Source organism: Urocampus carinirostris, chromosome 10 (genome assembly GCF_059441175.1).
Source record: "Urocampus carinirostris isolate Australia breed hairy pipefish chromosome 10, RoL_Ucar_1.0, whole genome shotgun sequence".
Taxonomy (NCBI): Eukaryota; Metazoa; Chordata; class Actinopteri; order Syngnathiformes; family Syngnathidae; genus Urocampus; species Urocampus carinirostris.
The window spans coordinates 39,624,566-39,746,461 of record NC_142358.1 but is presented as its reverse complement, the minus strand read 5'-3'; the positions used below and the strand labels follow the sequence as shown (position 1 = coordinate 39,746,461).

General features: G+C 41.7%; 4 protein-coding genes across 4 annotated transcripts in view; 3 read left to right on the top strand and 1 right to left on the bottom strand.

The window, feature by feature from the left end:
* Nucleotides 1–2,040: 2,040 nt before the first annotated feature.
* On the bottom strand, nt 2,041–67,538 carry axl (AXL receptor tyrosine kinase). Its single transcript, XM_088345657.1, has 20 exons — nt 67,264–67,538; nt 49,659–49,875; nt 47,635–47,735; nt 44,413–44,595; nt 34,229–34,309; nt 33,091–33,206; nt 28,662–28,857; nt 17,507–17,649; nt 17,293–17,437; nt 17,184–17,192; nt 15,485–15,614; nt 13,965–14,056; nt 12,454–12,549; nt 12,273–12,350; nt 10,773–10,865; nt 9,601–9,722; nt 9,411–9,520; nt 7,401–7,560; nt 7,188–7,324; nt 2,041–5,175 (listed from the first exon to the last, which is right to left on the bottom strand). The coding sequence occupies exons 1-20, from the start codon at nt 67,418–67,420 to the stop codon at nt 4,686–4,688; spliced, it is 2,856 nt and encodes a 951-aa protein (XP_088201783.1). The 5' UTR covers nt 67,421–67,538; the 3' UTR covers nt 2,041–4,685.
* A 12,431-nt stretch (nt 67,539–79,969) lies between these two features.
* Nucleotides 79,970–93,593, top strand: LOC148358915 (uncharacterized). The gene is made up of 5 exons (XM_088345656.1): nt 79,970–80,388; nt 83,979–84,237; nt 85,192–85,225; nt 87,844–88,018; nt 90,590–93,593. The coding sequence occupies exons 1-5, from the start codon at nt 80,343–80,345 to the stop codon at nt 90,949–90,951; spliced, it is 876 nt and encodes a 291-aa protein (XP_088201782.1). The 5' UTR covers nt 79,970–80,342; the 3' UTR covers nt 90,952–93,593.
* An 897-nt stretch (nt 93,594–94,490) lies between these two features.
* Nucleotides 94,491–107,036, top strand: LOC148358914 (cytochrome P450 2F3-like). Its single transcript, XM_088345649.1, has 9 exons — nt 94,491–94,680; nt 96,344–96,506; nt 96,620–96,769; nt 100,006–100,166; nt 101,666–101,842; nt 102,801–102,942; nt 103,026–103,213; nt 103,736–103,877; nt 105,925–107,036. The coding sequence occupies exons 1-9, from the start codon at nt 94,504–94,506 to the stop codon at nt 106,104–106,106; spliced, it is 1,482 nt and encodes a 493-aa protein (XP_088201775.1). The 5' UTR covers nt 94,491–94,503; the 3' UTR covers nt 106,107–107,036.
* A 1,729-nt stretch (nt 107,037–108,765) lies between these two features.
* LOC148358913 (cytochrome P450 2F5-like) overlaps nt 108,766–121,896 on the top strand; it is a 22,378-nt gene continuing 9,247 nt past the window's right edge. Inside the window, exons 1-4 of the mRNA XM_088345648.1 lie at nt 108,766–109,082; nt 114,590–114,752; nt 118,144–118,293; nt 120,777–120,937. Of these exons, the coding sequence (XP_088201774.1) occupies nt 108,912–109,082; nt 114,590–114,752; nt 118,144–118,293; nt 120,777–120,937 (645 nt within the window). The 5' untranslated portion in view covers nt 108,766–108,911. The remainder of the gene's footprint in view (nt 109,083–114,589; nt 114,753–118,143; nt 118,294–120,776; nt 120,938–121,896) is intronic.

Genomic DNA, 121,896 nt, shown 5'->3' with positions numbered 1-121,896 from the left:
AGATTTAGCCATGCTGTATTCACTAGCAAGATCGGAAATTCGTACACCTCTTTCATATTTAGCTATTATGTCTTTCTTAAAGGCAATAGTTGAACGAACAACTTGGTTTTTTTTCACCTGTCCTGCTTGCACCGACCTTCTTCGGGGGCATAATTAGGGGCTAAAACACCCGTACGCCGCTCAGCATCGCACCCTAGCGTACCGGCGTTCGAACTCCGATTTTTTGAGCGAACAGCGAAGCAAGAATTTCTCGAAATTTTTGGTCCAACACCGATTTGTCCGAACTGAGAGGCGTTCGAAAACCGAGGTTCCACTGTGTGTGTGTATATATATATATATATATATATATATATCTCCACACATATATATATGTATGTATACATCTAAATTCATCTCTCTCGCTCTCTCTCAACTACTAAATGTTACCAGTAAGGCGAAAGTACTCAGTAAATTGAGCTCCAAATTAGTGAGGGAGTGCAGTCAAAAAGAAGAAATTGACGTTTATAGTCAAGAACGGAAGTGAATATATCACAATGCAAATTTGCAAGTTAAAAATGGAGCTTGAAACATTTTATGAAGGCACTTTGTTCCACGAGTACGTTTGTTCCGTCTTATTATGAAAGGACACAGGAAGTACAAGTACCGAAAACCGGATGCGGCGGCGGCTATTTACAATACATCATAATTCTACATATCGAGTCAAATAAGTGCGTCGAAAATGGCAGTTGTTGTTTTCCAAAAATCGAAACGGAAGTCTTTAAAGCGACACGGAGTTCTCCATCACATGGATTCACAAAGTAAAAAACAAAAAGTATCGACATTTTACACAAAACGTACACGGTCATATAAAAAGTCACGAGTGCAAAGTTGGGAAATGTAGAAAAGGATTGGCATACAAAAATAAGTCCATGTGCTTCTTCTTATTGTTTAAAGTCCTTCAAATCTTCGGACTGTTCGGTACCTCAAGGGAGCAAACGTTTCGGCAGTGTTATTTTCCCATCGGGAGGCGGTGAGCGGTTGCCATGGTGACAATGTGTCAAATGGAAACTACCACGAGCAAAAGTTGTGCCATTTTTAGGGTGGCCAAAAGGAATTTGGCCTCATTTCATCACTATCAGATGAAGATATTCACAATTTTAAATCCATTATAGTTGAATCAGCCAGTGGTGTCCAAACCGTGGTCTAGGAGAAGTTCATAGCCCTCTGTGGATTTTTGTGGTCCCGATCGAATACTTTAAATTGGGGTTTTTTTTGTTACTGATTACGCTACCAGTCTGATACGCATTCCGAAAATAAGTTATGATGTTATTACTGTTATTACTTGGTTGTTATTAAAAGTAGGGTTATGCATAGGCAGGTACCAAAATCTGCTTAAAACCAGGCACCCGTAGAACACTTAGGTACGGATTCAAACGAGAACATACTCGCACGCGCACACCCTCAGAAGTAGAAAATTGTCAATGATCCTTCTTCAATTTAACTTCTGAGGGTGTGCACGTGCGAGTATGTTCTTGTGTGAATCCGTACCTAAGTGTTTTACGGGTTCCTGGTTTTAAGCAGATTTCGCGGACACAGAGGGATCCCAGTTCGAATCCCGGCTCCTCCGTGTTACATGTCGAAGTGTCCTTGGGTAAGACATTGAACCCCTAATACCCCCAATAAGCAGGTTAGCGCCTTACATGGCTGCAAGGGCCGCTATTGGGAAATGTGGAGCACACTGTAAAGCGCTTTGGGAAGTCATTGACTTGAAAAGCGCTATATATATGCACGTTTCATTAAAAGGCCACTATACGTATAGATAAAGTCTAATTTTATAAATCATTGAAACAAGGGTAAAAATAGGCCCAGTCAACCACAAAGACATCTGCCTTGTATAAGGGCACTGGATGATGCAAATTCTAAGCTAAATATTAAAAGGAGAGCCACTGCTCCTCTGCATTGAGAGGAGCCAGTTGAGGTGGCTCGGGCATCTGATAAGAATGCCTCCTGGACGCCTCCCTCGGGAGGTGTTCCGGGCATGTCCCACCGGCAGAAGGCGACCCAGGACACGCTGGAGACACTATGTCTCGGGGTTGGCCTGGGAACGTCTCGGGATCCCGTCGGATGAGCTGGAGGAGGTGGCTGGGGATAGGGACGTTTGGGCTTTCCTTTTGAGGCTGCTTCCCCCAACGTGCGGAAGATAATGGAAAAGGGATTTTGGAAAAATTGGTCATCTATTTCAAGACACTGATGATCAAATTTTTCATGCCATTTAGAAATCACATTTCGTTGAAAATTACAATGACCTATCCATGGGGAGCCAATTTCACGAACGGTCAATTTTTGAGGGGGCTAGCTGGTGTCCGCGGTGGTATTTACTAAAATAAATGGTTTATTTTTTTTAATTTGTTTTTAAAATATCTAAATATAGTAAACAAACTACCTGGTTACAGTTTAAAATTCAAAGTCAAATTTTTGTCTTCCGTGAGTGGAATCCTATTTGCATTAGCATGAATTGGGATGGTAAATCACAGTAAAACAAAAATCATCCCTGCTTTCTTTTAAAGGGACAATATGTAATATTTGACCACTTGACGTCACTCTTGTGCAACCATAACGAGTGCTACAAAGCACAAGCAAGATTACAAACTAGGGCGACTCGGAAGCGACCAAACCGAATCATTTTTCACTGCTCTTTCGCAAGGTTTTTGGGGGTACCCATAGCAATAAGATGGCCCGACCTCTAGATTAGCCTTATGGTAAGTAAAAATATAATACGTATTTCTGGACCCATGCGTATTGCAAAAAAATTCAGATAATGTATTTTTGCCCATTTTTCAAATCAATATTGTTTTTTTTTGTAATTTTACCACAAAGAGGTGCTATATAATACGACAATGTCCCTTAAATTTCTCTGAGTGGCCCTCATGAAGTATGGACACCTCGAGTTTAGGCAAACTGGCTCGGAAATTTACATTTAGGGAGGTGTCTTTTTATGTGCACGTAGTTATGTGCAAATGGAAAATAAAAAAAGACTTCTTGGAATAATTACCCAATTTAGAGAATGCCTTCAGGAAATGGAAAAAAACCATTACCAGATTCCTACCGTGGGTTCTTTGTTTTCTCTTTTGTTGAGTTTTGGGGAAAAATGGCGCTCTTTTTTTCTGTGGTGCATCCTGGAATGTCTTCGGTCAAGGCACACAAATAGGAAGTACCGTATTTTCTGCACTATAAGGCACAACGGGTTATCATGCCGAGCACCCCCAAAAAAGTCTTTTTTTTTTTATTTTTTTTAGGCGAATTGAATTAAAACCTCAGTAAGAGCCATCGTATTAACTTATGCTATGTGTGAGTGCAATGCAGCTAAATCTTAATCACAAAACATCAAATGCAACAGGAATTGAACCTGGGTTGCGGCAGGGAGAGCATCCTACCCACAAAACTACCAGTGATAAAGATGACATTTGATTTTATATCATGATCACACTGTTTACTTACAGTGACAGAAACGAATGTTAAAGAATCGTGAAAAGAAAAAGCGGGCCAAATTCAAGCACATTTCAAGGCCAATTTTTCACATTTTCCAGTACCTTCAAAAGAAAAAAATTGGTTGACTTTGATGTCTAAAATAAAATGGCTATCTTGTTGCTAGCACATACTTTGTGCGATTTTAAGCCGTTTCTATTATCTATTATATTTTTGTGTCAATGGGCGTCTATAAACTGACATGAATTCGGCCATTCTCCTTCAACAATGCACACGCAGCTTCAATACGTCCCACTTGTTTACCGACACGAAAAAAGCTTTATAGCTGTTGGGTAATAATTAAGTTCAATAGGGAAGACAAAAAAAGAAAGTACTGTGAATAGTTTAATCTATATTTTAAGTGTTTCCTAGGGATTTCCTGCAAAACATTGGAAATGACTCAATAATTTAGTACACTTGTTTTATTATTAATGATAATTTATGATTAAAGTCAAGTCTTCTTTATTTACTGTATATAGCTCTTTATCCCAAGAAGTCTCTGAGGAACTGTTTGGGAAACAAAAGAACCAACTCTTCTCAGTGAGCCGAGCTAAAAGAACCGGTTTTCTAAATAGAGGCGTCCTCTTGGTGCAACCAGTAGGGGGTGGCAGGGGTGAAGCTTTTCATGCTAACGCCATAATGAAAAGCCACCAGAGCAGGCATGTCTGTGTCATTTCCACGCACTTAAAAAAAACCCTAAATCTATTGCGCGGTCTTTAGAGTCAGACTGCCAAGAAACATGTCAATGGCAACAATTTTCAAGCACACCTAAAATTCAAGCATTTACTGACCTTTTCAAGGATTTCAAGCACCCATACAAACCCTGTAAAAATAGTGTGATCATGAGATAAGATCTAATGCCTTTACATATTACGTCTGTGTCACCGGTGGGAGAGTGGTTACGTTTTGGCGCTCTCATCGCCGCAACCTGGGTTCGATTCTAGTTGCATCGCATCTTTCGTGATTTTGGTTAGCGATGATTCCGTATCCTATGACAGATACGGTAGTGTACCATAAAACCACGAATAAATACTGTGTGCATTTCCAATTTCATCCACCAGTATTTTGCGCCATTTAAGGCACCCCATGGAATTTCTGGCCAAATTGGGGTTTTTAGATGTGCCTCAGAGTTAGAAAAATCCACTATGTTTCGTGGTCTGACTAATCAGGTCCGTTTTTGGTCACTGCCACGCCACTTTATGGGTGGCCTCGCGCTCGTCCAGGAGCTCGGTAGCGGGCGTGGAGGCCCGGGTAACGTCCGGCGTGGAAACTCGGAGCGTGGAATGTCGCGAATAGCGCAAAGGCAAGGTAGCGGCCGAGAAAACCGAATTCACGTCCAGGCTCTCCAAAGACTCTGCCGTGGCTCGCCCGCTGTCGTGCTGCGGGCACAGCACGTAGCGGTTGGGTTTGTGCACCTCCGCCGTGGTCATCTCCAAGCCTTTAAGGCCCAGGGGGGAAGACCCTCCTAGAGGGGAGGAGCCCCCCAGCGGCTCGCATCCGCCGACGGCCCCCAGTTCCCCCGAGGAGTCTTCCATGTTGACGTAAAGGATCTCGTCCGGGTCTTGGGCGTCCGGAAGGTCCTCCAGGGCTTTTTCCAGCTCGCAGCGGAGCGATTCGAAGGGGGGGCGGTCTTTGGGACTCAGGAGCCAGCAGGAGAACATCAGAGCGTAGCTGATGAAAAAACAGACTTTTACTTAACACCTTGTTCAGGGACAAATTTTACAGTACCAGCGTCGATCAAAAGAACGTTTTTGTTGTGTCTTTGATGACTAAAATAAAGTCGTTATCTTACTGCTAGCACGAGCTTTGTGCTAATGTGATCTGCAATCTTGTGGTGTCAATTGCCTGCTATAAACTGACATGAATTCTGCCATTCGGCTTCAACAATGCTAGTGAAAGTACTGTATTATAAAAAGCAGAAAAATGAGCCACATTTGGACTCATTTTCATGATATTGACTGCTCCATAGAAGAGTGCATTCAATCTTCCAATCTTAGAGACTGCTGATCTTTGGCTTTTTGTTTTACTTATTTTAGTTTATATTTTTTAGCATGTTTTTCAGAGGGTCTGTATCTAAATTGGTTAAAATAGAATTGTAAATAGTTAACCGTTTTGCATTTTATCGCTTATTAATAGCACTAAACAGTTCATATATTTCATAAATATACTATATATATATAAAAACTCAATTTTTTTTGCATCTTCAGGGATTTTGTGTGCTTGTTCGACTTTAAATCTGTTCAGTGTGTAAAAAACTTAAAAACTGTATTTATTTGACAATTTTTTTTGCAGATCTGTGAATATTTTAATTTATATTTAATAATTTTCATAATAATAATAACAATAATACTGCCCAATTGGCAGATTAATCATTTTACATCTATTTTTCTTATTTTACTATATTTTAGAATAAAAATAAAGCCCCCCTAAAATTGAACAAAACAATCTGCTATGTCAAATGATTGCGTTTCTATTTTCAAATTTTAGGACATTTTTCTAATACAAAGAATACTCAAAAACAGCAAATTCAACTGCCCTTTGCCACACCAGACCATGTACTTATTTTGTATTCTTTTTATCATTACTTAAAATAAGCAAGTAAAAAAATACTACATGGTGAAATAATACTTACCTGCCAACTGGAGAGGAATTTATTAATTACATGATAATGTATTATCTTAATCAATTTATGTATTTATTTGTGATAAATTTATTGGGTTTTAAATATTGGAGTCCCGCAAAGGAGATTGCACAAGATGCCACTTTGTTATTTTGGCTAATATACCTCATGATTCTTTTTACTGCCTGCCAAATATGTCGCTGTTCTTTGATACCCACACCCTTTAGGGCAGAACTTTTGTAACCCAGAGATTTAAGAAGGAAGAGATCAGGGAGGGCTTTTAAAACGTCGGAGGTTTGGGTCCTCTCCTGTTCTCCTTGCAAGTTCAAAGGGCGGCAGTGGCTCAGGAGATAGAGCGCTCGTCTTGGGATCAAGAGATCGCAGTTCGAATCCCGGCTCGTCCGTGTTACATGTCGAAGTGTCCTTGGGTAAGACACTGAACCCCTAATACCGCCAATAAGCAGGTTAGCGCCTTACATGGCTGCACGGCCGCTATTGGGAAATGTGAAGCACAATGTAAAGCGCTTTGGGAAGTCTTAACTTTAAAAGCGCTATATAAATGCAGATCATTTCATTAAAAACATTTGTTGTGTCTTCTTTCCTTATTTTTAGTGTCTACTAAACTATAAAGGGAACAATGGTTTTGCAGGCTGGCACCCCCTTGAGTCCCCAATGAATTCCTAGTAAAAATAGGTCCAAACAAGTGATGTACCGCCCTTCTTTGGTGCAAACCTCGTTTCCTTATTGTTTGTTGACTCTGGGACTATGTTTACAGAGTCCGCCATGACACTCAATGAGCTCACACGGTGGGTGTGGCATAGTGTGGTGCATGCAAACTTTGAATCGTGCTTATTGGCTTGTGCCATTATTAAAACTTGCCTCTGATTGGTCTGCGATTTTAAAACTTGAACAGTAACAATTGTGGTTGGCCAAAACTCCATCACTCTCTACAAAACCTTGAAAAAAAACGCAGTGCACTGCAGTTTCAAAACTTCTGACTTTGACTTCTAGTGTGTATGTTTAAGTAGACTTACAGCAGAGTAGCGAATAAAAATCTACTCACATGTTATCCAGACAGTCCGGAGGCTGCTTGAGACGATTCCCCTGCCTCAGATAATCGTAGATCTCGCTGTTCTCCACCCCGGGATACGGCGTCTGCCCCCTGGTGGCGATTTCCCACATGGTGACACCAAACGACCACTGGGGGGCGACAAAAGTTTAGAAGATAGAAGGACGCCGTCGGAAAGGAGAAATGTATCGTATGATGGCAACTCACCACGTCGCTTTTGGTGGTGTAGACACGGTCTGCCAAGCTCTCGATGGCGATCCACTTGACAGGCATCTTGGAGATCCGCCCTTGACGGTAGTAGTCGCCGTTGTAGATCTTCTTGGAGAGGCCGAAGTCGGCCACGCATACGTTCATGTTCTCGTTCAGCCTGGGACATGAAGGAAGGATGTTAAAGCTGTGCCCTTCTCCACCATTTTCCTAGGGTTTGTACATCGTTTTCAAGGCCAAATTTAAGCACTATTTGAGCACTTCAAGGCCAAATTTCAATTCTTCCATACCTTCAAAGATGGAAATCTAGTGCCTATCAAATGAACGTTTGTTTTTCATTGACTTCGATGACTAAAATAGTTGCTATCTCGCTGCTCGCACATACTTTGTGCTATTTGGAGGTGTTCCCATCTATGACTTATGATTTTATTGTTTTAAGTGTCTGCTTCTATCTTCAGTGTTTTTCGTCCCGTTTGACTACTACACTTTGGATTACTTTCTATCCTATAGTTATGGGTTTTAACGCACAAAAATGCGTTTATTCGAGGAATCAACTCCTTGCCCTGAAGAATTCTCGTGCTGGCGTGATGAGGGGGCCCTATCGTGGATGCAGAGCCAGAGCTAAGGTGAAGGCTAAGCGGCTAGCATCGTTATAAGCCTTCGGTAGCGTCCGTAATCATGCTGAATGTGAACTCTCTACCAAATAAGAGCGACGAACTGGCTGTTTTGGTGAAAAATATCAAAGCTTACAGGAAGTTCAGTTTGCTGTGTTTTACGGAAACGTGGCCCACGTCTAGCATCCCGGACGCTAACGTGGAGCTACCCGGCTTCGGCGCCGTTAGGACAGACAGAGACACAAAAGCCTGCGGGAAGCGGAGAGGAGGTGGACTCGTTATCTACGGGAACACGAGGTGGCTGCAGGAATGTCGAACATTTGGCCTAGCGTGTGACGTCATTCACTCCGCTGTTACTAAACTACAACACAGCACCCCGAGGCCATCCTGTTAATCTCTTAATAAACAACAAAAGGATACTGCTGGAAGTGTAACTTTCCCTACAGGGATGAATAAAGTATCTATCTATCTATCTTTTTTTTTGTCTCAATAGGCTGCTATAAACTGACATCAATTCTGCCATTCTGCTTCAATAATGCACACACAGCTTGGCTACGTCACATTAAACGTATTGGGTAATAATTGAGTTCAATACGAAAGACAAAAAAGAAAGAAAACACTGTACAAAAAGCAGAAAAATGAGCAAAATTTTGACTCATTTTAATGATATTGATTGCTTCGAATCGGCATTTAATCTTTCAATGTTTTTCTTTTTTGTTTTACTTTTTTAATTTATATTTCGTTTTTCAAAGGGTCTGTGTCTAAATAGTAGTTTATTTTTCCAACATTTTATGATTTTTTTTATAGCATTGAAAACATGTTTTTACTTCTTACTCTATCGTTTTGCATTTTCAAGGATTTTGCGTTGTTGTTGGACTTTAAATCTGTTCAGTGTGCAGACCCTCAAATGACCCCATGAAAATACAACCCGGATGAGGACAGACTTCTCGGGGGGTGCGAGACGATTTCTTCTTCTGAGGGGAGGCGTGACAGGAAGTAATTGAGAAGCACTGATCAAGGGTAGGGCAGCACGGCGGCGCAGTGGTTAGCGGCACAGTTCTGAGGTCATGAGATAGAACCTCCTGTGTGGAGTTTGTATGTTCTCCCCGTGCTTGCGTGGGTTTCCTCCGGGCACTCCGGTTTCCTCCCACATTCCAAAAAACATTCATGTCAGGTTAATTGGCCGGTCCAAATTGTCCCTAGGTGGGAATGAGCAACCGAATTGTCTGTCCCTGTGTGCCCTGCAACTGGCTGGCAACCAGTTCAGGGTGTCCCCTGTCCACTGCCCAAAGATAGCTGGGATGGGCTCCAGCACCCCCGCAACCCTACTGAGGATAAGCAGTGCAGATAATGGATGGATGTATGATCAAGGTTAACTGAAGGATGCGGGTCATACATGCAGTTCCGTGCAGCGAGGTCTCTGTGAATGAAGTTCTTGTTGCTGAGGTATTCCATGCCACGGGCGATGTCCGTCATGAAGCGTACCAACATCTGGGACGGGAGGTACTGCGCCGCAACAACCGTCACACATTTGAACATGACTTTATTTTATTCGATTTGTTTTTGCTTGGTTTGAATTGACTGACCACGGGGCAATCCCCCAGGCGAGAGTAGAGCAGGTACGTATGCAGGTCGCCATGTTTCATGTAGGGCAGGATGACGACGGGTGAGGGGAAGCCTTCGCTCTCCACCGTTTGCAGACACACACCTGTACGGAGGAACAAGGCATGTCAACTCATTGGTGCCCCCTGCAGGTGGCTATTACAGGGTTCGTACACCTTTTTCATGGTCGGCCAATCAAAATTTTTTTTTTTTTGAGGGGGTTTATTTTGGTGACTAAAATAAAGTTGCTATCTTTCTAAGAGCACATAATTTGTGCTATTTTGAGTTGTTCCTATCGATGATCTGTAATATTTCTGTCTCAATGGGCTGCTATAAACTGACATGAATTCTGCCATTCTGCCTCAACATTGCATGCCAAGCTTGGCTATTTCACACTTGTTTACAAAAACGGAAAGGTATAGGTGTTGGGTAAGAATGGAGTTCAATATGGAAGGCAAAAAAGTACTGTATTTATAAAAAGCAGAAAAATGAGCCAAATTTGGACTCATTTTATTGATATTGTTTACTTCGAAGTAGAGTGCATTACATTTTTCAATATTAGAGATGACTGATCTTTTGCGTTTTCTTTAACTTATTTTAATTCATGTTTCGCATGTTTTTTAGAGAATCTGTGTCTAAATTGGTTAAAATAAAAAAGTAAGTTAAAAATAGTTAACTTTTTGCATTTTATCTTTTTTTATATCATTGAAGAGTTAACATTTTAAATTTTTAATTCATTGGTTTTCATTTTCATAGATTTTGTGTTGTTGACTCTAAATCTGTTCAACATGTAAAAAACTGAGATTGATTCTTTTTTTTTACAATTTTTTGTAGATCTGTGAATATTTTAATTTCCATTTCATGTGAAATGATTAATGACTTAAGAATTTAGTGCATGGTTTATCAATATTGAAAAAAAAATTAGCCGTATTGCTACATTTACTGCAAAAAGAACATTTTCGACACAATATGAAACATACTCTGAAGCAAATTAAAAGTCCACAAATTAAGTATTAAAAAATAAAAATATGATGAAATATATTTGAGATAAAAAACATTAGAAGATACTAATATATGTGATCAAGGGCTTTACAAATAAACATGACTCAACTTAATAGATAATAAATATGAAATGGAATCCATAATGACAACTCACCTAGCAGCCTCATGACGTTAGCATGATCAAACTCCTTCATGCACGTGGCCTCTCGCAGGAAGTCTTCCATTTCTGAACGCGTGCAGATGGCAACTAGAAGAAGAAAAAAAATACGGTACATTTTCATTTGTTAACCACATGCTACCTTGGTTTCCCTAGCAACCAAAAAGGTCAAAATACGTAAAAACTCTTAAGTAACTTTCACTATCAACACAGGCTAAAACAGTGATTCTCAATTATTTTTTTGTTACACCCACGGTGAAAGAAGAAATCCTCCCGTGCCCCCCTATAATGGATCTTAATTTTTTAAAGTGGGGACGAAGCAAAGACTGCTCGATATTGGGAGTAACGCGTTACCTCTGTCCATGCCGAATATCCACCTTTTGACACATTTTAGCTGAAAAAATATTCAACCATCGTAATGGGGTTGTAATGCCTTTAAGTGACGGCCCAATTTATTTTTCTTTGTGCTGTCTGCTGCCCGATATTTTAACATAGCAACCACACCAGTCTTTGGTTGTCTCCCTCTGTGGTTACAGTGAAGTGCTACGCAAGCTTTGCAAATTATTCGTCTTAGCTAGTAGTGATCCCAAGAGCCAAGAAGAGAACTGCAGGTTCGAGAGCATTCTCCATTCGGACCCCGGTGCTGTGGAATGCTCTTACCCCTGAGATTCGATCTGCAACCTCAGTGGAAATGTTTAAATCTAAGCTTAAAACACACTTCTATTCTATAGCATATGAATAATCTATATTTCACGTTGATAATATCTGTGTTTTATTCGTTATTGCAACATGCAAGCCTGGTAATCCTGGAAAGGGGGTGACCTCATGTGAAATGAAATGTTCTGCATTTCTATAGCGCTTTTCAAGTCAATGACTTCCCAAAGCGCTTTACAATGTGCTCCACATTTCCCAATAGCGGCCTTGCAGCCATGTAAGGCGCTAACCAGCTTATTGGGGGTATTAGGGGTTCAGTGTCCTACCCAAGGACACTTCGACATGTAACACGGACGAGCCGGGATTCCAACTGGGATCCCTTGATCCCAAGACGAGCGCTCTACCTCCTGAGCTACTGTGGCCCCTTCTCAAAGTTTCTTTCTTTTCCTCATGTTGAAGTTTGAGTTTTCCCTTGCCCTCATGTAGGTTTTAGATCAGGGGATGTGTAATAATAGTAAGTAGTTTGCAATAATCTGTGGTCTGTGCAGCCCTTTGAGACTCCTTGTGATTAAGGGCGTCACAAATGAACATGACTTGACTTGTTTGTCTCTTTATTAAGTCTGTCTATGCATTCGTTTTATATATTTTGTCCTAGGGTACTTTAAAGAGTGTTTTTCACTTTGTGTCAACGCTTCATACTCAATGCACTGCACGAAAACAAAACACTCGAGAATGCCACTGCACCCTTGTGTAGTGGAGGTGCAATTGCACTTGACTCTAGGCACCAGGGGCTCTGCCCCAGTATTTGAGAACCACGGGACTAAACCACTGGGAGACACTCACTTTTCATAGTCTTGACAGCGACTCGTAGAACCGAATCCTCTTGCAACAGCTGACCCTCCATCACGGAACCAAATTCCCCTGCGGGCGTCACACAAAAAATTAACAAGGGAATCTTTGACAATCCTTAGAGTCACACCAAAATATTATTGCAAAGATGATTTTGTTTCTCAATAATGTGTACCTTCGCCTAGCGTCTTTCCCAGCGTTAGCTTGTGTCTGTCCACCATCACGTCTTGGAGCTTCTGCCTTAGCTCGTCGCTGATGCCGAGACTGTTTACTGTGTGCAAAAAAAAGGAAAACCAGAAAAATAAAATCAGAATATTAATATTTTTGAAGGTTCGCCTTATAATGAGATGCAACTAGTAGCTTGAGAAATATGGTACATCTATGCCGGAACGGAGCTTTGTATCCTTTTTTGTTAACAATTAGCATCATCTTATTCCTCGCTTCAAAGTTGGCGCTGAACAAAAAAAATCTATCAATATAAAAGTGATAAATTATGAGAGGAGGCCCCCAAAACATGCATTAGAACACCAGAAGATTCCCTAATGGTATTTTCAGCTGCAGGACTCATTTAAGGGCCAGCTGGGACTTGTAAGGCAAATCTGTGTGTTTGGTGCTGTCCTGAATCATTCCGAGACGTTGTGGAATTTGTTTGTGGGGACTTAGGAGTTTTTTATATGCAGGCTTGATTTCTGATAAACGTTAAAGCGCCAGACTAAACATCAAAATAAGCATCGAGATCCTTCAGGTTCACAGAGGAGATTCTAGCGAGGGTGCAAATAAGACATGCGTGCCTGAAGATGTGCTAGATTGTCTCAATACAAGAAAAAAATGTTCAGAATGAAAAACATGACAAATAAAATGAGCAAAATCATTTAATATTGCACATGGCAGCTAGTCCAGCTCATTTGAGGTATGCCATTTCTCTTTTTACAAAGAAGAAATAGTAAATTATATATATTACTAGTAATGTGTATTTTTTGCATTTAATGAAAATAATTTTGAAATAAACAGTATTTTTATAAAACTATATAACAATTAGCATATTTATCTGCCAGTTTTGTCCATTTAATTATTTTGTCATTTTTATGAAACAAAAAAATATATAATAATTGTATTTAATGGAAGTATGAATATCTTTCTTAACAGTTTCATTGTTTTTAAATAGTTCCTTTTTTTTAAGAAAAAAAAGTATCATGATAATGAAGTCAAGTCAAGTAAAAAATAGCAGCTAAAAAATATTAAATAATAAAAATCTACATAATTGTTAAATAAATGTAGGAATAAAAATGAAGTGAAAATAATAGTAGCAAAAATATTTGAAGAATAATGTCACTATATTTTAACTGTTTTAGTTTAAAATATGATTAAAAATAAAATAAAAAATAGCAGCAGAAATAATTAAACAATAATAATTTTACTATATTTAGAATGTTTAACTTCGAATGTTTTTTTTGCGAGAAAATTTAAAATACAGAAAAAAATTGCAGTTAAAATAATAAGAATATTACTATAAATTTACATTTTTTCTACAAATTTTATTTAAAAAAGAAGGAAACAAATAGCAGCAAATATTATTTTAAAAAAATTATATGTGAACTGTTTTTAACTCTAAAAATATGAATACAAATTGTTAAAGAGTAAAAAGAATTGTCATTAAAAAACATTCAGGGAGTGGCTCAAACTCACGCGTGGCTTCAGTAGTCCTGCGGCTGTACGAGCGTCGTGCACGGTAGCGGACCACCAGCTCTCCGCTTTGCATCATTGGCTCGAACACGTCGCTGAAAAAATGAAATACCGACTCGTGTTTACTACACAAGAAAAGTCGTGTTTTACTTTTGCTGCAAATCTATGGAGTTTAGTACACAATTCTTAGTGACCTTTTAACATCAGGCCACTGCCCTAAATGGTGCTCATAATAAAACCGTGTAAAGTACTCAACGTTTGGTCAGAATCCTGTTTTGCAATGACAGAAAATGACAAGGAATACTGTGTTTTAAGTTTATCACATAGATATAATATCTGTCTGATACTTGTGGAATTTGACGTTGGGGAGGGGGAGTTAGCTTGCATTTGCGCATCAAAGGTTGACGTGACAAGCCCCAGTGTTCATTTTACCTGTGAAAAGTGATGGGTCCCGGGGACTCGCATGCTCAAAAATCTATGGGTCCCAACAGAGATCTATGGCTCCCCAAAATGTAGTGTGCTCCATGCCCTTACAAACTGTCGTATTTTCCCTTACAAAATACAAAAAAAATTTTTTTTCCCCAAACATGTTTATTTATGTAGTTTAACATGTTATATTGTACATGTGTTTCCTTATATCATATATATTGTTAATGAACATTTTGTTGTGAGACACTGAGTTGCTCGACATGAATGAGGTTTATTAGAAAAAAAAAGTTCCAAAATGAAGTCGCTTGGACGTTCACTGAAGAAGGAAAAAAATACATGCAAATATAATTAAGTAGAATAATACATTTTCTTATTCAAATTATGAATTCATTTTCTGCATTAAATTATTGTTGGTAATATACTTATTAAAGGGATAACTACAAACCTGTCTTTTTTTCATTTTCTCCTTTTTTACTTCTTCTTTTACTTCTTTATACAACATAATCATTCGTAATATATTGCATCAAAGCAAGTGAGCCGTTTGAGAGCCGGCTCTTTAATGAATTGAGCCGAAAAAGGCGGGGTCTCTAAAAAGAGACGGGCGTGCAGACGAAAACTCGGACCAAAACAACAATGGCGGATCTGCCTGACAAAAAGTTTTGAGTGCGGTAAATCTTTGTTAAAAAATGATAATGACCATTTTGTGTCAAAAAAGTTGCGTCCCGGGGACGCACGTTGATTTGACACGATGCATCCCCAGCAAAAATAATCTAGAGTCTAGGACGCAGGGACGCGGGCAATCGAGAACACTGAACCCCACAAGGGGTTCTCGCCCCTCCCAGGAGACCTGAACTGAAATGTGTTTTCTAGCTACTTGGATGCTTTTGGGAGGCCGGGAACTAATTAGTTAATTTTGAATTCATTCATGTCTAAAAAGTGTGCTCGTTTCGAGATGCAAGCACAATCCCGGGATGGATAAAACTCGTATGTAGAGGTACCACTGTACTAGAATGTAGTCAACACAAGTCAAATTCAATTAAAAATAATAATAATCATTAAAAAATAGTATATTTGTGCACCTGGCCAATACACACCCGAATCGCGTCTCCTTGCGCCGCAGTTTGGCCACGTAGACGGACATGAGGGCCCCGAGGGCCACAGCGCCTGTGGCGGCCATCACGACGTACCACCAGTGCCACGAAAAGGCAGCCGGCGACGACAGACCTGAAGGGAGAGGAAATCCGACAAACTGTGCTTAACAAAGCCTGTTCAAAAAACAATTTGTTGAAATATCGCAAAAGTATTTGGTCAAACTCCGAAGTATTACTCCAGTAAAGTACTATATGCAAATTAATACAAATATAATATGTGTGAAATCTGATTTTAAGTAAACCCTGCATGCAAAATAAGACATTAATAAAGCAAAATAAATGTGAATAAAATATTTTAAAGTTTTTGGATGTCATAAAAGCAAAATATATACAAATATATCAGTTAAAAATATATATATTTTTTTGACTACGTGATTATTTTTATTGATTGATTATTGCAAAGGTCAGAAATCCAATTTATATTACATGCATAATAGTAAATACTACTATTACATTTACAAATAAATTGGTAAATTTGTATTTTAATATTTTGAAAAAAATGATGAGAGAGAGAGAAAGAGAGAGAGAAAGAGAGAGAGAGAGAGAGAGAGACAGAGAGACAGAAATACTTTATTCATCCCTGTAGGGAAATTCACAAATTTTGTATTTGTATCTTTTTATTATTTAAATTTGTATTTCCACAATTTCTATCCGTGTACCAATTTATATGTTAGTATATTTTGTAATTTGTATTTTTTTTGCGACTGAAAAAATATTTCCTCAATAATAATATATTTATGTTAAATGGAATTGACTATGAATTACATCTACCAATAAATTAATAAAATATATCAAAAGAAATAAATAAGCTAGTATGTCTCTATGTTTTTGTATTTTAATATTTTGAAAATTCTATTTTGTATTTGTATTTCTTAAACATTTAAATTAGTATATATTTCCACAATTTATATCAGTGTACCATTTATATATTAGTATATTTTGTAATTTGTATTTTTTTTTTGCGATTGAAAAAATATTTTCTTAATAATAATATATTTCTGTTAAATGGAATTGACTATAAATTACATTTACCAATAAATTAATAACATTTATCAATGGTAACGAGTATGTCTCTATGTGTTTGTATTTTAAAATTTTAAAAATAATATTTTTGTAATATTTATGATACATGCACTGTTATTTAATTCAGTGATAAATTGATCAAATAAGATATATATATACCTGTAAATAAAAAGTTTACGGTTATTTTTGTTTCAATATTTTGAAAATATTTTATTTATTTGTATTCATACAATAAATATTCCCACAATTTATATTCATGTACAGGACTATTTATAAATAATATATTTGAATGTTATAATATTAAGTATTTAATAAAATAAAGAAAATTTATTTAGATGGATATGAAAACTATAAGAATAAATGGAATACAAAAATGATCAAAATAACTTGAATTGAAGCAACTTTGATTTAAAAAAACACAACATAATTAAATGCATAACCCATAAGAAACAAAAACTACACTATACTAAAATACTACTTAGGCGAGTAAATAGGTAGGACTAATTTTTTTGGGGGTTTTACTTCATTTATTTTTGGGGTTTATTTTTTATATTTTACTTGGCGAACGTACGGACTAACTAAAATCTGCTTGAAGAGTCTGTAACCGGGTAGAACTCACCTCCAAATTCTGTCAAGAAAGAAAAAGAAAAAAAACATATGAATTAGTTTCCGTTTTGCTGATTAAACAAAATTATTTCCAGGAAGAAAAAAAATATGCAATTTCTTACCAGGAGAGACGAGGGAGAGAGTCTGGGCGGGGCTCCATGGTCCTGGCCCCGCCCCCGTGTAGGCGCACACCCTATAAGTCACGTTGACCAGTGGGTGGGACAGGTTGATTGACAGCTCCGTGTCCAAGCCGGCATCCATGACAAACTGGGAGCGAGTAACGTAATACATGAGAATCGTCGAGCGTCCGAGAGCGATTGCGCGTGCGCGCTTTACCTGCTCGACGGCGGGCTCGGCGCTCAATTCCACCAAGTATCCGAGTAGTTCCCCGTTGAGCTTCCCCATTGGCCGGTCCCAAGCCAGCAGGACGCCGCTGTCGTTTCTCAGCGCCGTCACGTTGCCCGGCGCTTCATCGGGCACTGAAACGGACCATTTTAATGACATAGTCAGTGTTTCACTCAATTTTGGTTATTTGGTTAATATGAGTGTTTTTGTTCGCTTAGCAGAGGAGGGAAGGGGTGATCCACCACAGCAGCACATTGAACACAGGAATAGTTCAAGAGAGAATGCAATATGGAGGACAAAAAGGAAATTTCAGAAAAGGAGTCCAAGCAGGAAAATGATACTTATTCAGACTCATTTTAATGATGAATAACTCCAAAATATTGAGTATTGTCTATCACTGACTGAATAATCTCAATCCGTCCCTTAAAGTTTAGCACTTTGTGTTCCTTAATGCTAATATCAGTGTCTGAAACGCATGAGAAAAAGGTAGCGGTAGTTTAAAGTTGCCTGGCCCATTTTTCCCAACTTGAAACACTCATCGTAAAAAAAAAACGATTGTTGCAAAGTATTAAGGATTGATAATCAGAATATATAACAAAACAACACTTTAAAATTAAGTTTATTATAATTCTACTTGTAAAATTCATTGCATGTATATGACATTGCTGTTTTCCATTTGCCATCAGTATGTACCTGTATTGACTAATCTTCATTCATGCAATGTTGGCGTTGCGTCGTCTGCTACAAACCACGTGAACTCCTCTTTCCACAATGCTTTTACTGTACGTTTATGTTTTGTAGCGTCATCAATTTTGTTAGCTTCTTTTGAATCTTTCTTTTGGGGCTGAGGTTTTGGCTTGATTCCTAACCACTTATCCATTTTTCTTGTGTTCTCTGACCGTCTACTTTGGAAATGCACGACCTTATAACACTCAGGAAAGTCCGGAAGCACGGAATTATTCGATGCAGGCTTCTGATTGGCTGCCGAGTATCCAAATTGCCAAATGAACCGGAATTCCATGATTTCCAAACGAACCGAAATTCTGAAATCGCCAAACGAACCGAAATTCAGAAAATGTCCAAAACGAACGAAGATTTTGAAAATCGAAATAAAACAATTCACTTGTGAAAAAAAAGACAAAAAAATAAATAAATAAACCTTTCGGTTTTTTTTTCATAATAAACAGGGATCAGAATGGAGATTTTCATTTTCAGCTGAAATAGCCAGCGTCCAGGAATAAACCAGGGCGGAGCCCCCACCACCGACAACCCCTCCCCCAACCTCCCCCAACCCCCCCAAAACCTGGGTTTTAGGCAATTTACTTGTCCAAAACCATGCTTATATTTATCATTTAAGTAACATTTTTAGAAGATTAAAATAATTTGCCCACATAACTGATTTTTTTGTAAATACTGCAAGATAAGTTCAAATGCAGTTCAGTCCCTGCAGCTTGTGCGACAATGCGGCCAATTTTTCTAACGGCCGCCAGGGTGCGCCAGAGCAATAAAGGAAAGAGTGAGACAGTCGGATTTTTAATTTGTTTGCTACGCAAGAGAAAAAGTGAAAAAGTCGGAATGCCTTTGGGGTTCAAAAACAGCGGAAATCCGCGGATCCGCGGAAAATTCTGATCCCTGAATAAAAGCTAGAAAAATCCCTACAACAAAGTACACAACAACTAAAAAGAAATATAACTCTTCAGTGCTATAAAATCACTTTTGAAAACAAAAACTATTAACTCTTTACAATTCAACTTCTCACCAATGTTGACTGAAACAACACAGAACCTCTGAAAAACACATCAAAGTGTATAACATAAAAAATACTGTGTATCTACTGTATATTGGCAGTGTCTGAAGCAACATCTGCCCGGACGCCCGGGGCGTGTTTTTTTTACGTCGGAAGTACAACTTACCAAACGTCTCTGCCCGGGTGGCCGACAACATTTTCAAGAAAAAAAAATCTTTGTTCGGTTTGTAAATTTCGGTTCGTTTGGCAATTTGCATACTCGGCAGCCAATGGGAAGCCTGCATCGAATAACTTCGAGCTTCCGGAATTTCCCGAGCGTTATAAGGTCGTGCATTTGCATATCATTTTCCAAACTAGATGCACGGAGAACACAAGAAAAATGGAGAAGTGGTTAGGAATCAAGCCAAAACCTCGGCCCCAGAAGAAATATTCAAAAGAAGCTAACAATGCTTATGACGCTACAAAACGTAAACGTGAATTAAAAGCATCGTGGAAAGAGGAGTTCACGTGGTTTGTAGCAGACGACGCAACGCAAACATTGCGTGAATGAAGATGAGTAAATTCAGGTATATACTGAGGGCAGATGGAATAGAATAGAATAGAATAGAATATACCTTTATTGTCATTGTTACAAAATGGGTTAACATATTGTGACAACGAAATTGGGCGTGACACTCCAGTTTTACACATTCACAGTGAGGTATGAGCCAAGAAGATAAGGGAACAGAGAAGATAAGGAGACAGTGATGCAATGAATGTTATAAGTTATAAGTAGATGTATAATAAACTTATTTCTAAAGTGTTGTTCTGTTATATATTGTGATTATCAATCCTAAATACTTTCCAACAATGGATTTTTTTCCTGATTAGACGTCTTATTGTGTTTCGAGTTGTGAAAAATGGGGCAGGCAACTTTATGGCTGGGCAGGCAACTTTTCAGAGTTGTCTGCCCTGGTGTTTGCTAACTTTTTGTCACGAGTTTCAGACACTGGGTTAGTTATTCAAAGTAGGGTAAAATAGACTAAGTCCATCAAAAAATAAATAAATCATTTTACTAGAAAGTCACAACAATCCAGCAGTAGTGTGTTATTTTCAGAACAGGTCTGCGGGCTTCTTAATTGCCCTCAGGGGGCACCCTGGTGCTCGCGGGTACCACGTTGGAGAACCCTGCTTTAATGCATAGTTGTAATGCATAGTGGTTTTGTGTGTATGTGTAGGGATGACACAATATGTGAAACGGCGTCCAAAAGCGTGATGTAAATCAGGAAATGTTTGACGTTTGATTGTTTCCACATGCCCCTGGCACGCCAGCCAAAATCAATCTAGCGCCCCTAGCTCCACCTTCCTTCCTTTTTTTTTTTCCAACTCTCTTCCCCTCCCCCTCACCAAACTTCTCCTCCCTCCATTCCACCTCACTTTGGCAGAGCCTCCTTTTCTTTTCTTCCGTGGCAGGACAAAGAGGACATTGTGGCCAAAACAAGTTTCCACAGAAACATGAAAGTCAAGCGCAGCCCCTTTTGCCCTGTCCCCAAACAAAAAGCATCACGTTTCCCATCGGGATTTGCTGAAATGCATTTTCAGGACACGGCCTGAAAGTGGCGCTGTCTTGTGTTTGTTTTCTTGCCTTGGAGAAAAGGTCAGACAGGGTTCGTACGACTTTTTAGTGGCTGAATTCAAGCACTTTTCAAGCACTTTCAAGGCCAATTTTTCACTTTTTCCAGTATCTTAAAAAGGAGGAATCCAGCATTTTTTTGTTGTTGTATTTAGTCGCAATCTTACTGCTAGCACATACTTTGTGCTATTCTGAGCTGTTCCTATCTGTGATTCTTTTTGTGTCAATGGGCTGCTGTAAACTGAAATGAATTCTGTCATCCTGCCTCAACAATGCACGCACAGCTTGGCTACATCACACTTGTTGACAAACACGGGAAGGGCTCTATAAATGTTAGGTAATAATTGAATTCTATACAGAAGACAAAAAAGAAAGTACTGTATGTATTGAAACTATATATGTGAACAGTTGAATATTCTTATCAGAACTTTTTTGGGGGCCCCCAAATAAATAGAGTTTGAGAACCCAGATCTAAAGGGAAGTGACATAATTGTCCGCCATCTTGTTGATGAGCCGAACTTGGGCCTATTTTACATATATTGATTGCTCGGAAGCAGAGTGCCTTCAATCTTTCAGTCTTTTGCTGTAGTTATTTCAAATTTTTTCCACCGGATCTGTGTTTCAATTGATTAAAACAAAATTGCAAATGGTTAATTTTATCATTTATTTATAGCAATGAACAGTTAATATTCTTTAATAATATTGTTTTGCATTGGCATGGATTTTGTGTTGTTTTTCGACTAAAGCTGTTCAGTGTGTAAAACGCTAAAATTGTTGTGTATTTTACAATTTTTTTTTGTAGATCTGAGACTATTTTGATTTATAATGAGTAATGACTAAATAATTTGGTGCATAGTGAGCTATTATTATCAATAATAAATTGTTAAAATAACCCAAAAAATCTGAGGAGCTGTTTGTTGGAGCTGTCAGTTTTCTAAATAGAGCCGTCCTCTTTGATGCGACAGCAGGGGGCAGTGACGCTTCACATGACAACGCCATAATGACAAGCCACCAGAGCAGGCGTGTCGGCATCATATTCACGCACTTTAAAGAAAAATTCCTTGCTTGCTGCGTGGGTTGTAGAGTGTCAGACTGCCAAGAAACACAACAATATGAAGCATTTTCAAGCACTTCACCCAATATTCAAGCATTTTCCTGACCTTGAAAACAACATTAAAATTCAAGCATTTTCAAGGATTTCAAGCACCCGTACAAACCCTGGAATTTCCATAGAGACATGAAAGTCAACCGCAATACCTTTTCCCCTCTGCCCTTGCTGAAATACTCAAAGACACATTCTCAGGAAACGTGTTGAACGGCCTGAAAGTGGCGCTGTGGCGTTTGTTTTCTTGTCTTAGAGAAAAAGGTCAGAGCGGGGCCAAAAAAAACCTGAGAAACTCCCAAAATAAATCCAGCGCTCCCACGGACGTGCGCGTCAATTCCGCGACATGGCTAATAGGCGTAACCTTGGCGACAAGTCTTTCTTAGTTTCAAAACATCGTCATTATTTATATGATTCAACAAAATCGCTCATGAAAATAATAAGAAGGTTTTACCTACTCCAGCTCATCAGTGCGGCACTGATAAAATCTTCTCTTTGAAGAAGATAAAGAATACAGGACGTCATGGCTGAACCATTGTGATCTACAATTACTACAGCCACTACTTTTGATACTACAATTACACTATATTCAAGTAATACAATGAGTCCTTCAATGACTACTTCATGTTCTACAAATAATGCATAACGACTAAAAGTACAGTACTGTATCACTACCATACAACAGGAACGTGGTACTTTTGAGTACAACAAGTACGACAATGGTTTTAAAAACACTACAAGTACTCCAGGTATCACTTTGGGTACATCAATGAGTATTGCAATTAATCATCTTTACTACTTATACTATAAGACAAGTATTACAAGTTATACACATTTTATAAATGTCATAAGTATTACAACAAGCTACAAGCAATATTTTGAGTACTAAAATTACTGCATCTTTGCTACAAGTAATACTATGTGTCTTTTAAGTACCAAAACATGTATAATAAACAATGTATCATTACTACAAGCACTGAATAAATACTAAAAGTACAGTACTATATCACTACCATCAGTACAACAGGAACGTGGTACTTCTGAGTACAAGAAGTACGACAATGATTTTAAAAACACTACAAGTACTCCAGGTACCACTTTGGGTACATCAATGAGTATTACAATTAATCATCTTTACTACTTGTACTATAAGACAAGTATTACAAGTTCTACACATTTTATAAATATCATAAGTATTACAACAAGCTACAAGCAATATTTTGAGTACTAAAATTACTGCATCTTTGCTACAAGTAATACTATGTGTCTTTTAAGTACCAAAACATGTATAATAAATAATGTATCATTACTACAAGTACTGAATTAACACTAAAAGTACAGTATATCACTGCTACAAGTACTACGGGAAAAGCAGTACTTTAAGCTACTATAGAGCTACTAGCTAATTTTCCAAAGTATCAATCTAAATGTGTCCATTGACTTGTCTGTCTATGTGTCTGTCTTTTTAACTATCCAGCTATATAAATTGGCAGCTTGCTATGTAGCTTGCTAGCTCTTTAGCGACGTTATTAGCTCTCTAAGCTAGTTGTTGACGTATCAAGTTCCCCTTCTATCTAATTGGATAGCTATCGGGCTAGTTACATAGCTAGCTAACTCTCGCACTTTAGCTGTAGCTTTAAATAGTTCTCTGGATCAATTTCCCAAAAAGAAACTATCCCTTTCTGCATTTTCTATCCATCCATTCAGCAATATTCCTTAGCACCTTGCTAGGTAGCTTAATAGTTCTTGAGCGATGAAACTAATCCTCTAAGCTTTTTAGCAATATAACTAGTCTTCTAGCTATCTAATTTGGTAGCTGATGAGCTAGCTAAAGAGCTAGGTAGCTGTAGCGTTAGGTATTCCGAATGAATGAATGAAAGAAACTTTATTTCGGACGTCGCGAAAACAAAAACAAAACAAGTCAAAAAGCAGAAACAATGTTTACGTAACATGTCCGAAAACGAATAAGAGGAAGCATATTTAATCTTACTCTTTCGTCTTCCTTAATAATTCACGGGTGGCTCTTCTGTTTTTTTTACATGTTACAAATATACCTATTTACAAAAAGTACATATTACAAGACAATGGGAAATAAAAATAATAATTAAAACTAATAAAAAGACATTTTTCTTCTTCTTTATTTTGTGCTATACAAAAAGTAGAAGAAAATCACATAAAACAAGGTAACAAAAGATGGCACAAGAGGAGGAGTGGGTAGAAGAATTGTGTCCAGCTAGCTAGCTAGCTCAATTTCCCAGAAAAAAACAATCCCTTTCTGCATTTTCTATCCTTGTCTGTATGGTTTTATTGTTTTTTTTGGAAATCATAAATATATGTTTATTCTGGAGTGCCACATCAAACAATGTAGACGATTTTGTAATTAAGGATAATAAAATAACTTCTAAAACGGAATCATTCCGTAAGAGTACATTCTATTAAAAGTTTCTTCTGGAATCAAAACAGCTGTTTCAAATCCCTCTCCTGCTATTTTCTCCTTTAGGTTAATGGAGGGCCGTAATGGGAAAATAGTAAGCTTTCCTCCCACTGACCCTTCTTTTCCCTCCGTTGTTTTCCCACAATGCCTTTAAACGTGTGAGCTAACGCTAGGTTGAAGCCAAAATGGGGTGAAAAAAAGAGAAAGAATGCGAAAGAAAGATTGTTTTTGCTGGATTCTTCGGCGGCTGCAAACGTCGGCGAAAATCCTACGAGTGCGAAAATAGCAAAAGGCGAAAAGGTTTGCTTCTTGATGTCCCTTTTAGAATGAGGACACTTGGGAATTTTGTGGGCCTGTGAGAAAAACATGCGGCAACAAGAACTTGTTGGGGAAGTTTGAGCGTATTTTTGGTAGCCAAAGAAAAAGGATGCAACTTTTATACGAGTTAAAATGAATCAGCTTCCTCTTCCTAGTTCGTGCGTAAACATTCTATACTGTATCTCCAGCGCGCTAAGATCTTTAATATTTTGATTGGTAATATCTCGAGCAGGGCAGCACGGAAGCGCAGTGGTTAGCGCTTGTGCGGCACAGTTCATGTCATGGGAACATCCTGCGTGGGTTCAAATCCAGCTCCAGACTTCCTGTGCGGAGTTTGTATGTTCTCCCCGTGTTTGCGTGGGTTTCCTCCGGGCACTCCGGTTTCCTCCCACATTCCAAAAACATACATTTCAGGTGAATTGGCCGGTCCAAATTGTCCCTAGTTGTGAATGAGCGAGTGAGTTGTCTGTCCCTGTGTGCTCTGCGATTGGCTGGCAACCAGTTCAGGGTGTCCCCTGCCCACTGCCCGGAGATGGCTGGGATGGGCTCCAGCCCCCCCGTGACCCTAATGAGGATAAGCGGTACGGCTAATGAGATGAGATGAGAATATCTCGTGCATCCATCCAATATGGTTGTTGTAAAGTGTAACAAAGAGGCGAATTGTTCTTTGGAAATAAAAGTGGAATAAGAAAGCTCGATACGGTTGAGAAAATGGTTGGATCGCTTTTTTTCGGCCACTTTTTACCACAGAGGAGGAAGTTGCCTAACTCTTAAGGCTCATCTTCCAAAAGTAAGTGAAACTTAAATTTATTTATCTTTATGGAGCCTATTATTTTTTTTTTAGAACAAAACAATACAGGTTACTTATACGAGCCTTAAACATACTTCTATAAACCTTAAACATACAAAATATAGCACTGAAGCAACATACAAACGATTTCAACTTACGAACGTACTACTTTGAGAGCTACATGAACTACTAAGAGTACTACTAGTAAATCTATGTGTACTGCAAGTACTCCATCAGTAATAAAAGAACTACAAGTACTACTTTAAGTACCGGTACTTCAAGTACAACTATGATAGATTTTAGTAGTGCAACGTCCACCGCAAGTGATCCATCAATACCAAAAAGTCTTTGGATGCTCCATTACTGCTAAGTGTATTAAAAGTATTGCATAACTACTCCAAGTACTACTACAATTACTTTAAATACTACAATGTGTAGTATAAGAAAGGCATCACTGCAATACTACTACAAGAACAGTACCGCATCATTACAAGACAAGTACTACAAGTTCTACAAACTTTATAAGTAATACAACAAGTGCTGGTAATACCTTGAGTACTAAAATTACTGTATCGCTGCCACACATAATACAATGTGTCCTTCAAGCACTACTACATGTACAAAAGTTAATGCATCAGTACTGCATGACTACTTGAAACACAGTACTACATCAAAAGAACAAGTACTACCAGCCAAGTAGTACTTGAAATCAAACAAGTACTATGAGTATTAAAAGTAATACTTCATGTACTACAACTAGTGCATAATTACGAGTACTGTAGGTACTATTTTCAGTACTACAGCAAGTAAGGCGTATTTACAACTTGTACTGGTGAAGCAATCAGTGAATCGTAAACTGCAAGTAATGCTATGAAGTAAGTACTTCACATGCTGGACCACAAGTAATGCAACTACTACAAGTACTACATCACTTCCACTAAAATACAAGTACTACTTTAACCACAACAAGTCATATAACGTTGACTACGTGATAGACAGATAGATAGAGATAGCTAGATAGATAGCGATAGATAGATAGATATATAAATAGAGATATATAGAGATAGATAGCGATAGATAGAGAGATAGATATATATAGATAGAGATAGATAAATATAGAGATAGATAGATATATATAAATAGAGATATATAGAGATAGAGATATAGAGATAGATAGATACTTTATTCATCTCCTTAGGGAAATTCACACTTCCAGCAGTATCCTTGTGTTGAAAAATAAAATAATAAAATCAAAATATAGAATAAAAAAAAAACCCAATATAACGTTTTGCTGTAGAGTATTTAAATATCTTACCGAAAATACACACTGTAATCAAAATACGGTAATATGAAAATGTGGGGGCGGGGTTTAATGTGCGATTTTACTCCCCCGGGTGGAGTTAAAGAGCTTCATGGCATGAGGAAGATATCATCTCCTCAGTCTGCTCTTCTACATGTACCTCTGAGTACTGCAAGTACCGCATGACTACGTCTAGGTTTTGCACCAGTAGAGTTTTGGTTTGCAAGTACAAGTGTCCCTCCATTTTGATGTATTTTTAGTAGGCACATGCCAGAGTACTGTCCATGTTTACGTTGTACGTCAGCCCGATGAGAACCACATGGGGCCTGCGGGGACGACGTAAAGTACTAGGACCGTTTCAAAGAGATGATAAGTGCCAGTCTTGGCCTTTAGTGACCTTCCAGGAAATTTGAGCAAATACGAGGAAATGCAACCCAAGAGACTGCGTTTTGGTACTTTCTCATGAAAAGGAACCAAAACAAACTTGATTACTGAAGAAGTGAAACTCTGAAGGTTTCTTTGGAGCACAAGCATCTCCAGTGCATATTTTCAGCAGCAGCGCTTCTTCTTTCTTGTTTTTTTCTGAGGTCATGGAAAACACCCATCACCTGACTGTCGCGTGGCCCGCCCCTATTTACTCCTTGAAAGCCGGCACGGAAAATAGCGCCTTGGATAGAAGGCAAACAAGAGGTCGAAACGTTCACTTTTCACGGCTGGTCACGTTTCCGTAACGGACGCCCTTCCTTTCTAAATGCTTCACTGTTCCTAAACAGGTCGTGTTGTGTTCAGGGAGTTCGGGATGGAAAGGTTGGGATTCGAACTAACCACACCTTGGATGCTCTCAGAGGACTTCCAAGCTATCAATCTCTTTTTTCAAGACTTAAACCAGACAATGTCTCACAACAACAAGCACTACAGAACATCTTTTTGGAAGTCATGCAGATATTGACCACAGTATAAACTGTATCCAAGAGGAGATTTAGGGACCCACGCCCTCATCAACAACATCTAAGTGGAGAATATGGAGTAAGTATTTTTAAGAATGGTCGACACACAGTTACGAACCAATGTATAAACCACTTTATCTAAGTTGAGACTCGCTTCAACTGCACCCTAAAATAACTATTTCCTATCAATCTATCTATCCATCTACCTTGGTCGTATCCCTCAAGAGGGGTGACCGACAGCAAGACACACACATACAATAACAAAAAAAAAGAAAAGGGAAATAAATAGCAAAAAACACACACAAACATTTTTGGGACCATGGCAAACCTAAACACCCAAACAAGTCAGGCACCTCAGCACCTAAGTCGGTCATGCTTTCGTCCCTCCAGATGAAATGGGACACCAGAAAGCGGCCATGTCACTCGGGTCAGGGTGACACGACACACTCTTTTGTTCAACAGCAGGGCCCGACAGCTTTCACTGGTTTACCCCTGCCGCATCATACGGGTGCCCAGCCTATCCTTAAGAACGCGTCCACAATCCCACAATCCTTTCACAACACCTCTCCACTCCTTTCTATCACCAACAAGAGCTCTAGCTTCCATCATATTTAGACCTCTTTCCTGCAGTGCACTCATAACACCATCCATCCACGTCAATCGCGGCCTTCCTCTTGGTCTCCTTCCATTGACTTCTGCTCTGTAGATCCTAACTATTTCCAAAAAGAGAATATGGAGCAGGTATTCTTTAGAATAATAATGGTTCCACCAAATTGACTGCTGTATCCAATTACAGAATGAATGAAAGCAAAACAAGCAGAATGCAATGCGGCTGAGTGAAGACTGCAGAGCCGGTTGGACCCTTGTGGGGGCTAAGCTACGTTTAGCCAACTCACCTCCTTCTGCCGTACGCATTTCCACCCAGGCGGTCCAGTTTGATGGGCCCTGGCTGCTGTGACACGCCACCCTGGCCCCGTAGCGGCTGTGCGGCTCCAAATCCTCCACCAAGAATTCGGGCGGAGGCACGTTCACGTTCTGGTCCAGAACCATCTCGTCCGGACCTCCGGAAAATGGATCGTCCCAGTGTTTGACCTGGAAGTCAACCAACAGATTCAGTCGACATCAAAAACTAGAGGTGCGCCTCTACACACAAGAATACCAAATAAAAAAACAATAGTCCAGTGTAAGTGACCAAGCTAAAGAGTACAATCGGGATGCAGCGAGTGCAGATCACAAAGCCTGAAAAAAAAAAAGAATGATGCGTATTGAAATGAAGCAAGACATAATACCAAATAAAAAAACATAAGTCCAGTACACAGTGTAAGTAACCAAGCTAATGAGTACAATCGGGAAGCAGCGAGTGCAGATTACTAAGTCGCAGAACAATTTACCCCACGCTTTGTTACTATAAATTCTAAGGGAGGTTACATTCCTGTTGCATAAAAGAACAATCCAAAGAAACTGCCGTCTACCGAGGAGATTAGAGAGGTGCTAGCTAAGAGGAGAAATTTGCTGTTTCTGTCGACAACCGAATATTACATCCATAAAAAGTGGAAACTGTTTGTGCGACAGCTCTATCAAAGAACATTTGCTTTACGCTTTTGAAGATGGGACAAATCTCCTCGGATAAGTTTTTTTCTTCAAAAAGGCCTGTAGGAAGTGATACCATTGCGAGTCAAACTAAAAGTGCAAAAAAGTGATGAATGAAAGGATGTGTGTGTTCACATTCATTTTAAGTTACAGTAACTTTTATCTTAAGTGCGCAAGAAGAGCTTACCTACTGACCAACACATTTGAAGCTATATCACACAAATAAATCGTTAAAAAAAATCATGCATTGACATTTCTGGATTTTTCTTTTTAGTTTATCTCCCTCACAGTGGACATGCACCTACAATGGAAATTTCAGACAGCTCCATGATTTCCAAGTGGGAGAAATAGCAAAATGGCAGAGTGTTCAAATACTTATTTTCTTCACTGTATGTAGAGGTCCCGCTTTATTTGTGTTTTGGGGTGTGTGCTTTGTGGGGACACAAGCAAACATCCTGAGTGCTGTTAAGGCAAAATTTCTGCGGCTTCGGTCTCATTCGCGGTGCCTTCAGGGCGCCGTGACCACATGCGACTTCCCCGCTGCGGCTTTGGAGCGAACGAGAATCATTACATTTTTCCTCCCCACGATATCGGAAGTCAGCAGTTCTGTTTTAGAGCCTGCACCGGTTTCAGGAGGTCTTGAGCGGGTGTTAGAAATTTCAGACCCTTTCGCACGAGTTTAGGGGCGTGCCCCACGCCGCCCACCCCAGGGTAAATTGCATTTGTGTAATTCCTGACCCCGTGAGTCACGTCCGAGCTGCGAACAAGCGCTTAATCTCATCGAGTCACAGGACATTCCTCACTCGAGACTCACACCTCGTTCCTGACGCCTATTCCTGGATTTTGGAGCATGACTTTTGGGAAAGGTTCATGTGTCCTGATTGGGATACCGAGACAATTCAATCAACTTATACTTCTTTATAATTTTGGGTAAATGAAATAACACTGGGGTCTCAAACTCAATTTACTGGAGGCAGCTGAAGTTAAGATCTGGGTGAGGTTGAGCCATTATGGCCGACAAAATGTCCAATGTTCTCAAAGATCCTTTACACTAAATAAGATCTTAAAAAATCACAAAAATCATATTAACATTCGATAAGAAAATCAATCTGCAATGAAGGAATAAAATAATTTAGCAAATAACAAGGACTAAAATAACTAAATATGTGAGTATATACCGGAGCCGTATCCCCCTAGTGCAGGCGGCCCGCGGGCCAGGTCAGGCCCGGTAAGTGATTGTATCCGGCCCAAGAGTCAATGCTGAGGGAAGCGCAAGAGAAAAATGAGCTGCACGTTGAAATATGTCTACGTGATGTTGCCAAAGCCAGGTGCCTCTCATAAACGCTGTACTTGTAGTTCTTTCTCTCTCTCTCACTCCCTATCTCTCGCTCTTTCACTCTCTGTCTCTTTCTTCTCTTTGTTCCTGTCTCTTTCTCTCACCGTGTCTTTTTACCTTATTTTGCTCTCTCTTTTTTTTCCTTTTCTCTCCTTCTCTCTGTCTTGTTTTTCCCTTCTCTGTTTCTCCCCTTCTTTCTCTCCCCTCTTTCCATTTCCTCTCCTCTCTTTCTATTTTTCTTTGGAGTTCTTTCCCCCTCTTGTTTATTTCCCCCTCTCACTATTTCTTTTTATCTCTTTTGTTTCTCACATTCTTACTCTCTCTTTTCCCCCTCTCTTTTTCTTTTCCCCCTACTTTCTTTATCGCTCCCTCTTTCTTTTATTTCTTTCTCTCTAATTTACTAGTCCAGCCCCCGAGAGAATGTTTGTTCTATCTTGTGGCCCTCGAGTTAAAATGAGTTTGACACCCCTGCCCTAGTGGGAGGTGGCTAGAGTCAAGAACACATTCCCATTTCTGACTCTTTCTGGGAGATTGATACAGAGGAGGGGATTCCCAGCCCCCTCGCCCAACCCAACTGATGTGTTGGAACATCTCATTGGGAGTCATTAGGTGACCAAAACCCCCCTATTCCAACCCATAATGCCGAGCGCCAGCAGGGAGGCAATGCTGTCAGTTTTAGGTATGACCCGGCCGAGGCTGGAACCAGCAACCTCCCAGTCTCGGGGCGGGGCGCCCTACCCCCAAGGCCACCAAGCTGGTATGCGAGTAGAAAACTCTAAGACTTGTCTCAAAGGCAGAAACTCACCCAATATTAAGGGCAAACAAATACAAATTGCAACATAGTGCTTAGAAAAATTTGCCCAAGATATAATAATGATAATAATAATAATAATAATAATAATAATAATGCAGTGAAGAATAGTGCATTGTAACAATAGTAAAAATAACAGCAGCAGTAAAAAAAAAAAACGCAATATAATTCAACCAGTATATTTGCAAAATAATCGCAGAACACTATGTTGTAATCAATGACAATGACTATTTATTTCTACTCTATTGTGCCCACGTTGGCCACCAGTGAGCAGCATAATGAAATTGTCACTAGTAATTGTTGTTGATTGCTAAGCAAAAAAAAAAAAAAAAGCACACAGGTGGATTTACCAGTTTGTAAGATGTTAAATTTAAAAAAAAAAATATATATTTACATACAGAAATCCTTCACTGTATTGCGGTTTAATTTTCGCGGTTTTGATACATAGCGGCTTTTTTTAGCGTACAATGCATTGTGTTCTGCAGAAGACAACACACAGCATATGCTATCACAAGGCAGAATACAGAAGGCTTTGTGTGTGTGCATTATGGGGGCGTGACTGTTTGTGGGCGTGACTGTTTGTGGGCGCGACTGCGATAGGCTGGTGTATGCTGTCAGTCACAAGTCAATACGTCAACCATAACAAATTGTGAAGCACAACAATAGCTAGGACTTTAGCGGCCCGTTACATTAATAAAGAATATCATCAATTAAATCTGACTTAGGAAAGTAAGAGGAGCGCAAAAAATATGCGTATCACCACAGGTGCTATGTGGATTATTATCGGGTACGGGAAGAGACTGAGGCGGCTTGAGGAGAGAAAGCAATAGCGAGGCTGCAGGTCCATCCTATTGTTACAGTTAGGCTATGTAAAAACTTTCTTAACACCTGTGCTAATTCTTTATCTCACCAACACCAGATCCATTACCTATGAAACCTATTACCAAGAGCTGCAACTTGCGGGAAGCGGCCACATTCTCTGGCTCTTACATTTTAATCATCACGGATGTGTTTCTACTTTGCATGTTTTATCTATCGTAGGACTTTTTGGGAACGTGACACGGTGAAAAACAAGGGATTACTGTATTCCCTATTTCACTGTTTATTTTTTCACAGTCAATCTGTGAAAAAGAACGTGGCTCAAATGTAATGGATTAAAGTACTGCTTGTTGTTCAGAGAGATAATCAAGTTAATATTTCTAAGCCTTTTAGCTAAATTGAATCAAGTTTTCCATGTAGTGTTTCTCCGAATTGACATCATTGACTTTCTTTTTTTGTTTTTTGTCGAGCCTGGCCCCTCGACTTGTTCCCCCGTTCCAACGGGGGAGGGCGAGGGTGTTGCGAAAGAGTGACTCGGAGCAGCTTTATTAGAAGCAGACATTTATAGGCGGCGCCGCTCGCCTGTAATGGCCACCGAGAGGGAGGGCCCGCTGCATCAGATTAGTTTAGGGAGGCCCGCTTTCCCCCAATGAAACCCGAGCGTGTTGCTCCTGACAAAGCTGGGTGGGTCTTGTGGGGGAGGTTTAGGAGGATTGTTTTTTTTCTTCTCCGTAGAAAAAGCAAAAACAAAGACGCTGGCAAAGCTCACCTGCACCGTGCATCGGATGACCGGGTAGTCTCCGCCGAAGCCGGGTTGCCATGACAACTGGAGAACAGTGGCCGCGATGTTGACGGCTCTGAGGTTGAGAGGTGCGGCCGGTAGAACTGATCAAAATACAATGGGAGCGTTTGAGCGCACGTTTAAAGGCGGGGTCTCTATTGCGGCCCTCGGGGTGATAGTTTGCCTTAACATAAAAGTTAATGGGACAGTGTGTATCGTTTGACCAGTAGATGTTGCTGTATTCTTTAATACCACCGAAAACAAGTGATGCAAATCACAAGTAATACCAAAAACTACAAGACTCAATTTAACAGAAAGCTCCATTTTTCTTTGAATTTTTTGTTGAGCCTTTCCTGAAAAAAGAAAAATAGAGAAAGAGAAGATGGAAAAAAGGGAAAAGCTAAAGACAAGAAAAGAAAAGAAAGTAAATGAGACAAGGGGAAAGAAGAACAAAACAAAAGGAAAAGAGAAAGATGAAAAAAAGCAAGAAAAAAGGAAGAAAAGAAATAAGAGCAGGAGAAAAAGGGAAAAAGACAAAAGTCAAGTCAAGTCATGTTTATTTGTAAAGCCCTTAATCACAAAGAGTCTCAAAGGGCTGCACAGGTTATTGCAAACCACAGAGTATTATTACACCATCCCTGATCTAAAACCTACATGAGGGCAAGGAAAAACTCAAAAACCTCAACATAAGGAAAATGAAGAGAAAAACTTAAAAGAAGAAATGTACGAAAGAATGGAGATAATAAAATAAAGGAAACAAAAAAATAATAAAAAGAAAACAAAGAAAAGTAAAAAGCAAGAAAAAAGAAAGGAATAAAGAAGGAAAAAAGAAAAAAGGAAAAGAAAAAAGTACCAGTAATATATGTAGGAATGAATGAAGAAAAAAAAGGAATAGATATAGGAATGAATGAAGAAAAAAAGAAAAAGGAGAAAAAAGGAGAAGATACAGAAAAAAAGGGAGAAAAGAAGAAAAACAGAATGTATGAACGTATGAAGAAATATGCGATAAGTGTAAAAGAAAGAAAAAGCAGATTTTTTTCACCACTAGGAGGTGCTAAATAATACACAATGTCCCTTGAACTTCAAAGTTAACTTCGGCCCAAGAAAAATCAGTGTTTACACTTACCGGTAACGGTGCCGGATCCAGAAGCGGCCACACCTTTGCGGTTCTGGGCCTCGCAGGAAAAACTGCTGGTCCGGTTTAAACCTAAACAAGAGGAAAAAGGGATGAGAAGGGGAAACTTTTGCTGGAGTATAGCATCACTCAGTATTATAATATATAATTCATGGCCAAATTCAAGCACTTTCAAGGCCAATTTTTCCATTTTTCCAGTACCTTCATAACAAGAAATCCAGCATTTTTTGTTGACTTTGATAACTAAAAAAAGAAGTTGCTATTTTGCTGCTAGACCAGGGGTGTCAAACTCATTTTAACTCGGGGGCGACACGATAGAACAAAAATTCTGTCGGGGGCCGGAGTAGTAGATTTAAGAAAAAGAAAAAGAGAGATGAAGAAATAAGAGAAAGAGGGAGGGAAAAGAACAGAGAGGGTGGGACGAAGAAAGAGAGAGAGGGAGAGAGCGTGAGAAACAAAAGAGATAAAAAGAGAAGTCGTGAGAGAGGGGGAAAGAAAGGGAGAGGAAGAAAGAAGTCCAAAGAGAAATAGAAAGACAGAAGGAGAGAAAAGAGAAAAGAAAGCGCGAAGGGTAGGAAGAGAGAAAGAGAAAAGGAAAAAAGGAAGTTAGAGCAAAATAAGTTAAAAAGACACAGAGAGAGAAAGAGACAAAGAGCAACAAAGGAAGAGAAAAAGAGAGACACAGAGTGAAAGAGACAGAGACAGAGAGTGAGAGAAAAGGTGTGGAAGAGAGCGAGAGCGAGTGAAATAAATACAAGTACAGTGTCTTTGTGAGAGGCACCTGGCTTTGGCAACATCAAGTTGACATATTTCAACCCGCAGCTTGTTTTTCTCTTGCACTTCTCTGAGTGTTGTCTCGCAAGCCGGATTCAATCCCTAAGAGGGCCTGATCTGGCCCGCGGGCCGCCTGTTTGACACCTGTGTGCTAGACCATACTTTGTGCTATTTTGAACTGGTCCTATCTATAATCTACGATCGTTCTGTGTCAATAGGCTGCTATAAACTGACATGAATTCCGCCATTTGGCTTCAGCAATGCTAGCACAGCCTGGCTACGTCAGACTTCCTGAAAAACACAGAAAGAACTAAACAGGTGATGGGTAATAATTGACTACAATATGAAAGACAAAAAAAGAAAGAAATTAGAAATGTTGTGTCTGTTTAGTGTTTAAAATGCGAAAATTGTTTTATATTTTATGGATTTTTTTTGTAGATTAGTCAATAATTCATAGATTGTATCAGGGATCCACTGTAAAACATGAAATTACTGATTACAAAATAATTTGTGGCATAATGTTTCATAATCATTGATGAGAAATTACTAGAAAAACAAATCTGAGGAGCCGTTTGGGTGGGAGCAGAAAGAGCCAGTTCATAGTGAGCCGAGCCAAAACCGCTGGTGTTCTAAATAGAGCTGTACTCGTGGATGAGAACAGTAGCTAGAGAAAGGGAAAAAAGGAGTGAGAAAGAAAAGAAAGAGATAAGAGGAGATAAAGAAAGATATAAAAAGAAAGAGAAAGGGAGAAAGATCAAAAGAATAAAAGAAAAGGAAAAACAGGGCAAGACAGAGAGTATAAAGAATGAACATGAGAAAGAGAGCGATAAAGTGTGTAAAATAAACAAGGAGAGAGTGAGAGAGGAAAAAATGAGAGAAAGAGAGGGTGAGTAGGAAAGAAAAATAGTTAGAGAGTGAGAGGGAGCGAGAAAGAGTGGTAGGGGAGAAGGAGAGGGAAAAAGAAAGAGAAGGAGAGAGGGATGGATAAAATAGAATAAAAGAAAAGAGAGTGATATAGAAAGAAATACTACTAAAGTTGCTTTGTCAGTGGTGCCTGACATCAAGTGGACATATTTCAAACTGCAGCTCATTTTTCTCTTGCGCTTCTCTCGGGCCGAATTAAATCCATTGGCGGGCCTGTATGAGACCTGAGCTTTATAAGGACATTTTGGACAGCACCCAGTATTTCATTTTTGCCATTTTTCTCCTTTTTGTTTTCATTTTTTGCTATTTTTCTGCAAACGCTATAATGACAAGACACCAAATAGGGCGTGTCTCACTTTAAAATGATAAAAGTATCTTCATTTATCGCGTGGTCTACAGAGTCAGACTTCCAAAAAACATGGCAAGAATTTCAAGCATTTTCAAGCGCGTCACCCAAAATTCAAGCATATTTCAGACCTTCAAGCACCCGTGTGAACCCTGAGTAAACTTAGCTAAAAAAAAGGGACAGAGACAAAAAGGCATTGAAAGAAGTTGTGGTTTTTGTGGCTAAGTGAGTCACAAGATGACTGTGCAAGGAGAGTCAGCACAAATTTCCTTTTCATTTCTTATGTGGAGTGCCTGCGCCTAGTTGTGCTACTACGGATAATTGAACACAAAAGCCTTAGAAACCAATTCACATTAACATGTACTATATCTCTTGATTTCGTATTTAGAAAAATCTCATTTCCTGTTGTCCATTTGCCTTAGCTGTCGCCTTCCGCCAAAATGGTTCCTTCTTTGGTTTAAAACTATAAATCAGGGGTCAGAAACCTATGGCTCGTGAACCATATATGGTTCTTGTCATGAGTACGTATAGCTCGGATATAAAATTATACTCGTGCAAATCTCAGCCGGCAGGTTCCAATTCTGATAAGCGCAATCACGAGACTATTATGCGCATAGCTGACATAGCGCTAATAGAACGAATGGTTTGCTCCAGGATACATAGGGCACAATTTCAACTTCAGTTTAAGGTCAAGGTGACCCCGATTTGGCTGTACGTCACCAGTGAAACTTATATATGGAAGTTGATTAAAAAATTAGGTTCATAATTGAGGCGCCAAATGCTAAAAACCCACAGAAAAAACTGTAAACAGCCAGAAATGCCAGCCTAGCACACAGAGCAATTAGATAGATAGATAGATACTGTAGATAAAGATAGATATATACTGTAATATAGAGATAGAGAGAGAGATATAGATAGAGAGATAGATAGAGATAGAGAGTTAGGTATAGATAGAGAGATAGATAGAGATAAAGTTAGTTAGAGATAGATAGATAGAGATATATAGATGGAGAGAGATAGATAGAGATAGAGAGACGGATAGAGATAGAGAGTTAGATAGAGATAGGTAGATAGATAGAGATAGATATATATAGATATAGATAGAGAAAGATAGATATAGATAGAGATAGATAGATATATACTGTAGATAGAGATAGAGAGATAGTGAGTTAGATAGAGATAGAGTTGGATAGAGAGCGATAGATCGAGGTAGATAGATAGAGATAGATACATAGAGATAGATACTGTAGAGAGATAGTTTGGAGACCTATGATGTAAAAAGAGTCCCAAAAATCAATAGTTGTGAGGTATAACAGTCAAAATGATACATTTTCAACCATCTAGGCCAACGAGTGTCTCGCGTCCCGACACTTAAGACATTCCGCAGCATTTGCATCATCGCTGTCGAATGTTCTCGATGGCTGCCGGTTAGCACAAACGTACACGACGATCCATAGATACAGTGCTACCAGTGTGTCATTCCTGATAGAGGCACCAAAGCCTCTATTGTGTAGGGGGCAAAGAAAAGGGGGACGCTTACTTCCGCTGTGTGGAACTCGTCTGAAGATTGCGCAACTCGTCCTCAAGTCTGGCACAGACACACACTGGCACATGGCAACTTTAGCGCCCATCAACCGTAGATAGACACACCTAAGCAGCATTTACAGGAGCTAAAGTCCACATCGATAAAAACTATCCAGTTGCAGAGTAGATTGGAAATCCTTAAAGCCCTTGTGAGTACTCTATTTCAAAGGGGGGTGTAGAATAAGGGACTTCATGATATGATTTCGCCGCGGACCCAATCGCAGGGAAGTCGGAAGCAAGTCGGGATCAACCGATATGGGTTTTTCAGGGGTCGTTACCGATATTCGTTTGCTGTAAAACCTTAGAAAACATATGTTCTGTTGTATCATATTATCTTTCCCCTCTCTCTCTCTTACTCTTTACCTATTTTGCTTTCCTTCTCATCCTCTTTTTGGCTCCTTTCCTTGTTTACTTTTCTCACTGTATCCCTCTCTTTCTTGCTCCCTTTCTTTCACTCTCTCATGTTCACTTCTTTTTTGTCTCTCTCCGTTTTTTCTCTTATTCTTTTGAACTTTCTTTCCTTTCTTTCTCTACTTAATTTTTCTTTCTTCTTTCTCTTTCTCCCTCCTTTTCCCCCTTTCTATATCTAATGTGTCTCTCTCTCTATTGTGCTTTGCTTTCTGCCTTTTTCTGTCTCTCTTACTTTCTCCCTTACTCAGTCTCTATTTGTATCCCTTCCTCTTTCCATCTTTCCATTTCTCTCTTTTTCTTTCTCTATTTCACTTTAGTCGACTGGCCCCCCCGTGAATTTTTTTTCTAGCATGTTTTTAAGCTTTTATGGCAAATGATTATCAGCTTTAAATAAAGGTTATCTGCCTCTTTTTAATACTAATAACCGGTATTAGCCCTTAATTTCAGGGCAGAGGAACATCGATATAACTAATTGGCACCGAAGTAGCTTTCTTTTCCAACTTGCTCGGGGTACATTAAAAGTAAGCTTTTATATGATGGTGTTTGTCATGATCCTGCACTCTTAGTTGTGCTTCCATTTATGCTTACTCTCTCTCTCTCCGTTTGTCTGTCTCTCGCTCCATCTCTTGCCCGACCTTGCTTTATTTGATCACTCACTTCCAGGTGTTAATTTACTCCTCACAGCTTTTGGCACTTGTCTTTACTGGTTTCTTCCATTTATTATTACTTGGTCCCCTTTGGCACCATGCTAGTTTGTTGTCATACCAAACCTTTGCCTATTCTTCTGGAGTATAGCCAAAAAACTGTATTGTCCCTTTCGTTCTTTAGGTTTTCTGGAACACTGACCCTCCACGATCACGATCGTTGCCTTGATACCCGACTACCCGTGTACCGAACTCTTCCAAAATAAAAGACTATTGAGCTAATCTGTGTTTCTGCACTTTGCTTTCCCACCACCCCGAGTGAGTTCATGACAGCAGGGGCCTGAAACTAGCGCCAATTTAGCAGATGTTTTCACTCTCGCTGGTCCTCCTTCAACCCTTAGAATGAAGGACACGGCGCAGAGTCCGGGGAAAACTCACTGCCAAAGAAGCAGCTGGATGGCAATCATGATGGGATGCCTCGCCCGTATTGCAGACCGTCTTAGAAGGACCAAAATGATCATTTTAAAAAGACACTCAAAACAAAGAAAGTAGACATCAATGACTTTAGAACTTGCAAGAAGGACATGGAGAGAGGCCTCCAGGTATGAAAGTCCAACCTGGCCTCCCCAGAGCCCTTTCTTTTGATTAAATCTCCTAGGTTACAAAAGCAGATGATTTAAAAATATATATCTCTATATATCCATATATCTGTTTCATGTTTTTATGATTTAATTACAACACTAATATGTTTAACACTAAGAAATACATAGCGGTCAAGCTCGAGGACGGATAGAATTACAATTATAGCTTGTTTTCGTAAACAGTGTCTCTGAATGTTTTCCACCCTGCCATTTCCTAACAAACGTTTCACCAAAAGCTTATTTTTTCCAATTATTTTTGTTTATAAACACATACATCTATACTAAGTGCAGTTAAGATTATTATTATTATAGTATTTATAATATTGATTATTATCATTATTACAGACGCTCCCCTACTTACGACCATTCGAGCGTTTCATTTAAAAATGAAAGTGGAATAAGAAAGCTTGATGCGGTTGAGAAAATGGTTGGATTGCTTTTTTTCGGCCACTTTTTACCACGGTGTCATGATTACTGATGCGGGACACCTAAGTCTGCTCTGTTGGCGTCAGCAACCTCGGACACTGATTGGCTGCTGAACTCCTTTTAAACCCCCGGCTTTCTGCTACCGGTTGTCAGACCATCTGCGAACATCAGCTTTTTGACTCTGACTCCCGCCCGTTTTTGCTCCCGTCTGTTTCCTGGCTTTTTGACTCGTTTTGGCTCCTGACCGCGTATACTCCATTTTCCCCGGTTTTTGACCCGCTTTGGCCCACGACCTCGTCTACTCCCGTCTCCTGGCTTTTCGACTGTTTTCTGGCTCCCGACCACACCTTTGCTCCCCTACCCCGGCTACTGACCTGTTTTTCCGTTCCCGACGCCACCCTCGCTCGTCACGGAAGTCGCACTTCTGCGTTCAGAGCGAACAGCTTCCCGTGACCGTGTGTACCCTACTTTTCCTTCTTCCCACTAAAAACTCGGTGAAACGTTACGCTACTGGGTCCTGTCTCCATTCTGGTTTCTGACACACAGAGGAGGAAGTCGCCTAACTCTTGGAGTTCATCTTCCAAAAGTAAGTTAAACTTAACTTTATTTATCTTTATAGAGCATATCATTTTATTTTTAGTACAAAACAATACAGGTTACTTATACAAGCCTTGAAGATACTTATATATACGAACATACAAAATATAGCACTGAAGTGACTTCAAACAAATTCAACTTACGAACAATCGTTCGTAAGTAGGGCAGCGTCTGTATTATTTTCACTCCATGACCTAATTTCCTCTCCTGTTACGTCCCCACTCCAACCTTACCTTTATAAAGCTGACAGGGTGTACTTTTTGTTTTTAGCTAATGTAGCTGTAGCTCTTTACCTGATCAATTTTTAGCTAGCCAACTTTCAACAAATAGACAAAACTTGAATAACTAAATCTAATATTTTTTCAATTGTACTTAAAAAACATCTACCATTATAAACGGCTAGAACTTTAAGAGTGACGCATACAAGTATAACACAATTAAAATAAAATAAAAAGTAATGAGAGTAAAAAGTTGAATCTTACTTATTCCACAGTCGAACTCCCACCAAAGTCAAATGATGTCACTTCCTGTAAATGGTGTTTATGGAATTGTAGTCTTTATAGGGGGGCAATTGAGCACATTCTAACAGGGTGGAAAATTACGACTGGGACACTTAGAATATAAACAGAAATAGCAAGCAAAAACATACATTAATTATGTTTGAATGCTAAATGAAAATAAATTTAGTGTATTTCATCAAATTATTTTTTTTTTAAATGGCATTTATGGAATTGTAGTCTTTGTGGGGGGCAATAGAGCACATTCTAACAGGGTGGAAAATTACTACTGGGACACATAGAATTTAAACAGAAATAGCAAGCAAAACATACATTAATTATGTTTGAATGCTAAATAAAAATAAATGTAGTGTAGTTTATCAAATTATTAAAAAAAAAAACTGTTATAATTATATGGCCCACACCGCTTGAGGAAGTTGATTAGATTGCACTGCGGACACAATAAATTTGAGCATGTGTTTCATCAAAAAGTTATCTAAAATACCAATTAATATATGAAATGCATTTGATTTGGCGTGAAATGATTGCGAACACTTTAAGCGAATAATTTAAGTACTTTTTAAATACATTTTGCAAATTTTAGAGAAAAATCAGGGTAAGAGAAAGACGTGGACATAAAATGCTGCTCTAAACCTTTAATCACCTATGTAATAGTCAAGTCAAGTCATGTTTATTTGTCTCAAAGGGCTAGACAGACCACAGGCGATTGCAAACTACACACTGTTATTACACTATCCCCTGATCTAAAACCTACATGAAGGCAAGGGAAAACTCAAAAAATTCAACATGAGGAAAATGAAGAAACCTTGAGATGTCAAGTCCTGTTTATTTGTGACGCCCTTCATCACAAGGAGTCTCAAAGGGGCTGCACAGACCACAGACTATTACAGACTATTATGACACCATCCCCTGATCTAAAACCTACATGAGGGCAAGGAAAAACTCAAAAACTTCAACATGAGGAAAGTGAAGAAACCTTGAGAAGTCAAGTCCTGTTTATTTGTGACGCCCTTCATCACAAGGAGTCTCAAAGGGGCTGCACAGACCACAGACTATTACAGACTATTATGACACCATCCCCTGATCTAAAACCTACATGAGGGCAAGGAAAAACTCAAAAACTTCAACATGAGGAAAGTGAAGAAACCTTGAGAAGTCAAGTCCTGTTTATTTGTGACTCCCTTCATCACAAGGAGTCTCAAAGGGGCTGCACAGACCACAAATTATTGCAAACTAACACGCTATTATGACACCATCCCCTGATCTAAAACCTACATGAGGACAAGGAAAATGAAGAAACCTTGAGAAGGGACCGCACGTGAGGTCATCCCCCTTCCAGGAGGCTCAAATGGATGTTGCAATAACAAACAATAAAATTACAAATAAAATATAAAATAAATTAAGTCGAATAAAAAATAAAAATACAAGAATAAATAAGTTGATTTAAAATCTATCCTTTCATAAAAAAAAAACATAATAGAGACGCTGCCCTTCTTAGTAGTTAAAACAACTAACAACCGTTCATCAAAATAACAAACTAGCATTCTATGTAATCTGCTTTGCAGATATGAGAAACAGAATTAACCTATCAGGACTACAAATGGCCCGTGGGCCACTAGCTTGAGACCCATAAAGGAGATTTATAATTCCGGATTCAAGGCACAATCGTGAGGCTGATTTCCTTACTCTAGCTACTGTACTCAAGACTTCAAATATGAGAACCATGCGAAGCATGAGTAAACTACAACGTTATCCACTTGACCTCTGCCAAGGCCCGGGGAGTCTCTACTGAGTTCATGTCTAATTCCTGCATCCATGACACCCATATATGGGCATGCCCAGAAATCTAAAAACCACGGTAAAGCCGAAACGATTTTTCTCCTCAGAGCTGAGCTTTCAGTGCCGGCAGGTCTTGGAGCAGCTGCCCATTCCACGGAGGTGAGTCTTTCGCTTCCTGCCCGGCGATCATCAAACAATTCCGATGAGTCAAAGCAGATCCTGCCACCTCAGCCTATCCTCCCCCCTCAATCTCCCTCCTGTGTGAGTCAGCCAGCTTCTACCAGCTCCAGCGCCTCCATCTTTTCTTTTCCGGACCTTTTTATCTCAGGCGAGCTATTTGCATCCCCCCTAAAAGCACCCCTCAAACCAAGAGCTCCCTTCCCTTTTCACATCTCAGTTTGGGATCAGACAACAACAGTCTCAAAATATTCCAAAGTCCTAGTACTTGATTCCTTAGCAGCAGAGTAGGGTAGTAACAAGTTACATTTACGTGAGTGTGATTTGGGAGATTTTGTACTTCTGGGAGTATTGTTAAATCGCAATACTTTTTTACATTGACTTACTGTAAGTGAATTTGCTAAGAAGAAACTGTATTCTTACTCCACTACCGTAGAATACCGTAAATTCCGGACTATAAGCCGCTACTTGTGGGGCGGCAGTAGCTCAGGAGGTAGAGCGCTCGTCTTGGGATCAAGGAATCCCAGTTCGAATCCCGGCTCGTCCGTGTTACATGTCTAGGTGTCCTTGGGTAAGACACTGAACCCCTAATACCCCCAATAAGCAAGTTACATGGCTGCAAGGCCGCTATTGGGAAATGTGGAGCACATTGTAAAGCGCTTTGGGAAGTCATTGACTTGAAAAGCGCTATAGAAATGCAGATCATTCCATTTCATTTCATGTATTTCCCTTCAACGCAGGGGGCAAGTGTAAGAGAGAGAGGGGAGCGTAGTGTGTCGCATAACACTGCCCAACCCTATTGCTCAACCAATCAAATGTGCTTGACTAGCATTTGTGGGTAATTACAGTTGGTTGTGTAGGTTTTTAGCAAGTGTTTCAACAGTAAGCATATATTATTTAATGAGGTTCAACATAAAGGTGTCTCTAGCTATGTAGAGCCATAAAATGTTGGTAAGTTGGTATGACACCAGCCGTAGGTAAAACTGGACCGAACATCACAAGTAGTTGGAGCAGCTTCGGCGATAAACGCACTGACACGATAAATGTGCGTGGATCAAACGCTGTTGAGCTTATCAAAACGCTACGGTGGAATTTGCACAAATAGTATTTTATTACCAAGCCATATGTATTCATAAAAAGAACCATATATGGCTCGTGAACCATAGGTTCCAACCCCTGCTCTAGGACATGTAAACAATTCATTCGTATTGCTGCCGAAGTCTAGAAATTCAGTTTCGAGTTGAATAATTCCATGCATGTAAAGGCACCCACTGATTGGCTCAGAAACATGGCACATTCAGGGTACTTTCATAAGTGGGAAATTGCAAAACAGCCATCAGACCGGGTTTGGCACCTGTAATGTTGAGCGTGGAGGGTGACAAGGCGACCGGGTCGTCCACGGTATTAAGAGGAGCCCCGTCCCGGAGCCAGATGACTCGGACAGGTTCCGGGGGCCCGTGGGCCACGCAGTGTAGGCTCAAAGACGTGTTGGCCACCACCGAAATATGCTGCGGCTCAGTGGAGAAGTGAGGAAGACCTGAAAAAAATGAAGGTTGGGGACATCACGATTAGTCAGAGAAGTGAAAATGTCCCCTACTTACGACCATTCGAGTTACGAAAAACGGTAGATGCGAACATTTTTTGTGGGATGTCGAAAAATATCCGGACATGGCCCTAAGTTAGATTTTGTATTGTGTGCACCTTTTTCCGGGTACAGGACATTACTGTTGTGCTTCTTTTCGCCACTACTGGGGTGTGGCGCTGTGGGAGCTCACCCAGCATCCACCCCGAAGAAGAAATCCGCTTCCTCTTTCCTAGTTCCAGTGTAAACATTCTATACTGTCTATGTCTATACTATCTCCATCGCACTTACGTTTTTATTGTTTAATATCTTGTGCATTCATTCAATATGGTTGGTGTAAAGTGTGAAAAAAAAGAGGCGAGCTGTTTCTTTTGAAATGAAAGTGGAATAAGAAAGCTTGATGCGGTTGAGAAAAAAGTTCGAAACGCTTTTTTCAGCAACTTTTACAACGGAGGACAAAGTTGCCTAACTCTTGAATAGCATCTTCCAAACGTAAGTTTAACTCAACTTTACTTATCTTTATAGAGCATATTATTTTATGAAATGTTTATTATTTAGTAAAAAACAATACAGGTTACTTATACAAACCTGAAACATACAAAATATAGCACTGAAGCAACTTACAAACGATCGTCTCGTTTGTAAGTAAGGCAGCGTCTGTACACCTTTTCAGGGCCAAAATCAAGCACATTTTAAGGACTTTCAAAACCAAATTTTCAATTTCTTCCCGTGTGAAACATGTTTTATGCAGATCCACAAATACATCTGTGATTTACAAATGCAATTTTTATTCTTGCGTGTAGCTGCATCAAGACACTTGATTTTTAGATCCTATCTATCTATTCATCTATCTATCTATCTATCTATCTTGGTCATATCCCTCAAGAGGGATGACCGACAGCAAGACAAACACATACAATATCAAAGAAAAAAAAGGGGAAAAAATAGCAAAAAAAACACACAATCATTTTTTGAACCATGGCCAACCTAAATGTCCAAACACCCAAACAAGTTAGGCACTTTAGCACCTAAGTTGGTCATGCTTTCGTCCCTCCAGATGAACCGGGACACAAGAAACCGGCCATGTCACTCGGGTCAGGGTGACACAACACACTCTTCTATTTAACAGCAGGGCCCGACCGCTTTCACTGGTTTACCCCTGCCGCATCATATAGCCCATCCCTTAGAACGCGTCCAAACATCCCACTATCCTTTTACTTAGATCCTAAGTGGGCCTAATTTGCGAATTTGTGAACCGAAACAGTAGTCAAGTCATGTACTGTTAATTCGTATAGCTCTAAATCACAAGAAGTCTTAAAGGGCTGTACAGAGTACAGACTACTATGACACTATTTCCTGATCTAAAATGAAGAAACCTTGATAAGGGTTAGCACATGAGGTATTCCCCCTTTCAGGCTGCTATAGCTGATGCAAAGGCATCAACAGCCAATCCGGACATCATCAACATGAAATATAGGTAATAACAGAGTCCAGAATGTATGACAATCTCTCTTTTAAAATTGTATTAATAAAATTAAGGAACTTCATTACAATATAAGACTCTGAGAGTTCTGTATATTTGTACATAGTAATACTTTACTGTAAATGACAATAAGATGTAGCTTACCTTTTCAGTGTCCATTAGAATTTACCACTGGGATACGCTACCCTAATACAGTAATCCCTCGGTTATCGCGGTTAATGGGGACTAAGACCACCCGCGAAAACTGAAAATCCGCTAAGTAGCGGCACCCCTTCTTGCTTTAAAAAACGTATACAGGTATACATTATACCCCCCCTGTATACAGTACACCATATAGAACATGAGTAGAGAGAGAGAGAGAGAGTGAAATTCATGTTATAACAAAAAAAAACCTGAAAATATGTTGTATGTACACGGAATAGGACTGCGGCGAAACCACTACGAACCATTCTGTATGATTGTATTAACTGCTCTCAACCACATGCAGCAATCGCAGTTTATTTCGCTTGTTAACACTACTGGTTACATATTGAAAATAAAAACATTGAAAATGTGATATTTGATGAGTGTTTGTGAAGCGTTTTGGAAAACAATAGTTAAAAAAAATGGTCTGTGTTCATTTTAATGAAAGTGAAAGAGCTACCTTCTGACAATAACAACATACTTTAGCTAGCGGCATCGAACGGCTTTAACAACAAATGCACGAAACCACACACGATTAGCCGTGTTTAGGTAGTACAAACAACCGCTCGCTTTTGGTATAATAAAGTCAAACTTGAGATGAAATGTGACTGAAGAGAATATACTTGCATCGCGTCGCCAAGTTCCTCCATGCTAAACTGAGCGCCACATAAGAAGGGGGTGAGGAGGGGGGAGTTAAAGGAGGGGGGGGTGAGCGAAGCGGTAACTCACCATGACTAAGCATTGTGTCAGGGCCTCCCCCTCCCCTTCACAATAAGAGTGTCCATGACTAAGTATTGTGTCAGGGCCTCCCCCTCCCCTTCACAATAAGAGTGTCCACACCGTGTCCTCAGTTGACATAAGCTTGCACTCAGTGGCGTCAAGTCGATAAATGCTTTTATTGAGAAGGTAAGGTATATTTTTTAGACCCGCGAAGCTCTGAACCCGCAAAAGTGGAACCGCGAACTAGCGAGGTTCCACTGTATTTTGCGTGGCCCATAAGTAATAAATGTCCCTAATTGATCCATTATCCTTGCACAAATACACATTTAATTGTGCCCTGTTTCGGTGTACTATGCACCTGTCCTCTTGGGGCCAGCCAAGAAGGGGCAATGACACTTCTTAGGGCCATACCTTACAAATGAATGCAAACCACCGTTAATCACGAGGGACTAAGAAATGCAAAAGCGAAGTTACCAGAGAGCAGTGTCCCCGTCATTTTTAAGAAGACTTGGCAGCAATTTCAAGCATTTACAAGCACTTCACCCGAAACAAAAGCACTTTTCAATCCTTGAAACACACAACAAGAAAATTCAAAACGGCGGGCTCACCTTCTAGCATGATGCTTCCTTCCGAGGACAAAATTTGCTCGCTTCCCACGTCGGCTGCACACTGGTAGGTACCCATGTCGGAAAGTTGGACACTTTTGATTCTGTGGAAAATATTAGCTTACTTTATTACCATACCTGGATTAACCCATCAATCCATCCATTATCTGGACCGCTTATCCTCAGTAGGGTCGCGGGGGTGCTGGAGCCCCAGCTATCTTCGGGCAGTGGGCAGGGGACACCCTGAACTGGTTGCCAGCCAGTCGCAGGGCACACAGGGACAGATAATTTGCTCGCTCATTCACACCTAGGGACAATTTGGACCGGCCAATTTACCTGATAATGCATATTTTTGGAATGTGGGAGGAAACTGGAGTGCCCAAAGGAAACCCACGCAAGCACGGGGAGAACATGTAAACTCCACCCAGGAAGGCTGGTAGCTGGATTTGAACCCATGACCTCAGAACTGTGCTGCACACACGCTAACCACTGCTCCGCCGTGCTGCTCCTGGATTAACCATTTATTATAAATACAGATTTTTATTGGTAACTGATATGTTTCCTTTGTTTTGAATATTGGAGACTTGAAAAGGAGATTTCATAGATTGTCAATTTGTTATTTTGACTACAGGCGCTCCCCTACTTACCAAAATTCGAATTACGAACAATCGTACGTACGAACATTTTTTTCAGGATGTCTAAAAATATCCGGAAATTGCTGTAGGTTACATTTTGTATTGTGCACCTTTTTCAGAGTACAGGGCAGTACTGTAGTTCTTCTTTCTGCCACTACCAGGCGTGTGGCGCTGTGAGAGGTCACCCAGCATTCACCCCACCCTGTATCTTCAGTGCGCTAAGAACTTCGACATTTTTATTGTTTTATATATTGTGCATCAATTCAATATGGTTGGTGTAAAGAGTTAAGAGGAGGCGAGCCATTTCATCTGAAATGAAAGTGGAATAAGAAAGCTTGATGCGGTTGAGAAAATGGTTGGATCACTGTTTTTCGGTCCATTTTTACCACGGAGGAGGAAGTTTCTCTCCCTGTTCTCCTTGCAAGTTCAAAATCCATTTATTTCCTTATTTTGAGTGTCTACTAAACTTTCAACTTATCAGGAATATTTTTTGCATTTTACAAACATTTAAATATAAATATAATTCAAAAATAAGAATCTAAAATATACTAAATAATTACTAATTATTTTTTATAATTTTGAATATACATTGAGGAGGTTTTGGTGCCTTAAAGTTCCAATGGCAAAAACTGCACTCTATTATATTGTTTAAAATAGAACAAATAATTAATTGAATGCCTTTTAAAAGCATTTTTGCCACTTTGATTTTTTAATAATGCGTAACTTGGCCACATGGGAGCAGATAAATAGATATAAACTTACTTTAAATGGACAGTGTCCATTATTTGACCACTAGGGGTGCTGTACATTGTCTTGCAACTGAAAACAAGAGTTAAAAAGCACAAGGCAGAATATAAACTACGGAAACTCAGACCAAACGGCACCATTTTTGTTATAAGTTTTGTGCCCAGCCTTTCACAAGGATTTTGTTTTTTGCATACCTGTAGCAGAAAGATGGGCGACAGTTATCTTAGTCTCCTCTAAGTGAGGCTCATGGTAAGTAACACAAAAAGGCACTGCCAGACGAAATATGTTGACTACAAAAAGCCAACTGGAAACAAACGCTGAGAAAAAGTTAAGCAACCGGAAGCTGTTTTCATAGCGCTTTTTCACGCTATCAAATGAAAATGCTACTAAGGCGAGCTACGAAGTTGCTACGATGGTCAGTAAGCACTGCAAACCTCTCAAGGAGGGTGAACTTATTAAAGACTTTAAAGAATGCCAGTTTGGACACCTCTTGTTTAAATTACTTTAGAAACAGTGAGAGAGCAAAACCACATCCATATGGCATTCCAGCTCCATCACCGCTAGATGGAAAATCACAAAGGAGCCAAGGGATATGAGACAACTCTTTCCCTGGTTTCGTCCGATAAGTGTTATACAGCCGCCCACCTGAGGGTGCTGTGCACGACCCAACGGTCGGTGCCGAACACCGGCATTTGGTAGTCGTCGTATTCGGCGTAAGGAAGTGCCGCGCCGTCTTTCAGCCAGTAGACGTTGGGCGGGATCTCGTCGTCTTCGTCCACCGTGGCCAGTAGGCCGCAATCCAGCTTCACCGATTTTCCTACCGACGACACCACGGCCGCCAGATCTTTCTCAAACGTCACATCTGAAATGGGGAAGGAGACAGTTCACCACAAAATAATGTAGCAAAACAAAACTTATAACATATGGTTTAGTGTCATCTGCGTAGCAATGGAAACTGATATACTATCAACTAAAGCTGTCATGATTACCTAAGTGGAGCCACCTGGGGTAATCATCTGGCGCGCTGGAATGCGCCTTCTGATTGGGTTATGTTCGCTATTTAAGCATTCTACACCGAGACATGGGTGTCTGAGGATTACTCCTGTATTCGTAAGAAACTCCCGATTACCTGCCTTGTTGTTTACTTGATTCTGCCCGTCTGCCTTCGATCCGACCTGCTTCCGTCCACGCTACGATCTTCTCTTCAGTCCTGGTAAACTCGACCTGCCTTCGTCCCACGCTACGATTGATCACGTCTCCCGCTAACCCTTACGCTTCCCCAAATAAAGAATTGTACGAACGCTCTGGGGTCTCCTGCTCTGTTCTGGTAATCCCTGACAGAATCCTCAGACCAGAATGGACCCCGCGTTCGTACAAGTGCCCCCTGACGACCATGAAAGTCAGAACCAGCAGCCCAATCCCCCTTTAGAAGGTGCAGTTCGGCAAGTAATTTCCGACGTGGCGGAATTGGCTAAGCAAGTGAGTCAGTTACGGCTCGAGTGGGATCTGTTAGGTCAGGACTGGTCCTATCTCTCCAAAGTAATAACCCATCAAGCCACTTCATCGGCGCCCAACACTGACCGGCCACCTTCGGCCTTTCCCAGTTCATTCAGCGCGGGATTCGCTGAGCCGCGAGTGGGCTCGCCAGAAAAGTTTGGGGGAGATCCCGCTCAGATCCGCCCATTCATAGTAAATTGTAGATTAATATTTGATCTCCAGCCCCGCAATTTTGCTACGGAAGCAGCTAAGGTAGCGTTTGCCATTAATCACCTCACGGGAAGAGCGCGTCTTTGGGGAACGGCCGCCTACGAGAGAGGTGCTACGGCGTGCAAGTCATTCAACCTCTTGGCTCAAGAGCTGATTAAGGTCTTTGACTCTGGTTCCTCATCGGTCGACGCGGCCCGCTCGATCATGAACATCCGCCAGGGGAGACGTTCCATTGCCGACTATGCTGTCGACTTTCGTACGCTAGCAGCACAAAGTGAGTGGAATGAAGAGGCGCTGGTCGACGCCTACCTCCACAGTCTGTCCGGTTATCTCAAAGATGAATTAGTCTCCCACGCTCCTCCGGCAACACTTGACGAAGCTATTGACTTGACCGCCCGGATCGACCGTAGGGTTCAGGCGAGACGCCGAGAGAGGGAGGGTCCCAGCCAATCCGTCACCAGGCAAGTTCAAGAAGCTAATAATGTACCAAACCCCCGGGTTCTGTTCAGCCCCATCGTAGAAAGGATGGAGGTGGACCAGGTCCCGATCATCCCCAACGAAGAAAGGATGGAGGTGGACCGGGTCTCTCTTTCCCCCGAGGAACGCTGGCGAAGATTTGTCAATCAATTATGTTTATACTGCGGTGGTAAGGGACATCGCGTGGCCACCTGTCCGGTAAAAGGCCAACACTCGTCGGACGTAAGGGGCGTCCGATTGAACTCAGTCCTTGTATCTGCTCCCAAAGACGCTAGACCCGTTATCCAGGCTTCTCTCTTCCTCCCCGATTCTACGCAGATATTCCCAGCCCTGATTGACTCTGGCGCTGAGGTAAATATCCTTGATCTGTCCCTCGCACGCAAAATGGGCATACCTGTTAAACCCCTTCCTAATCCGATATCTGCTCGGGCTTTAGATGGTCACCTGTTAGGCACCGTGTCTCAAATAACTGAACCCATAGAATTACAGCTGTCTGGAAATCACCAAGAGAAGATCCGATTCCATTTACTCCACTCCCCGAGCCAACCCCTCATTTTGGGTCATCCATGGTTGGTCCAACACAACCCCCATTTCGACTGGCGCACTGGGTCAATACTGGAATGGGGCAGGGACTGTCACCAAACCTGTCTGCGAGCCGCTCCTTACCCAGGTCACTCCACTTCCATAAGAGCTTCACCCAATCTGTCCAAGGTCCCAGTTCGTTACAACCACCTACGGGAAGTCTTCAGTAAAGCTAAGGCCCCTTCCCTGTCACCCAATCGGCCTTATGACTGCGCAATGAGTCTCAGGCCTGCCTGTTCGACTCCCATGCCTGCCTGTTCGACTCCCATGCCTGCCTGTTCGACTCCCAAGCCTGCCTGTTCGACTCCCAAGCCTGCCTGTTCGACTCCCAAGCCTGCCTGTTCGACTCCCATGCCTGCCTGCTCGACTCCCATGCCTGCCTGCTCGACTCCCATGCCTGCCTGCTCGACTCCCAAGCCTGCCCGTCTGACTCCGACTCTCCGGCCTGCCACTCCGACTCCACTGCCAGCCCTGATTCTGCCTGTTCTGATTCTGTCTTTTCTGCCTGTTCTGTTTGCCGGTTCGTATTCTGCTTGCCCTGTTTTTGCTGGTTCTGATTCTGCCTGTTCTGTCTCCGCCTCTCCTGTCTTGCCTGATCTGATTCTGCCTGTCCTGTCTGAATTGCCGGTCCTGATTCTTCCTGTTTGCCCTCCGGACCCACCCTCTGCCGCCCCTTCGGATGCTGAGGAGGGGGCTTCCCTCCATTCGGAAGGATTCTGAGAGGTACTGTGCTGTTACATAGTTCCCCGATTACCTGTGTTTCCCTGTGACGTGTCTTGGGTTAAATTTATTATTTTTTTTTTCTGAGGGACTTCTGGAGCCGTCCCTTGAGGGGGGGGTTCTGTCATGATTACCTAAGTGGAGCCACCTGGGGTAATCATCTGGCGCGCTGGAATGCGCCTTCTGATTGGGTTATGTTCGCTATTTAAGCATTCTACACCGAGACATGGGTGTCTGAGGATTACTCCTGTATTCGTAAGAAACTCCCGATTACCTGCCTTGTTGTTTACTTGATTCTGCCCGTCTGCCTTCGATCCGACCTGCTTCCGTCCACGCTACGATCTTCTCTTCAGTCCTGGTAAACTCGACCTGCCTTCGTCCCACGCTACGATTGATCACGTCTCCCGCTAACCCTTACGCTTCCCCAAATAAAGAATTGTACGAACGCTCTGGGGTCTCCTGCTCTGTTCTGGTAATCCCTGACAAAAGCAAGCATGGAAATGCTGAAAAGGAGGGGGCAAAGTATTGAACCCTGCGGAACACCATAGGTAATTCTAAAGGGCTCGGATGTAAATACATATAATGTGTATAATATATATAATATATAATATAATACATAATATATATCAAATATATAATAGAATATATATAAAATATATTACATATAATATAGTCATGTTTATTTGTGACGCCCTTAATCACAAGGAGTCTCAAAGGGCTGAACAGACCACAGATTATTGCAAACTACAGACTATTATGACACCATCCCCCGTTCTAAAACCGACATGAGGGCAAGGAAAAACTCAAAAACAAGGCAAATCAAGTCAAGTCATCTATATTTGTTTAGCACTTAATCACGAGGAGTCTCAAAGGGCTGCACAGACCAGAGAGTATTGCAAACTGCAGACCATCACTAAGCCATTCCCCGATCCAAAACCTACATGAGGGCAAGGAAAAACTCAAAAACATGTCAAATCAAGTCAAGTCATATTTATTCGCATGGACCTTAATCACAATGAGTCTCAAAGGGCTGCACAGACTATTATTACACCATCCCCCGATCTAAAACCCACATAAAGGGCAAAGGAAAACTCAAAAACCTCAACTTGAGAAAAATGAAGAAATTTTGAGAAGGGACCTGACATGAGGTAATCCCCTATAGATAAACCACCACTTGTATGGCCCCTTCTCAAGGTTTCTCATTTTCCTCATGTTGAGGTTTTGAGTTTTTCCTTGCCTGCATTTCGGTTTCAGATCAGGGGATGATGCCATTGTGGCTTGTGCAGTCCTTGGAGACATCTTATGATTAAATGCTATACAAATAAACGTGACTTGACTTGACTGGGTGTAAAAACACCCAATCACTAAAGATTTAAAGAGCAGGGAAAAGGTTTCATCACGGAAACAACAAACAAGTCAACGAATTGTGGCTGCTCTGCTTGAAAGCAGCGGTTATCTGGCACACATGAACACACTGATAGATGGTGAGCCGACTTTGATAGCGGAACAAAGGCCACTTGTGAGCAGACGAGCAGGAGCGGCGTGCAGATCAACAACACAATGTTGGAATAGGACAAATTTGCACGTGTATTAGCAGGGTTTTAACAATTGTATCCGGTTTAAAAATATATAAGATGTACGAGTTTATCATTAGTGGGCTGGCGGTGAATGCATTGAAAAAGTTGTACAGTGTAAAAATAATTTTGAGAAGCAAGTATCATTTTCAGTAGAACCTTGGGATAGAAATGCTATTGGATGAACTACCACAGTTCTGAACCTCTGGTGCTTCTTCAAGACTCAGTGGAGGCGATAAAGTACTGTATTTTTTCTACTAGATTTATTTGCCATGGGTCTACGGCTTGAGTGAGCTAAAGGGAAAAGCAGAACATACTAACCATGGAAACAAAGCTTGTGGTTATACCGTACATTCGGGACTGGTATTAAAAAAAAGGAGGCGATTGAAGATAGGAAAAGTTACGTACAAGGTGCATACACTGGCCTTTAAGTTTTAGTTCAACAGCGGTGACGATGTCCTTCCCAGAGGGATAAACCATATACTGTGGTACCTCTACTTACGAATATCTCCGAATATCTCTACATACGAAAGTTTCTAGTTACAAAGTACATGAATGGGAAAATATCGCTTCCAGTTGCATAAGAGCTTCGGGATACAGAGTCAAAAATACAGTACAGTACACGCTGCTATAAGCCACTCTCAGAGTTTCCATAACACAAACAAACGGGCTACTGCTTAAATTCTGCCAGCCGGTCCGCATGCGTGCTCCCAGCATGCTCTTCATGTCACCGTGACAGTTCAGAGACGAGGAGGAGGAAGGGTTCCGGCAAGAGAGCTGGACGGAGGATGCAGCCATCATTCAATCAGCCCAAATTAAAGATATTTTAGCAAAATTCCTCGAAGTCTCGGAATTTGTTTGAATCACCCAGAAAAAGTGTTGACAAGTCGGGCGATCGCTATGTCTGCCTCACGCAATTCCAAAGGATTGTCAAAAAACAGCAAAATCAGACGTCATTGGATCAGTTTTTCAAAAATCGTGAGGCAAAAAAGTAAATGAATATTTTCATAATTTCCTTCATTCTTTGTTTTTTTACATTCTGTGCGGTAATGTAATTATAACATGAATTTGTTTCATCACCTGATGCTCTTTAATTCATCTCATCAGCTGTACCGCTTATCCTTATTAGGGTCGCAGAGGGGCCGGAGCCCATTCCAACCATCTCCGGGCAGTGGGCAGGGGGCTCTTTAATTATTTATTTAAAAAGATATCATACTGTATTTTTGCGGGTATTGGAACGGATTAGGGCATTTACATGCAAAATGCGTCTCAACTTATGAAGTTTTCAGGTTGCGAAGCTACTCGCGGATTAAAGGAGAGGTACAATTCTTATATCAAATGGACATTTTAACTGGCAAAGATAAACACAAGAACCGTAACACAGCAAATTTTGACACCGATTTTTAATAAAAAATGAGGAGAGAAAAACGGCCGTTCAAAAAAGCCATTAGGAAAACCTGCTTTCTGCTCCAGAAACTAAGAATCCGCCAGCCGCCTCGGCAAAGGCGGGAAACACTAAAACACGCACACACTGAGCGGCGCAATAAATCTCACAATGGACGTTTGTGTGGATTTTCACAAGACGTTCAACGACACCCCGAGACCTCTTCGTCAGCGTCAGGTCTGACCTTTAAACTCTGACCCGGGTGACTTCACTGCTCATATCTTATGTGGGTTGAATGGCCACAATTCAATGGCGGAAAACAAACAAGCTGTCAAAAAACTAGGTTGGTCATTAAGTAACAAATCTTACAAAATGTAACCAGGGTTCGTTCAAACTTGGCCAAAATCAAGCACTTTTCTAGCACATTCAAGGCTATTTTTTCCATTTTCCAGTACCTTTAAAGGTACCTTTTGCTGACTAAAAAAGTCGCTTTCTTGCTGCTAGCACGTACTTAGTGTAATTAAGACCTGCTCCTATCTATGTTCTATGATCTTCTTGTGTTGATGAGCTGCTATAAACTGACATGAATTCTGCCATCCCTCTTCAACAATGCACGTGCAGCTTGGCTATGTCACACTTGTTTACAAATACAGGGCTCTATTGGTGTTGGGTATTAAGTGAGTTTAATACGGAAGACAAAAAAGAAAGGAAGTACTGTATGTAGAAAAGGCATAAAAATTAGCCAAATTTGGGCTCATTTGAATGATATTGATTGCTCCGAAGCAGAGTGCATCCAATGTTTCAATCTTAGAGATTGTTGATATTTTGTTTTTTGTTTTCACTTATTTTATTTTATATTTTTGGCATGTTTTTCAGATGATTTGTGTCTAAATTGGTTAATATAGAATTTTGAACATTTTATTTGTTTGCATTTGATCACTTATCTTTAGCACTGAAGAGTTAAGATCTTTAATTTCTAGTTTATTGTTTTGCATTTTCTGGGATTTTGTGTTGTTGTTCGACTTTAAATCTGCTCAGTGTGTAATTTTTTTTTTTTGTAGATATCTGAAAATTTTAATTTATGTGTTTTTTCAGAATGTGTTAATGTGTTTTGGAAAAAAGAGGCAATCGCTAATTAATAAATAATTTGGTGCATATTTTTTTATTATTATCTCATCATTAAAATTAAAAAAAATCGGAGGAGCTAGCTCTTCTCAGTGAGCTGAGCCGAAAAAGACAGTTTTCTAAATAGAGCTGTCCTCCTGGGTGTGACCAGTTGGGGGCAGTAAAGCTACATATGACAACGACAGAATGACAAGCCCCCAGAGCAGGCGTGTCATTTTCACACACATTTAAAAAAAAAAAACTTTATTTATAGCGTGTTCAATAAACATGGCAATGGCCACAATTTCAACCATTTTCAAGCACTCCACCCAAAATTCAAGCGTCCTGACCTTGAAAACATTACAATTCAAGGATTTCAAGCACACGTATGAACACTGCCTTTAAAAGCAGCAGAGCTCACGCTTTCACAAGGTCTGCCGGTTTCACCGTCCAGCCCAATATTAACATCAGGTCTAACCTGCCCTGTTTGTTGAACTGGCACCAGTCTTGAAACCGGAACCGAAGAAGAGTTTCAAAAGTTTGTTTTTCTGTGTGGCAGCAAACGCCCACCCTGGTACATCTGAAATGCGGGAATACCCGTCACTCAGTAATGGCAGACAAACCAAAACAACTCACTTGGATTCCTTTAAACCACAAATACAAATTGTACAGGGACCAAATGGAAAAGGGGGGCCCATCATGGTAACTTTGGTGCCTTGTGATTGGGGGAGTGTCTCCAGGGTACGTAACGAGACCCTTTAAGTTTGTTTTGGTCTGTGTCATGCAACATACACAACAGTTGGTTAAGACACAATCACCAAATGACCTGTAATATAAGCACGCTTAAATCACAATGATTTATGACCCGTATGTTAGCATTTTGTGTCAAAGATAGGGAACAAAATTGTGGCCATAAAGTACAAAATGACACAAACACCAGTGATGTCTTTTTTCCTTGTTAAGAACAGGGTTGGGTAGGGTTACTTTAACTTGATTACTTTCAATGACTTTTGGATTACTCCAATACCAAATATGCTAATAAAAGACAAAAGAAACTAAATATGAATAAAATGACTACATTTTGTGCAGGCTTGGGGAGTAACGGAACACATGGAACGGCAAAAATGATATTGGCAAGCTGTTTGGATTGATTTTCCAGGAGAGAAAGCTTAGCACGTGTTGTGAGTCATCATTTTATTCATATTTAGTTTCTTTTGTCTTTTATTAGCATATTTGGTATTGGAGTAATCCAAAAGTCATTGAAAGTAATCAAGTTAAAGTAACCCTACCCAACCCTGGTTGAGAACAGTTTGAATTTCATTTGAAACACAAGAAGTTGCCTTTCCTTTGTCTCGATAACAACCATTATTTTTTATTAAAAATCGGCCTTCTCAAAAACTGCACACACACAAAAAAAAAATCCAGTTAAGAAAAAAGAAGAAGAAAAATAGAGACGCTCCCCTACTTACGACCATTCGTAACACGAATGACGGTGCATACAAACATTTTTTTCGGATTGTCGAAAAATATCCATCCCCTGATCTAAAACCTACATGAGCGCAAGGAAAAACTCAAAAACCTCAGACTGAAGAAACCTTGAGAAGTCAAGTCCTGTTTATTAGTGACACCCTTCATCACAAGGAGTGTCAAAGGGCTGCACAGACAACAGATGATTGCAAACTACACACTGTTATTACACCATCCCCTGATCTAAAACCTACCTGAGGGCAAGGAAAAACTCAAAAACCTCAACATGAGGAAAATGAAGAAACCTTGAGAAGTCAAGTCCAGTTTATTTGTGATGCCCTTCATCACAAGGAGTCTCAAAGGGGCTGCACAGACCACAGACTATTACAGACTATTATGACACCATCCCCTGATCTAAAACCTTCATAAGGGCAAGGAAAAACTCAAAATTAATTTATCCCCCTTCCGGGATGACCAGGCTGCAAAAACAAACAACACACAGATATTCTCAACGTGAAATATAGGTCATTGAAGATCGAATCTCAGGGGACAGAGCATTCCACAACACCGGGGCCTGAATGAAGAACGCTCTCCCACCTGGGGATTTCTTCTTGGCTCTTGGGATCGCTAGTAGACCAGCATTTTGGAGCGAAGGAACATTGCGGGGAATTAAATCTGAAAGATATGAAGGAGCAAGTCCATGGAGCATTGTACTAAAAAAAATGAACAAAAAAATGATCCGCCAAAATACCCAAACAACTTTACTCGAAAAGATGATTTCATCCGACATTTTTCTATAATAAGCCTTCACAAAAACACCAAAATGCACCCGTTTCCTTTTGACCTCTTCTAAACCAAACCAACCCCGAGGAGTTTGGAAGACAAAAACACTTCGCATCAAGGGCATGCATTTCCCCCCCTCTGACCTGGAGCTGTTGTGAAAATGTATCGAGCTGAGAGTAATAAGCTGAGAAGGCCTTCTAATGGGATGGCGTGCCTGCTCCTTTAAATGTCCTCCCATCACTGAGTGTGTGTTTTCTGTGCCAAGTGGCACAAAAGCGAACGTGCACCCGGGTACACCGTGCCTTCTTCACCCCTTCCGCCCTATTCAGAGACTTATTGTGATTAAGGGCTATACAAATAAAAATGACTTGACTTGACTTGATTCATCCACGCCATTATTTGGGAACTCCCCTCCCTCATGCATCCATGGGCGTAACCAGCCCGTTTCTGGGGGTGCTCAAAACCCCCCAGATTCAACCCAAGCACCCTCCCAAAATGTGTAGCATTTTTTAAACACTATAGATGGATAGATAGATAGATGTCTAGATAGATAGATGTCTAGATAGATAGATGTGTAGATAGATAGACAGATGTGTAGATAGATAGATGTGTAGATAGATAGACAGATGTGTAGATAGATAGATGTGTAGATAGATAGATAGATGTCTAGATAGTGGGATGGATGTCTAGATAGATGTCTAGATAGATAAATGTCTAGATAGATGTCTAGATAGATAGATGTCTAGATAGATAGACGGAGATAGATAGATAGCTGTCTTGATAGATGTCTTGATAGAGAGAGAGATAGATAGATAGATAGATAGATAGATAGATAGATAGATAGATAGATAGATAGATAGATAGATAGATAGATAGATAGATAGATAGATAGATAGATAGATAGATAGATAGATAGATAGATAGATAGATAGATAGATAGATAGATAGATAGATAGATAGATAGATAGATAGATAGATAGATAGATAGATAGATAGATGTCTAGATAGATAGATGTGTAAATAGATAAATGTCTAGATAGATAGATAGATAGATAGATGTGTAGATAGATAGATGTCTAGATAGATAGATAGATAGATGTCTAGATAGATGTCTAGATAGATGTCTAGATAGATAGATAGATAGATAGATAGATAGATAGATAGATAGATAACTAGATAGATAGATAGATAACTAGATAGATAACTAGATAGATAACTAAATAGATGTCTAGATAGATAGAGGGAGATAGATAGATAGCTGTCTTGATAGATGTCTTGATAGATAGATGTCTAGATAGATAGATAGATGTCTAGATAGATAGATAGAGAGAGAGAGAGAGAGAGAGAGAGAGATAGATAGATAGATAGATGGATGGATAGATAGATACTTGATTCATCCCTGTAGGGAAATTCACACTTCCAGCAGTATCCTTGTGTTGAAAAATAAAATAATAAAATAAAAGATATAGAATACAAAAATACCCAATATAGCGTTTTGCCATAGAGTATTTAAATAGTGCTACGGAAAATACACACTGTAAGAAAAATAGGGTAATATGCAAATGTGGGGGTGGGGTTTAACATGGGCTTTTACTCCCCCGGGGGAGTTAAAGAGCCTCATGGCATGAGGGAAGAAATGATCTCCTCAGTCTGTCCGTGGAACAAGACTGTGACAGAATAGTATGAAATATATAGTATAAAATAGGATGGAAAACGCTTGATGGAAAATTGTAAAAAAAAAAAAACTAAAATGTGAACAACGCAACGTGGGAAATACTGCCTTGAAATGGTTCAGTCCATTTGATTCTGTAGTATTACTGTAGTTGTATATTATTCTGTATTTTTGTAGCGTTTTCTATAAAAGTTTTGTAGTTCATCTGTAGTTGTATATTTTTTAGTATTTTTGTAGTATTTCTGTTGTCATAATTTTATAGTTTATCTGTAGTATTACTGTAGTTGTATATTTTTGGGGTATTCTTGTAGTATTTCTGTAGTCATAATTTTGTAGTTTTGCTGTAGTACTACTGTAGCTGTATTTTTTGTAATATTTCTGTGGTCATATTTTTTTTAGTTTATCTGTAGTATTACTGTAGTTGTATATTTTTTAGTATTTTTGTAATATTTATCTAGTCATAATTTTTTGGTTTTGCTGTAGTAGTACTGTAGCTGTATTTTCTGTAGTATTTTTGTGCTATTTCTGTGGTCATAATTTTGTAGTTTATCTGTAGTATTACTGTAGTTGAATATTTTTAGTATTTTTGTAGTATTTCTGTAGTCATAATTTTGTAGTTTTGCTGTAGTACTACTGTAGCTGTATTTTCTGTAGTATTTTTGTAGTTTATATGTAGTATTACTGTAGTTGTATATTATTTAGTATTTTTGTAGTATTTCTGCAGTCATAATTTTGTAGTTTTGCTGTAGTACTACTGTAGCTGTATTTCTGTGGTCATGATTTTGTAGTTGTTCTGTAGTATTACTGTAGTTGTATATTATTTAGTATTTTTGTAGTATTTCTGTAGCCATAATTTTGAAGTTTTGCTGTAGTACTACTGTGGCTGTATTTCTTTGGTAGTATTTTTGTAGTATTTCTGTGGTCATAGTTTTGTAGTTTTGCTGTAGTACTACTGTAGCTGTATATTTTTTATTATTTTTGTAGTGTGTGTGTAGTCATAATTTTGTTATTTTGCTCTAGAATTACTGTAGTTTTATTTCATTCAGTATTTTTGTAGTCTTAATTTTGCAGTATTGCTGTAGTATTACAGATTTTTTTTTGTAGTATTTCTTCAGTTGCATTTTTGTAGTATTGAATTGATGTAGTATATCTGTAGTATTACTTGAGTTGTACTTTTGTAGTATTTTTATAGTATTACTGTACATTTGGTTTTTTAGTATTTCTACAGTAGTATTTTGTAGTATTACCATCATATAATCTTGTAGTATATCTGATGTATATTTGTAGTATTACTGTAGTTGTTTTTTTTGATTTGGCGTAATATTTCTCTAGGAGTATTTTTGTAGTATTTCTGTCGTAATATTTATGTAGCAATAGTTTTGTATTCCAATGTTACTGTAGTGGTAATTTTGTATTATTACGTTAGAAGAATTTCGAAGTATTTCTGCACGAGTATCTTTGTAGTATTTCTCAAATATTTTTTAATATGACTGTACTTGAATTTTGCAGCATTTCTGTTGTAATATTTCTGTACTGGGTGTAAAAATTTGTGGGTCTGGAGAGGGATGGGAGCCACCAGGCTGTACTTTCCCAAGACACTACAGGAAATGGTGCCCCATGGACATACTGGCTAAGGGATTTAAACCAAAACTATATTAACAATCACATCCGATCTTCATTACAGACCATTTTCACTTTGGCGGGCCATAGGTTGCCCACCCCTGATCTGGGTGCCCATCACACCCAAAGCTGTGAACGCCCCTGCATCCATCTCTTGGTCTCCGGTCTGACTCACCGCTCAGTGACTCACAAGCAGACAGACCCTCAACATCCTTCAATTGGACTCCACATTAGAGCTGTGAGACATTGGGGAAAAATGTGGAAGGCTTTGGATTTATGAGCCACCCGAGGGTCGGGTGAGTTTGAGACGTGGGGCTAGATTCACAAAACAACACTGAGAGTGTTGAAGTTGTTTTTTGTGAGGGTGCTTGGAGTAAATGCTCAACCCAAGAACTGTGAAGTGAATCATGTCCAAGTCACTTGGAGGCTGTTTTAGGAAGCGTAAAACCTTATTAATTTTTCATCACTTTCACTCTTTTGCAAAAATAGGTTGGACTAGGGGTGGGTAGTGAGATGTTACATTTACTTGAGTAAGTTTTGGGCCTTTTTGTACCTCTAGGAGTACTTTGAAATGACTATACTTTTACTACATTTGAGAAGAAGAAAGTCCATGCTTAGTACGCTACATTGAAGCCGTTACTTAAATCCCATCTACGTAAGTGCGTTTCTGTCTGTCTCAGATCAGGGGTGGGCAACCTATGACTATACTTTTACTTGAGTAGATTTGTGAATAAGAAAGTCTACGCTTAGTACGCTACATTGAAGCCGTTACTTAAATCCCGTCTTTGTAAGTGCGTTTCTGTCTCAGTGGCTGACCATGCAAATTACACTTCGCTCCAGTCTCAATAAGTGCAGACGTCATTGGATCAGTTTTTCAAAGAACTTAAGGCAATATGTCAATAATTATCATTATGATTTCCTTTATCCTTCGTTTTTTTCCATGATGTGCCTCTCGTTTTATATCAGTTTATTGTGCGGTAATCTATCCATTATCTACACCGCTTATCCTCAGTAGGGTCACGGGGGTGCTGGAGCTCATCCCAGCTCTCTGCTGGTTGCCAGTCAGTTGCAGGGCACACAGAGACGGACAACTCACTCGCTGATTCACACCTAGGGATCATTTTGACCCTGACATGCATGATTTTGGAATAGGGGAGGAAAGCAGAGTGCCCGGAGCACGGGGAAAACATGCAAACTCCGCACAGGAGGGCTGGTAGCTGGATTTGAAACCATGACATCAGAACTGTGCTGCGTAAACACTCATCCGCTATGTTGCATGCGGTAGTGTATTTTCAACATATATTATTTTCATGTTCTAATGCATTTTAATGATTAATCAAAAATTTATTTATTTATTTACATTCAAAATGCGTCTCTACTTACAAATTTTTCAGGTTATGAAGCTACTCCCAGAACGAATTAAATTCGTAATTAGAGATATATACCCCTTCTCTTTTTCCCTTTTTAAACCATTCTGGAAACGTCTCCGGCAGCCAATAGGGTGGCACTAAAGGACCATAAACTGCTCTTGAGCCGCAGGTTGCTGACCCTAGATATCTGTGCATCTTTGAATTTCTGGAGAATTTGGGGTTTTGTGTGTGCCCTTAGGGCAGCACAGCGGCGCAGTGGTTAGCGCGTGTGCAGCACAGTTCTGAGGTCATGAGCTCGAACCTCCTGTGTAGAGTTTGCATGTTCTCCCCGTGCTTGCGTGAGTTTCCTCCAGGGCACTCCGGTTTCCTCCCACATTCCAAAATAACATGCATGTTAGGGTAAATGTCCGGTCCATATTGTCACTTGGTGTGAATGAGCAAGTGAGTTGTCTGTCTCTGTGTGTCCTGCAACCAGTTCAGGGAGTCCTCTGCCCACTGCCCGAAGATAGCTGGGATGGGCTCCAGCACTCCCGCGACCCTACTGAGGATAAGCGGTGCAGATGATGGATGGATGTGCGCCCTTATCGACATAATAACCCAAAGAAACTTAAGATTGGCATTTAAAATACTTCTCTTGTTATTGTTTACAAGCGAATGAGTTCTGGGGGTTGGTCGGTTCCCCCGATCCACATGTTTACCATCTTCACACTCCTGTGCAACTTTCTTTGAAGTTCAACCAAAGCTCATTCACTTAACCAGCTCGTTTAGTCTTCATGAGTTTCGGAGTGAGAGAAAACATCCCACAACTTTAACAATGTTCAAGCAGTAATCTGATTAAGTGTATTTCAGTTTTGGTTATGGAGGGACTGAAAATAATATTAATCAAGCTGTGGTCAATCATGGAGAATTCATCACAGCATCATCTACAAACAGAAGAGCAGCTTCAGCGACAGACTAATGTCACAGTCTTGTTCCACGGACAGACTGAGGAGATAATTTCTTCCTCATGCCATGAGGCTCTTTAACTCCACTCGGGGATGAATAAAGTATCTATCAATGTCATGGAGGTGAACGCTCAAAGTGTAAAATTTGGAGCAGTGTTAGTCTTTGAAGCACAGGTGTCAGGTGCCAGATCAGGCCCGCCAAGGGATTGAATCCGGCCCATGAGACAATACTCAGAGAAGCGCAAGAGAAAAACAAGCTGCAGGTTGAAATAGGTCAACTTGATTTTGCCAAAGCCAGGTGCCTCTCACAAAGACGCTGTACTTGTATTTATTTTTTTTCTTTCTCTCTCTCTCTCTCTCTCTCTCTCTCTCTCTCTCTCTCTCTCTCTCTCTCTCTCTCTCTCTCTCTCTCTCTCTCTCTCTCTCTCTCTCTCTCTCTCTCTCTCTCTCTCTCTCTCTTTGTCTCTTCCTTTGTTGCTCTTTGTCTCTTTCTCTCTCTGTGTCTTTTGCTTTAACTTCCTATTTTTCTTTTTCTCTCTTTTCCCTTTCTCTCTTCATACCTTCGCGCTTTCTTTTCTCTTTTCTCTCCCTCTGTCTTTCTATTTCTCGTTGGATTTATTTCTTCCTCTCCCTTTCTTTTCCCCCTCTCTCACGACTTTTTATCTTTTGTTTCTCATGCTCTCTCCATCTCTCTCTCTTTTTCTTTCTTTGTCTCGCCCTCTCTCCTTTTCCCTCTCTCTTTCTCTATTTCTTTATCTCTCTTTTTCTTTCTCTTTAATCTACTAGTCCGGCCCCCGACAGAATGTTTGTTCTATTGTGTGGCCCCTGAGTTAAAATGAGTTGACACCCCTGCTTTAAAGGGACCGTGTGTAATATTTGGTGCCCCCTAGTGGTACAAAAAAACTTCAAACTGGTAATTGGGTTTCATAAAGCGAATAAGCAAAAACTGTGCAGGTTTTTAGCCATGTATCTGGCTCCTTTTTTTTTTAGCTTTGTAGATAGCTAACTTTGTATATTTTTAGCAATTTAGCAAGCTATCTAACCTAGTGTTTTACATTTTTTGCATGCTATCGAGCTAACATTTGATCTTTTTTTTAACTATTTCGGCTTCAATTTACTAACTTTACGATATTGTTGATATTTATATAATGATATTTGGAATTTGGATTCTATGTAAACCAAGTTACATATTTAATGTTTCCATATTTTCCTTAACATATCTCCGTTCCTACAAAAATATTTCATATAGCTGATGTTATATTTTACGACTTATTTTGTTGTTGTGCTCTGTATAGCCCTTTGAGACGTTTTTATAATAAAGAGCTATACAGTGGGACCTCACTACTTCGCGGTTCCACATTTGCGGATTCGGAGCGGGTCTAAATAATAATAATAATAATAATTTAAAATAATAATAAAAAAAAATTTAAAAAATTACTTCGCGGATTTTCATTTTCGCGGGTGGTTTTGGTCCCCATTAACCGGGTCTAAAAAATCATAATAAAAAAAAAAAAAATATATATATATATATATATATATATAGTCGTGGGTTCAAATCCAGCTCCAGACTTCCTGTGCGGAGTTTGTATGTTCTCCCCGTGCTTGCGTGGGTTTCCTCCGGGCACTCCGGTTTCCTCCCACATTCCAAAAACATGCATTTTCAGGTGAATTGACCGGTCCAAATTGTCCCCTGAACACCCTGAACTGGTTGCCAGCCAATCACAGGGCACACAGGGACAGACAACTCACTCGCTCATTCACACCTAGGGACAATTTGGACCGGCCAATTCACCTGAAATGCATGTTTTTGGAATGTGGGAGGAAACCGGAGTGCCCGGAGGAAACCCACGCAAGCACGGGGAGAACATACAAACTCCGCACAGAAAATTAAGTCGAATAAAAAATAAAAATACAAGAATAAATAAGTTGATTTAAAATCTATCCTTTCAAAAAAAAAAAAAACATAATAGAGACGCTGCCCTTCTTAGTAGTTAAAACAACTAACAACCGTTCATCAAAATAACAAACTAGCATTCTATGTAATCTGCTTTGCAGATATGAGAAACAGAATTAACCTATCAGGACTACAAATGGCCCGTGGGCCACTAGCTTGAGACCCATAAAGGAGATTTATAACTCCGCACAGGAATTCTGGAGCTGGATTTGAACCCACGCAGGAGGTTCCCATGACTTGAACTGTGCCGCACATGCGCTAACCACTGCGCTGCCGTGCTGCCCTAAAAAATAATAATAATAAAATAAAAAATAAAAAAAATAAAAAATAATATATACGCACGGCGGCGCAGTGGTTAGCGCTTGTGCGGCATAGTTCATGTCATGGGAACCTGTTGTGGGTTCAAATCCAGCTCCAGACTTCCTGTGCGGAGTTTGTATGTTCTCCCCGTGCTTGCGTGGGTTTACTCCGGGCACTCTGGTTTCCTCCCACATTCCAAAAACATGCATTTCAGGTGAATTGGCCGGTCCAAATTGTCCCTAGGTGTGAATGAGCGAGTGAGTTGTCTGTTCCTGTGTGCCCTGCGATTGGCTGGCAACCAGTTCAGGGTGTCCCCTGCCCACTGCCCGGAGATGGCTGAGATGGGCTCCAGCCCCCCCGCGACCCTAATGAGGATAAGCGGTATGGCTGATGAGATGAGATGAGATGAGATATACACATATTTTTTTAAAAACATTTTTGAAGCGGATTTTCACTTTTCGCGGGTGGTTTTGGTCCCCATTAACCGTGATAACCGAGGGATTACTGTATAAATAAATATGACTTGACTTGATGAGGGAAAAAGTAAACAATTCAAAAGAAAGAAGCGGGAAGGCTTCTCCCTTCGGCGTACCTCGCAAGCATTCCACCTTCTTGGTCCCGCAGGCGACCACCAAGACGACCAGCAGAATTGAGACAAAACTTCTGGAGGAGAAGAAGGGGATCAGTTCTCCCCGAAAATGGGACTCCTTTCCCGGTCGAATCATCGCCCAGCTCGGTCGTCCCATCATCTCATCTTCATCTCGCACAAGTGGCACAAAGTTCCTCGGGTAAATCCAAATCCAAATTGCGCAAAAAACAAGTTGCTAAAAGACAAAAGTTCCAGTAAAACTTTCGGCGAGCGACTGCTTGTAGTATGCGGTTCCGTCACAGTGCACGTACATTCCTGCACTGCCTCCTCCTCCTTGGACTCAAATTCCACGAGTCAGCCTCTTTGAGCCCTCCTCCTTCTTTCTTTTCTCCTCCTTCTCCTTTGCTTTTCTTTTCGAGGATGCCCGAGCGAGCCCCCCCCCCCCCGCAGGCGGCCGATTGTTCGCGCGACACAATCGGCTTTTTAATTGCACTCACCAGCAGTGTTCCCTCTAAACTGCGCGCGTGCGCAATCGCGCACTGCCCGCACATTCTCGGCGCACAAGGAAAATCTAGCCAGCGCAATGTTCCCAAATCAGGCCCGCTAAGGGAATTGAATGCGGCCCGCGAGACAACACTCAGAGAAGCGCAAGAGAAAAACAAGCTGCAGGTTGAAATATGTCAACTTGATGTTGCCAAAGCCAGGTGCCTCTCACAAAGACACTGTACTTGTATTCTCTCTCTCTCTCTCTCTCTCTCTCTCTCTCTCTCTCTCTCTCTCTCTCTCTCTCTCTCTCTCTCTCTCTCTCTCTCTCTCTCTCTCTCTCTCTCTCTCTCTCTCTCTCTCTCTCTCTCTCTCTCTCTCTCTCTCTCTCCTTTCCACCCCTTTTCTCCCACTCTCTGTCTCTTTCACTCTCTGTGTCTCTTTTTCTCTTCCTTTGTTGCTCTTTGTCTCTTTCTTTCTCTGTGTCTTTTAAGCTTCTTTTGCTCTAACTTCCTTTTTTCCTTTTCTCTCTTTTCTCTTTCTCTCTTCCTACCCTTTGCGCTTTCTTTTCTCTTTTCTCTCCTGTCTTTGTATTTCTCTATGGATTTCTTTCTTCCGCTCACTTTCTTTTCCCCCTCTCTCACGACTTTTTATCTTTTGTTTCTCTCTCTCTCTCTCTCTTTCTCTCTCTCTCTCCCTCTCTCTCTCTCTCTCTCTCTCTCTCTCCCTCCTTTCCACCCCTTTTCTCCCACTCTCTGTCTCTTTCACTCTCTGTGTCTCTTTTTCTCTTCCTTTGTTACTCTTTGTCTCTTTCTCTCTCTGTGTCTTTTTAGCTTCTTTTGCTCTAACTTCCTTTTTTCCTTTTCTCTCTTTTTTCTTTCTCTCTTCCTACCCTTTGCGCTTTCTTTTCTCTTTTCTCTCCTGTCTTTCTATTTCTCTTTGGATTTCTTTCTTCCGCTCACTTTCTTTTCCCCCTCTCTCACGACTTTTTATCTTTTGTTTCTTATGCTCTCTCCTGCTCTCTCTTTCTTTGTCCCGCCCTCCCTCCATTTCCCTCCCTCTTTCTCTTATTTTTTCTTTATCTCTCTTGTTCTTTCTCTTTAATCTACTAGTCCGGCCCCCGACAGAATGTTTTTTCTATCGTGTGGCCCCCCGAGTTAAAATGAGTTTGACACCCCTTAGAGTCTAAGCAGAGTCTAAGCTGTGTGTGTGCGCAATTGCGCACTACCCAGAGCTTTTCCGCGCACAAGAAAATCTAGCCAACTCCCAAAAATCAGGGCTCGAAATTGCTAATTAAGAAAAGAATTAAGTCAAAGTTACAGTGCATGAGGGTTAAAATACACGGGTTTCCCTGACGCTGTGTTCTAAATGCGGTATTTTGAAGTCACGAAGTTGAGTAAAGTCAGTAGAGTTTTTCGAGAACCGGCTTCTTCGGCTCGGCTCATTAAAAATAACCGGCTCTTTCGGGTCCCAAACGGCTCATCAGGTTGTTTTTGCTTCTTTCATCCCTACACGACCAAATCTCATCTCATTAGCTGCACCGCTTATCCTCAGTAGGGTCCCGGGGGTGTTGGAGCCTATCCCAGCTATCTTCAGGCAATGGGTAGGGGACACCCTGAACTGGTTGCCAGCCAATCGCAGGGCACACAGGGACAGACAATTCCCTCTCTCGTTCACACCTAGGGACAATTTGGACCGGCCAATCCACCTGAAATGCATGTCTTTGGAATGTGGGAGGAAACCGGAGTGCCTGGAGGAAACCCACGCAAGCACGGGGAGAACATACAAACTCCGCACAGTAAGTCCCATAACTGGATTTGAACCCACACAGGAGGTTCCCAAGACCTTAGAACTGTGCCACACACACGCTAACCACTGCGCCGCCGTGCTGCCTACGCGACCAAATATTATGTACAATTGTGCACAAAATGACTTAAAGGAAGGGGGGAAATAGAACAAAAAAGAAAAAAATACCAAAATGAAAAAGTAGTGAAAAGCTGAGAAAAAAAGAAACAAAGGGAAGAGAAAAAAGAAGGAAAAATTCAGAAAAAAAGCCAGAAAAAAAGAAAAAGAAACAAAGGAAAAAAAGCAAATAGAGATCAAAAAGAAAAAATGTAACAGCTAGGAAAAATAAACACAATGAGATTTTTTTAAAGGAATTAAAAAAAAAATAGAAAAAAGAAGATAAAGTTTGTGTTGCATTCAAACAAATTTCAAGACACCCAAGTGCATTTTTTTATCCATCCATCAATTATCTGCACCGCTTATCCTCAGTAGGGTCCCGGGGGTGTTGGAGCCTATCCCAGCTATCTTCAGGCAATGGGTAGGGGACACCCTGAACTGGGTGCCAGCCAGTACAGGACACACAGAGACAGACAATTCACTCGCTCATTCACACCTAGGGACAATTTGGACCGACCATGCAAGCACGGGGAGAACATGCAAACTCCACACAAGAGGTTCGATCTCATGACCTCAGAACTGTGCCGCAAACGCGCTAACCACTGTGCCGCCCGCATTTTTTTTAACCTTGTATTTTTTAAAAATGCCTTAAACTGTGTATCCTCTACTATTAATAGTGGGGTGCGGGATTTGAAGATTTAAGGCTGCAATCATGACTTTAAGCCAGGAGATGGCGGCAGAGAATAAAATATGATTTGCGTACGAGTACAGCTGTGCTTGAACTGGTGTTTGAACTCTTCTCTCCTCTTACTAACCCTTTTTGTGTTTCAACGACAAATAGAAATCAAATTAAAAAAACTTTACGGAGTAGCATGACGTCCCTTTCCAGCACTCCCCCCAACCCCCTTTCCTAGAACCTAATGTTTCACCCCAAACAATGCTGATAACAGTCAAATAAAAGCAGATAGGCACAATGGAAATAGAGCATAAGGGCTCTTTGAACTCAGTTGGGCATTGTTAACATATACTAAATAGACAAACTATCTAATTTTCAATTTTTTAAGGACACCTCAAACGTCACACCTCAGCTTGTCGTAAAATAAGATTGGGATGGGTTTCCCCAATGTTCTCTGGTCAATTAATGAATCGTAGTTAGCAAATTCAGGAGGCTTTTCGAGTGGCGCATGGCTTTGGCGACATCCAGTGGAAATATTTAAAACCGCAGGTCATTGTTTGACACAAAACAGCTGTCACGGAATGGAAGGGGTGACCGGACCAGAACGGAGGCAGGAGGCAGGAAGGGAGAACTCAATTGCGTGACGATCCAAAACTTTTATTTACCAAAATAAAAGTTGTCCATAACTCAGGGACAAGACAGAACAAACAGGTTTTAACAAAACGTGCAAACACAGGCTTCTTCCAACTCAACAAAACAGGACAAGGCATAACAGAACGGACAATGTGTATATAATAAGCCAGCACCCGCAAAGCCCACAATCCAGCCTTAAATAGCAGACACGCGATTAGTTGAACTGCTTCAGGGGGCGGGGCAGACCGGTCGCCAAGGCGACCATGACAGGCTTTGGCGACATCCAGTGGAAATATTTAAAACCGCAAGTCATTGTTTGACACAAAACAGCTCATTTTTCTCTTGTGCTTTTCTCTACATTGTCTCTCGGGACACATTTGGGGCACATTTAGGCCCCGGTCCATGAGTTTGCTGGGTGTGCTCCATAGGGTACATTCGTCCATTATCTACACTGCTTGGGTTGCGGGAGTGCTGGAGCCTATCCCAGCCATCTTTGGCCAATGGGCAGGGGACACCCTGAACTGGTTGCCAGACGCAGAGACAATTCAATCCCTCAGTCACACTTAGAGACAATTTGGAGTCACCAATTAACCTGCCATGCATGTTCTTGAAACGTGGGAGAACATGCAAACCTCGCCCCGCACAGGAAGGCTACTAGCCAGATTTTTTGCACCCCGATGCTCGATTTTCAGGTCATGTCAGTGGGAGGTGAGACTACCAGAATGGGATATTGACTCAAGTCATTTCTAAATAACATACGAGAAGGAAAAAAAAAAAGATAAAACCACCACCCTCCCTTTAAAGAGGGGTTCCATTTGCCCCCTGCACACATTGTATCGATCATGTGACTTTAATGATTAACTGCTGTGTTTGTTGTGCATTTTATGAGTGCATCTCAGTCCCCCCCTTTCTCGTTCCCACGCTGGGGGCCACCAGGTTGGGCCCTTTTTAAGAATGGGCCCCGGGGCCCTTTAAAAGAGCACCATTGTATCCAGGCTGGTTTTCCAAATGGGAGCTCTAGCACTGCTTCCCAAATAGTAGAAGGAGACACAGGGAGGGGTTTGGAAGGAGAGGGGGGTCCTGCACAAGAAAAAAGGGGGTGTTTGAGAGTAAGACTGTTTTGGGGGTTTATGCGGGTCTGTGTGTGTGGGCATTCCCGATTGCAAGATTTACAGGGATTTGGCGGCAAGGCTGAAGTGGATTAAGAGGTTTGGAAAGCACATTGTTGCAGGTTAGCGGGCTTTGGGCGCCCAGAACAAAATGGTTGCTTACATTTGGGGGAACTTTGGGCAAACGATCCCAAAACGTGCAATTAGAACCATACACAGGGTAGGATATCGGGGATCATACTCATATTTTGTTCCTGCAGTCCAAATTATTAGAATTAGATCTCATCATCTGCACCGCTTATCCTCAGTAGGGTCGCGGGGGTGCTGGAGCCCATCCCAGCAATCATCGGGCAGTGGGCAGGGGACACCCTGAACTGGTTGCCAGCCAATCGCAGGGCACACAGGGACAAACAACTCACTCGCTCATTCACACCTAGGGACAATTTGGACCGGCCAATTCACCTGAAATGCATGTTTTTGGAATGTGGGAGGAAAGCGGAGTGCCCGGAGGAAACCCACGCAAGCACGGGGAGAACATACAAACTCCGCACAGGAAGTCTGGAGCTGGATTTGAACCCACGCAGGAGGTTCCCATGACTTGAACTGTGCCGCACATGCGCTAACCACTGCGCCGCCGTGCTGCCCTATTAGAATTAGATGATTTAGTCAAATTTTTCACTGCACAACTGCTATTTAAGGTCAACAAAAACATAGTGCCAGAAAACATCCAAAAATGATTAATTCGGAAAGAGGGAAATGATAACTTAAGGGGCTGTAGTCAATTCATAATCCTAAAGGTGAGAACCACCAGGAAAAGTACCGTAAATTCCAGACTATAAGCCGCTACTTTTTTCCCCAAACGTTCAACCCTGCGGCTTATTCAGTCATGCGGCCAATTTATGTCATTTCTCTAACGGCCGCCAGCGGCGCTCGAGTACAAAAGGTAAGATTTAGACCGCTGGAATATATGCGCCGAGGAAGACTGCAACTTCTTAGCTTGTGCACAAATTAAATTAGCGTAGAAATATCCTCACCATGCAATTTGCAAAAAGAAGGCACGTGACGCAGCTTTCAAGCTAAATGCAATTGAGCAGTCTGATAAAGAAGGAAATAGAGCTACTGCACGTAAACTTTACTTTGCGAGCGTGTTGCTAGCGTGTTTTGGAATAAGGGAGCGTGGGACGACGTCTGTATGACATAGTCTCTTTCCCATATTGGGGAAGACAACTTTGATGGCGTCAGTTATAAGGAGGAAGATGAGGGTGGTTTAGCGTGGCTTCTACAAGTACGGTATGTTTTTTTAACAGAGCCGTGTACTGTGTTGCGAGCGTGTTGCTAGTAGCGTTTTGCTACCCTTCACAGGCACGGTTTGGGATGAAAGTTATGATATTATTATTAAAGCTTTGAAAACTCTCTCGGTGTACCGTCTTTCTTTGTAAATATGTGTAATCATGTATAATATGTATTTGCAACTGTATATTTTTGTAATGTATTTATTTTAGAGACTTATTCTGATATGTTTTCCACAGTCGAATTAAAAAGAAGGGGCGAAAACAACGGGGGCTGACGGGAAGTGGAGTAAAGGTGAAACGTGTTTGTGGACGCAGCGGACACTAGTGGATGTATATTTTTCCCACCCTTACCTTTGGAAATATACATTTTTTTCCTTGGATTATTTTCAACGGGACCCGGACTCTGCAGGCCTGCATCAAACCTTAAGTACCGGTATCATTTTCCGTTCATTTTGCCGGCTGTGGTTTTTGGACTGTGGACTTTATATTCAGTTACAATCGCGGGACTCCATGTCGGGTTTCGGTTAAATTTGTGATTGTGTTACATGTTTTAAGGTGGGCGCATGCGGCTTATATACAGGTGCGCCTTGTGTACGTGCAAAAGCGGATATCCTCTTAAAATGTGGTGGGTGCAGCTTATAATCAGGTACACTTGTTGTTATATCATTGGTGTATATAATAGGGAAGATGAAGGGGTAGGTAATATAAGCATTTGCTTCTTACTACCCCTTTTCGGACATATTATGTAACATTATTTTGTTGTTAAGTTATTGTTTTTGTTCTATTTTATTTTGATGTTCGAATAAAGTTTTCATTCATTCATTCATTCAAACGATGGAATTGAAGCTCTAGTTGCAGTCAAACACTTTTGCTAGCCACAGAAAAAGAAAAAAAAAGGCTGTGGCATCACAGGACTGCAAAACATTCAGGATTTAGAGACTTAGATTGAGACACGGTGATTATTTTGAGCTCCCGTTATCCATAATATAGACTGAAAAACAATTATAAAAGAGGAATGATAATTAAACATTAAATTGTCATGATTACTGATGTGACTCAGCTGTGCCTGCTCTATTGGCGCCAACCGCCGCCGGTTCTGATTGGCTCACTGTCAGTATTTGAACCCAGACCTGTCTGTCCCCTGTTGTCAGTCCGTCTGAGAACCTCAGTTAACACTAGGCAAGGCATTTTCAACCTTGACTCTCGCCTGTCCCGTTTTTGCTCCCGTTTGTCTCCGACTACGACCCGTTTTTGATCCCGACTATGTCTACTCTCCCGTCCTGGCTTACGACTCGTTTTCGACCCTGACCACGTTTTAAATATATAAATACTATAATACAATACTAATACTAGTAATACTGAAATATAATACATATAGTTGTAACAAAAATAATAGTTTAAAAATTGTAATAATAATATCCAAAAATAAAAAAGAATAGTTAAACAAAAAAATAATATAAACAAAAAATATACTACATAAATATAACAAATAAAAAAACTAATTGTCCTGAACCAGAGCAGGATCAGGACCCAAACGCATGACGTTACTCACACAAGCCTTTTATTTTACGGGAAATGGCGAGACATGTACGTTAGGCAGCAGTCTGGCGTGAAATGATAGGAAGCCAGAGGCCGACGAGATCGATACCAATTGCCTGAGTTGATATCGGCCAGATGGGGTCGATACCGGACAGGATGGGACAGACAGGATGGCTAATTAAACAGGATATCGAAAATAAACAGGACAAACTAGACGGGAACGAAAACTGGAGAAAATAATTGCCAGGACAAAAATAGACGGAAACAAAACTGGAAACCGAAATTAAACAGGACAAAATAAACGGAAACAATACCGGACAGGAAATACCAACAGGAACAGGACTGAATAAAAACCCACGTCTTGCGGGGCAAAAGTTCGTTGACGGACTGACAAAGTAAGAGTGAGCAGGTGGTGCCACACGGGCGGACCAATTGGGCGCCATGGCAACCGTGACATTTATATTGTTTATCCTGGACTACTATGTCTATCTTTGCAAACAATGTTCTCCATGTTGTTATTAATTATAATAAAAACAGCTCTGTTCTATTCTATTCTATTCTATAGTAGTAATATAATAAAACTAGTTGTAACAAAAAAAAATAATGTTAATAACAATATGCTAGAGTAATAATAACAGTAATAATGTTTTTGTCCGAAAATTTTTACATCATGAGACACAAATGTTTGGCCAGCACGGAAACATCTGCTCGGTTTTATCGTCGTACATGTGTAACTTTCAGCTAAGGATGATTTATGGCCACCGTTTTGAAAAAAATAAAGGATTTCTTCATGCAGGACATTTCTCCATGTCACACGGGGAAAGAAATTCCTTGAACGTGAAAACATTGAATTAATGGAATGACCTGCACAGATTCCTGATCTCAACCCAATGGAGAACCTCAGAAAAATCCTTGGCGACAAAATGATGTTGAGGAAACCCACTACAGTCTTTGAACTGTGGAGGAGGCTGGAAGAAGAATGGGCCAAAATCACACCAGAGTCTAGTCCTATCCTGAGGCTGCGCTGAAATCATTCGCAGCAAACATCTGTACACCTCTTACTAATTGCTGACTGTTTTAACCTTCAGATTTTTTTTCAAAGTCATATTCACAGTGTTCTCGTTTGCCCGCGTCCCTGCGTCCTAGACACATCATTTTTGCTGGGGATGCATCGTGTCAAATCAACATGCGTCCCCGGGACGCAACTTTTTGGCACCAAATTGTCATTGTTATCCGATTACTTTTTTTTTTAACAAAGATTTACCGCACTACAAACTTTTCGTCAGGCAGATCCGCCATTGTTGTTTTGGTCTCGCGCCGATATCATTGTTTCGAGATGACGTCATTGTTTTGTAACGTCATTGGTAATTTCTTCAGTGTCGGTAATAAGTCGAAACATGATACAGAAAGTGGTAACAACGGCAATAATTCCGGCACGAAAAAACGGCGGAGAAATTCTTTGGAAGATCGCAGAGGCAAGGAAAACATGTGTTTTGAAGCGAACGATTCGACGAAAGAAACAAAAGAATAATCCTAGCAAGAAAAGGACATTTCTGCCAAAATGGACTCAATGATATTCCTGGTTACGCTATGAGGAGGATAATGGAGGCTAGATGTTCTGTGATGCGTGTACCCAGCGTGACAAAAAACTGGATTGCATATATCATTTCGCAATACGATCTTTCAGAAAAGCACATTGGATCGGCACAACGACAATGAAAACCACACATTAGCTATGGAAATTCCGTTGCTGCAATTGGACCTTGAGAAGGCATTACAACTGTGGGACGGTAAACCACGAAGAATATATGAACTGAAAAATTTGAAGTGATAACTGCTTTGTATTACCAATTAAGTGTGATGATTAAAACTGAATGAATATATTGATTTATATTAGATATTTGTCACCGATTTACAATTTCAACCTCGATAACACAATATTTTGGGGACCCATAGATCTCTGTTGGGACCCATAGATTTTTGAGCATGCGAGTCCCCGGCACCCATCACTTTTCACAGCTCAAATGAACACTGGGCACTTGATTTTGTGTATTTTAGGCTTGAGGAAAGATCAGGCCTAAAAAAATTCCAACCTGACCCAACCCACAAGTACACAAGCCTGAAGGACCGAGCCCTACGCAAACCCAAATTTTCAGATTTTATTTGTGAGGACTCGGGAGGAGGAAGGAATAGTGATTTTGGCAGATAACGCCCCCCATTGCCTACTTCTCTGTATCTAAAAGTGCAGTCAAGATAACGGAGCACGGATGCTGTGCGGATCCTTCAAAAAAAAAAAAAAATAGAACAGATGACAGGTGGATGATTTTTTAAAAAGTGAACAAGAGAGAGGAACTGTCCGGCCTGAACCTGAACGTATTGATTGACATTTTAGGTATTCATTGTTATCTCTAATTTTGATCAGTGTGTTCTGTGATTTGCGTCAGTGCGTTTTCTAAAAATAAATGTGAAAAAAGTGTTGTAGTAGCATGGTATGGACACAACAAAATGTCATTAAACTGCAAACTGCAACTAATTATTTTTTTAAATTTCTTTTCATAAATTTTGATCTCCAGTGCATAATAAATCTTCCGTGACGTCACATGCTTCTATCAACACGACTGCAAAGCCTTCAGTATATTGAGACTCTGACGCCCTCTATCGGTGAGAATAGTTATTTACTAATATCAATAACAGTGAGCGAAGAACAACTTCAAAATATAATGAAAATATTTTTGGAAAATAACAGTAATGATCATGTTATTTGACTAAGCTCTTTTTTCTATCGTGTGACACGAATGTTTGGCCGGCACGGAAACATCTGTTTGGTTTTACTGTCGTACAAGTGTTCCGTTCAGCTAGCGATGAGTAATGGCCACCGACATAAAAAAAAAACCTACATTAATCTCTTCTGTTTTTCATTATCCACACACAAAAAAAGCAGAAAATCGTCTTTATGCTTTAGTTTTTACTGTCTGTGTCAAGAGGGGGAACATTCGCATTTGGCTTGGTCCAATAGACAAACTTGCATGAGATGTTTTATTGTCTTTATTTTTATTTTATTTTTTATTTTTTTTATTTATCCATTTATTTTTCAATAAATTGACCCGTACTCATAACACAACCACCTTGCAGTTATATTATATACACATTTGTTATTCTTTTTTTGCAGCAACATTTTAGTGTCATGATTTTTGAAAAGCAAAAAATAAAAAAAATCCTGTTTGTATTACTTCATGACAACACTAACATCCATCCATCCATCATCTGCACCGCTTATCCTCAGTAGGGTTGCGGGGGTGCTGGAGCCCATCCCAGCTATCTTCGGGCAGTGGGCAGGGGACACCCCAAACTGGATGCTGGGCACACATAGTACGAAAACTTACCTACTTACTTACTTACTTACTTACTTACACTCTTACTTACTCACTTACCTACTTACTTACCTACTTACTTACCTACTCACTCACCACTCATTCACTCACTCACTTACCTACTCACTCACTCACTCACTCACTCACTCACTCACTCACTCACCAACTTACTTACTTAACTACCTACCTACCTACCTACCTACCTACCTACCTACCTACCTACTCACTCACTCACTTACCTACCTACTTACTTACCTACACACTCACTCACTTACCTACCTACTTACCTACTTACTTACCTACTTACCTACTCACTCACTCACTTACCTACTCACTCACTCACTTACCTACCTACTTACAGAAATGAAATGATCTGCATTTATATAGCGCTTTTCAAGTCAAGGCTTCCCAAAGCGCTTTACAGTGTGCTTCACATTTCCCAATAGCGGCCGTGCAGTCATGTAAGGCGCTAATCTGCATATTGGGGGTATTCAGGGTTCAGTGTCTTACCCATGGACACTTCGACATGTAACACGGACAAGCCGGGATTCGAAATGCGAATCCCAAGACGAGCGCTCTACCTCCTGAGCCACTGCCGCCCCCACTTACCTACTCACTCACTCACTTACCTACTCACTCACTCACTTACCTGCCTACTTACCTACTTAAATACCTACTCACTTACCCAATCACTCATTCACTTACCTATTCACTTACTCACTTACCCACTCTCTCACTCACTTACCTACTTACCTACCTACTTACTTACCTACTCAATTACCTACTTACCTACCTACTCATTCACTCACTCACTCACTCACTCACTCACTCACTCACTTACATACTTACCTAATCACTCACTTACCTACTTACCCACTCACTCACTCACTCACTCACTCACTCACTCACTCACTCACTCACTCACTCACTCACTCACTCACTCACTCACATACTTACCTACTCACGTACTCACTCACTTACCTACTCACTTGCTTACCTACTCACCTACTCACTCACTTACCTACTTACTTACTCACTCACTTACCTACTTACCTACTCACTCACTTACTTACTCACCTACTCACCCACTTACCTACTTAACTACTCACTCACTCACTCACTCACTCACTCACTCACTCACTCACTCACTCACTCACTCACTCACTCACTCACTCACTCACTCACTCACTCACTCACTCACTCACTCACTTACCTACTCACTCACTCACTTACATACTTACCTACTCACTCACTTACCTACTCAATCCCATACCTACGCACTCACTCACTCACTCACTCACTCACTCACTCACTCACTCACTCACTCACTCACCTACTTACTTACCTACCTACTCACCTACCTACTTACCTACTCACTCCCATACCAATTCACTCACTCACTCACTCACTCACTCACTCACTCACTCACTCACTCACTCACTCACTCACTCACTCACTCACTCACTCACTCACTCACTCACTCACTCACCTACTTACTTACCTACCTACTTACCTACTCACTCACTTACCTGCTTACCTAATCACTCACTCACTCACTCACTCACTTAAATACTTACCTACTCACTCACTTACATACTTACCTACTCACTCACTTACCTACTCACTCCCATACCTACTCACTCACTCACTCACTCACTCACTCACTCACTCACTCACTCACTCACTCACTCACTCACTCACTCACTCACTCAATGAAATAAACGGAGCCGAAGTGTAAGCCCACACAGCACACGAGGGTACGAAGAGGGCTTCCATGAATGAAGAGGGCCAAATATCAAGAAATACAGTAGGAAGTGGAGGATAACGGCAGCTCGATTTGCACATATTCCGCCCGTGACCGGCCTCCATCTGCATCCCGCTCCGTAATCCCAGTTTTAATCTGCCGGGGCGGTGGGATGATTGTGCACCGCCTCCTTCTCCGAGCATAAGGAATGAGAGGAAAGGCCAAAACCTCGCGGATTATTCCCCTCTCTCTCGCCCGCTCTCTCGCTTTTTTCTCTCTTTTATCCGGTTTCACCGTCATCCCCTCCCTTCATTTGTATATTTTGGAGCGGCCATGAATACGGTTGGCGGCGTTCACCGAGGCTACCTCAGGAAATACGGTAGGCTGCGACTCGGACGCCCTCGTTCTATAATTCCGTGTCATGCGTGCGGAGTTTGTATGTTGCTTGCGTGGTTTACCTCCAGGCACTCCCACATTCGAAAAACATGCATTTCAGGTCAATTGGCCGGTCCAAATTGTCCCTAGGTGTGACTGAGCGAGTGAGTTGTCTGTCCCGGTGTGCCCTGCGATTGGCTGGCAACCAGTTCAGGGTGTCCCCTGCCCACTGCCCGATGATTGCTGGGATGGGCTCCAGCATCCCCGCGACCCTACTGCGGATAAGCGGTGCAGCTGATGAGCATGAGCGTTTGGAGGCTGCATGTGTCATCTGTGTGGAAAATTCCACTGAGCTCATGTTAGAATTCTTGGAATGATAAAATCGATCTTGATGGCCTCAATGGGATCATTCAGAGGGAAACTAATTGGTGTTCCAATTATAAGTAGTCAAATATCTGCACCTAAACCTAAGTAGGTTACATACCTGTCGCGCTCCAGGGTTCCATGCCCTTTCAAAATGTCGTATTTTCCCTTACAAAATACAAAATAATCCCACACCCTATTTTTTTCAAACGTGTTTATTTATGTAGTTGTACATGTGTTTCCTTATATCATCTCATCTCATCTCATTAGCTGCACCGCTTATCCTCAGTAGGGTCGCGGGGGTGCTGGAGCCCCCCCCAGCAATCATCGGGCAGTGGGCAGGGGACACCCTGAACTGGTTGCCAGCCAATCGCAGGGCACATTGGGACAGACAACTCATTCGCTCATTCACACCTAGGGACAATTTGGACTGGCCAATTCACCTGAAATGCATGTTTTTGGAATGTGGGAGGAAACCGGAGTGCCCGGAGGAAACCCACGCAAGCACATGGAGAACATACAAACTCCGCACAGTAAGTCCGGTAGCTGGATTTGAACCCACACAGGAGGTTCCCAAGACTTTAGAACTGTGCCGCACACGCGCTAACCACTGCGCCGCCGTGCCACCTCCTACTACTGCTTTGCTTTCGCTTTGTTCACGTTGTGATCGGAATGATGCATGATGGGAAATCCCCAGGCGGCAGACGCATGCGCGCAGTAGCATCAATACCGATACGTTCCCTAATACTTTGGTCTCGATGCTGATAAGTCAAACCTTTGTGTCTCTCCATTTTGGCTTTCGGTCAAATCCCGTTCACGTTTAATCCTCCGCGTAGAGAAGTAGAGCAGATCTTCATCACGGAGGTTATTATGGGATGCATGTCTGTCTGACGATGTCACGTGTGTCCTGTCCTGGAAATGGACGGAGAATTAGTTCTGCTGGATTTATTGAGGAAGAGGCGTACCCTATAGAAACGGTTGTCACTCTTCTTTAATTGTTTTGTGCATAAACAGTGTTTTATATAAAGTTGATGTCATGATATTAATAATATAGAAAATGATGATGATAATCAATGTTCCCTCTAAGCTGCGTGTGTGCACAAAAATCACGGCTCGAAATTGCTAATTAAGAAGCGAATTAAGTCAACGTTACAGTGCGTGAGGGTAAAAATACACAGGTTTCCCTGACGCTGAGTTCTAAATGCGGTATTTTGAAGTCACGAAGTTGAGTAAAGTCAGTAGAGTTTTTCGAGAACCGGCTTCTTCGGCTCGGCTCATTAAAAAGAACCGGCTCTTTCAGGTCCCAAACGGCTCATCAGGTTGTTTTTGCTTCTTTAATCCCTACACGACTGAATATTATGTAAAATTGTGCACAAAATGACTTAAAGGAAGGGGGGGAAATAGCACAAAAGAAGAAAAAAACTACCAAAATGAAAAAGTAGTGAGAAGCTGTGAAAAAAAGAAACGAAAGGAAGAGAAAAAGAAGGAAAAATTCAGAACAGGGCCAGAAAGAAAGAAAAGAAAGAAACAAAGGAAAAAAGTAAATAGAGATCAAAAAGAAAAAGTAACAGCTAGGAAAAAATAAACACAATGAGATTTTTTTTAAAGGAATTTAAAAAAAATTGAAAAAAACTGGGAAAAAGAGGAAAAACTTTGTGTTGCATTCAAATAATTTCCAATTATACCAAGTCAATCTTGTTGCCAACATTGTAGTTACACTAAAAATGTGATTAAATACACTTCTGTATCATGCAACCGACTAAATAAGCCCCCAAAAATGTTAGTATTATGCGACAAAAGATACCAGGAAAAAAAAAAAGAAAATCTTGTGAAAGAATTGTTGTAAAAACAAACAACGTATGTAGGCCGTACAACCTTTGCAATAGTACATGAGTCAATTCATTCAAAAGTGAAAAATAATTTTGCATTGTCGGAAAATCAGCAAAATATAACGTGATGTCAAGTTTTGGACATGTTTGATAATGACTTAGTTGCCACACTTGGGATTGCCGTTGCTCACAGTTGTTTCAAGCGTTGCTCACCGACTTTGTGTGAACGCTCAGACCCGGGGAAAATGACAGGAAACATTGATGATGATTATTATCAATATTATTCTCACTCCCCGACCTAATTTACCCCCCTATTTTGTGCCAAATCCAACCAATCAGGTTAATAGACCGAACGGGGTCAAATATTTTTAGCTAACCTTGCTGTAACTCATTAACTGGTGAACTTATTCTTTATAATAATAATAATAATAATGCCAGAGCCTGTGTACCATATAAATATATTGCTTAAAATGTGTCTCCCTGCCGCATTTCGACTGTCATTTTCTCATAAATAATTGTTTCAAGGTGCGAGCAAAGTTCATTTGTAAAAATGTCACAAAATTCTGCAAACAAAGATACCTTCTTGTTAAACTTTGGCGCAGACAGCTCTTGGCCAGAGACATAAAGGCGTGCTCTCATAATTGCACTCATCCCTACTGCTCACAAAATCAAATTACTTTGTGTGCTTTCCTGTCAATTTGGAAAGTTTGTTCTGTGGGTTTTTATCACCAAGTATCTCAACAGTGAACGTGGGTTATTTAATGAGCTTCCATGTCAAGGATTTCTTAGTAATGTACAGCCAAAACTGTAAAATGTAGTTAAAAATTTGCCTTATATATAGTGGACCATACTAGCTGGATTGTCAGTGCTAAGGTTTTTGAGTTTTTCCTTGCCCTCATGTAGGTTTTAGATCGAGGGATGGTGTGATTATAGTGTGTAGTCTGTTGAGACTCCTTATGATTATAGGCGTCACAAATAAACATGACTTGACTTCTCAAGGTTTCTTTGATTTCCTCATGCTGAAGTTTTTGAGTTTTTCCTTGCCCTCATGTAGGTTCTAGATCGGGGGATGGTGTGATTATAGTCTGTAGTCTGTTATAGTCTGTGGTCTGTGCAGCCCGTTGAGTGATTAAGGGCCAAACAAATAAACATGACTTGACTTGACTTGGCCCACGTTAAAGATAAAACGACATTGAAAATATGTACTCATAAAAAGAGCCATACATTACTCGCGAGCCATAGGTTCCAGACCCCTTAATATACACTGCTCTGACAGCCTCTGGCGTCGGGTCATTGCCATTGCTACGTAGGGTTGTTTTTTCTGTGTTTTGTTCTGGATGGACCTACGGTTAGTTGTTTTGGAACTCACAGTCTGTTCCCGTTTCTTCCGGACGGGGTCCAGGGGGCTTCATGTTCAAGCAGTGGAAGGACAAGTACGTGGTCCTGACGGTGGAGGGAAGCCTTCTGGTGTGCCGTGACGGGGAATCGCCTCCGGACCAGGTGGTGGACCTGCAGAGCCACTGCGAGATGATCGTTGAAGGTCGCGAGATCCTGGACCTGCCCAGGTTGCCGGCGGGGGGCCGCAGGGACTGCTGCTTCGCCCTCATCCTGCAGCAGAGCAAATTCCTGCTCCTGATCGCTGACAACCCGGACGACTGCGCGTGGGTCTTCCCCATTTTCCATAGACCGATGCAGTTGACATATTTGACAGACCGGAGAAAGACTCGAAAGTTAGGGGTGTCAAACATGTTTTAGCTTGGGGGCCACGTGGTAGAAAAAACATTCAGGCACGGGTCAGACTAGTTGGAGAAAAAGAAAGAAAGAAAGGAAAAAAGAATGGTAAAAAGACAGGGAGAGCGAGAGAGAGAAAGAGAAGAAAGAGGGAGGAATAAATACATAAAGAGAAGGAGAAAGAGACAGAAAGAGAGAGAGAGAGAGAGAGAGAGAGAGAGAGAAGGAGATAAAGGGATAAAGAAAGAAAATAAATAGAAAAAGACCGGGAGAAAGAAAGACAAAGAAAGAACAGAGAGAAATAGAGAAATATGAATTAAGAGAAAGAAAGAGAAAGAAAAAGAAAGAGAAAGAAAGAAAGAGAAAAAAAGAAAGAGGAAGAAAGAGAAAGTAAGAGAAAAAAGAAAGAGAATGAAAGAGAAAGAGAGAAAATAAATAAATAAATAAATGGATAGATAGAAAGAAAGGAAGAAAGATAGAAAGAAAGAAAGAAAAAGGGAGTAAAAGAAAGAAAGAAAGAAAGAAAGGGATGGGGAGAACATGCAAACTCCGCACAGGAACACTGGTGGCCGGATTTGAACCCATGACATCAAAACTGTAATGCTGCCCATAATACTTTCTTGTTGGAGGAAAACTAGATGAGATCATATATATTAGGAAATAATAATAATAATAATAATAATTTCCTTGTATTGTCATTCTGTGTAACAATGTACACAGAACGAAATGTCGATTGCACCTGACCCGTTGTAGCGAGCCGATGCAGCCGCAGCCAACAGAGGGCGCCGCCGACCACTTTTTAAGTCTTAGGAATGACCTAATAATTGGTTTATCTTTTATAGTCCAAATAACAATATAAATGTCTTGTAACCTTTCCCTTTCAGGCTGTGGTTGAAGCTGATCCGGAAAGTCAGAGAGGTATGTCTCATTTTCTCTCTGATCTTGCGGTTTTTTTTTCTATATTTTGACTACTTATCGCCAGAGGTGGGTAGTAACGAGTTACATTTACTTGGTTACATTTACTTGGGTCATTTTTAGGACATTTTGAGTGTTTTTGTATCACTATACTTTTTATCTTTACTGGATTGCATATGTAAAGAGTTAACTGTACGCTACGTTAGGCTACATAGAGCCTGTTACATAAATTCCCTCCACAGTATGTATAAGTCTGTGTCCATCCTTTCTTTTATTTAGACGGTACTTTTACTGGAATCATACGATTCTGAAGTAACAGTACTTTTACTTTAATCATACGATTCTGAAGTAGCAGTAGTTTTACTCGAATCATATGATTCTGAAGTAACAGTCCTTTTACTCAAATCATACGATTCTGAAGTAACAGTCCTTTTGCTTGAATCAAATGATTCTGAAGTAACAGTACTTTTATAGTAATCATATGATTCTGAAGTAATAGTACTTTTATCGTAATCATACCATTCTGAAGTAACAGTACTTTTACTCGAATCATACGATTCTGAGGTCACAGTACTTTTATGGTAATCATATGATTCTGAAGTAACAGTACTTTTATTGTAATCATACGATTCTGAAGTAACAGTACTTTTACTCGAATCATATGATTCTGAAGTAACAGTACTTTTACTCGAATCATATGATTCTGAAGTAACAGTATTTTTAATCGAATCATACGATTCAGAAGTAACAGTACTTTCACTTAAATCAAACGATTCTGAAGTAACAGTACTTTTACTCTAATCATACAATTCCGATGTAACACTACTTTTACACTAATCATACGATTCTGAAGTAGTAGTACTTTTACTCGAATCATATGATTCTGAAGTAACAGTACTTTAACTTGAATCAAATGATTCTGAAGTAACAGTACTTTTACTCTAATCATATGATCCTGAAGTAACAGTACTTTTACTCTAATCATATGATTCTGAAGTAACAGTACTTTAACTTGAATCAAATGATTCTGAAGTAACAGTACTTTTACTCTAATCATATGATTCTGAAGTAACAGTACTTTAACTTGAATCAAATGATTCTGAAGTAACAGTACTTTTACTCGAATCATACGATTCTGAAGTAACAGTACTTTTACTCTAATCATATGATTCTGAAGTAACAGTACTTTAACTTGAATCAAATGATTCTGAAGTAACAGTACTTTTACTCTAATCATATGATCCTGAAGTAACAGTACTTTTACTCTAATCATATGATTCTGAAGTAACAGTACTTTAACTTGAAACAAATGATTCTGAAGTAACAGTACTTTTACTCGAATCATATGATCCTGAAGTAACAGTACCTTTACTCTAATCATATGATTCTGAAGTAACAGTACTTTAACTTGAATCAAATGATTCTGAAGTAACAGTACTTTTACTCTAATCATATGATCCTGAAGTAACAGTACTTTTACTCTAATCATATGATTCTGAAGTAACAGTACTTTTACTCGAATCATATGATTCTGAAGTAACAGTATTTTTACTCGAATCATACGATTCAGAAGTAACAGTACTTTCACTTAAATCATACGATTCTGAAGTAACAGTACTTTTACTCTAATCATACAATTCCGATGTAACACTACTTTTACACTAATCATACGATTCTGAAGTAGTAGTACTTTTACTCGAATCATATGATTCTGAAGTAACAGTACTTTAATTTGAATCAAATGATTCTGAAGTAACAGTACTTTTACTCTAATCATATGATCCTGAAGTAACAGTACTTTTACTCTAATCATATGATTCTGAAGTAACAGTACTTTTACTCGAATCATATGATTCTGAAGTAACAGTATTTTTACTCGAATCATACGATTCAGAAGTAACAGTACTTTCACTTAAATCATACGATTCTGAAGTAACAGTACTTTTACTCTAATCATACAATTCCGATGTAACACTACTTTTACACTAATCATACGATTCTGAAGTAGTAGTACTTTTACTCGAATCAAATGATTCTGAAGTAACAGTACTTTTACTCGAATCATACGATTCTGAAGTAACAGTACTTTTTCTCAAATCATACGATTCTGAAGTAACAGTCCTTTTGCTTGAATCAAATGATTCTGAAGTAACAGTACTTTTATGGTAATCATATGATTCTGAAGTAACAGTATTTTTACTCGAATCATACGATTCAGAAGTAACAGTACTTTCACTTAAATCATACGATTCTGAAGTAACAGTACTTTTACTCTAATCATACAATTCCGATGTAACACTACTTTTACACTAATCATACGATTCTGAAGTAGTAGTACTTTTACTCGAATCAAATGATTCTGAAGTAACAGTACTTTTACTCGAATCATACGATTCTGAAGTAACAGTACTTTTTCTCAAATCATACGATTCTGAAGTAACAGTCCTTTTGCTTGAATCAAATGATTCTGAAGTAACAGTACTTTTATGGTAATCATATGATTCTGAAGTAACAGTACTTTTACTCAAATCATTCGATTCTGAAGTAACAGTAACAGTACTTTTACAGAGTAATATTTTTGGCTTCTCTACCTACTTGTGCTTCTTACCATGGTTTCCCAGGGTGTCATGTCACCCTCCGTCCTGCAGAGGCAGCGCAGCGTCACCCGATGCATCACGGACAGGGACCCTCTGCCCGACACAGCAAGCGAAAAGCTTCAGGGCGAAGGCACGCCGCCGCCGCCGGCCCACGTCACCGAAAGGGGAGGCTCACTCAGAGAGAAAAGTCAAAATCAAGGTCCTTTTTTTTTTGTGCTCTTGAAAAAAAAACGTTGTAAAAAATTGAGTCGGCTATCCAATATGTTCATTGTTGAGACACTTCATGATGAAAAGCCACAGAACAACCTTTAACCCAAAACAAACGTTTTACCAAAAAGCTCTAGCGAAGAATATAGAGCAATTTGATTGGTTGAGTGGTAGGAATGGGCGGCGCTATACACAGTGTGCATGCGCTCTTTCTTCTTTGCCCAGCGCACTAAGGGTAAGTACGTTGGTATCCTTGATTGCAGTATTTGGTGACATTTTCACAAAATAACTTTGCTTGCGCCTTGTTTAGAAACCATTATTAAAGACAAAAATGATAGGCATAATCAGCCTCAACTGTCAAGGTTGCCATGGCGCCCAATTGGCCCCGCTCGTGTGGCGCCAGCTGCGGCTTATTGACAGATTGGCTTTTTGTCTATTTAAGCTCAGAGCTCTCATTCTTCCTTGGTCAGTCCGTCAACGAACCTCTCCCCCACAAGACGTGGGTTTTGACCCGGTCCTGTGTTCCGTTGGTATTTCCTGTCCGGTATTGTTGCCGTTTATTTTGTCCTGTTTAATATCGGTTGCCAGTTTCGTTCCCGTCTATTTTTGTCTTGTTTATTATTCTCTCCAGTTTTCGTTCCCATCTAGTTTATCCTGTTTATTTTCGATATCCTGTTTCATTAGCAATCTTGTCTGTCCCGTCCTGTAAGGTATCGACCCCATCTGTCTGATATCTACTCGGGCAATTGGTATCGATCTCGTCCGCCTCCGGCTTCCTATCATTTCTGTGCAGCCCTTTGAGACTGTCCCTTCTCAAGGTTTCTTCATTTTCCTCATGTTGAGGTTTTTGAGTTTTTCCTTGCCCTCATGGAGGTTTTAGATCAAGGGTTGGTGTCATAATAGTCTATAGTTTGCAATAATCTGTGGTCTGTGAAGCCCTTTGAGCCTGTCCCTTCACAAGGTTACTTCATTTTCCTCATGTTGAGGTTTTTGAGTTTCTTGTCCTCATGTTGGTTTTAGATCAGGGGATGGTGTAATAATAGTCTGTAGTTTTCAATAGTCTGTGGTCTGTGCAGCCCTTTGAGACTGTCCCTTCTCGAGGGTTTCTTCCTTTTCCTGATGTTGAGGTTTTTGAGTTTTTCCTTGCCCTCATGTAGGTTTTAGATGAGGGGATGGTGTCATAATAGTCTGTAGTTTGCAATAATCTGTGCAGCCCTTTGAGACTCTTCCTTCTCAAGGTTTCTTTATTTTCCTCATGTTGGGGTTTTTGAGTTTTACCTTGCCCTCATGTAGGTTTTAGATTAGGGGATGGTGTCATAATAGTCTGTAGTTTGCAATAATCTGTGGTCTGTGAGGCCCTTTGAGACTGTCCCTTCTCAAGGTTTCTTCATTTTCCTCATGTTGAGGTTTTTGAGTTTTTCCTTGACCTCATGTTGGTTTTTGATCAGGGGATGGTGTAATAATAGTCTGTAGTTTTCAATAGTCTGTGGTCTGTGCAGCCCTTTGAGACCGTCCCTTCTCAAGGGTTTCTTCCTTTTCCTGATGTTGAGGTTTTTGAGTTTTTCCTTGCCCTCATGTAGGTTTTAGATGAGGGGATGGTGTCATAATAGTCTGTAGTTTGCAATAATCTGTGCAGCCCTTTGAGACTCTTCCTTCTCAAGGTTTCTTTATTTTCCTCATGTTGGGGTTTTTGAGTTTTACCTTGCCCTCATGTAGGTTTTAGATGAGGGGATGGTGTCATAATAGTCTGTAGTTTGCAATAATCTGTGGTCTGTGAGGCCCTTTGAGACTGTCCCTTCTCAAGGTTTCTTCATTTTCCTCATGTTGAGGTTTTTGAGTTTTTCCTTGACCTCATGTTGGTTTTAGATCAGGGGATGGTGTAATAATAGTCTGTAGTTTTCAATAGTCTGTGGTCTGTGCAGCCCTTTGAGACCGTCCCTTCTCAAGGGTTTCTTCCTTTTCCTGATGTTGAGGTTTTTGAGTTTTTCCTTGCCCTCATGTAGGTTTTAGATGAGGGGATGGTGTCATAATAGTCTGTAGTTTGCAATAATCTGTGCAGCCCTTTGAGACTCTTCCTTCTCAAGGTTTCTTTATTTTCCTCATGTTGGGGTTTTTGAGTTTTACCTTGCCCTCATGTAGGTTTTAGATTAGGGGATGGTGTCATAATAGTCTGTAGTTTGCAATAATCTGTGGTCTGTGAGGCCCTTTGAGACTGTCCCTTCTCAAGGTTTCTTCATTTTCCTCATGTTGAGGTTTTTGAGTTTTTCCTTGTCCTCATGTTGGTTTTAGATCAGGGGATGGTGTAATAATAGTCTGTAGTTTTCAATAATCTGTGGTCTGTGGAGCCCTTTGAGACTGTCCCTTCCCAAGGTTTCTTCATTTTCCTCATGTTGAGGTTCTTGCATTTTGCCTAGCCCTCATGTAGGGTTTAGATCAGGGGATGGTGTCATAATAGTCTGAAATAATAGTCTGTGCAATAACCTGTGCAGCCCTTTGAGACTCTTTGTGATTAAGGGCTATGCAAATAAAAACGACTTGACTTGACTTTTCTTCTCTCCACTAGCGGGCGGATGCCGTCGGCCCCTCGGCAGCGTCTCGGTGGCCCCCCCCCACCGCGTTTCCGACTGCCTGCGTCACGGCAACAGCAGCGACGCCCGCGCCGTTCGGGCGGTGTGCCTGCTGATGGGCGGCGCCGCGGCCTCCTCCGCCCTCGGCTACCTCAACTCCTGCGCGCCGTCCTCGCCCGGAGTGGGCCGGGCCCCCGAGATGGTCCACGCCGGCTCGGGGGGCTTCTCCGAGATGCCCCCCGGCGCTTCCTTTCACGCCTGCGGCCAGGACGCGGACCCGGACGCTCACTTCAACAGCTTCGATTTTGAGGGCGACTCCGACTTTGACGCTTTCGACTGCGGGGGGTTCGCGTTTTGAAAGACCGTCGTGCGGATTGGAACGGGGGTTTGCCGGGGATTTTATCAAAGACCCCTTCTTTGATCAAACGTAAATGTACGATGTATGGCCCCTTTTCGTGCACGGAACCAGCTCCTATCCAGAATTTCGTGTATCTCGAACACATTTTCCCCATAAGAAATAACTGAAAACAAACTGATCCGTTCGGAGGCCTCCCAAAACTATGCTAACTAGCTATAGAGCGAGCAGCACGGCGGCGCAGTGGTTAGCGCGTGCGCGGCACAGTTCTGAGGTCACGAGATCGAACCTTCCTGTGTGGAGTTTGCATGTTCTCCCCGTGATCCTGATCTGGTTCATGACAAAACACATTGTTGAAAATTTAAAAAGAGAGCAAATGGTGTGTATGGACCCATATTGGGTTCTTAATGTCCTCTTAATGTCATCTAAAACGGAGCACGTCTTGTTATTATACTATGTGGTTAAAATTTGAGCACTTTTTTTTATAGGACTACAAACTGTCATGATTACCGATGTGAATCAACCGTCGCAGGTTGTGATTGGCTCCCTGTCACTATTTGAACCCAGTCCTGTCAATCCCCTGTGGTCAGTCCGTCTGCAAACCTCAGTGTATACTAGGCAAGCCGTTTTCGACCCTGACTCCCACCTGTCCTGTTTTTGCTCCCGTCTGTTTCTGGCTAAGACCTGTTTTGATCCTGACCACGTCTGCTCTCCCGTCCCGGCTTACGATCTTTTTGTCCCGTTCTGGCTTACGACTCGTTTCCGACCACGCTTGCTCTCCCAGTCCCGGCTACCGACCCGTTTTTCCGTCCCTGACACCGCCATCGCTCGCTACGGAAGGTCCACTTCCGTGTTCGGATCACCGTCTGAATCCGAGAGCGACCTGTTTCCCGCTTCCAGCAAAAACCGGATTGTGGGCGCAGCCCTTCCTCTCTCTTTCAATAAAACTTGTAGTCAACGTCACGCAATTGGGTCCTGTTTCCGTTCTGGTCCTGACACAAACAAATAGCTAACCTTGGTTTCCTCCAATTCTTTTTCAAGGTGAAATTGTTCATTGTTAGCATATTGGAGTAATCCAGAAGTAATCTGTTACAATACTTCAATATTATAATATTCAGATTACAACAAGTAACTATAAACTGTATGGGATTACATTCTCAAAGTAACCCTCCCAACCATGATTGCGTAACCGGGTCACGTGTCAAATCTGGCGGTTTAGATTTGATTAAACGAGACCACGGTGACGGAAATAAGATCGAAAGGAAAAAAAACTGGAGCTTAAGCCTCTTTGATGTTCCACAGACAGACGATTATTTATTCAATAACTGAATATGTAATACAGAACTAAAGGCTTTATCACAGGAAATAGCTTTTTTTTTCTCTAAGTACGATTTGTTAGAACGAGGAAAGCGATTGACGTATTACAAAAAAACCAAAAGTATTAGAATTGAAACCTGTGTTCAATTTGACAGCAATTGAATACAAATTTTACATTGTAAAGCATTTTGTTGGATTTGTCATGATTTGCCCATTGCCCTTACCTGCGCTCACTCGTACAGCCCCAGCTGCCACTCATTCCCCAATTCGTCATCCTGCTATTTAAATACGTCAATGTAAATGTTGTTTACTTTCTTATTTCCATATTTTGTGTTCTGTTGTCTTGTTATTTTTAATTTGTTCTTCCTGCAAGAAAAAAAATTAAAAGGGATAAGCAGTTAAAAGCTTTTAGCCCAGCTTACTCCCTTTGGGCACATGTTTATGCTCCTTTGGCGCCAACTGCCGTGGGCTCTGATTGGCTCCCGATCAGTACTTGTACCCAGTCCTGTCTGTCCCCTGTTGTCAGTCCGTCTTCGAAACTCAGTGAACACTAGGCAAGCCTTTTTCGACCCTGACTCCCACCTGTACCGTTTTTTTACTCCCGTCTGTTTCCCGGCCTCGGCCCGTTTTTGACCCCGACCACGTTTTTGCTCTCTTGTACCGGCTACTGACCCGTCTTTCCGTCCCCGACACCGCCATCGCTCGCCACGGAAGATGCACTTCCGCGTCCAAAGCATATAATTTGAATTTTGCGATAATCGTGAATATGACGAGTTACATCTCTTAGATGCCTGTCTGCTATTGGTTATTGAGTAATTTCGTAGTAGCATTTTTTTAGTACGTCTGTAGTGTCATGATTACCGATGTGTATCACCTGTGCCCGCTCCTTTGGCGCCAACTGCCTCGAACTCTGATTGGCTCCCTGTCCCTATTTAAACCCACTCCTGTCTGTCGCCTTTTGTCAGTGCGTCTGCGAACCTCAGTTAACACTAGGCAAGCTGTTTTCGACCCTGACTCCCACCTGTTTTTTGCTCCCGTCTGTCCCCCCGGCTTCGACCCGTTTTTTGATCCCGACCGCGTCTATTCTTCCGTCCCGGCTTTCGACCTCTTTTTGTCCCCGACCACGTCTACTCTCCTTTCCTGGCTTACGACTCGCTTACGACCCCGACCACATTTCTGCTCTCCTGTCCCGGCTCCTGACCCATTTTTCCGTCCCCAACACCGCCATCGCTCGCCACGGAAGATCAGGGCGTCCTGCTTTCCACGTCCAGCAATCACCGGATCGCAACCCTTTCGCTTTCTTCCAATAAAACTCGTGAAAAACGCAACGCAAGTGGGTCCTGTCTCCGTTCTGGTCTTGACACGGCTTTTTTTGTGGGCAAATATTTCGTTGTTTAACTTTGTTTATGAGTATTTGTTGTTGTGCCTGAAGGATTTTATACATTTGACTATAAAGGATTTCATACGATCGAATACAAATTACATTTAATGCAAAAGATATTCACTGGCTGGGCTGTGGTGCGAGGTCAGGGCACCCTAGTAGAAAATGTTGTTTACAGGAACGGCGGGAACGGGACAAAGGGCTGATAAGATAATCAGCACATCCAGACGCAGAGAGGCCCTGATGACGTAGAAACGCTCGGTGTTGTTTTGAACATTCCAGACATCGCGGCGAGGTGGCGGAGCCCAGGGGGGGCTTCCCTGGCACGCCCATGGGAGGAGCCGGCGTGCCATTGTGTGGGGAGAAGATGGCTAACAGGAGAGAGCTAAAGGACTTCAGAAGAGGGGTTCCCAGAGACTCCAACGACACTTATTCGGCCGTTTTCGATGGAGTACACTTAATTAAATTGTTAATGAAATTAAATCTGCCCCTGTGTGGAAATGTCAGCTTTCCTGTTCATCTTTTCCATCAAGAAATGAGCACGCATTGTTGGTTGTGTTTGGTTAATGGAGTCGGATAACTCATTCGAACAATTCGGTAAACGATACATTTTGATAATTAATTCCCAACATGCCTAAATAAAAAGCCACAGACAAAATAAAGTAGGAAAATGACAATATTCTATTAATAATAATAAAAATATACCGTGATAAAAACCACAGAAGAAGTGAAATATTTATGCTGACTTGGGTCAACTCGCAAACTCGTGTTTGTTGAAAGGGGGCAAAGGTGCAAAACGGAGTCACGTAACCGACCTGAATCGTCCCACTTGGAAAGAGGCTGCGTGAGCGTCCGTCATGGAGAATTCCGTGGCCGTCTTGCTGCTAGGCGTCCTGCTGACCCTGCTGTGGCTGCTACATGAGAAAAGGAAGCCCGACGCCAAGCGGCCTTTGCCCCCGGGTCCGTTCGCTCTTCCGCTTGTCGGAAACCTGCCGCAAATCGACAAAAATGCTCCATTTAAAAGCCTCCTGAAGGTGAGATGATTTTCCAGAAGGACACTGTTGAGATTGAAAGTAGATCTCCAGGATACGAGATGAATGCTGTATGGCGGGGGATAGGAACTTATGCTAAAGCGTGGCCAATCCCGGATAAAAACATTAAAATAACAAAATAAGGTTGCTGGACCCTAACCGTTATGGCATAGGTGTCAAACGTGCAGCCCGCAGGCATACCAGGCTCGGGAGAATATGCTGAGAGAAGCACAAGACAAAAATGACTTCCAGTTTTAAATATGTTCATGGGATGCTGCCAAAGCCAGGCACCACCCAAAAACAACTGAGGCTGTATTTCTCTCTCTCTCACTCACACTCTCTCTAACTCCTTCTTTTACTTTATCTCTTTATCTCTCTTTATACTTCTTTTTCACTCTATTTTGCCTTGTTTCCTCTTTCGTTCTTTCACTCTCACTCTCCTTCTCTTCCTTTATCTCTTTCTCTCTCTTTATCCTTCTTCCTAACTCTATTTTGCATTCTTTCCTCTCTTGCTCTTTCTCTCCCTCTCTTTCTTTGTCTCTCTCTCTCTTTTTCTCACTCTCTCCTTCTCTCTCTCTCTCCCTCTCTTTATTTCCCTCTTTTTCTCACTCTCTCTCCTACTCTTCCTGTATCTCTTTATATCTCTTTATCTTTCTTTCTCACTGTATTTGGCTTTTTTTCCTCTCGCTCTTTCTTTCTCTCTCTCTCTCTTTCTCTCCCTCCCTTTCTTTTTCACTCTCTCCCCTTCTCTTCCATTATCTCTTTCTCTCTCTTTATCTTTCTTTCTCACACTATTTTGCTGTCTTTCCCCTCTCGCTCTTTCTCTCTCTATCTCTCTCTGTTTTGTACTCTCTCTCTCCTTCTCTTCCTTTATCTCTTTCTCTCCTTTTATACTTCTTTCTCACTCTATTTTGCTTTCTTTCCTCTCTTGCTCTTTCTCTCTCTCTCTCTCTCTCTCTCTCTCTCTCTCTTTCTCCCCCTCTCTCCCTGTCTTTTGCACTCTCTCTCTCTTTCTCTTTCTTTCTCTCTCTCTCTCTCTTTATCCCTCTTTCTCACTCTATTTTGCTTTTTTTACTCCCTTTCTCTCTCTCTCTTTCTCTCCCTTTGTTTCACACTCTCTCTCTGTCCTTCTCTTCCTTTATCTCTTTCTTTCTCTTTATCCTTCTTTCTCACTCTATTTTGCTGTCTCTCCCCCTCCCTCTCTCTCTCTCTCGCTCTCTCTCTCTCTCCTTCTTTCTTACTCTATTTCGCTCTCTCCCACTCCCTCTTGCTCTCTCACTCTCTTCCTCTTTCTCTGTCTCTCTTTCTTACACCCTTTCCTGTCTCGCTCTTTCCCTCCCTTTCTCTCTCATTCTTCTCACTTCATTTTTTTCCCTCTGTTTTTCTTCTCTCTACCAGTCTTTACAAAGCACACGACATTCTGAACTGAATACAGAAAAGGGCATTATGGGAGGTAGTTGAGCCAATAGCATATTGAAAAACTAATGATGAAGTGAGGCAAACAAATGGTAAACAAGCATTTCCTGTGACATCGACCAGTAGCAGACGGACGTCTAAGAGACATAACTCTACATATGTACATGGCTAAAGAAATTGCTGCGGCGGTCAAAGAGCAGGGAAAAAGCCGTAAACTAGACTTTTTTGTCAAAACTGTTCCTTTTTCTAGATGAGTGAAAAATATGGCCCAGTGATGACGGTTCACTTGGGCTGGCAGCGCGTGGTGGTCTTGGTGGGTTATAAAACTGTTAAAGAAGCCCTGGTGGACCAAGGAGATGACTTCTCAGGCAGAATGCAGATGCCCTTCCTTGTCAAAGCCACCAGGAGCTATGGTGAGTTTTGCTGCCAACAGTATGAGCTGAGGTCACCAGCTTTGTGAAGTTAAAACCAAGAGCCAAGAAGATTCTCCGATTTCGTGAACAGGTTTTGGCTTTTCTTGGGTCAGGTTTGGGTATTTCGAACGGCGAACGCTGGCGGCAGCTGCGACGTTTTACCTTGACCACGCTGCGAGATTTCGGAATGGGCCGCAAAGGAATGGAGGAATGGATACAGGAGGAGAGCCAACACATGAAAACCCGCATCGAGACTTATAAAGGTAGTTTTAAATATTCGCTCTGTGTGCGTTTACTTGACTCGGTGGTTGCCCAAATGGGTCTCTAGATCCTGACCTTTGTTGTCCGGGAGTCATAGTTTGGAGAACCTACAAGAAGACTATCAAAGGTGCTTTTTAAATAACCTGAGTCTGGAGTCTCTAGACCCAAGCTTCTGGAGTTAGACATTTGTGGTTTGGAGAGCTAACATATCAGGGCCTGCTTTGAGACCTTTAAGGTTCTTTTGATAGTCTACTGCCAGGATCTACCTCACTCAGTACTTCCCCAACTGGTCGCTCTAGATCCTAACCTTTGTTGTCCGGGAGTCAGTCTGGAGAACCAACGTGAAGACTATCAAAGGTGCTTTTTAACTAACCTGCATTAATCTGACTCTGGAGTCTCTAGACCCAAACTTCTGGAGTTAGAGAATTATGGTTTGGAGAGCTAACATATCAGGGCCTGCATTGAGACTTTTAAGGTTCTTTTGATGGTCTACTGCCAGGATTTACCTCAATCAGTACTTCCCCAACTGGTCGCTCGAGACCCTAACCTTTGTTGTCCGGGAGTCATAGTTTGGAGAACCTACATGAAGACTATCAAAGGTACTTTTTCATTAACCTGCATTAATCTGACTCTGGAGTCTCTAGACCCAAGCTTCTGGATTTAGACATTTGTGGTTTGAAGAACTAACATATCAGGGCCTGCTTTGAGACCTTTAAGGTTCTTTTGATAGTCTACTGCCAGGATCTACCTCACTCAGTACTTCCCCAACTGGTCGCTCTAGATCCTAACCTTTGTTGTCTGGGAGTCATAGTTAGGAGAACCTACGTGAAGACTATCAAAGGTGCTTTTTGACTAACCTGCATTAATCTGACTGTGGAGTCTCTAGACCCAAGCTTCTGGATTTAGACATTTGTGGTTTGGAGAGCTAACATATCAGGGCCTGCTTTGAGACCTTTAAGGTTCTTTTGATAGTCTACTGCCAGGATTTACCTCACTCAGTACTTCACCAACTGGTCGCTCTAGATCCTAACCTTTGTTGTCTGGGAGTCATAGTTAGGAGAACCTACGTGAAGACTATCAAAGGTGCTTTTTGACTAACCTGCATTAATCCGACACTGGAGTCTCTAGACCCAAGCTTCTGGAGTTAGACAATTGTGGCTTGGAGAGCTAACATATCAGGGACTGCTTTGAGACGTTTTAGGTTCTTTTGATAGTCTACTGCCAGGATTTACCTCACTCAGTACTTCACCAACTGGTCGCTCTAGATCCTAACCTTTGTTGTCTGGGAGTCATAGTTTGGAGAACCTACATGAAGACTATCAAAGGTGCTTTTTAACTAACCTGCATTAATCTGACTGGAGTCTCTAGACCCAAGCTTCTGGAGTTAAGACAGTTGTGGTTTGGAGAGCTAACATATCAGGGCCTGTTTTGAGACTTTTAAGGTTCTTTTAATAGTCTACTGCCAGCATTTACCTCACTCAGTACTTCCCCAACTGGTCGCTCTAGACCCTAACCTTTGTGGTCTATGAGTCATAGTTGAGAGCCAACATGAAGCCTATACTGTGACTTACAAAGGTGGTTTTAAATTAGCGTTCAACTACCTAACTGAGAAGTTCTTCAACTGGAGCCTCCTGACCTTGACCTCTAGGAGTCGACATCTGTATTTTAGAGCCGGCTTGAGGCTTTTAAAGGTACCTTTGATTCTTCACATTAACCTGTCAGGACCAGAACAGAAACAGGACCCAATTGCGTTACGTTTCTCACAAGAGGAAGGGCTGGGCCCACGATCCGGTGTTCGCTAAGCGCGGGAAGCAAGTAGCTCTCGCAATCGGATTGTGATCCGAATACGGAAGTGGATCTTCCGTAGCCGGCGATGGCGGTGTCAGGGATGGAAAAACAGGTCGATAGCCGGGACAGGAGAGCTAAAATGTGGTCGGGCTAAGAAACGGGTTGTAAGTCGGGACGAGAGAGCAGACGTGGTCAGGATCAAAACGGGTCGTAGCCGGAGACAGACAGGAGCAAAAAACAGGTGGGAGTCAGGGTTTAAAAAGGCTTGCTGAACTGAGGTTTGCAGACGGACTGACAAAAGGGGTGGGTTTAAATAGGGACAGGGAGCCAATCAGAGTCCGAGGTAGTTGGCGCCAAAGGAGCGGGCACAGGTGATTCACATCGGTAATAATGACATAACCTGACTTATTAACCAATTGGGGTACCTGGACCCTGACCTAAGAAACATGTTGGCCTGGAGAGTCATGGGCGCCACCAGACTGTACTTGCCCAAGACACACCAGAGGAAATGGTGCCCCAACGACCCAAGTGGTTAAGGAATTTAAGTCATAGTAGACAACACATAGGGCCCAAAATGCTTTGGAAGGTCCACCCCGTCATCAACTTGAATAGGTTCTGCAATGGTTCTTTAATTTGGGTCAACGTATCGTAAAATTTGGGGTCCAAAAGTCAAATTTTGGGGAGCCAAACAATAATAGCATGGATTGAAGCTAAAATTACCTGATTCTGTGGTTTTCCCAACCGTTGTTAATTAAAAGTCATTGAGTGGAGAAACATTCTAAGAAGTCCGTAGTCCTTTGTAGTATCCAATGGGTTGAACAATCATACTATTGGTAAAAATGTGTTGGCAATCTATGAGGCGGACCCAAATGCAGACATGACAGACTAAAACAAGAGCTTAATGGGAAACAGGGCTCACATGAGGCCCTATTTCAAGGGGTGGTTGTCATGATTACCGATTTGAATCACCTGTGCCCGCTCATCTGATTGGCTACCTCTCCCTTTTTAAACCCAGTCCTGTCACTCTCCGGTGGTCAGTCCGTCTGCGAACCTCAGCAGATACAAGGCAAGCCTTTTTGACCCAGACTCCCGCCTGTCTCGTTTTTGCTCCCGTTTTTCCACCTGTCCGTCCTAATCTCCCCGTTTGTCTCCGGCTACGACCTGTTTTGATCCCGATCACGTCTGCTCTCTCGTCCCGGCTTACGACCCGTTTCTGACCCCGACCACGTCTGCTCTCCCGTCCCGGCTTACGGCCCGTTTCTGACCCCGACCACGTTTTTGCTCTCCTGTCCCGGTTATCGACCTGTTTTCGTTCTGGTCGTGACAGTGGTAAGCTGACCGAAAATCGCGATCCGTAAAATTAGCTTTTCCTTAATATGTCATCACTGTACAAAATCAATGTTGCATATTCATCAATGTCCATTTGTCCCACTCGTCTGGTCTTCTGAAGCCGCCCCCTTTGATCCTTCGTTCCTGCTGAGCTGCACTGTATCCAATGTGATCTGCTGTCTGGTATTCGGTCAACGCTTCGACTACGAAGACCCCGACTTTCTTCGGCTCCTCAACATTATTTCGGAAACGATACAGTTTATATCGAGCCCTCTTGGATCGGTGAGTGGCACTCTGGTTTATCACTGCCCGAAAATTAAGTTTTAGTGTAGATTCAAATGTTTCATAATATACACAGTCGTATGCAAAAGTTTGGACACCCCTGATCATTTTCAAGATTTTCCTTTATAAATCATTGGTTATTCTGATCAGCAATTTCAGTTAAATATATCAAATAGCAGACAAACACAGTGATATCTGAGAAGTGAAATGAAGTTTATAGGATTTACAGGAAATGTGCAATAATTGCCTAAACAGAAGTAGGCAGGTGCATAAATTTGGGCACCCCAACAGAAAAATTACATCAATATTAAGTAGATCCTCCTTTTGCAGAGATAACAGCCTCTAAACGCTTCCTATAGTTTCCAATGAGGGTATGGAATCTGGTTGAAGGTATTTTGGCCCATTCTTCTTGACAAAACATCTCCACTTCAGTCAGGTTTGACGGTTTCCGAGCATGGACAGCCCGCTTTAAATCACACCACAGATTTTCAATAATATTCAGGTCTGGGGACTGAGATGGCCATTCCAGAACATTGTACTTGTTCCTCTGCAAGAATGCCTTAGTAGAATTTAAGCGGTGTTTGGGGTCGTTGTCTTGTTGAGGTATCCAGCCGTGGTGCAACTTCAGGTTTGTCACTGATTCTAGAACAGTGTTCGCAAGAATCTGCTGATACTGACTGGAATCTATGCGACCTTCAACTTTAACAAGATTGCCAGTACCTGCACTGGCCACACAGCCCCACAGCATGATGGAACCATCACCAAATTTTACTGTGGGTAGCAAGTGTTTGTCTTGGAATGCTGTGTTCTTCTTCCGCCATGCATATACCGCCCGTTGTTATGTCCAAATAACTCAATTTCAGTCCACAGAACCTTATTCCAAAATGAAGCTGACTTGTCCAAATGTGGTGTAGCATACCTCAAGCGACTCTGTTTGTGGCATGTGCGCAGAAAAGGCTTCTGCCGCATTACTCTCCCATACTCTCCCATCTCCTTGTGCAAAGTGGGCTGAATAGTTGAACGATGTGCAGTGACACCATCTGGGGCAAGATCATGTTGTAGTTCTTTGGAGCTGGTCTGTGGGATGACTTTGACTGTTCTCACCATTCTTTGCCTCTGCTTATCTGAGACTTTTCTTGGCCTGCCACTCCGGACCTTAACTAGAACTGTGCCTGTGGCTTCCATTTCCTCACTATGTTCCTCACAGTGGAAACTGATAGCTGAAATCTCTCAGCTAGCTTTTTGTATTCTTCCCCTAAACCATGATGTTGAACAATCCGAACAACCAATGATTTGTAAAGGAAAATCTTGAAAATGATCAGGGGTGCCCAAACCTTTGCATACGACTGTAAATGTCACCTCCATGCGGTATGGTAGGCATTGTGATTTAAAAGCCGAAGTTAAGTTTTAGAGGAGAGGGGGCGCTCTTGACTTCAACAGTTTGCACCTTTGGTTGTCCGCGCCAAACCTTTTTAATCGATTACTGGATTCGTCCACAGATGCATAACATTTTCCCATGGTTGATCGAGCACCTTCCGGGTCGTCAGCACAAGGCCTTTGGCCAAATGGACGTGATCAGATCTTTCATCAAGGAGAAGATCCAACAGCACCAGGACACCCTGGATCCCGGTGTGCCTCGAGATTACATCGATTGCTTTCTCAACCGCATTGAACAGGTCGGAAAAATAAAAGTCAGTCTTTGGGGATATAGCGCCACAGTTTTTCTACTGAGTTTATTTTTGTATGGTCAGGGTCGTAAGCGAGTCGTAAGCCAGGAAAGGAGAGTAGACGTGGTCGGGGACAAAAAGAGGTCAAAAGCCGGGACGGGAGAGTAGACGTGGTCAGGATCAAAAACGGGTCGAAGCCGGTAGACAGACGGGAACAAAAAAACAGGTGGGAGTCAGGGTCGAAAAACGTTTGTCGCAAAGTTCAAATTATATGGGTTTTAAATTGCTGTTGATGTCGTATAGTGGGGGAAATCCAGTAAAGAGGGGCCAAAATATTATCTCATTCGACACGGTAAAGTGAAAATGTGTCAGGACCAGAACAAAGACAGGACCCACTTGCGTGCGTTTCTCATAATTTTATTAGGAGGAAGGGAAAGGGTATTATACACGATCCGTAGATCGTTGATCGTGGGGATCAGGTTACTCAGACGAGAAAGAGGTATTTCCGTGGCGAGCGAAGGCAGTGTCGAGAGCGGGGAAAAACAGATCGATGGCCGGGACGGGGGAGCAAAAACGTAGTCAAGTTCAGAAAAGGGGCCGGAGCTGGGAATCAAACAGGAATCAGGACAGGAGAGAGTCAGGGTTGAAAAGGCTTGCCTAGCGTGAGCTGAGGTTCGCAGACGGACTGGCAACGGGTGACCGGAAGACGGGGGTTTAAAAAGAGACAAGCAGCCAATCAGCGTCCGAGGCAGTTGGCGCCAAAGGAGCAGACTCAGGTGCCTCGCGTCAGTAATCATGACAAAATGCTGTAAGGCAGGGATGCTATATCCCTGGGGGCTACTCTATTGTGATGGTACTCTGTCAATTCTCCATGGAGAATGGATGCCCATAAGACCCTTGCAGGGTTCGGTATATCCAAAAGGTGGACTGACTCAAAAGATCCACTTGACTGCATTTGTGCCCTCAGGAGAAGACCAACGAGTCCACAGAGTTCTTCTATGAGAACCTGGAGTCAACGGTCATGAATCTCTTCTTGGCGGGGACCGAAACCAGCAGCTCCACCATCCGATATGCCCTTAGCGTGCTTATCAAGCATCCCGAAATTCAAGGTCAAAGCTCCCTTGATTAAGACTCCAGATCCTAAAGCTTCTTCAGTTCTGAAGAACTTCTTCTCTGGGGTTCCTTTGCACAGAGAGGATGCAGCAGGAGATCGACGCAGTCATCGGACGTGAGCGCAACGTCAACATGGACGACAGGAAGTCCCTGCCCTTCACCGATGCTGTGATTCACGAGGTGCAGCGCTTCCTGGACATCGTCCCCTTCAGTCTGCCGCACTGCGCTCTCTGGGATGTCTCGTTCCGAGGTTACACCATTCCCAAGGTACTCTTTGAGTTTTTAGTGGGAACCGTTCACGTACCGGTTTCGGAGCAGACCTTATTGCCTCGAAATATAGAAACAAGATACAAAGAGATCTTGGCGGGGGAGAAGCCGTTTATTTCGCTCGTCAGAGTTTAAAACAGAGTTCTCATTCGTCTAAGAGACAATCACCTTTCTTATACCCTCAGACAACATCTCATGTTACTTAGCTCATCCCCTTGCGATGACGCACTTGTTTTTTTCTCAGTGTGCATGCTTTCCGGGAATTGACAATGTTTTTCAGAATGTTTTTGTCCTCTTTCGATTCTCCAAAGTTACATAATTTCCAAGAAACTCGTTTGGGTCGGCCTGACACATCCAAATTCCTGACTAGACCGCTTGTTCCACGCCAAGCAGAATGTTAATAATAAACCTCGCTGACATTTAAACTCGGGAGAAACAAGCCTGGAATTTCCTGGAAGCTCCAACTCCATTAAACCACAACACTGGCCAGGTTCTTGTTATTTGAACGTGGGTTTTCGACAGGACACCGTCATCATACCGATGCTTCACTCTGTGCTGAAAGACGAGACCCAGTGGGCAGAGGCTCAGTCTTTCAACCCTCAGAACTTCCTGGACTCGGACAGCAACTTCAAGAAGAACCCGGCGTTTATGCCTTTTGGAACAGGTATGTTGGGTTGTACTTAATGGCTTCATAGTCTCCTCTCAGAGCCGTCAACAATAGATCTTAAAACCGCTCCCTAGTATTCTGGACTGGAAGGTTCAGTCCAGGGACCTAAACCATCAACGGCTGTGATGCAATTACACAACTATTGGAGTATTATGAGTGACTTTAGTAAGAAATATAGATATACGGTGGCTTGCGAAACTATTTGGCCCCATTGTGACCTTTTGCCACATTTCAGACTTCAAACGTAGAGATATAAAACTGTAATTTCTTGTGAAGAATCAAAAATAAGTGGGACATAATTATGAAGTTGAACACACTTTATTGGATATTTTACACTTTTTTAACAAATAAAAAATGAAAAATTGGGTGTGCAAAATGATTCAGCCCCATTGAGGGAATACTTTTGCTGTGATTACAGCAGCAAGCTGCCTCGGGTATGTCTCTATCAGTTTTGCACAACGAAAATGTTTTATTTTTGCCCATTCCTCCTTGCAAAACAGCTCAAGCACAGTGAGGTTGGATGGAAAGCAGCAGTTTTCAGTTCTTTCCACAGATTCTCAATTGGATTGAGGTATGGACTTTGACTTGGCCATTTTAACACCTTGATTTGTTTTTTTGTGAACCATTCCATTGTAGCTTTTGCTTTATGTTTTGGATCATTGTCTCGTTGGAAGACACATCTCCGTCCCAGTCTCAAGTCTTTTGCGGACTCCGTTAGGTTTCCTTCCAGAATGGTCCTGTATTTGGCGCCATCCATCTTCCCATCAATTTGAACCATCTTCCCTGTCTCTGCTGAAGAAAAGCAGGCGCAAACCATGATGCTGCCACCACCATGTTTGACTGTGGGGATGGTGGGTTGAGGGTGATGAGCTGTGCTGCTTTTACGCCAAACATTACATCTTGCTCTGTTGCCAAAAAGTTCGATTTTGGTCTCATCTGACCAGAGCTTCTTCTTCCACGTTTTTGGTGTGTCTCCCAGGTGTCTTGTAGCAAACTTTAAACCATACTTTTTATGGATATCTTGAAGAAATGGCTCCCTTCTTGCCACTCTTCCATACAGGCCAGATTTGTGCAGTCTACGACTGATTGTTGTCCAATGGACAGATTCTTCCACCTCAGCTGTAGACCTCTGCAGTTCATCCAGAGTGATCATGGGCCTCTTGGCTGCATCTCTGATCAGTTTTCTCCTTGCATGTGCCGATTTTGGTGGATTTGCAGTGGTCCGATAGTCCTTCCATTTCAATACTATTGCTTGCACAGTGCTCCTTGGGATGTTTAAAGCTTGGGAAATCTTTTTGTATCCAAATCCAGCTTTAAACTTCTCCACAATAGTTTCTCAGACCTGCCTGGTGTGTTCCTCGTTCTTCGTGATGCTCTCTGCACTTTAAACAGACCTCTGAGACTATCACAGTGCAGGTGCATTTATATAGAGACTTGATCTCACACAGATGGATTCCATTTATCATCGTTAGTCAGTTTGATCTACATATAATCATCCAGAGATCCTCACTGAACCTCTGGACAGAGTTTGCTGCACTTTGTTAAAAAAAACTGAAAATATTCAATGATTGTGTCCCATTTATTGTTGATGCTTCAGAAGAAATTACAATGTTCTCCCTAGGTGTGAATGAGTGTGTGAGTTGTCTGTCTCTGTGTGGCCTTAACTGTCTGGCAACCGGTTCAGGGTGTTCCCTGCCCACTGCCCCAAAATGCCTCGGATGGGCTCCAGCAGCCCCGCGACCCTACTGAGGATAAGCGGTGCAGATGATAATAATGGATGGACAACGGTAATCATTCATTTATATCTAATGGCAGTAAAAGACCCCCACACTTCACCCTTTAGCAGCCTCATGGTGTCCTCAGCTAGGTAGGCTGCTTTACATCACATTAAGGGCCCAATGCCCAATTGGTCGTGAATATGGTCGTGAATATATGGGACATGTTCAATTGGAATTGTTCATCTTGTTGTAATAAAAAAACAAAAAAAACAGTGTGAGCGTACTATGCAATTTTTCGATTATAAATTGCATTTTCGTGTACCCAGGAAAAAGAGCCTGCGTCGGCGAGTCTTTGGCCCGCATGGAACTCTTCATGTTCCTGGTGACACTGGTGCAACATTTCAGCTTCAGCTGCCCCGGGGGTCCGGGCAGTGTGGACCTGACCCCGGAGTACAGCAGCTTCGCTAACACACCGCGACGACACCGGATCATTGCTGCGCCCCGCTAGCGCCCCATCAGCCAATCGGAGGGTTTGCCTTGAACCGGCACGTGTTTGCTAATGCTACAGCTATATCCAGGGCCGTTGCTAGCCATTTGGGTGTGCCCTAAGCACAAATGCTTTATGACAATCTGCCCAACTATCATCCACTCTCTGAGTTTGATGGCTTTGTTTTAAAAAATGCGATTATCAAACTGTTTAGTCCTTTTTTTAAAATTTGTGGAGTAAATAAGTCCAACAAATAAACGACTTCCACTTTTTTGTTTCAAATAACTCTGGAATGGATGGAACAACTGTGTTCTCTTTTGTGCAGTTCCCTGTCGTACTAAGTCACCATGTACCGTCATGAAATCTGATAACATAAAGTTTTGAATGTAATTAAAGCATCCAAGGCTATATATTGATAAAATAATGATTTCATCGTACGTTATTATGTCTACTGGAGGAGCATTCCTAAGTACAAAACATCATGCAAATATCTCACTTTTTTGGCTTTCTTAGTTTAGCAACTTCAAACACCGTCATCCGATCCTGGTGGTCTCAGATATCTGGGACCACGCCTACAGAGGCATGATCTGGTCAAGCATTCTTGGTCCATATAAAAAGAGGAGCTGATCGAAAGCTCGTTTTCTCTTTTCACCTACCTGAATAACTCATTGCACGCTGGCCGCATGGTGCGGCCGTGCGGGCCTGCTCTACAGCCTTGAGTTGAGCAAGTGTGCCATACGTTGCAACCATCTGGAGCACAAAACCAAATCTCTCCGCAACAACAAGTAAGAGAACGGTTTTAGATTTAACACTATGTTTGCTGGTTCTTGGGAATGAGCGTTTTTTTTTCTGTCCAAGGGAATCTCCCCAAATCGACTCGCATTATAGCGGGAAATTTTCTTTTTTGTGCTCGTAACTTCCAGGCTTTCAGCAGTCGAAAACTCCCAGGCGCCTTCCCCTCCCCTTTTTTTCTTATTATTAATTCTCCATGTTAATAAATTGTGTGTGTGCTATTTCAATCGGTTGTGTTCATTGATTCAATTTTCTTGGGATTAGTAATTCAGATCAGAACTCAAAAGATTTAAAAAAAATAAATAAACTATTACTCTATCAGTGTGGGAAATTCTAGCATTCTTCAGATAAAAAACGATTTATGGTGGAGCATAAGTGACACCTAGAGGCAAATTCATTTACTGATTGCAGTAAAGAGTAATTCGTTTCAATCCTAACCATTTTCAAAATTAAAGCTAAAATAATCCCTCCACAATTTTCTTGTATTCTGGTGTTTTACTTTGTAATAAAGACTTGACTAAACCACAATCAAACTCAGTTTTGTTTCCGGTGCTCAGTTTGTGTTGCAGGTCAGTAGCCGGGACAGGAGAGCAAAAACGTGGTCGGGGTCGTAAGCCAGGAAAGGAGAGTAAATGTGGTCGGGGACAAAAAGAGGTCAAAGGCCGGGACAGGAGAGTAGACGTGGTCAGGATCAAAAACGGGTCGAAGCCGGGGGACAGACAGGAGCAAAAAACAGGTGGGAAAAACGCTTGCCTAGTATTCACTGAGGTTCACAGACAGACTGACAAAAGGGGACAGACGGAACTGGGATCAAATACTGACCGGGAGCCAATCAGGACCCACGGCAGTTGGCGCCAAAGGAGCGGGCACAGCTGAGTCACATCAACAGACACTTATTGAATAAAATCCACAAAGATTAATACATAATTACATTTATGGGAGGATGAAGTGATTTTTTTTTATTTTTTTTTTCAGAAAAACCTGGAAATATTTCAGTCACTCGGGGTTCAAAATATCACATAACAATTAGGACATTTCAATTTATTTTCAATTTACTGAATAACAATTCGATTCGGGACATTACGATTTATTTTAGCTTTATTGAAAAGGCTTGCAATTTAATCCGATATTTTCCCATTTTGTACTAGTAACAAATACAAACTTTTTTTACATCATAACATTTTATAAAAATGATAACCTTGCAAAAGGACGGAGGAGCGTGCACGTTTTTCTAACAAACTATTGATTTATACAGTGGGACCTCGGTTATCGCGGTTAATGGGGACCAAAACCACCTGCGATAAGTGAAAATCCGCGAAGTAGCGGCGCCCATTAAAAAAAAAAAAACAATAATATTTTTATTTATTTATTTTTTTAATTATTTTTTTTTTTAGACCCGGTTAATGGGGAGCAAAACCACCCGCAAAAAGTGAAAATCTGCGAAGTAGCGACGCCCCTTCCGGAAAAAAAAAAAACACCTGCCCGTATCCTCTTATGTTTTGGGGCTTGTGGCCGATACTAGTGGATGCGCCTATTTATGAGTGGCCTCCGGTGGCGTTTTTTTTTTTTTTTTAATTATTATTTTTTTAGACCCGGTTAATGGGTACCAAAACCACCCGCAAAAAGTGAAAATCTGCGAAGCAGCGACGCCCCTTCAAAAAAAAAATAAAAAAATTTGAAACTATTACAGGCCGCGAAGCTCTGAAACCGCGAACGTCAAAGCGCGAAGTAGCGAGGTCCCACTGTACTCTAGCGAGCATGCCCTCTGCTGGCCAGTAGCGGCACTGACCTCCAATTCTCTTTCCATAGCACTTCCTTTATCTCAATAAAATCACGCGTGTTCAAATGTTATTCTCACGCATTTTTGGAGGGGGTTACAAAACCGAACGTCCAAAAGTGGGCGTTGACGCGCAAGAGCGTTTGTCGATGTTGTTTTTCCACACTTTTGATTTGCTGCACGATTCGTTGTGCAAGAATGCAGGATAAAGGTTCCTTCGGGTTATAGTTTCCTGACCTGATAAAAGATCCACCATCATGGAGCTTGTGTTGTTGTTTTTCTGCGGGGTTTTCCTTTTTCTCTGCTTCCTGAAGACAAATCGGAGCAACTTGTCAGCGTTGAAACTCCCCCCGGGACCTCCTCGTCTTCCTTTCGTTGGAAACCTGCACCAGTTGGACAAGAAAGCGCCTTATAAAACTTTAATCGAGGTGAGCGAACGATTTGATCTACTACTTGTGGGCTTTTCGTACTTTTTGGATCCGTGGGGGTTTTCTTTGGACCCTGGACCCGCTCCGTCGTGGAGAAGAGGGGGCAAAATTTAATTATTACTTGTTTATTTGCATCCATACTAGAACTCTGTCAGGACCAGAACGGAAACAGGACCCAATCGCGTGACGTTCTCACACAAGTCTTTTATTTTACGGGAAATGGGGAGTCATGCACGCAGGGCTGGGTAGGGTTACTTTAACTTGATTACATTCAATGACTTTTGGATGACTCCAATACCAAATATGCTAATAAAAGACAAAATAAACTAAATAGAATACAATTATGACTCACAACACGAGGTAAGCTTTCTCTCCTGGCTTTGATCTCTTTGATCTCCGGCAAAACGAACATAAAATGCGACAGAAACAAAATGAAAATAAATCCAAACAGCTAGCCAACATCATTTTTTGCCGTTCCATGTGTTCCGTTACTCCCCAAGCCTGCACAAAATGTAGTATTTTTTTTCATATTTAGTTTCTTTTGTCTTTTATTAGCATATTTGGTATTGGAGTAATCCAAAAGTCATTGAAAGTAATCCAGTTAAAGTAACCCTACCCAACCCTGCATGCACGATAGGCAGCGGTCTGGCGGGGAAAGACAGAAAGCCAGAGACCGATGAGATCGATTCCAATTGCCCGAGCAGATATCGGACAGATGGGGTCGATACCGGACAGGACGGGACAGACAGGATAGATAATGGATAAGGATATCGATAATAAACAGGACCAACTAGATGGGAACGAAAACTGTAGAAAATAAGAAACAGGACAAAAATAGACGGGAACTAAACTGAAAACCGATATTAAACAGAACAACATAAACGGGAACAATACCGGACAGGAAATACCAACAGGACCGATTTAGAGACCACGTCTTGCGGGGCAGAGGTTCGTTGACGGACTGACAAAGGGCGAGTGAGAGCACTGAGCTTAAAAAGACGGAAAGCCAATCTGTCAATATGCTGGCGTCACACGGGCGGGGCCAATTGGGTGCCATGGCAACCGTGACATTAAGGACATTGGAAAACATGATCTGCATTTAATGACTAGTGGAATAACGCACCAAGTAGTAATGACAGTAGTATCACAAAATTGTATTAATTACGCGTTACAGTACTCTTTACTCTAGGAAATAGGACCGAGTCAAAACCTACATCCTCCGGGGCAGAGGTTTGGAGACTGACTGACAAAGAAAGAACGAGAGCACTGAGCTTAAATAGACGGAAAGCCAATCTGTTAATGAGCCGCAGCTGCCTCCACACGGGCGGGGCCAATTGGGCGCCATGGCAACCGTGACAGAACTCATTCCATGTTCTATTCCAGGGATGGAAAACTTTGGAGTCGGGGGCCGCATCGGGTTCAAAAGTTTGGGGCTGATTATGGAAAAAAAATCCAATTTTTTTATCTGACAATAAATATACATGCAGACATTTACGTGGTATAGTTCTTTTGAACTAGATTATTTATCAAATTGGTTTTGAAACTTTCACAATTAAAGCAAATTAATATATAAGGTCCCTTTTTTAAGCAATTCATTTGATATTGAGATTAAAAGTATCTTTTAGTTTGATGTAGTCGGATTTTTGTTGAATAACAGTAGTTTTTTTTAAGCGTTACTCTAGTTTTATTTTTGTAGTAATCCTGCAGTAGTTTTTTCATAGAAGTAAATTCTTAGTATTACTGAAGTATTCTTGTTGTATTATGATAGTAGTTTTTGGCGCCAACTGCCTCGGACTCTGATTAGCTCCCTGTCCCTATTTGAACCCACTCCTTTCTGTCACCTGTTGTCAGTCCGTCTGCGAACCTCAGTTTACACTAGGCAAGCCTTTTTCGGCCCCGACTCCCACCTGTTTTTGCTCCCGTCTGTCCCCCGGCTTCGACCCGTTTTTGATCCTGACCACGTCTACTCTCCCGTCCCGGCTTTCGACCTCTTTTGGTCCCCGACCACGTCTACTCTCCTTTCCTGGCTTACGACTCGCTTCCGACCCCGACCACGTTTTTGCTCTCCTGTCCCGGCTACTGACCCGTTTTTTTTCGTTCCCGACACCCCCATCGCTCATCACGGAAGATCCATTTAAGCATTCAGAGCGACCTGTTTCCAGCGTCCAGAGATCACCGGATCGTGGGCACAACCCTTTCTCGTTCTTCCAATAAAACTTGTGAGAAACGCAACGCAAGTGGGTCCTGTCTCTGTTCTGGTCCTGACAGTTTTTTTGTTGCATGTCTGTAGTATTTTTGTAGTATTACAGTAATTGCATTTTTTTGGTGTTTTTGTAGAAATACTCAATAATTGTTTTTCATATTTTTGCACTACTGTATTTCTGTTGTATTTTGTAGTACTTTCATAGTAAATTGATTGAGTAACTATGACTGTAGTTTTGTTTTTGTAATATTTTTGTCATATTTCCATATTAAAGTTTTGTAGTATCACTCTAGTTGTATTTTTGCAGTATTTCAGTTGTAATACTTCTGTCGTAGTATTTCTGTAGTAATATTTGTTTTGTATTATAGTAGTATGACATGGTATTTTTGTAGTATTTCTATAAACATATTTTTGATGTATTTCCAAAGCAGTATTTGAGAAATATTTTTGTAATGTTTTTGAGGTATTCTCATAGTTGGTTTTTTTTGTCAAGAACCGGAACAGGATCAGGACCCAAACGCGTGACGTTTCTCACCCAAGCCTTTTATTTTACGGGAAATGGGGAGTCATGCACGTTAGGCAGCGGTCTGGCGTGGAAAGACAGGAAGCCAGAGACCGACGAGATCGATTCTAATTGCCCGAGCAGGTATCGGACGGATGGGATCGGTACCGGGCAGCACGGGACAGACAGGATTGATAATGAAACAGGATATCAAAATTAAGCAGGACAAACTAGACGGTAACAAAAACTGCATAAAATAATAAACAGGACAATAATAGATGGTAACGAAACTGGAAACCGATATTAAACAGGACAAAATAAACGGAAACAATACCGGACAGGAAATACCAACATGCAACAGGACCGAGTCAGAAACCACGTCTTGATTGTTGACGGACCGACAAACGGAGAGTGAGAACACTGTTCTTAAGTAGAAGGAAAGCGGCGAGACATCAGAAATGTCCTCTTCGCCATCAATTGGCATTTGGACTGTATTTGAAACAGTCCTTTTCTTACTTCCATCATTTTCATCCTACGATTAAAGAAATCCACAACCACGCGCGTGATATCACTCTGTCCCTCCAGCGTAATGCGCTCTGTGTCCGCAACACCGACGAAAAAAGTAAGAAAAAAGCAGATAAGCGTGGTGAAAAAAATGATACAAAGGCTCTTTGAACTCAGTTGTGCATTTTTAACATGGAGAAAATTTGATTTTTTAACTTTTAAAGAACGGCGCAAATGAAGCAGGCTTCTCTCCTATTTAAGCTCAGTGATCTCACTCACCCCTTGTCAGTCCGTCAACAAACCTCTGCACCCGCAAGACTTGTGTTTTGACTCTGTCCGGTATCCTGCTTGTGTATCCTGTTCGGAATCTATCCCGTCTGTCTCGTCCTGTCTGATATCCGACTCCAGTCTCCGGTATCGGGTATCGATCTTGTCTGTCCCGTCCTTCCTGTCTGGTATCAATCCCGTCTGTCCGGTATCCTGCTTGGAATCGATCCCGTCTGTCTCGTCCTGTCTGATATCCGACTCCAGTCTCCGGTATCGGGTATCGATCTTGTCTGTCCCGTCCTTCCTGTCTGGTATCAATCCCGTCTGTCCGGTATCCTGCTTGTGTATCCTGTTCGGAATCGATCCCGTCTGTCTCGTCCTGTCTGATATCCGACTCCAGTCTCCGGTATCGATCTTGTCTGTCCCGTCCTTCCTGTCTGGTATCAATCCCGTCTGTCCGGTATCCTGCTTGTGTATCCTGTTCGGAATCGATCCCGTCTGTCTCGTCCTGTCTGATATCCGACTCCAGTCTCCGGTATCGATCTTGTCTGTCCCGTCCTTCCTGTCTGGTATCAATCCCGTCCGTCCGGTATCCGCTTGTGTATCCGGTCTCAAGCTCGTCGGCCTCTGTCTTCCTGTAAAAAAATGACACAAAGGCTCTTTGAACTCAGTTGTGCATTTTTAACATGGAGAAAATATTTAATTTCTAAAGTTTTGAAGAACACCTCAAACGAAGCAGCCTGCATTAAAAAAATATATATTTCACTTACTGTGTTTACAGTGAATGAATGAATGAAAACTTTATTCGAACATTAAAATAAAAACAGAACAAAAACAACAACACAACAACAAAATAATATTACATAATATGTTCAAAAAGGGGTAGTAAGAAGCATATGCTTATATTTCCTACCCCTTCATCTTCCCTATTAAATAATAATAATAATAATAATAATTTCCTTTGTATTGTCATTCTTTGTAACAATGTACACAGAACGAAATGTCGATACACCTGACCCGTTGTAGCGAGCCGATGCAGCCGCAGCCAACAGAGGGCGCCGCCATTTTGATATAACAACAATAGTAATAATATTAATAATAACAGTTACCATAGCAACAATAACACAAATTTAACCATAGTCTAGAACAGGGGTGTCAAACTCATTTTAACTCGGGGGCCACACGATAGAACACACATTCTGTCGGGGGCCGGACGAGTAGATCAAAGAGAAAGAAAAAGATATAAAGAAATAAAAGAAAGAGAGAAAGAAAAGGAGAGAGGGCAGGACAAAGAAAGAAAAAGAGAGAGAGGGAGAGAGCGTGAAAAGAGATAAAGTCGTGAGAGAGGAAGAAAGAAATCCAAAGAGAAATAGAAAGACAGAAGGAGAGAAAAGAAAGCGCAAAGGGTATTAAGAGAGAAAGAGAAAAGGAAAAAAGGAAGTTAGAGCAAAAGAGGTTAAAAGACACAGAGAAAGAGACAATGAGCAACAAAGGAAAAGAAAAAGAGAGATGCAGAGAGAGAGAGAGAGAGAGAGAGGGAGAAAAGGGGTGGAAGAGAGAGAGAGAGAGTAGGAGAAAAGGGGTGGAAGAGAGAGAGAGCGAGAGAGAGAGAATACAAGTAGTGTCTTTGTTCGAGGCACCTGGCTTTGGCAACATCAAGTTGCAATATTTCAACCTGCAGCTTGTTTTTCTCTTGCGCTTCTCTGAGTGTTGTCTCGCGGGCCGGATTCAATCCCTTAGCGGGCCTGATCTGGCCCGCGGGCCGCCTGTTTGACACCTGTGGTCTAGAATCTAGACGCACTATTCCCAATCTCCCGCTTCACTCATACCCCATTTTCTTCATCTCTGTATTCCGCCAGTAATGTTTTTTCGTATTTAAATTTGAACACGTGAATAGTTGGACATTGTTTGATCCCGTCTTGTAAATTGTTTGACTCCACACACAGACACGCACATACTTTTCCTGGTGGGTCTCACTTCAATGTCTTTGGCATGTCTGAACAGGTCTGCGTACTTGTGTTGTATCCACAGTTGAGTAAGCGCTACGGGCCAGTCTTGACTGTACATCTGGGATGGCGGAGAGCCGTGGTCTTGGTGGGTTTCGACACGGTCAAGGAAGCGCTCGTGGACCAGGCGGACGATTTTACCGGAAGGGGACCGGTTCCCTTCATCATGCGGGCAACCAGAGGCTACGGTACATACTCACCAACACGACCGCTTTATGTGTTAGACCACATGTGTCAAACAGGCGGCCCGCGGGCCAGATCAGGCCCGCCTAAGGGATTGAATCCGGCCCGCGAGACAAGACTCAGAGAAGCGCAAGAGAAAAACAAGCTGCAGGTTGAAATATGTCAACTTGATGTTGCCAAAGCCATGTGCCTCTCACAAAGACACTGTACTTGTATTTATTTCTCTCTCACTGTATCTCTCTTTCTTTTCCACCCCTTTTCTCCCACTCAGTCTCTGTCTCTTTCACTCTCTGTCTCTCTTTTTCTCTTCCTTTGTTGCTCTTTGTCTCTTTCTCTCTTTGTGTCTTTTAATCTCTTTTGCTCTAACCTCCTTTTTTCCTTTTCTCTTTCTCTCTTCGTACCCTTTGCGCTTTCTTTTCTCTATTCTCTCCTTCTGTCTTTCTATTTCTCTTTGGATTTCTTTCTTCCTCTCCCTTTCTTTTCCCCCGGTTTCACAACTTTTTATCTTTTGTTTCTCATGCTCTCTCCCCCTCTCTTTTTCTTTCTTTCTTTTCTTTGTTCTCTCTCGTTTTCCCTCCCTCTTTCTCTTATTTATCTCTTTTTCTTTGTCTTTAATATACTAGTCCGGCCCCCGACAGAATATTTGTTCTATCGTGTGGCCCCCCAGTTCAAATGAGTTTGACACCCCTGTGTTAGACTATGTGTGTCAAACCTACTTTTGTCGTACAAAGTAGGTTTATGATGCATTTTAAGACGTACAAGAAAATCTGTACGGAAAAACGCAAATTTGTCAATGATGGGTGCCATCCGGTATACACGGACTATCACCAAACGGCAAATCAATCAAGTCAAACGAGTTCGCCGCGGTAGCCTCTATCTCGGTATCGTTTTTTTCGTTGCAAACGCAGCGAGCGGTTTGATGCTACTGTGCGTATGCGTCTGCCGCCTGGGGATTTCCCATCATGCATCATTCAATACGCACCAAAGGGAATGGTGCCCCTACCACCCTATGGGTTAAGGCAGGGGTCGGGAACCTATGGCTCGCGAGCCATATATGGCTCTTTCTATGAGTACCTATGGCTCAGAGACCAATTTGATTGCATGCAAAATTTCTCCATCTTGTTCAAAACCGGGTATGTCTATGCTATTCAGGTACACGTAAAGCCCAACCAAAGCTAAATGCAAAGGAAACACTTCGCAGTATATATAGGGCACGTTTTTCACTACAATTTACAGTCAAGGTGTCACACAAAAAAAGGGGAAAAAAAACTCGTTTTGGCTGTACAACGCTAAAGAATCCTTTATTTAAAAGTTCACTATACAATCTGTGTTCAGTGTTCAGATACTTTATGATGAATCCACAGAACTGTAAATACGCCAAAACACCGGAAGAGAACTTAGTCATTTGATTGGGTGAGTGGGAGGGATGGGTGGAGCTATGCAAAAAGTACAAGCATTCCCTCCCATCTCTCGCCAAAGGTAAGCACATAAGGCTCCCTATTCTTAGAATGTTGTGACGTTTTTACAAAATAAATGCTTGCATCTGGTTTTGAAACCAATATGTATGAAAAAAAGGGTCAAAAGGAGTTTAACCGATCTTGAGTCATTGCAAGAAAGAGACAAGTTTAAAGTGGTCTGTTTGTTGAATTTGGGACAGGGGCTCTGGCATTATTCTCTTTTCATCATTTTTATCAAATCATCAAAAATAAATGTGCTGAAGACTAAGCTTTTGTCTGGGGCGCGGGTTTAGCAATTTAGTAAATTTGTCTCATAATATATGGTGTGGCTCTTTCCCAAAATAAAATTAATATTTTTTTGCTTTTATGGCTCTTTGAGTCAAAAAGGTTCCCGACCCCTGGGTTAAGGGATCCAACCAACCAATTGTCAGTGGAGCAGAAAATGGTGAAAGTAAGAAAAGGCCTGCTTGTAGTCAAATCCAAACACATACCTGTGGCGCTCCAGGGCTCCATGCTCTTACAAACTGGTATTTTCCCTTACAAAATACAAAATAATCTTACACCATACTTTTTTTCAAACGTGTTTATTTATGTAGTTTAACATGTTGTATTGTACACGTGTTTCGTTATATCATAAATATTGTTAATTAACATTTTGTTGTGAGATCCTGAGTTGCTCGACATGAATGAGGTTTAGTATAAAAGGAGAAAATACAAGCAAATATAATTAAGTAGATTTTCTTATTCAAATTGTGAATTCATTTTCGGCATTAAATTATTGTTGGTAATATACTGATTAAAGGGATCACCACAAACCTGTCGTTTTTCATTTTCTCCTTTTATACTTCCTTTTTTTCTTAACTTCTTTGTACAACATCATATTTTGTAATATAATGCATCAAAGCAAGTGAGCTGTTTGAGAGCCGGCTCTCTTTAATGAGTTGAGCTGAAAAAGCCAGTTCTCTAAAAAGAGACGGACTTCCTTTCACTACCCAACTACCGTAATGATGCATGATGGGAAATCCCTAGGCGGCAGACAGTAGCATCAAACCGGAAAAAAACAATACCGAGTTAGAGGCTACTGCGGCGAACTCGTTTGACTTGATTGATTTGCCTTTTCGTTTACCCAGATCGGCGAGAGACCAAAACAACAATGGCGGGTCTGCCTGACGAAAAGTTTGGAGTGCGGTAAATCTTTGTTTAAAAAAAAAGTAATCGGGTAATAATGATGGTACCCATAATTGACAAATTTTTGTTTTTCCGTATAGATTTTCTTGTACGTCGTACACGTCTTAAAATGCATAACAACGGTTCTTTGTACGGCAGAAACGTTCAGGTTGACAGGTATCCAAACGCCAACCCAAAACCCTTAAAAAAAAAAAAAAAAAAGAGTTTATTCAAGCGCGCCTCATAAAAGCATGTACTTGTACGCAAATCACGCGTTACTCCTGGCTTAAATTCACGACGGCAGCCTTAAGTTTTCCATTCCAGCACCGTACCTTTAACATCTCATCTCATCTCATCTCATTAGCCACACCGCTTATCCTCAGTAGGGTCACGGGGGTGCTGGAGCCTATCCCAGCAATCATCGAGCAGTGGGCAGGGGACACCCTGAACTGGTTGCCAGCCAATCGCAGGGCACACAGGGACAGACAACTCACTCGCACATTCACACCTAGGGACAATTTGGACCGGCCAATTCACCTGACATGCATGTTTTTGGAGTGTGGGAGGAAACCGGAGTGCCCGGAAGAAACCCATGCAAGCACGGGGAGAACATACAAACTCCGCACAGGAAGTCTGGAGCTGGATTTGAACCCTCGCAAGAGGTTCCCAAGACATGAACTGTGCCGCACATGCGCTAACCACCGCGCCGCCGTGCTGCCCTACCTTTAACATACCATGTGGAAATAATTCTCCACAACACGTTCCCTCGAAGGTTTGGCCATCAGCAACGGCGAGCGCTGGCGGCAGCTTCGGCGTTTCACCCTCATGACCTTGCGGGATTTCGGGATGGGCCGCAAAGGGATGGAGGAGTGGATCCAGGAGGAGAGCAAACATCTACTGGCACGCTTTCACAAAACCAAAGGTGTGGAGCCTCTACTACTTACTTAATTTTGGATTTTATGCTCTGTTTGAGTCCAGTTTTGGTTGAACTTGTGCGTTGGTTCACCTCATCCTGGTTTTTGTCATGATTGCCCTCACCTGTGCCCGCTCGTTTGGCGCCAGCTGCTGCTCGTTGCCTGCTGTGCTCTCATTCACTCCTGATCGGTCTGTCAACGAACCTCTGCACTTGAAAGGCAAGCATTTTGACTCTATCCGGTATCCTGCTCGTGTATCCATTATCCGGTATCGCGCCCGTCTGTACCGTCCTGTCCGGCATCTTGCCCGTGTATCCTGTATCGATCCAGTCTGTCCCGTCCTGTCCGGTATCTTGCATCCTGTATCTGTTATTGATCCCATCTGTCCCGTCCTGTCCGGTATCTTGCTCATGTATCCAGTATCGATCCAGTCTGTCCCGTCCTGTCTGGTATCTTACTTGTGTATCCGGTATTGATCCCGTCTGTCCCGTCCTGTCCAGTATCTTGCCCGTGTATCCTGTATCTGGTATCGATCCAGTCTGTCCCGTCCTGTCCAGTATGTTGCTCGTGTATCCTGTATCCGGTATTGATCCAGTCTGTCCCGTCCTGTATCTTGCTCGTGAATCCTGTATCCGGTATCAATCCCGTCTGTCCCATTCTGTCCGGTATCTTGCTCATGTATCCAGTATCAATCCCGTCTGTCCCGTCCTGTCCGGTATCTTACTCGTGCATCCTGTATCGATTCCATCTGTCCCATCCTGTCCGGTATCTTGCTCGTGTATCTGGTATCGATCCCGTCTGTCCCATCCTGGCCGGTATCTTGCTCGTGTATCCAGTATCGATCCCGTCTGTCCCGTCCTGTCCGGTATCTTGCTTGTGCATCCTGTATCCGGTGACGAACCCATCCATCCTGTCTTCTCCGGTATCTTGCTCATGTATCAGGTCTCGATCCATTCTATCCCGTCCTGTCCGGTCTCTTGCTCGTGTATACGGTATCGATCCCGTCTGTCCCGTCCTGTCCGGTATCCTGTATCTGGTATTGATCCCGTCTGTCCCATCCTGTCCGGTATCTTGCTCGTGTATCCAGTATCGATCCCGTCTGTCCCGTCCTGTCCGGTATCTTGCTTGTGCATCCTGTATCCGGTGTCGATCCCATCCATCCTGTCTTCTCCGGTATCTTGCTCATGTATCCGGTATCGATCCAGTCTATCCCGTCCTGTCCGGTCTCTTGCTCATGTATACGGTATCGATCCGGTCTGTCCCGTCCTGTCCGGTATCCTGTATCTGGTATTGATCCCGTCTGTCCCATCCTGTCCGGTATCTTGCTCGTGTATCTGGTATCGATCCCGTCTGTCCCATCCTGGCCGGTATCTTGCTCGTGTATCCAGTATCGATCCCGTCTGTCCCGTCCTGTCCGGTATCTTGCTTGTGCATCCTGTATCCGGTGTCGATCCCATCCATCCTGTCTTCTCCGGTATCTTGCTCATGTATCCGGTATCGATCCAGACTATCCCGTCCTGTCCGGTCTCTTGCTCGTGTATACGGTATCGATCCGGTCCGTCCTGTCTGGTATCCTGTATCTGGTATCGATCCCGTCTGTTTCGTCCTGTCCAGTGTCAGTCTCGTCTGCCACTGGTTTCCTGTTTTCCCACGCCTGACTTCTCTGCCCCATTTCTTTTGCCCAGTGATCGCCGAATCGCTGGCGTTTGTGTTCCCGCGCATAACTGCCCCGCTTCCGTAGAATAAAGCTTGGTGAGAAAATGTTACGCGTTTGGGTCCACCGTCTGTTCGGGTTCTGACAGTTTTTAGATGGTCTCGAACCTTTTTCAAGCTGAGAGCAACTTTTTGTTACTAATTAGCGCAAAGGGTACCCAATTTGATGTGAATTTCTAAAATAGCAACTTAGCAACTTAGCTCGATGGCCTGATAAATAGCTAAAAAGATAGCTTAATAGTTAGCTAAAAAGGTAAACATGTAAAGGGGCAAGATAGCTAGCTAAGAGAGTAAAAAGCCAACTAAATAGCCATGGGAAATGGGGCAGTCATGCACGTTAGGCAGCAGTCTGGCGTGGAATGACACGAAGCCAGAGGCCGACGAGTTCAATACCAATTGCCCTAACAGATATCGGACAGATGGGGTTTATACCGGACAGGATTGATATCAAAACAGGATATCGAAATTAAACAGGACAAACTAGACGCGAACGAAACTGGAGATTAATAATAAACAGGACAAAAATAGATACCGGGCAGGAAACCGGACAGAGTCAAAACCCACGTCTTGCGGGGCAGAGGTTCATTGACGGACTGACAAAGGAAGAGTGAGAGCACTGAGCTTAAATAGAAAGGAAGCCAATCTGTCAACAAGCCGCAGTTGGCGCCACACGGGCGGGGCCAATTGGGCGCCATGGCAACCGTGACATAAAGCCCTTAATAATAGAATGAAAGTACCTCAGCGCTCTTTTTACGAGCTTTTTCGTTTTTTTTTTCAGCCGTTCCTTTCGATCCCAGCTACTTCCTGAGCTGCAGCGTGTCCAACGTGATCTGCTGCCTGGTTTTTGGTCAGCGCTTCACCTACGACGACCAGCACTTCCTGCACCTTCTGCAGATCCTCGCCGAGACCATCAGATTCGGCAGCAGCCCCTGGGGGCAGGTGAAGAGACCTTATCTGAATTTGCAAGCTACAACTTCATTCATCCATCCATTATCTGCACCGCTTATCCTCAGTAGGGTCGCGGGGGTGCTGGAGCCCATCCTAGCTATCTTCAGGTAGTGGGCAGGGGACACCCTGAACCGGTTGCCAGTCAGTCGCAGGGCACACAGGGACAGACAACTCATTCACACCTAGGGACAATTTGGACCGGCCAATTAAACTGACATGATGTTTTTGGGTATGTACCTGGAGGAAACCCACGCAAACACGGGGAGAACATGCAAACTCCACACAGGAAGGTTCGATCTCATGACCTCAGAACTGTGCCGCACACGCGCTAACCACTGTGCAGCAGTGCTGCCCCACATTGATACCAAGATAGTTAAATCCAGATTAAGCTGACTCAAAAGGTAAATCAGATGTCAAAACCAGAACAGAGGCAGGACCCACTTGCGTTGCATTTCTCACGAGTTTTAATAGAAGAAAAAGAAAGAGCTGCGCTCACGATCTGGTGTTCGCTGGACGCGGGAAGCAAGTCGCTCTGGTACTTGGATTGTGCTCCGAACGCAGAAGTGGATCTTCCGTGGGGAGCAATGGCGGTGTCAGGGACGAAAACGGGTAGGTAGCCGGGACAAGAGACTAAAAACGTGGTCGGAGTCGTAAGCTAGAAAAGGAGAGAAGACGTAGTCGGGGACAAAAGGAGGTCGGAAGCCGGGACGGGAGAGCAGACGTGGTCGGGATCAATACGGTTCATAGCCGGAGACAAACGGGAGCAAAAACAGGACAGGCAATGGTCAGGGTCGAAAAAAGGCTTGCCTTGTAAAAACAGAGGTTCGCAGACAGACTGACAAAAGAGGACAGACAGGACTGGGTTCAAATAGTGACAGGGAGCCAATCAGAACCTGCGGCAGTTGGCGCCAAATGAGCGGGCACAGCTGAGTCACATCAGTAATCATGAC

What these genes read in the sequence shown, in the direction of transcription:
- axl (XM_088345657.1), bottom strand. Translation starts at nt 67,420, where the DNA reads ATGATGGGACGACCGAGCTGGGCGATGATTCGACCGGGAAAGGAGTCC. An exon ending in GTCGTGCACAGCACCCTCAG is followed by an intron (nt 47,736 to 49,658) that starts GTGGGCGGCTGT and finishes TATTTTCCACAG; the next exon opens with AATCAAAAGTGTCCAACTTT. An exon ending in CGCTGTCAAGACTATGAAAA is followed by an intron (nt 10,866 to 12,272) that starts GTGAGTGTCTCC and finishes TTCTTCTTCTAG; the next exon opens with TTGCCATCTGCACGCGTTCA.
- LOC148358915 (XM_088345656.1), top strand. Translation starts at nt 80,343, where the DNA reads ATGAATACGGTTGGCGGCGTTCACCGAGGCTACCTCAGGAAATACG. An exon ending in GACAACCCGGACGACTGCGC is followed by an intron (nt 84,238 to 85,191) that starts GTGGGTCTTCCC and finishes TTTCCCTTTCAG; the next exon opens with GCTGTGGTTGAAGCTGATCC. An exon ending in AGAGAAAAGTCAAAATCAAG is followed by an intron (nt 88,019 to 90,589) that starts GTCCTTTTTTTT and finishes TCTCTCCACTAG; the next exon opens with CGGGCGGATGCCGTCGGCCC.
- LOC148358914 (XM_088345649.1), top strand. Translation starts at nt 94,504, where the DNA reads ATGGAGAATTCCGTGGCCGTCTTGCTGCTAGGCGTCCTGCTGACCCTG. An exon ending in CAAAGCCACCAGGAGCTATG is followed by an intron (nt 96,507 to 96,619) that starts GTGAGTTTTGCT and finishes TTCTTGGGTCAG; the next exon opens with GTTTGGGTATTTCGAACGGC. An exon ending in GAGGTTACACCATTCCCAAG is followed by an intron (nt 103,214 to 103,735) that starts GTACTCTTTGAG and finishes GGTTTTCGACAG; the next exon opens with GACACCGTCATCATACCGAT.